Here is a 114,630-nt window from a genome sequence, read left to right on the forward strand (position 1 = left end):
CCAAGTTATTTCTTTTCTGATTACACCTTGTGAGTTGTCCAGTAATGACTACATGTTCATGTAGCTTTCTAACTAAATTATCAACCAAAAGAGGGGTTAAAATTGAATTATGTACATGTATAGAGTAAATTATACCCTTTAGTTTAGTTCTAAAAATGAAATCTCTAAAATACAGAAAATCAAGCTTACCGGTAAAAGTGGTTTGTATGCCATATGTTTTTTGGTTTATTTTCTTCAGTTGATTTGCATTAATTTTTCTTTCCATATGGCATCGGATCACATGGCTTGCTGAGCAATACAGTGCACACCGTGAAGGTGATTTTGAGTTCAGGTGATAAACAAATCACAAAAATATTATAAAACTTACACTGAAAAATAAAAGATATTTGTCAAATAATTTTGTTTCAAAATGTATAAGCAAGAAAGCTCAATATCCTAACAAAAAATAACACAGTATCATACATGTCCATGTATTTGCATTTTGATTTGTGCTTTTCCGGGAATATGATTTCCAGCAAGTTTTTTTTTCTTAATTTTTTGGTTAATATTTACCTAGTTCGAACAACCCATGAAGAACAAAAATCTTCACACCAATTTCTCTGCATATCCATTACCACAACTCAAATTTACCTTTAGTAAAAACCAGAACTGTATGGAACATGAAACACTCACAAAGTAATAATGACAACCATTTTCAAAACCGTATACTTTTGTGAATAACAAAAATCACATGTTATAATGATGTAAGAATTGATTATTTAGTGGCTTGTAAAATATGGACCCCTAGCTGATTTTACCATTTGAAATTTGAAGGGGAAAAAATTGATATGTTCCAAAATGCTGTCATGAACTCTACGTCATTCACAAGTCGAAGAGAGCAATATCATTCTAAAGTCATGTTGCCATTTCGTATCTTCTCCTCAGGCTAAGCCGCATTGCCAGACCACATTGAATGCTTGGCTGCTAACCAAAGTTATGGCATGACAATAAATTTATGACAAGCTGACCTCTGCACAATAAATGACATACAGATGTGGCTCAATACAGGGAATGAAACATGCTTTAGAAATGTTAACCAATGCAAGAATGCGGTCACAAAAGATAATAAATCATTTTTTTTTCTTCCATATTGTAAATATGTATGCATGTACAGTAGGCCCATTCACATTGCGGAAAAACTAATTTGAAAAACATCTGTTTTTTTCTTCAAAACGGCATTTACACTAGTTTTGGGGTGAGTTGTGCGCATATGTGCCATTCGCGCTACTCTACGTGCGTTAGCATTGAAACGAGGAGAGTCACACGACCAAAAACAAAATAATTCACTGTTGTTTTGAGAGCGAGTGTTTACACTGCAAAGATCGGTGGAGTTTCGGCCAGCATTTAAAAAGAAACACACCAGACATGGGTTTTTCATCTTGTACATGCAAAGTTGCTTCTGACAAAATTTTGGAATGCGAGAAAAACTGACAGTTTTTGATAGCAGTGTAAATGCCCCTAATGTTACTGTACATGTATTGTACAGTAGGGCATTCAAATATTACATGTACATTATATTTTCAAATTTTCAATGAATACCAACATTTGATATTATGACTACCTCAATCCCTCTGTCAATCAGTTGGTTGCTGACTATCACGTCATTGATCGTTTGTAAATTTATTTGTTTATTTGTTTGTTTATTTTTTCAATTGCAACAACATTATGAACATCATAAAAGTATGAAAGATGACCCTAGACTGTACCATCATGATTGCTTTCAAAAGTGAAAATTTCAACAACATGGGTTTACTCGATCAGGCACAAAAAGAAAATCTATTTTCTTTCTTTACCAAATTGTATTGCTTTCTTGTGCAACTAACTCCTTTGGAAGAATACTACTTGAATTAAAATCCTTTCTTTGTGAAATCTTCTCCCCTTTTCATATCCCTTTCCAATATTTTTTTAAAAAGAAATGTAAAATGCATTCATTAACAAATGGGAGCAATACATTGCTTCCTTGTATTCCGGAGGAGGAGGAGGAGACTGTAGATGTAATACATGATTGATGCGATCAAGAAGAGAAGTGTATGATATCTGCAAAAATAATCCATTTGGGATGAGGGATGAAATGGAACCTGACAGGGGAGAATGGAGGAAGCAGAGATTCCGGCGCCAGAGATATGTGGAGCACAGCGGACCCCTTAATGCTAAAAAAGAAGCGAGTAATATGTAGGTCGCCACCGATACACTAGCTGGTTATACAAGGACGGGAAGAATGAATTTGTACATGTGCGGATGTAAATACAATACAATGTACATGTATGTACATGTATGTGTCAGAATAGAGTGAGCACATATTTGGGTAGAATAGAAAGTTATCAGTGTGTGACATGTTTCTAACACTACACATTGTATTCATGCTGGTTAACAGTACAACATACATAGTCAAGAAGAAAGAAAAACATTGGAACACTGAAATTAGAAATTCAGTTTACAAGCGAGAAAACTAATCTCATGAAGTCTTGTAAAAAAAAAATCCAAGTTCATGTACTAGTAGACCCTGTGATGATGAACAAATAAGATACTGTATATGTGACTCAATTTATTGAGATATCCTTGTACATGTACACTTTCTTGTAGTTCTGACTAGCTTTGTTGAAGCTTTCATACTGTACATTCATATCCGGTTCAGTTTCATTCATTCAGTTTCATTCATGGAGCGCTTTGAGCACCTTGCAGGGTGGATATGTGCGCTATATAAATATCCAATATTATTTATTATATTATTTTTCTATACATCAAAATATTCAGTGTAAATTTCATAGATTTCTGAGAGAGTTTCATCATTCGTTACGCACAAGCATTTACATCAGTGACCAAGTACATGTACATTCTCTGAGTCCGAGACAAGGTCAAACTATATATCTGAGTAGCTTGTGAAGTTGCACAGGAGCTGTTATTAGAATGTGTGTTGGTCTGCCTGCCAAGATCAGCCAGCCAGCCATCGTGACAGGCTCCCTTCAAGGCGATAATTGCCTCGCTTATAAACACATTTACCTTGCGAATCAAATCACATCTGCAGCTGGGCTTTGCGCCCTCAAGATCAAACCGTTCCCGTGGCGACAGGTCTCAAAACGACTCGACGACGACGGCACATATTCTCAACGCTCATCTGGAGAAAAAATCCGCCGGGGAGAAACGCTCGCCAAGTTTCCCTTTCAATTTCCAATCGAGGTCTGCCGACTGAGAAATCAATCTTGAATTGGTCCAGGCAGAATTGCTCTTGGATGTCGAGTCGTTGACCAATATCAGTCTACACCATGTGCGTGTTCTTCAAGGCATTTTGCTCGCAGAAGATGTCAAAAAAAACATATGTTGACTTACTTATGGGATGTAGGGAAATGGGGTGTGTATCGGAAATTGAAGCAAATGTAGGTTTATTGCAGTGAAATTGAAATGAGTGTCTGGGAATGAAAAAGTAGTGGGGTAAAATGTTTGTGCCAAATAAAAGGGTAATAGTGTAGTTTGTACAGGTTAGGAATAAAAAGAACTAAAGGAAATATGTTATCAATTTTGTTAACTTGTTGGTACACTTCTGGAGAGGATATTACCAGTGAAAGTTGAGACAATAGCATTATATTACAAATGTACATGTATGGTAGGTTACCTTCAAATGCATGTATGAGTGGAGGCCTAACATAATAAATGAAAGGATAAATAAAAGGATATATTGGAAATGTAATGTATGGAAACTGATAGGGATGTACAGTACGTGTACATGTAAGTACATCACATTACCGGTAGTCTAGTTTAAACTTTGATTGTGGAAATGTTGTGTTCATGTTTGAAAAAATTAAATTGCATAGTGAGAACATGCACAGCTCATGAAGAATGAAAGTCAAATGTGCCTGTTCATTGAACTCGTCTCACCACATTTAATAAATGCATGTTAAATTGACACATTCTGAACGACAGGAAAATGAAACAGTTTCAGACGGACCACCGAAAGAGTTCGCTGTCAAACGTTGTTTCTATCCAAGCCGAGTGGCTGTCACAATCGCAAAAGAACATCCTCAATTTGAACATTATTCAATTAACCCCGGCACTTGGCTTCAATCGATTTTGAGAACATTACAAGAACGATGGAGACACCTGCAGCAGATTTTCTCACCCGGTGCAGGCCTGAGTACAATGCCTGTCACTATGTGTTTAGCCATTGTAAGCTCTACTCGTACACAGGAACGTGACATTTTTTCTTTGATCAAGCTTCAAACATTGTAAGAAGTGTCCCTTCCATCCTTGAGATCACCTCTCAGTATTTGTTAGATGACAACATTTATAAGATTGATAAAGACTGCAATATATTTTTGTAAAAATTAAAATGAATTTAAGAAAATAAACCATTTGAGAGGCAAGTGATTTCACATAATTTCTTTCATAAATGGGAGGGAAGATAAAGTGTGAGCTGAAAGTCACCACAGAAGTTGAAGAAAAGATTTTAAAATCTAAAATTTAATTCAAAATGAGCTTGTACAAAAACATTAAAGGGATCTGGTAACTTTGTCTCGGATTCTGAAACAAAATTCTGGATTTAGCTCATGATGCAATGATAATTATAAACCTTTAGGTCAGTCAGGAACCCCATGACTTTTACGGAACCCCATGACTTTTACAAGCCGATCGCCTGTCTGATTATCAAGATATTTATGATTGGAATTACAAATTTTGAAAACCGTTCGCCTGACAGTTTTCATAACACTACAGTCTATTGGGGAGAAGGAGTATGGTAAAAGTAAAACTGGTCACTCAAAGATTTTTTACTTTTTTGAGGCACTTCTTGATCATTTTGAAGCGCAATTTTTTTTTAGGGCTTCAATATTACACCACATCACAGACACTGATAACATGTAGGGCCGTGTATCTCAGATTTAACATTGTTAAACGATCCCTTTAACATACAAGCAATCATTTTTCTACATCTTTCACAACCAAGTGGATAGAAATGGCAATAAACAGTGTGTAACTATATTTGCCCATGTACATGAATTTGGTGGAATTTCCTCACTATTATTCTCCTCAATAATCACAAATTACTTTCCTATAAAATGGGGACTGAAATTATACTTTGGCCCGGTGGTCGGTGATAGAGAAACACTGTTCTCAATAAAATGAATTTCATGTACATGTAGCTTTCATGTAGCTTTCATTTAAATGTACAGTGTTTGGCCTATATTTCCGCTACATATCATGACCCACTCTTGCTCTATTTCCCCTCCCTTCCTCTCTCCATGGACTTATTCTCCCTACCTCTCTCTCCATCCCCCTTCTCCTTCTCTCTCTCCTATATAAGTTAGGATAGCCAATGCCACTGGTCTTAAATCAAGGCTAAAGAAAAATTGACATTGAAACAAATCTCATCTGTCATGCGCCTGTCTCATGTGGCCATTAAACATCAACAACTCTAGATCAAATATCGGCGGTGATGAAAGGCCTCACTATCCGTTGCACAAAACATGTTTGGATTAGAACTGGAATATATTCTCCAGTATATATTCACTGGCTACCAAGCATAGTAGTCCTGTATCATAATTTCATTCTATACAAAAAGCCTATAATTTAGGCCTATATTGCTCTCAACAGGGTTTTTACAGATGTATCTTCCAGGTTCCACAGCATCGTTGCACGAAATCGCCCTTAGTACAAGTTCGCAGACAACCCATTGAAACGCATGTTTTGAATTTTTCAGGCATTTCAATGGGATGTCGATGAACTTTCGTGATACGATGCCCCGATTCCTATTTCAGACACTGAAATTACTAAATCATCAGACAAGTGATGCAACTACCTATTTTCATACGATGTACAATGTACAACATGTACCTGTACATGTATCCTGAAGATCACTTCCCTAGACTGGATGTTGGCTACATATTATACAGCCCTTTCCCTCGCATCCCTTTGGCCTTAAAGGTAAAGACTAGTATTGGAAACGCCCCAATTTCAAAAAATGAAATGGAAGCTCTTATTACCAATCATGTGAAAGAAAATGTTTTGAATATTACATGACGATAAGAAATTAGACGGGAAACCGCCTACAATGTACTAATTGATATATTTGGTAAATTAGTATATCTATATACTGTTGAGAGATACAAATGCATGTGTGTGTAGTCCCATATACATCTTTCTGTGTACAGTGCTTCTAACTTTATGAAGACTTGGCCACATTTCTTATAACTTTGATGATTCCAGAACCTTGCAGTACATCTACATGTATGCTAGATGATCAACCTTTTCTGATCGATTTCACAACGTTTCTTTCACTGTGCAATTGCATGACCATAACTGGTCTTTAGCTTTAATGCTCTGAAAAGGCAGGAATCATGTCATACCAGAATTTGCCTATGTTGGTATCATTAATATTTGTTCCCCCTTTTCCCTTTATTTGAACATTTTTTCAGTCAAACATTTGACAAAAGTTATGTTAGCCCTATATCATGAACAAATAAAATGTTACACTAAACTCTGAAGGATAATGGGTGAAAACTAAACCAAAATGTCACAGACTTCAATCTCTAAAAATCAATCTAATTCAAATTTCAATTGAATTCACTCTTCTACATGTATGTTTATTCTCGGTTTAAAGAAAACAAATCCCTCTTTCACCTTTGACAGATTTGCAAAAGAGTTTGTTCAACAAGTTTCTTAGGACAGGCACTCCAGATTAGCATTTACTTTGCACTCTGCAGACTTTACAATTCAACTGTAAGAAAATGCCAATGACCTCTGTCCATTATTCATACTTCACTTGTTTGGTAGAACTCAAAGCTTGTACAGCCATACATAATATATATGTACCTACATACGTACATTTACAGGGTATTATTTATAAGCAGTACACATGTAGAGCTCTGCATTTGGTTAAACAAAAATGAAATAGGTTAAATGGGGTCGTTCTAAAACCTAATGGACCTACACATGAAGAACTGGGGAGTGTTTCACAAAGACTAAGATCGACTTTAAGTTGGATTTAAAGTTAAATATGGCAGGCCATTCATGCCACTTGTTGCTCTAACCATTGTTCTCTTAATTATGATTTTTAGATAATACTTTTTCCTTCAATAATGAACAATCGATTCAGGTAACTTCTGTAGATTTGTGACGTAGATTTGTGACCAGGATTTGTACATGTACATGTACGTCCCTTGAAAAAGTAATGGTTAGAGAAACTAGTTGCATGAAAGGCCTGCCATAGTTAAGTTCAACTTAAAGCCCAAGTCCACTCCAAAAGTAACTTACTTTCAATAGAACCAGAAAAATCAGACAAACCAATCAAAAAAAGTTTGAGCAAAATCGGATAACTAATAACAAAGTTATGAATTTTTAATGACATGAAATAAATTAAAAAATCACTACACAAATTGGCAACTCACTCATGAATCTATGACGTATGGTCCTCACTATCTTTTCTTTATATTGATAATACAAATTTCCTATTTTCACCCTAAGAATCTTATTTCTTCACACCAGCATCCAAGTTAAGATTGTTAGTAATATGTTTTTGTGCGGATGCACAAATAAAAAGTAATTTTTGTCCAGTTAAATCATGAAAAATTGAATTTTGATAAACTATTAATATAAAAATCAATAATTATGAAATACAATATTCAGAAAAAAAGTATAAATTCTTCAAAATTCATAACTTTTGGGAAATGTCATGCACGCAATATGAGATACAAATCATATAACCTGGGCAAAGGCATGGGGAAATCAAGTTTTGGGGGATAAAAAGGGAAATTAATGGGATTAAACTATATAGCTATTGATAAGTTGTGAGGACATGACGTCACAAACTGATAACCATCTTGGCAAATTGTGCTGTGATTCTCATTGTTCCATAGTTTTACATACTTTTTCAAAAATTCATAACTTTCTTATTAGTGATCCGATTTCGCTCAAACTTTTTTTGAATGGTTTGTCTGATTTTTCTGCTTTATTGAAAGTAAGTTATTTTTGGAGTGGACTTGTCCTTTAAAGTCGATCTTAGTCTTTGTGAAACACTCACCTGAAGGTACATTTACTAGTAGGTCTGATACAAGTTTGCAGGCACAAACCCTTTGAAGTCTTCGTGCATAACAGTGTCTGCACTATGAGACTATAATAGGTTTTTTTTTTAGGAGGTTTGAGGTTACACATATGTACGGTATTCTTTAGACAGGGTTAGTTGGCCCCTGAAAAGGACCCACTCGTGCTCTATCTTGACGTTTCGATGGGTTTGTACCCATTGTCTCCAGTTAAAATACAACAGGCTCTGTAGTTCTGTAGCCGCTACTGCGCCACAAACTGACAGTTCTAGGCTCTACTCAAGGCTTCAGGAATTGTGGTAAACTGTCAAACTCGAGTCTGTGCATGCAGACTAATCATACTGTAAGGCAGTAGGTATGAAACTTGAAGCAATTTGGTATGGAGGAATGCCACAAAATAGCTTTTACCCCTGTCACACTACCGAACTCACTACAAAATCTGAGCCATTTGCAGTATTTGTGCCTGCTGATCTCACACAAAAGAGATACATTAATTTAGTCTAAAAGAGATTAACTTTAAACTTCTAGGTTTTCAGTTATGTTCACATGGTTTTTAATTTTAAGTATGCAAAACTTGAAATTATAAAACACAAGACACTAACAATGACAAGGGTTCACAATGGACCAAAACAATGAGTTAATTGCGTCAACACGGAACAAAACATTGAGTGAGGAACCCCGGCTGGTCGTAGTTATTTGGCTAACCTTCACTAATAGTTTATAACTTCAAGTAAATTTGACATAATACATGTATGTCTGCATGGTACCTTACTACAACATCATTTTGATGATTAAAATGACGACCAAAATTTAAAGTTATCGGACCGCCATTTGAACCTTACTAGTATAAATAACAATAGTATTTACTTTGTTTTTTATTACTTTCTTGCTTTCCTGTGCCCTCCACCTCTCTCTCTCCCCCTCTCTCTCTCTCTCTGTCTCTCTCTCTCTATTCCGCTCACCTGTATTGACTAATCTATTGAGTGTTTCTTTCTCCATAGAATCCGATGTCCTTTCAATGGACTGGCTAGGGAGGGAAATGCCTGCCTGCCTCACTCACTTTGAGGTTCCATGGCAAATTGACCCCATTGTGTGGAGTACAATAGTCAATGGGCTCTCCTTTTTAAAGGCATCACATCGGCCATGTCTCCTGTTGTATACTATGAAAATTCAATTCAGAAATCCTTGCAGCGAACGCTGTCTGGACACAGCAAGGGCGATCCAGCACTAGGCCTTCATGTATTAAAATAGCAAATCAATTAACGTAGACTTAATATCACAGAAACCTTCTCATAATCTCTTTCTGCACACCCTCAAACAGGAGGAGAGACCAGAGGGTTACAGTGAATCAGTTCCCTTTTTCGCCTTCCAGGTGAAAGTGACGCCAAATTTGTAATAATTATATTAATAATAACAACAACAACAACAACAACAGGAACAATTCTGTATTAAGTAATATTCTTATTCAACTTTATCTAACAATGAATGCAAATTAATTAAATATCTCATAATGACTCTGTACAGGTATGTATAATTTTAAAGATGCCCTACACTACATTGTACATGGACATGTGTAAGACCACTATAAATCAGTCATCTTTATTTCCATAAAACTGCCTCAATATAATGCTCTTGAGCTGGGGGGGGGGGGGAGGGGGCAGTTTAGTTATAGCATACATTGGTGTACTTGACTTTAGTAGCTAAGAAATAAAAGCACATCTCTCTGAATAGTTTGTTCCTCCTCAATCCATAGGCCTTCATTGCAATATTCCCAGATCAATCTTACCACGGAAATGGAGCGACTCACGGTACAATTTCGACTATTTTGACATTTTATTTTTCTAGAACAAAGCCATCCCTTTAAAAAGAAATCACATCTAGCAGGGACATTCCAATGGGATGCTAATGAATCGGGATACTAACAAGCAAGCTTGGGTGAAACTCGGTCCTTTTCGTTCAATCTCAAATTGCTCCTTCCACACACAAAAGCTTTCGGAGCAACTTGTGAATAACCCATTGTGGGAGACCTCTTTCTCACAACTCGGGGCTTTCGCAGGTTTGTAAAGAGTTGGCAGGACCCCATGTGTGGAGGACGAGAGATCATTATTTCAACTTTCACACCACACCGATGAATTCGTAGATACTGGACAAGGGCACTGTGTGGTCAATGATTTGAAGACATACGTTGTACACCTACACATGTACATGTACATGTACAAGCATTCTTGAATATGACTGAATAGATGGTGTCACACAGAGGCCAAAAATCTGGATTATAGTTATCTGGATTTTAGTTATCCTCTTGATTGCTGTCTGTCATCAATTATCCATCTAAAATCCTCTAACGAATCAAGAAAATTTTCCCTTGATACCGGATAACTAAATTCCGAATTTTTGGCCTCTGTGTGACACCGCCTATAGTGATATAGAGCTCATCTATAGTTCACAGCCAATCAAAAAAATATAACTGTAAAAAGCAGATTTTCGTAAAATGGAACTACAAAAATGCATGTGCGAACAAGATATCATTAATTCAACTTTCACTCCACACTAGCGAATCAATAGATATACACATGCAGACTAGATGTGGTCATCGTGTGGTCAATGCTTTCAATAGATATAACCTACCTGTACATGTACACTGTACAAACATACAGGACATGTCAACAACAACAACAATTTATTGATAGAGCTGAGGGCATTGTTTCACGAAACCGTCATACATCTATTAGTACAAGTTCAACGACATGCCATTGAAACGTGTGTTAAATTTGATACACATGTTTCAATTGGTTGTAAAATTGTAGGCAAGCTTGTACATTTATGGTGGTTTCGTGAAATGCTGGTCAGGTAGTGAATTAAAAGCCAATTAGAAACTGCATGTGTATTTCTACGATAGAACGCAGATGATCAAAAACCACGAGACCCTATGCAATTTCAAGGTAACAGAATCGAAATGATGATTATCTCATTTCGTAGAACTACATGTACATGAAAAGAAATTTGCAAAAAATCTATACCATAAAAAGGGGTCTTCCAAAGCAAAACTATGATTGAAGTTATTTTATTTTTTTAACACACCACTGTATTCTGCACACAAACAAGCATATTCTGACTTCAAAATCAATGTTTTGCTCTCTACAGAATAAAGGTTCGTTCAGTTATGGCACAGTAGCTGCTGCAAACAAAAGCTGCCGTGTTATTTTTAATGTAAACTAATGGCAAAGTTCTGCACGCAACAAAGGTCCTGCGCAGATTCGCTGAGCTATGTGTTATAAGATACAGAAATGTGAAGTGTATTACACTTCACCCTCGTCACAAAAAAATGCTGCCATTTTGCTGCCTCATATCTAAACAAGCCTTTATGATGTTGTTTTTAAATAACTTACAGTATTTGAACAGAACTCAGTCCAGTGAAAGCACCTCCACGAATAGTCTTCATGTTGTTGTTGCTCAAATCCCTGCAAAACAAAGAGAGTAAAGTAAGAAAATACCGGTAAGCATGACTTTTATGGAATACTTGTTTACGTCAATTAATAATATTAATTTCTATAATTATTCTATTTCTCAATTCTCAAAGGCATACATAAATGTTACATACCGCCGATACCGGTATATAAATCTTTAATATTTTCAACAATACATACACTGTATGTATATATGTGCTACTACAACTAAATTGAAACAGATTCAGAAAGATCTCATCAGTATTTCTAAAACACAATTAATGATTGCAATAAGTATGCCCTTTTATTTAAGTAAATGATTAATTTATCAAATTACAAATTGTGCAAAAGCTCACTAAAAACAAATTTACCAAACACATTTATATTACAAGAAGTTTAAGCTAAATGCTTGGTATATTCTTCATTGATTTTGGTGTAAATGATATTGTTGATGATGATGATGATGATGATGATGATGATGATGATGATGATGATGATGATCATGATGATGATGATGATGATGATGATGAAGATGATGATGATGATGATGATGATGATGATGATGATGATGATGATGATGATGATGATGATGATGATGATGATGATGATGATGATGATGATGATGATGATGATGATGATGATGAAGATGATGATGATGATGATGATGATGATGATGATCATGATCATGATGATGATGATGATGATGAGAATGATGATGAGGAGGAGAATGATGGTGAGGAGGAGAATGATGGTGAGGAGAATGATGATGTTGATGATGATTCACAGCATTAAAGGTAATACAAAGTTTTGGTACAGGGTCATGAATTTGGTTCAAATGAACATATTGGAAGCATATACGATCCTACAATATTCAGTGATTGTTGTCGCAGTCGAAATCGGCTCTAAAGTTATGAAATTGTAAATAATAAACACTTCATGTTGAATAGCTCCCTCTCAAGGTTAAGATATTAATTAAGCTATAAAACAATGTTTATTGACTAAAATGGACTGATTAGCTATTCTCGTTCGAAAATTATATACCACAACTACATACTCTGAGATTTTCATGGTCGCAGCTACCATTGTACGGCCGTAGGAGCTATTTGAAATTTATCAAAATTTACCGGGAGCACCGGTAAATCTTTACATGTACAGGTATATTCATTTTTTCTCGAAAGCAGAAGTGTTTTAGGGGCTGACATTTCTGGTGTTTTTAATACACCCACAGGGGCATCCAAATATATTAAAATTGTAAAGAATCACTATCCACCCATTTTTCAAAATTTCCCAAAACTTTGTAATACCTTTAATATGTGCTATAATTCTGTTAAAAAACATTCAAACGCACTGGCTCGTGCACTAAAGTCAGAATTCTGAACTCAAGAGATGTTTATTGCATTATAAGACTTTTTTGCAGTGAATGTGACTCAAAACAATATACATGTAGGCTACATGATACAGGCCCACGTGTATGTACATACAGTGTTGTATGTACATCAACGAAATAGGAGCACTATCAGTGATAAACACTACAGATTTTGTGTTCCAATCAGTTTGAGGTGTTAGTGTACAGAGGATGCATTACTGGGAGATGACAAGTATATGCATTTGAAGCCCAAACAAATGCACCAAAATGAGCCCCTAATCTTCTGTGCAATCAATTCCACATTAAGCTTGCTGTTGTGTCAACATTGTATCACAATCAAGCAAAAGCTCCCCCTGTATGGCTGTATCCATTACAGAGTTTGAATGAAAGACAATGCTGAATCTGAACCTATTCTACCTCTGTTGCATTATATGACAAGAATAAAAGGTGTCAAGACACAATAATGATAATAATAATAATAATAATATTATATTTATAAAGCGCCTTTTCATTAGATACAAAGCGCATAAACAAACAAAAAGAGAGAACATTATCATACAAAGCTTACATTAATTACAAACAGAAAGGAATATTACAACAAATTAGAAAACATGTGTTTTCAGACACTTCTTGCATTGTTCGAGTATGGCAGTAAGGAGTTCCAGGACATACAAAAATTACTGTAAAACCAGGAACATTTCCATGTGCCCGGTAATACAACATTGCAGTTTCTGATAAATTATTTACATGAGTACGCAAAACAAACTCAAAATGCACTGTGAAGAGCAACAAACTTCCTACTAGTACTACAATGTACCTATTAAATGCATTACATGTACATGTATGTATGTAAGTGAATGATCTATCTTATTGTGATCTTGAGAAAATAAAGAAGGAATAGCAGAATGACATCATCAATGCATTACAGACCCCCAAAATACATGTTTCTGACATGGTACACTAAGGCCATTAAAAAAAAACATGTTTAGCGTCCTGCCTTTTTGAAAAAATAAAAAAATGGGAAGGAGGCTTTTTTCTGTTGAACATGGCCGCTTGGTAAATTTTCCCCAGCGGTATGTTTTTCATGTTTTTTTCATTAAAAAAACAATTGGAAAAAATATGAAGAGAAGAGAAAAAAAAGCGGCCTCAAAAAAAGGAAGCGGACGGGTACGCTTAACATTATTTTTATTTTTCTTATAATGGCCTAACGCATGACACAAGTGTTTGTGTCTGCAAACTAGGGGTGGGGGTGGAGGTCCTACAATAATGTAGGTGATACCTGACGACCATTCCCATTTACAGGCCTACATGCATTTGTACATGTACATGTACATGTACATGTAGCTGTCAATCAGGCTGGAAACACAGACCCCTCCCACCCACCCCTGCAGCTCAAAGGAATGGCATGGTTGGTTGGTTGGTTGGCTGTGCCTGGCTTGAAGGAAAGAGCTCACACTGGGATCCGGTCCCGAAGCTTCCAGCAAAGAATGAGATCTGACCACATTTTACAGACTACTGACTGTAGGCCTACAGGTACAGTGTTTGGTCCAATTTTAAATACAGCAAGTAGAAATATAATGCACATGTTCAAAGGGTAAGGCTTTTTTTTTTAAGTAGTGTATTCTTGCTTTCATTTTAACCCATCCCACAGTAAACATGCAATGTATTATGTTTAATACAAGGGAAGAATTAAGTTCATGTGAAAACAAAATAGGAAAGAAAACTCACAATAATTGGGAAACTCACCTCGAATAAAAGAATCATGAAAATCCCACAATGAGGCTACCAATACACAATATAGCGCTACAGCTCTTCTCCCTTCCACAATTTTAAATCTAGATCTAGATTACAAATCAAACAGAATTCTTCCTTACATAAGGCCTGTTTTCATCAGCGTGAGATTGCAAAATATCCCGCTATTTGAACTATCCAGATCGCAAATTATCCAGTTAATTTGCATCTTCATCAGCCCGAAGTTGCAATTTAGCTGGATATTTGGTCGAGATAATCATCCCGAGATATCTTGGGCTAGTTTGCAAAATATCCCGCTATTTGTCCGGTGCGTACTCACCAGCCTGACTCAAGACTCACACTACATGTATGCGCAAACGCTGAGCAAAATATCTCAAGCTTGAGTTTCAAGTCTCGAGCTGATGAAGACGCGATTTGTAACTTCAGGATCATTTCCCAATCAGAAATAGTGGGCTATTTAGCAATCTCGAGCTGATGAAAACAGGCCTATGGTGCATGTTCATGTATACATGTAAACACGTAGTGCAGGTGCACTCCTCGAGCAGTAAATCAATTTTCAGTTGTTAAAGACACCTAATGTGACAGTTTTATGAGCTCTCTTTCACATTCCAGTGAAGGATAGTATAGAGATAAAAACCTGATCCTGCTCACTGCATTATTATCCTAGGAGTTTCCTAAATTTAACTCCTTGGTATAGAAAAATGTGTGTTTGTGTGCAGAGAGAGACTACCGGTAGTTTACAGGCACAAATCTTTGTCAATCATTGTGCATTTAGAGTCTGCACCATAAGACTACAATAGGCTCTGTAGCCTGTACTTTAGCTATTCCTGACAGAGGAAGAAAATGACAGGTCTGGGCTCTGCTCAAGGCTTTAGAAATTGTGGTTGAGTGTTGAATTAGAGACTGTGCTTGCTGACTAGGAAGAGACTAGTGACCTGGAATGATGTGAATTAGTTTTGACTTTTTCCAGTTGAGCAACGCTAGCAAGGTTTAATGCTCAGTGGTCAATATATTTTTTTTCTTTGTAATGTCTTAATAAAAATAAGTTTACAAATATACCTTATTCTTATAAGTCTTCTGTAATGAGTCAAAACAAAAATGTTTAACTGAATAAACTTCTTGTAGGCTATATTATTAGAGAGACAATGACCAAGCTAAACTAGTATTTTTTTTGTTTTGTTATGTGTACAATTTAAAATATGGATCTTTCTTTTTCTTTCTTTTTTATCTTTTAATGTGCTATAAAATGTAGGAAGTTTATCTTTTACAAGTAAAACATGGATGTGGTTAAAGATGAATAAATTTGTCTTTAAATGCTATCCATCCATCATTTGTACCCTTTCTTACCCATCTTGGTAATCTGTATTTCACAAAGTTTGTGTATGTTTCTTAAACATTTGGAATAGTAAACTTGTGGTTGGTTCTACTACTGTAGGTCTATCAAATTAAATACTTTACAAAATACGATTAAAATGGTTTCAGCTACTATAGAACGAAACAAAGCCAGTTGAACATTTCTCTAAAATGCTAAAGATTATGATGGTGATGATTATGATGAAACCATTCCCATGATGATTTATCATGACCAAAGTTATGTAAAACATAGGCAAATTAATCTTTCAAACTCTACTTTAATAAATTTTACCTGGTCATGAGAAAATTATATTTTTATGAAATATTGAACCTTCATGTATAGCATGAAGACCTACAAATAACTATTAAAATGTAGGCCTACATGTATCTTCTCTCTCAACATCCCTCAGGTACACAAACTTATTCTCCACATGCTTGATGCTTTAGAGCACTTTGAGCACATCATCACAGAAAGAATAATGATTTTGAGTTCATAATTCATCCATTGACGACCACCAACATCAAAGGCCTTGGGGCCCAGAATGCTGCTAGAATAATTGGATCAAGGCAACAGGGTGTGAATTCAATTGCAAGACTACAATAACTGTGAAAAAAACTTCTGAATGATGATGATGGCATTGATGAAGATACAAAATGGTTCAACTGTTGTTTATGCCCACTGGACCCTCTTGGTAAATTTCGGCATTGGATGAAAGGGGTGTGAGGTCGAGGTCAAGATGTGATGCAGATTCAAGATGAACATAGGGTGATGTAAGGCTCATCAGGGGAACAGGGAGCAGAATGAATCATTGTCTTCCTAAACTTAATCTGAAGAGCAGCAAAAGGAAATATCCTGAATTCTAAAACTATGAAGTAAAAGGCAGGTTTCATGATTTCAAATGTAACTTCAGCGACGAAATTGCCAAATTGGCAACCAAATATTTAGATGATAGAGCTCTGTCTGAACGCACACATCTCTACCAAAATCTGCGCTGAAGTGACTGTGAGCATTTTATCAGATTACCACATTATAAAAGTTGAGGTTTACCAACATGGATAGTTGGATACTGTATTTTAATGATTTTAATCTCTTTGCAGAGACTTTGTGGTTCAGTACAAATATTCTGTTGGGAGCATGTACATGTATAGGCCTACATGAATACTTTAACACATACATGTAGCTAATGCCCTTCTGGCCCTCAACAGATGACATAATCTTCTTTTTTTGTACTTTCATTGTTTTCTTGTTTTCCTTTCCTTTCTTTTCCCCCTTTATATATTGTTTTTCTTCTCTCTATTTTACTTTCTCTTGTCTTACAAAATGTATAGGTAGATGAAGTGTTTGTACTTTGCTTATTTTACTTAATTTATTGTTGTGTGCTTATATGCTATATTTCTTTTTGTATTGCTTTTCATTCTTTAATGGGCGATCCAACTTCACAGGTTTTCGCAACCTTCATGGAAAGCCCCGCATATAACCTTTGTAAACATAGTTAAAATTTACTGATACTTTGTATATTTTGATTTTTATATTGCGAAATAAGATTGAATTGAATTGAATTGAATGTACGAATGAACAACACTATATTCTGCATTCTGACTATGTTGTATTTTTTTACAATACTGCACTACAAACATTGGTAGAAACAATCCTTAGCACATCAGGAATACATGTACTGTACATGTATGGGCACATCTGAGTTATGTCGCTCACAGTCACAAGCCACATCCATCTATCATCTCCTTGACTTCATCCCAGATTTCATCTCATCTCGCCAACCTTCCTCCTGCAAGCAAGCAAGCCAGCCATAAGGCAGCCAGCCATTTGCTTTCCCTCTTGAGTACACAACATTGCAGTACAGTGCAGTGGATGGATGCGGACGGAATGGCAGAGCAATATTACATGTTTGCTTTCCCTTGTCATACATCATATGCATCATGCAGCTACCATACACTCCCCTCCTTCAACATGCATGCATCCCTAACACTACAATAGATCACTGTATCGGGGCAGGGGTATACATGTACATGTCATATTGGTGCTCTATCCTACAAAATGTAAGCAGTAAGCTCAACATACATGTAATAAGATTAGTATTCAGTCGTTTCTTGATCATTATTAGCTGGATACAATAGGTAGTGGGTATTTTGCATGTGTAGCAAGGGGTCAAATCAAATGTTATGTAAGGTGCATACATGTTCATGTACTGTATAGGCCTATCTGTTTAAAAAAAAAAAATCTTTTCATTCATTTCACTGTGCTGGCTATGAATTCAAGTAGAAATTTTACATGATGAACCATGTAAGCTCATTGGTCACAAGAACGATAGTGCATCTACTATACATGTAGCAAAGTTTTTTAAAGCGGTGTTACTAGTAAAATGATGTTGCCACTGATATGACCACCAAAAAAATTGTTCTAAACATACATGTTGTACATGTAAGTGGCAAATCAAATGTATGAAGTACTAACATCATTTTATGTATACTTTCCATTTTATGTACATGTATACTTTCCATTTTATGTATACTTTCTAAACAAAGGTTGTTCTTGACAACATAATGCTGGCCTGACATAGCAATGTGTAACGTATGCAGACTGGATACCTAGTATTCTAATTTATTCATTAATAATAGGATAATTTAACTTGTCACTAGGTCCCAAGGAAGGAAACATCCATAAATTTGAATATGTTGGTAAACTATTTCAACAACTGTACTACATTTCATGTACAATATTCTAGAGAACTCCAGACATACATGTAGATAAACTTAGCAGGGATCGTTCAATTCATTTTTGTCTAAACTTGGCCACAAAGAAGATCTGTTAAATGATGCAGACATGTAAATGTAGTATGACTAAGGCTGCGACGGGTAGTCGAATGCTCGAGTACCCGCATGGTTGACAACTACTTGGGTACGATTTCTCGTACCCGAATATTCAGCCGCAAAAAAAAAAAAAAAAAAAAAACTGTCCAGGCCGACGCTTAGCCGTGCCAGGGAGAGCAGCGGCCGCTGGCATGGTACCGTCGGTAAAAATAATTCTAAACTGAAGCACTGTCAAACTCACCACTCAGAAACTGGGACAAAATGTCCAGATTTCTGTTTGGACTCGGAGGACAATGGATTATTCTGCCATCTTTGGTTTTTAAAACAGCATTGTTTACTGTTATTATTATTATTATTAAATCGGTGCCATCAACTGCAACTCGAAGTAAAATTGCATGTGTTTTCGGCGATACTGGGATTATGCACCAGTGGTATGGTGGTGGCAAGAAAAGAAGAAAAAAAAAAATCAAAAAATTCAAAAAAAATTATAAAAAACATGGCGTCCGAATATTCGAGTATTTTCGCTTGTGAGCCTGGGCGTGTACTCGGGTACCTCATTACACTGTTGTGCACAGCCTTAAGTATGAGTTTATTGACTACAATTTATCTCAAATAACCTTGTACCTGTACACTACAGTATCAGGGGTCTACATGATGTTCATGAGTATATCAACAGTGAAAGTTGCTTAAAGTCTTAAACTACATGTACATGTACTGTATATCTCCCTCTGTCTTTATAATCACTCCGTGTTGGATCATCCTAACTGTTCGAAAGCCATTGTAAGCTTCCAGTCTTGCATAACAAATTGAGACAATGGGCAGCCTGATGACTTTACCACCGGACAATAGCCAGGGGCTGGATACCCCATCAAAGGATCAGAGAGAAAAGAAGGATCGAACCAGGGATTACAATAGGAGCAGTCAGTAGACTAGCGGTCAGGCTAGGTATCACAAGGTTCAAAAGCCAGGGGGACCATTTCTCTACCAGTAACCATCATAACAGGGAAAAAATACAAGGGGGTGAATTTGCCCCCGAAATGCCAAAAAGAGCCCCCGAAAGTCATAAAAGAGCCCCAAAAATTTTCATAGAGTTCAATCATTTTTCAATGCAAAACAAATTAAAGAGTGTTATTTCCATCAGGCAAATTTGAAAAGTAGCCCCTGAAATTTTTTTTCCCCTGAATCATAAAGTATAACTTCTTGAACATGCCATTGAAACATGTGTTATACAATTAACACATTTCTATGTGATGTCAATGAGCTCAGACTTATAACGGTTTGGTGAAACTGGCCCTAGGGGGCTAAGTCATCCCTTCATACCATCTCAATGATCTCACTGTTCTAAATTCTTTTTCATTTCTTTCCCTTTCTCCATTAGCTATTTGTGATATGAGCTTTGGTAAATTATCATTATTATATCTGAGTTACACTAACGAGACCTACAACTAAACTAAAATTACAATAACCTAAAAAGTCCAAATGGCAAAGAATCAGATGACAGATGACCCCATTTAAAGAATGAAAGTGTAGGCTAGTACATACAGGTACTGTATACACTTAACATTTGAATTATTCATATCTTTACCAAGTTTCGTCATTTTTTGTGTATACAAATATATGTTAAAAATTATTTTTTCCTGTTTTATTTTTCTTGAGAATGTGACATTTTTTTAAAGGCACTATTTCGACCTGGCCATATCAATTGAATGGCACATTCAAGCTTACAATGCTCTAAATGGAGGAGTTGCTGTTTGGAAGAATTTACCGGTACATTGAATTACCATTTTGCATGCGTATAATAAGTCCTTGGGTGGGGCATATATTTTTCAAACAGCAATAATAATGTGAACATGTGCATTGTAGGTGTAGGGGTGTAGTGGATACACCACTTGCCTGTGGGTCACATGGTTTGTGGTTGGAGTGCTGCTGCGGTCCTAATATCCTCTCGCAAGACATTAATACGCATTTGCCATTCCCCACCCAGGTGATGTAAATGGGTACCTGGTTGGAAGAAATTCCTCAAATGCCTGAGCGCCTTATCAGGCTGCTCAGCTAATGCGGGGGTAATAATAGTACAGCTCTTAAAATATTAAACGCTATAAATAAATGTTAATATTATTATTATCATTAAAGTTGATAGTCTAAGACAATCCCAAATACTGAGATAATTACATAAATAGAAAGCTTTTAACCCCCATAATAACACCAAATGGTGTCCACCCGACAAAACAAGTTTAGAATAATGAATTTATTCAAGTAAACTCTACCAAAATATCTAAGTCTGAAACCCGGAAGTGCACGTAGAGTCGGGCCTCTATCCGTGACGTCACGAACGGGAGTCATGGGCTCAGTGAGAGTGAATGGCAGTGATATCCCTACGTAAATGCTATCCTGTCAGAGCTTAGATTTGTTGTTGTTAAGGAGTATATTTGATGGATTGTCTGTTTTCATTTGAATGAAGAATAACGAAGCAACATTTTCCAGTCGCTGATTTATTTTTATATCCTCATATTCACCTATTTCGTAGAGATTTAAGACGAGTTTACTGCTTAGGAATTAAAGTTAAATCGTGCACTTATGAATAGGCGGATGCATTATATTGTCATCAGATGTACATGAGCAGTTTTGTAAAACGAATAGGTCTAGAACTATGATAGTACTTATCATAGATGTGTGTGACTGCCTCAAAAAAGGATACAGTACCAGTTAAACATTTTATGTTGTAAAATATCAAACTTGAACGAGATCATGCAAGCGCGCTTCCTCTATAATATTTTGGCGAGTGATGCGGCTCTTGCATGAACGTTCGTGGAGCGAGCAGAATCGAAAGGTAAGACCAAGCCGCTGCTCTAGGCGCTGCTTGCTTGTGATGGAACGTACGTGCGCTAGTTATAATGTTTATCGGCAATTGCAAGAGAATGAAAGCGACGTTGCCAGCTAAGAAAAACAACTAACAAAGACTTGCTCCTGACTACCGGTGTCAGAATTGGTAGATGAAGGATGTTCAGGGCCAAGGAAGGCGAAAGACATGGGAAAAAGGAAGAAGAAACCATCGGGAGATCGCTGTAGTGTATGGTAATGAACTGTGCATGGGTAGCTACTGTTCACTCCGTGCCTGGGCCGATTTCAACACCAAAACAAAAATTACATGGTGAAAATATCGACTAATAGCACATCGTTGGCATGTATATGTCATAATTTTTAAAAGGGGAATTGATATTAATACTATGAAGTACTAGGGGAAGGTAAAGAATTGTACATAGAATTATGATTTATTAGACTTTTCAGCCTTTGAAACAAAAATATGCAGAAAATCGTATCACTCTGCACATGTTTGCTATGGAACATCCGGGTACGTGAATATACTCTCTCCCGGACGTGAGGTCATAAATACTAGACCAGCGTCGTGACTGATTTTCTATGCAAAGAGAGGCGGATATTTTAGACATTTCAATTGAGGATTTCGAGTAGACAGAATTTTTTTGTGATATACTAAGTAATTGAAAAACTTAAAAATAACATATACTTGCCGTAGGTAACAAATTAAGGGACATTTATTTGCTTAGAGTATCAACTTTAAGAGAATTCTCTCAAAATCAAATTATCAAATTAATATCTCTTCTAAAGATCTAAAATTGTTAGATTGTTCTGCTTGTTAATGATTCTCTACCGCTACTACTCAAATATATGTAGACCTTAATTCCCGATGAATAAAAGTTATACTTAGTAACTTACAATAACACTGTATCTTCAGGGATTGCATTAACTGGTATAGGTCTTGTAAGACTGCGACCAGTACACTCCAACACGCGTCTGGCCTTGCTACCTCCTCTTTCCCCTCCCCACTTTCCACGGCCCTTCTCCCTCACATCACAGTTGCAGTTCGATGGACATGCCCTGCTTTGCTTTGCCAGTGTTCCCAGTAAAACAACACAGATGAGTAACCTGCAGACTCTCTTCGATAACATGATGACATCTATATTCTTCCAAATAAGGTGATAAAGTTACTTCCTAGTTATTGATTTTTGTGTCCCAATCCTTCACTTTTCGCTCTGAACAATCCCCAATCCAGTTCTATTCACAGACAGAGAACAAAAATGCCACACATCCAACAAGTGCTTGAAATTGGAAGCCATCGTGCAGTCTGGAAATCAATTTTGGCTCCATTTTCAGCTCAAAAACGTGGTTTGATTTGAAGACCAGGCAGATGATTTGGTTTAGAACAACAACCCACTGTCATAAGGTGTTTCTGTAGATGAACAAATTAAAGATGATACAAAATAAGATTAAAGATGTTTCGCACACAAAACAGTCAAAGGTGATGTGCACAGCCAGTGGCAGTGCTCTTCAACAGAGCAGTAAATCGTTCAGCCTTGCCCCTGCGCTGCGGCTTGATCCTCAGGCGATCGTACGCTTCTCACCTTACGGAATCCGCGAGTCAACATTCAACTCCCAAGTCCTAAAACTGTCGTTTTCTCCCTTTCTCACACCAAAATAACTATCATCACGTACAGCTAAACATTAATCATCAACTGAAATAGTAGTTGAAATTGACTCTTAGAAAGTACCAGTTCTGTGCAGCTCGAAATTAGAAAGATTCTGTCGGCCTTTCACGACTTGATAATATCGGTAGGCTGGTTGTGGGGCATGTGTGTGAATACAATGCGACTTGCATACTTACGATACGTTGTGCATATGTGTGTGTAGTTTGTGCGTGCATAGCTATAGCATGCAAGCTAGCTAGCTGGAGGAGATTGTTTACAAAGGCAGCGCGGAGGAGTACGAAACAGTATGCCATGAAAAGTGGTATGCCGTGAGAAACCGCAGCAATATGTTTTTTTAATGTTTTTAAGAAACTTATTATTTTCCTCCTCTTTAGTCTTGTAGTGTTGCAGACTGTATTGTTAAAATATTCAGTCATTTCATTTTATATGATTCACTGGAATAAACTGATCATGATTTAGGGCGGGGACCGGGGGGGGGGGGGGGTGGGGGGAGAGGGAGGGGTCACATAATATGAGCCGGGGGGGGGGGGGGGGGACTCAGATATTAAGACATACAGGGGTGTGCCGCTCTAATGGGTAACTTTTTCACAAAAAGTCCCTAAACATGGGTCCCACTTTTAACAAAAATACCATTAAGAATTGGTTCGTTTTTTCAAAACTTCCCAAATTTGCATTTTTTTTTCGGAAAAACACCCAATTTTTTTTGAAAAATGGGTCTTTTTACGATAAAAAGGACCCCAAATGACCTCTAATTATGGATATGGGTTTCGAGGCACGAGTTCCCCCCCCCCCCTGCAAATGAGAAGTTGAGTTATATAGGCCTACTAATTATATACTTTACTCTGCGTATCCATTATTGCTCCTTATTGGGGCTTACCAAGTCTACTTGAAAATGCACATCCAGGTCTATTTTCAATCTTCTTTCTATATCCATATCTCTATTTCTCAAAATAGGGGAGCATATTCATGGGGGAACACGGGTCTATCTAAGTTCCTCATGTTGAAAATTTGGGTTAAAATTCCGATTTCAATATCTCAGGGTCCCATTGGAATTCTGTACCCCCTCCCCCCTCCCCCCTCCCCCCTCCCCCCCCCCCCCCCCCCCCCCGGAGAAAAAAAATCACTGGATTATGTCATCCATTAATTTTTTTTTAATCCAATGCCCCCACCCCCAAATATCTATTCTGGACCAAAGATTAGCCACTGTTTAGGTCAAAATAATAAATAATTTCACTCATTCTCATTCTCTTCATCATTATATTATCCATATCATGCTTCCATTGCAAATGACAACTAAGTTAATACATCAAACAGTGTGAGATTTTGATTAAAACTGAGTATTTTCCGTGATAGTACAGCCTATATTTCACGAGTTTAAAAAAGCTGTGAAAAGTAGAAACTTTACCTCTTTACCTCTATACTCTAGAGGTCGCTGTGCATGTATGTGCTTTATCGCGGTAAACACTTTCCTTGTCCTGAAAAAAAAAAGCCTCCAGAATGTTAGGCATAATTATGAGGGCATATCATCTTGACCAGTCGACCGAGAGCATCTCGACATAACGAGGACGGAGATGGTGGGGCTGCAGTCCTCTCTCTTTTAACTATGATATTAGAATAAAGGGAAATTTCAGGTACCATGATCATATAACAATTTTCTCATAATTTGCCTGATATAATATATCTGTATAAAAGATAGAGTGTATGCGTCACGTCATAGCCTCCCTCTCGATCTCCTTTTCCTTTTCTATTTTGAGTCTTGTGGGAGAAACGGGGATTTTGTTAAATCCTCCAACAAAATAAGGCACTATATAATAATATTAAAAACATATTACGAATCGTATTCTTTGACAGCATTCAATTGCATACAATCATGACCCCTCCCCTAACCCTTCTATACCTATCAATGCTTGGGAGGGGAGGCGGGGGGGGGGGAGCAGAGGGGATCAAAGTCCCAAATCCTCTCCAACATAACAATCTGTTTACAGTAGGAGGGTAGGTGGTGCGCCCAAGTAAATATATTTACTGATAACTGACATCAAATTCATGCACGTAATCCCTTTGTATCATAAGAGATAATACATAATACATAAGATAATACAACTTTTAGTTCAAACATAAAAAAGTTTGTATTTGATTTTCACCCAGAGATTTCTTTAAAAAAGAGGTGTGTTTTTTTCGCTCTCTTTAGACTCCTGAGAAATTAAAAAAGGGGGTTATAACATATCTTGAATATCATAGAAAATTGATTAAGGGGGTTCTCCAAGGCAAAGTTCGCGAAACTGGGTTTATAAATTTTGGCAGTCCTTTTGGGTGCTTTCAAAGGGAGGGAACAAGCTACGTGTATGGAGGGGGGGGGGGGGGGGATTCCCTCTCCCTTGGCTATGTCATACCGAATACCAGTATGTTACTAATCGGTGATTGGTATAAAATTGAGCTGCCGTGTTTGTGTCTGTATACAGCAGAAAATAATATGTCCTCTTAAATATATGTCATGTCATAAAAGGGATTTACTTGAAAGAACCATTGAACGCCAACAAAAGTGTTACAATAAGTCTTTGCAGTTGTAGATCATCTATAGTAATATATCATATTTGTTTTTCTTCTCTTTTTTAATAATATTGGAGTTATTGTTTTGTTACTTTGTTTAATTCAACTCAAGATCGATCCAAAATTCAAAATTCCGTGCACATTTTATTGAGTGCTCTTCATTTTTCTTATGAAGTTGTTCTTAAACCACCGTGTATAATTCTGCTGCAATAACATGATTGTAACTCAACTCCAATTTAAAATTTAATGTGGAAACTCAACAATTATGAGAATTTGTGTATGCTCATGGGCACTATACATCACTTTATATGAAATGCTTTAATGATATATTCTTAATGTAATAATTATATTCAACATAATTTGACCTTACCTGTCACACAACAGACACACCTGCATGTATAATTTTTCAGTCTATGGATCTCATGTTAACAATTGCAATATAATAATTTCCTCTCTCTCTCTCTCTCTCTCCCTCTATTATTATGTATATATATTTTTTTTAAATAACTGTTAAATTTAAAAATTATTTGTACTTGCAATAACTGGTTCAACATTTATTATCATCCATCTATTATCATTTATTTATATATGTATATAACTTTAGGTATGAGCAATAATTTTAACTTTATCTTTTATCATTTTTATTGTACATATATGATCATTCCTGTTTTTATGCACATTTTATGTAAACATTGCATTATTGGTCCCTGGACTACTGCATTGTATATGTTGATATTAATAAACCGAAATTGAATTGAATTGAATTGAATTGAATTATACATTTCAAGTTAGATAGGAAAGAAATTAGAAGAATTAATTAACCTAGCTAAGGCACTCTTTAAAATGTCTTGTCAATCACTCTTTGAAACTTGAAAAGTATCATGATCGCATGCAGCTACATAATGCCTGGATTACATCATAAGCAATACAATAAATGCTATTGAAATTTGCCCTTTAATTAATTTCTTGAAAGTCTTTGCGATTGTGTTTGTTTTCCTTCTTATTTTCTTTTTTTCTTTCTGTTTTTATTGTTATTTCTGAAAAATTAACAGAGTAAAAGCAACAATATAATATTTAATATTTGTTTTCCTTCTATAGGGTCTAGGCCTGCACTTGGGGTGGGGCTTCGTCCGATGCTCAGTTTGTATGCTTATTGGACCTAAGGCACATAATTCAATTCGATTCAATGAATTGTATTGATTAAAATCCAAACAAATAGGATCATGCTTAATTTCTTTTTTGAACATTGGATAACAAATTTATAGTCTCACCTTCCTGGTGTAACATAGATAATTGAGTGTAAAAGTAATGACTACAATAACTTGGAATGACAAAGATTAGCGTACTACCTTTTGGAATATAATACAGGGAATTACTCGTAGTACTTTTTACAACTTAATATACAAATCTTTAAGTAGAATATAAAAAAAAAGGAAAAACAACAACAACATTATCTATTGAATATATGTATGTATATAATAATATGGTTTTAACAGGGAGATGAGACTTTAAATGAATTGATTATGTTTTATAAATATAGAATTGAATATGTTTTATATTTTACCGACTCCTATAGAGCTCGATATGACGACAGCACTCGTGTGAGACAGTGAGGGGTGACAATAACCAATGCCTTTTACAATGATACATTTTAGCGAGATTGATAATATGGTTAAAAAAGTAAAAATGAAACAGTACATTTATAAAAAATTTAGTCATAAAATGGGCGTGGTCACACTCCATCGTGAAAAGAGTGCGTCACCACGTCTTATCAGGGCATTCCCCTATGAGTCACTCGACTCCGCCGTAAATTTCATCATGGACCTAGATTGCATGTTGCAACAAGTTTTACGCGTTAGTCATTTCGTGTTGCATCGTCTGTATCTCAATACATTTTCCACCGATTTTCATTTGAATATTCTTGAAAATTTCTCATAAGTTCGTTATTCTGCTCATATTAAATGCTCAGAAGAATTTAGATAAAGATTTCGAACGCTTCATTACATCCACAGTACAGGCACAGCACAGCAGTATATTTGATTGTCAAGACGACGAGAGAGGTCGTTTGTCAAGATGGCTGCCTCCATGTTCAGACAGAGTCTCAAACTCTCGCGATTAATTCGCTCAAATACGCCTCTTTTATGGCGATATTCTCCCACCGTGAACCCTCAGAGCACTCAAGTGGTAATATCAAGAACTATAACTCAAAACCAAATGCATGAAAATCAGAAAATCTTCTTCAAGAGGGTTGCACAGTTTGTCGGATTTGGTGTGTTTTTGTACGTGATATCTCCATGGGCAAGACAATTGAAAGGAGCAAAGTTTGAATCCAGACGGGACAAAAAGAGACGTCGTTTAGCTGCAGAACAAAGTGAAGTTGAAAATACTGGTATTTCTTATGGAGAACCTTCTCTAAACTATCAAGAATCATTCCCGCCATCAAGGGGAATTTTGCCCGTTGTCAAAGCCGCAGACGTGACAGATTTCGGAACTGGTTATGTGACGCCAAGATCTCAACAGTTCAATTTCATCGCAGATGCTGTTGCCAAAGCTTCCCCATCAGTTGTATTTATTGAGATTCATGGAAGGTATAAATTAATGGGCTATCTTTACAATCACAAAGGATTGAGTGTCTGATACTCTGATTTTTGAGCGATGATTAAGAAGTGAAGTTAAATGTCATTAATATTATAATAATGAATAAATAAGTAATAATAAATAATTGTAGATTAAAAATAATAATAATGGTGATGATGATGATAATAATGAAGTGAAAGGGGAAAGTTATTCTGTACATACCGGTAGATGTACAATCAAAGGCTTTAAAATTTTCAGGCAAATCAAAAATTAATGTGGAATTTACTTCCTAAAGGATGAGATCGGAGACGGACAGTACAATTTAAACGAATTGCTGATTACAAATTAGAAGTCAATTCTAAACTCTAAAGAAATCAAGTGTCGTTAACAGACTTCTTACCGGTAGTTCTTACAGAAAGAAAAGTGGTAACTAGTCTTAAATTCTGCTTGACGCACCCATGTCACCCAGACAATATTTCAGCTGTGGCAACAACTCTTTATTTTTTTCACATTTTTAGGCATCCATACCAGCGAGGCGTTGTTGGCCCAATCTCCAATGGATCGGGGTTCATCGTCAGTCCAGACGGTCTCATCTTGACCAATGCCCATGTGGTAGCCAATAAGAGGCTGGGCAAGCAGTCTGTCAAGGTCAAACTCTATGATGGTCGGCTAGTAGACGGCAAGGTCGTCGCCGTTGACCCTGTTTCGGACCTGGCGCTGCTGAAAATAGATACAAAGGTGGGCCGATAAGTGAGAATTCAGTGCAGTGCTTTTTTTTTTATCAGAGCTCTTCTTTAGTTTTCCAGAGCTGTTTTTACATTTCCAGAGCAATTAAAATCACTGATCCAGGGGAATTTTTTCTTTTTACTTAGGATGTGACATCTGAAATTTCATGATATTCCTATCATAGACTTGGGCCACACGAACTGCCATGGAAATCATACTCTCAATGTTAATCGTGTTTAGTAATGCATTCTTTTTGGTAACATATGAGTTACAAAATTACTAAAGACTTGCCCAAGTTTGTTTATCTATTTTGTTTAATTTTGATTGATCAAGGAAAAAAGCATCAAACAACTGATACACCTTTAATAGTTATGCATCCCTTCTATAATTTAAATGTTACTTCATTAAGAACGAAACTCAAACGTTCAATAATAATTAGTTATGCCAAATAAACACTTACCGTAAATCTCTGTGTATAAGGCACACTTTTTTGCCGCCAAAAAAAAAAGAAAGTCTGGTTTTTTTTTATTTTTAATTTTTTTTTTAGTTTCGATCTATGGCGCTATGCCTGACAATGTCTCCCAGCTCAGTAATCAGTGTGTTGACTCACCACTCGGAAACTACAACAACACTCAAATTTGTCTGTCATCTTGGTTTGAAAGTAATCTTTCTAATAGATCTCAATATGTAGTTTATAATAATAATTCCTCAATTTTTTTTCTATAACAAATGGTTTACCACAAGGTTCTATCCTAGGTACTCTATTGTTTTTAATTAATGATCTTACACATTCTTCTAAAAACGACATTGTTACTATTATTTGTGACAAGTTCACAAGCACATATCAGCGCCTTCAACTGCACCTCGATGTTAAATGAAGGTCCTTCCCCGCGAACAAACTTTTTTTTTTTTTTTTTGCCCCCCAAATAGGGGTGCGCCTTATACACAGAGATTTACGGTACATTTCTCCCCTCTCTAACTTTCTTTCTCAGTTTCCTTTGTTTCTTCCTTCTGTTTTCCTGTAGTTTAGTGTGTAATGTTGTGTGTGATATTTTTTTTGTTGTTGTATAATTCTCTATACTTGTATATTATATATATTGGGTAATCCAGTTTATCAAGCCTTGGCTTTTAGGGGCATCATTACAATTAATTTTGTATTCCTATTTGTGTTTTTTGCTTTGTATATTGATTTTGTTGAATAATTTAACTTTTATACAGGATCCGCTTCCTGTGATGAGGATGGGAAACTCATCGGCTGCTCGACCAGGGGAATGGGTCATTGCCATGGGGAGTCCTCTGTCGCTTAGCAACACCATCACGGCTGGCATCATCAGTACTGTGAGCCGGACGAGCAAGGAGCTTGGTCTCAATAAAAGCATCGACTACATACAGACGGATGCTGCCATCAATGTGAGTGGAAGTGCACTTGGTTCTCTGTACCTGATTGAATACTGTACTCTTGCCCAGGGGGGTGTTTCACAAAGATCATAAGTCGAACTTAACTCTAAGTTGGACTTAAAGATAGAGACCAGTTATGGTCATGCGATTGCATTGTGAAAGAAACATTGTGAAATCGATTAGAAAAGGTTGATCATCTAGCATAGATGTACTGCAAGGTTCTGGAATCATCAAAATGATAAGAAATTTGGCCAAGTCTTCATAAAGTTAGAATCACTGTACACAGAAAGATGTATATGGGACTACACACGTGTGCGCGACACATGCACTTGTATCTCTGAACAGGCGAGAGATACACTAATTTACCAAATATATCAATTAGTTGGTGGTTTCCCGTCAACATTTTTATCATCATGTATTATTCAAAACATATTCTTTCACATGATTGGTAATAAGAGCTTCCATTTCATGTTTTGAAATTGGGGTGCTTCCAATACTGGTCTTTACCTTTAAAGATTATGGAGAGCCATTTGTAGCCTTAAAATAAAATATATTCAAAAGAGAAAAGTCAAGTATTTTAGACTTTTTATAAATTCTACATCAAGAACATAAATCTCCTTGATAAAAGAAAAAATGAATGATTTGAATCAACATTTTATGCCTTTTAAAATAACTTTTACAAAATATTTTCATAGATGCTAACGGCTTTCCATAATTGTTAAGTCCAACTTAGAGATTTTGCATGTGTGTTTAATCTTCTCTCTATTGCAATTTATTATAATTTGATGTGATGGGTTAGTAGTTCATTCAAGTTAAATTATGTTTCATCCCAGTAGGGGGCTCCCTTTAAATGGACGAGCCTCAGCAAATGCTGTTGCCTTCTCTTGCATTCGGAAAGATTTAGGACACATTTCCCCCCCTCTTTATTATCTGGACTGCTGTTCATAATCACTGAATACATCTTTCTTTAAAAAATATATTGGCTGACTTTATTCAAACTTCTGTTCATTTTTTAATAGGTTGGTAATTCTTGGACTCCTTTTAGTGCCATACTAAATGCAAAAACCAGGGGGGCGTTTCACAAAACTTGTCATCAGTGACAGATGACAGTTTTTGTTATAAGCTACTGAAATCCTTGTTTCTGATTGGTTATCAACAGATTTGTCACTAAATTTTTGTTATTTGTCATTGAAAAAAGGCTTTGTGAAACGGGTCCCAGAATGTAGTTGTTGCCTTTTCCCATATTTTGAAGAAATAAAGGGAGTATTTCCCCATTTCTGTTGCCCTGACTCTTGTACATAACCATTTGACATTACTGCTAACTTGCTATTAAAGTACCATTAATTGGCTGACATTATTTACAACTTTATTCCTTCTCTCCTAGGTGGGTAATTCCGGAGGACCACTGGTAAACCTTGATGGTGAAGCCATTGGTATCAACACCATGAGAGTCACTACTGGAATCTCCTTCGCCATCCCTATCGACTGTGCCAGGGACTTTGTGGATAAAGTTCAGAAGCAGATGAAAGGTGAGTTAATAAAAATATAATATTCAGCTTTTATATAGCGCTTAATACATCTTGGACGTCTCTAAGCGCTTTACAGATATACTATTACCCCGGTCATTGGATTCAGTGCTTGCCCGTACACAATGTGTGCACAATCTCCACTCCCTGGGGAGCATTCCAGCCAGGCGTTACTTAAGTTCTGTTGTCTCTGTGGAGAAATGGCAATTCTAAATGCAGTATGAATTTAAAATGCAATTCAAAATGGGCATTTTCAACTGCAGTGTCAATCTACTTCTGTATAGTACATCAATTTTCATTTTTGTTCCCCTGTGTGCAAGTTTTATTTTGATTAAATGTTCTTACAAAACAACATATGAAAATATTGGCAGAATATTATACAAATATACATTGTCTTGAGAGGTTCTGGTTGAAACTATGGGCAAGAGGTGACTCCAATAGTACTATTTGCTGAGGGGCTTGCTGAGGGCCGTAGCTTCATCTCAACTTTCAGTTAATACTTTTCAAAAGTTTGTATATTCGGCCCCCCCCCCTTTCACCAACCTTTATCCCAGGGAAATGTTTAACTCTTCATGACTGTCAGACAATAGGAATATTGCACTTGAAAAACTTTTAAACTATTGTGAAATAGAATTTTAAAAAATGTAATTGTGAGTATTTTTTGTACTAACAGCATCTGGAGGAGGATGGTTCGGCAAATCGGGGCCACAAGGTCCAGTGCTAACCACACCCTCTAAAGCAGGAAAGCAGGGGTACATTGGTATCACGATGCTCTCCCTGACCCCTAGCCTCATCTTTGACCTCCGACAGAGGGCGCCAGACTTCCCCAATGTCAGCCATGGTGTGCTTATCTACAGGATCACCATGGAGTCTCCAGCACAAGTGTAAGTATTGCATTGGTTTGCAAATTTTTCTTTTAAAGGCATTGAAAACAATCCACTCCACCCACTCTTCGAACAACAGCCAGTGGGCAAGCGGCTCAAATCCAGACACAGCTTTCTGCACTCTGTAGAGCCTCTTAATACTAGCCCAAAGGATGACTTTGTGGTCTAACCACCTTCAGACCACTCCACATAAACTCTCCCTCAGCCCGAAGGAATCCCTCGCAACCGGCTCCAGTGAGACTTGGCCTACCTGGCTTAGCCTCGACCGCCTAAGAACTGGCTACGGTCGATGCAGAGTCCTAATGCAGAGGTGGGGTCTAGGAGACGAACAAACGGCATGTGAATGCGGCCAGGAACAGACAATGGAACACCTGCTAGTCTGCCCACTCCTGCCAGAGCCATGCACCCAAGATGACCCGGAAGCCGTGAATTGCCGTGCCAAAGCCTGTGTGGACCACTGGACGGGACTTGTGTAGTGACTCGATAAGAAGAAGAACAATGTTGAATCTGAGATGCATGGCCCTACGTGTTATCGGTGTCTGTGATATGGTGTAATATTAAAGCCCTAAAAAATTGCGCTTCAAAGTGTCTCAAAAAGTAAAAATATTTGAGTGACCAGTTTTACCATACTCATTTTCCCCAATAGACTGTAGTGTTATAAAAACCGTTAGGAAGACAGAAAATTTGATTTCGATTTCCAATCATTAATATCTTGATAATCAGACAGGCGATCGGCTTGTAAACGTCATGGGGTTCCTAACTGACCTAGAGGTTTATAATTATCATTGCAGCATGAGCTAAATCCAGGATTTTGTTTCAGAATCTGAGACAATATTACTGAGTCACTTTAACAACCACTCTCCTCCTCTCTTTCAAACTCTTCTGGCGATGAGAGATGAGAGATTTGATAGTTGGGATAGTATCAGTGACAAAACATAGTTGTTGTGAGATGCTCACTAGAGTATTAATATCATATGTAAGTGCTTTTTACTCAACAAGCACACAATGTTTAGGCTATCAAATCAATTAATTTATAACTGTTTTTATGTTCAGAAATCATTTGGAGCTCATTGGCCAAATTATAATTATTTTTTATGCCTCCGCCACCGAAGGTGGTGCCGGAGGCATCATGTTTTCGGGTTGTCTGTCCGTACGTCCGTACGTCCGTCCCGTTTGACCGTTATCACAATATCTCAAGAACCATTTAAGATTTAAACTTAAGACTCGGGAATAGTATTTATCACCATAGGAAGACGATCTGATTAGATTTTGGAGTACGTAGGTCAAAGGTCACAGGTCACAGAGGTCAACTTATGAAATTCCTTGTATTGAGTTTGTTAGCGCGATATCTCAAGAACCATTTGAGATTTAAACTTCAAACTTAAGGATAGTATGTATCACCATAAGAAGACGATCTGATTAGATTTTGGAGCACGTATGTCAAAGGTCAAGGGTCACAGAGGTCAACTTATTAAATTCCATACATTGAGATTGTTATCATGATATCTCAAGAACCACTGGAGATTTAAACTTCAAACTTAGTGATAGTGTGTATCACTATAGGAAAACAATCTGATTACATTTTGGAGCACGTAGGTCAAAGGTCAAGGGTCATAGAGGTCAACTTATGAAATTCCATACATTGAGATTGTTATCATGATATCTCAAGAACCACTGGAGATGTAAAAACTTAAAACTTAAGGATAGTATGTATCACCATAGGAAGACGATCTGATTAGATTTTGGAGCACGTAGGTCAAAGGTCAAGGGTCACAGAGGTCAACTTATGAAATTCCATACATTGAGATTGTTATCATAATATCTCAAGAACCACTGGAGATTTAAACTTCAAACTTAATGATAGTGTGTATCACCATAGGAAGACAATCTGATTAGATTTTGGAGCACGTAGGTCAAAGGTCAAGGGTCACAGAGGTCAACTTATGAAATTCCATACATTGAGATCGTTATCGCGATATCTCAAGAACCACTGGAGAATTTTCACTTCAAACTTAATGATAGTATGTATCACCATATCATAATATCTCAAGAACCACTGGAGATTTAAACTTCAAACTTAATGATAGTGTGTATCACCATAGGAAGACAATCTGATTAGATTTTGGAGCACGTAGGTCAAAGGTCAAGGGTCACAGAGGTCAACTTATGAACTTCCATACATTGAGATTGTTATCATGATATCTCAAGAACCACTGGAGATTTAAACTCCAAACTTGTTTAAATTGCTCTATGGCGGAGGCATCATTTTCGACTGCGCGCAGTCAAAATTCCATCTAGTTGTATTACACACGATGAGCTTGCCAGATTTTAGTGATTGCATCATTTTAATCTTTTGTTAGAAATTGTGCTGGGTTCTTACTTGTTGGACAATTGTGTTAATTATTGTTTTTAATCCTCGTTGTTGCATCTCACCATACAGTGCCGGATTGAAAGCTGGCGACATCATTACCCACATCAACGACCAGCCGATCAAGTCTTCCCAGGAACTCTATGACCGGGTCCAGGCCAAAGAAAGCCTCAAGGTGACAGCGGTCAGAGGCAAGGAGACAATGAAACTGACCATCACACCAGAAGAATCTCAGTGAAACTAAAGGCTGGAATTCATGAAAGACTTCATTTTAAACCACCATTTAAATCTCTAAGGTTTGCACGCTTATGACATCTTGTTCATTGAACAAGCAATGTATATGTTTAAATCTCACTTTCAAGAAAAATGTTTCAACAAACTTGTTTGATATTTACGAGGCATTTTGGGAGGTACCACTTCTTTGCATCATTTATTTTTTAACCCTGATATAAATGGGTAATTTCCTTGGTCCCAAGGGGTTCGTTTTTACAAGGTTTTAATTTTTACCATATTTCAGTCCACGGTTGAGGTGTACACCATGGTTAGAAACCTTAGATTGTAGCATATCCTCCCTTGGGTAAATATGGGCCTTTTCAACATCACTAGCTGTGATAAAAGTACATAGGAGTGGAGAGTCAATTAGCTCTGGAATGATACCAAAAAGCTCTGGTAAACATGGAAAAGGTTTTGATCAAGAAAAAAAAGAGAACTATTGAAATGCTATTGAATCAGTCACAAGTATATGTATATGTATGTGTATTTCAGAGAAAGAGGATCTTTAGGGATTAAAAAGTTATTTGTACACTGAGCATTACGCACCTGCCGATTTTCGACAGCATACTGTGGAGTCTTGGACTATGGATTTAGAACTGTAATCTGTGACTGTGCATGAGATTTGAGATATTGCAATATTGATTCAGTTCTAATAATGATTTTGAGGATTTTAAATCTTGTTTGAACTATGAATTGCTTCTATTGAAAAGTCAATTTCATAATTTTAAATTTTTAGATGGTGTGTGTATTGGACATTGGAATGTGGAGGGGGTGGACATACATGTGCATCATCATTTTGATAATATCTTGATTTATTCTTGTCACACCAAAATATCATGAAATAATACTTTCAGAATATTTTGTTTGACAAATTGTAGTTGCAGAATAATTGACATTTTGTAGGTTTACATCATTTCAATGCGTAAAGAATAATGTTGATAACAAGCAAACATGAAAGCATAAAATGATTTCCTGTTGATGAAAATCAAATTGTTTTTCATTGCTGTTTAATTTTGCCTTGCATTTTTTTACGTACACTGGTGCAATGTTTTGGATACCAGTATGTAAAAGTGACTTTTACAAACAGGTTTTTACAACTAATATGATGTATGTTTTTTGTACTTGAACATTGTCCGTCAGATGTCAAAAAGTTTTATGTTGCAGTGCTCCAATTTTGGAGAAGATCCATTTACATGTATGCACAGGTAGTATTAATCTTCTGATCTCAAGGAGTCAGTTTGTACATAACAGTTGTCTATTCAAGAAATTCTTTATAATTGATTTAATCAATCTGATGCTTTTAATTGCCCAATCTTCTACATCGTTGACATTCATTTCTCCCTAAATCCATAACATATTTCCATAAAGAAGTATACTTTAAGAAACCTGCAATGGATTTGAAAATATTTACTGCAAGTGTGCTGCTAGTTTCTTGTGGAAATGTTGGTATTTTGTAATTTTTCTTGACAATGAATTTTGTTATCTGCTTGATACAGAATAAAAACTCTGTTCTAACACATAATTCTATGTTTCTCTATAATTTATTTACAATTATATATACATGAAAGTAGCAAATGGCACATAAAATGAAATGATTTGATGCAGCAGAAAAGGTACTGAACATCAAACTTTAGAATATCAGGCATGTCTAGACTCTGGATAACTGGCACCTACTAACCAGACAATCACTTCTTCCTCCAGGGACAAGTATTATCTAGAGAAATGTAGGGTTATTGCCCCAGAGGGCGCTATAAATCTACAGGAGGTAGTACAAGAGATATACATTTTATAACGAGTCTAAGATCTAAGAAGTTTGCTTGTACGTTTGGCATATACTTAACAATTATCAATTTATAAAATGGACGGCACCTTAATTTCTACTGCTAGAATGTTTATATTTTACTATTACATATAGCTCTCTACTCTAATATGAGAAGCATTTGATCCACATTAGATTGCCATAGATTTGTAGACACTACTAGAAAGCACAGACAGCAACCAAAGCCACAAACAATATAATTTGTAAATAGACACTGGCTATCTTGGCAAGTTTCTGAATACTTTCTATAATCTGTTACCTGATGAAACTTGGACGATTCCTATCTACATGTATATATCTGCATTATTCCAAACAATTCTGTAGATTTCTTTTTCTTCTTGGATGAATACATAAAAGTAATTTAAATATAAGACACACATCATTCGATGCCTTTGCAATCAATCCTGCAAATAATCTATTAATAATTCTATTCATTTCTCACAAACATTAGTTACAATAATTCAAATCATAAATAAGGTAAATACTGAGCTCTATTCAAGGTTTAAAGCACACACACAATCCAAATATTAGTACGATTACACATAAATACCCTGGACTTTTCATTATTTTATAAAAAAAGAAAAGTTGAACTCTTACAGGTTATAATATCTTATAACGTTAATAGATTTAACAGACCTATGTAACCATTTTACAGACATTTAAAAGATATCAAATTAAAAGTATATGTGCAGCCGTCCTAACCCAAGTACTGATGTCCTTGCGAAATGTTGTGAGACAACCCATAACAGAATTCTGCTTGGCCAAAAAATATGCATCTTTTATTTAACAATTTCAAACAACATCACTGCTGGCAATGACATCTATTTGAGAAAAGATGCTAATTTTCTGTATAATGAACTTGCATTTGTACTATTAAACCAGCTTTTTTTAATACTCTAAAAAACTACCAGTATATGTTTTTAGGCAAGATGAAAAATAAAAACTACATTTTATAGCTTTATATCAATACAATGCTTGTCATACCCTTCTTTAATAAATTAAAGTTTTGTCGTTCAATTTCACTGGAGCTCAAGCTACCAACTGAACACTGGATTAAATGTAAGCACGATAAAATATTAATTTCATTGGATAAAACTATCAATTTTAACCAAATATTTACGGTGTATCCTTCCAATTTGCCCCTACAAATTTTAATTTCTCTAAATCGTTCTCCTTCCATATAAAACATTAGTAGACAAAACAATTCACCAAATTTTCATGATAGCAATTAGTCAGCCTCAATTATCACATGAGCATTTGTACCTATCATGTAGAGCAGGGTTTTAATATAACGGGCAGTACAATTACCATCAATTGACAATTTTGTTTGTGATATTGAATGGAAAAGGGGAGGGGATGTGACACACACAAAAATAAAATGTATAATTATTTTGGAAAAACAAGTATTTTTTAGTCTAATTTTCTAAACCCTTGTTGGCCGATTTAACATTCAAAGTAACATTTTTTATTGCTTCTTCGTAAAAATTCTGCTTTTACAAGACTGTACATTACATGTAGCAAACTAAAAGGCAAAAATTCAGGTCAACAAAAACTCTACTATTCAAATCTTTCTACGCCCTTGAAGTCTTCAGATAAAGCAATTTAGGTTGTCTAAATGTTGTCTTATCCAAAGCGCTATCGCATCATGAATGTTGGCGATTCATCGTAGTATATTTTCATTATTATCAATTCATGGTTTATTTTGCCTGGGGCCTGTAGCCTGAAGTGCTCGTCACTGACATCGACGGGACGTTGTCTCCCGTGAAAGCCTTGAAGCGATATTCCAGGTCGTCTTTACGATGGTGTAGAGCCTGCTGAAGCCTTTGGCCCTGGAAGAAGAAAGTGACAATGAATTCAGAGAGATTAAATAAAAGCCTGTCAAATTAAACCATGCAGGGGTACCAAAATAGATATTTTCAATTTTTTTTAAAAGGAAGATTACCTTTGCATAATTACAAGTAATTCCAACTAAGTCATCTACTTGTACATACATTTATAAGGAAATTAAGATTAAAGTTCATAACTTGAGCAGCTGTTTAAAATGCTGGGTTAAAATTCTGACACAGATCCTCTTGGTAAACTTTTATTGAATGGGCAAAAGTAAATAGTTAAACTTTGTAATACCAATTTCAATGGTGATGATATTTTTCTGCATCTTTCGGCATCTGCACCTCTGTGACCATAAGCATAATGGCCTAAAAATCTTTTATATCAGTTCATATCCCTGTGGTGAAGCATACTGACATTATATTTGAAGTGCATTCTACCAATGGTTTTTCTTGAGATATTGTGAAGAAACAATAAATGTGCAGACCAACAATTACAAAATACAAGATCCTCCTAACACCACTTCATTTAAGAGAAATTAAAAACTTTAATATACAAAACCTCCCAAAAATAAAAAGTATTGTAGAGAGTGGGAAAAGGGATTGGTGTACAAAGTGACCCACAGAACATGGTGCTCCCTGAGAAAACTTCAAAATCAAACCTGATATAACTCCAATATACAATTACAATGACAAAGAGAGAAAGTAAATGTTCTGAAGATCTGAAAAAAAGATTATCTTTTCTTTCTCTCATAACAAATTGTGTGTGAAGTAGGAACACACAAGAAAACATATCCCCAAAGAAAATATTATCCAACCACCAACTCAATTGCAGTCATGATTGGGGCATAAGAACATTGTGCTAGAAAAGGGACAATTCATACACCATCTTCAGATGGCTACTGCAGCCTAAAAGCACAGCCTAGCATAATGTCTACAAGCATTTGTATCAGGTGATTTCTGGTGTTTGAACATCATTCACATGAAAGCAGCTTGAGTATCATCTAATGGCACACATGAAGCAACTTAAAGAGAAGGTTGAGTTCTGGGAAGAGGTGAAAAATAATTTGTGAGCATTACTCATTCTTATTATGCAAGTGTGGAAGAACATCAGTTAAGACATGTTCCCTGAAAAGCATGGCTCTTTAAATGCCTTCATATTCTAAATATGCATGTAACATCGTAAAAATCGGGGGGGGGGGGGGGGGGGGGCGGCTTTTTACGCCACATGTTCTTGTAGTCCCATATACATCTTTCTGTGCAAGTGTTTGTAACTTCACCAAGACTTGGCCAAATTTCTTATCATTTTGATGATTCCAGAACCTTGCAATACACACAAATTCTAGATGATCAACCTTTTCTGGTCGGTTCCACACCGTTTCTTTCACAATGCAATCGCATGACCAGAACTCAACTTCATCTTTAATGTTTGATATCACTAAGATGTACATTTGTTTTTATTGCTATTTATCTACATGTTATTTGTAATACGTGGTATTGTAGGAAAATAAAGGGACAGAAAGGAAGAGATAGGAAGATAAAAGATGGTGAAAGAAGGTGTAGGAGGAGAAGAAGATGAAGAAGGAGGAGAAAAGTAAAAGGAGAAGGAGAAGGAGAAAGAGAAGGAGGAGACGAAGAAGAAGAAGAAGAAGAAGAAGAAGAACAAGAAGAAGAACAAGAACAAGAACAAGAACAAGAAGAACAAGAAGAAGAACAAGAAGAAGAACAAGAACAAGAACAAGAACAAGAACAAGAACAAGAAGAACAAGAACAAGAACAAGGAGAAAAACAAGAAGAAGAAGAACAAGAACAAGAACAAGAAGAAGAAGAAGAAGAAGAAGAAGAAGAAGAAGAAGAAGAAGAAGAAGAAGAAGAAGAAGGAGATGATGATGATGATGATGAGTACAGCAAATTCTTGTTTGATGAGATTCTAGACAACTTCTAGCAATGTTCTCTTTGACAATCACTACCCTTTCTGTCAAAGCATGGGTAACCTACATAATAAGGTTTCTTTTTCTTTTTCTTGCATTGGGTATATTTATGCAATAATTGATAGTAAAATATATTCATATTTGTGCATGTGCACTAAATCAAAATATTCTTTTACTAGCCTTTGAAACTCCATTACACTACTTTTCATATGACATCTTGAGCTCTGGTAAGACTTAAAAACAAAACTAGCACAAAGTCCACAAAAGTCAAACCGAAACTTCAAAAACCGCAAACAAATAACAACTGCCACATATATGGAACTGGAGGAATACAAAAGCTGCTGTACAGGAGGAATACAATGAGATCTGTATGGAAATTCTGCAAATCTGAGAGCTTTTCAGCATTTGAACTATCAAGGAAATTTCACAAAATCGGTACTTGCAGATACTTTTATCTGACCCCCACTTGCACTTCATTCACATATCATATATTTCACAATATATTTTTCTTCGACAGTTTACAGCACCACGTGTGAACAAGGCTTACAGGGTAACATACATGAAAAGAGAATGGAGCATAGGGGGTAGAGTTCAAACAATGACAGAACTTCAAGTTGGAGAAGCACGCGAAACACTCATATAGGGTTCTGGTTACCATATCATAGGGGTTTTAGCTGGGTTACTGTGAGCTTTGCCAAGACTCGCAACTGGTGAGGTACAAAACATAGATGGTGTTATTATCAATGTCATTATCAGTAACAATTATTTGACAGTATCCTTTGCTTAGGAGAATAGAAGCGTACTATAACATGCTGGGTCTCTCCTTGCAGTACAAAGGGTTGAGACGTGCCAGCCAGTGTACCACTACACTAGTATCTTCAAGTTACTCTAGACAAAGAGTGCAGTGAGATCTTAACAAACATTCTCCTCCTGAGGGGGAGGGGGGGGGGGGGGGAATCTTTCACTTATTGGTGTCAGAGCTCCTTCAGACCAAGATACAGGACATTAAGACCGCTTAAGGTATCCTGGCTAAATTACTAACTATCACAGGCATACCAAATTTGAGTTTTAAAAAACATATGAATTCTATCAATGTTTGAAAACTGAACAGTATGTCTTATGTAGCCTGAAACTCGTTGGAAATCCTCAGTTCATCTAGAATGAAATCTAAAATATGCACATCAGAACACCTTTCGACATCACTAGCTAGAAGTACATAACAACATTATGTGTACAATAAGAATACCGGTAATAATAAAAAATAAACCTTTAAATTATACAGTTTTCAGAAAGATGGATTTCAAATGCTAATTAAAGGGCACATTAACGAGGGGAATCGAATTGACAGTTTATATGAGAGATAGTATATATTTAAAATTTTGCCCCTGGGACCCGTTTCACAAAGCCTTTTGTCAATGACAAATGACAAAAATCAGTGAAAAATCTGCTGATAACCAATCAGAAGCAAGGATTTCACTTGCTTATAACAAAAACTGTCATTTTTCACTGATGACAAGTTTTGTGAAATGGGTCCCAGGGCTTTAGTTTTCTTCCTCACCTCTACTAAATCTTTCTGAGCCATGTCTTTTTCCATCTGGGGGTTTCCCCTTGGTCTTGATTTCCTCTCTTGTACTTTCTGGGTGTGTTCTTTAATCTTACTAATCAGCTGCCTGTCTCTCTCCATTCTGAGTAAAAAAAAATACAGAATTATCAGCAAAAATTGTTAGATTGTCGTGATACACAGTGCCAGTAAATGTTGTAACAGTTTTAGATATTTGAAGTATGGAAATAAAAGTAGGTATATAGTTTTCTTTTGTTAATGATTAATATCAAATAATACATGTATGCACACACAAGTATATTTCCATCTATAATATGCATGTAACTAAGCCTGAATAAAACTGAACTATTAAACAATTTACAAGAATGCTAATATTTTCAAGTAATTGTTTTTTTAAATCAAATCTTGAATTATGATTAACAACAAAACAGAACCATCACTGATTATTGCTGAGCTATATGAAAGCATGAAATAATAGTGAATAACATAGTCTATAAGATTCTTGATGAATATGGAGGACAAAATACATGTATCTTATGGATACAAAATGAATAACCTTAAACCTAACCTAAGACTTAATCATAATCCTAGGCAGAAGCCCCTAACCCCCCTATATACAGTAAAATTTCCCTTAGTCTAATAAATTGTGTTCATCAAACTATGCGTTATTTACACTTCCTAAGTCAAAATTTGCATAAGTCAACTATTTGATGCGGTCCCCGCAGATTTGAATTACATATATGTAGAGAGAACTGTATTTGGAAAAAATAATGCTCCAACAAACGTCGGATCACCTCTTTCCCCCACCAATCCCAGATGAAAAACTTACTTGGTAACATCCAATCTTCTCTGCTCTTCAGGTGTTATCATATTCTTCATCGCTTCATGCTTGTTCTTCACTTCCACCTAAAATGCAAGAAGTAACATCCAGTTTGAAAAGATTCATATTTTCTTATAAATCATATATATATATACACATTTTCCATAGACCTCAGCCAAAGAAATCTTGTGCTTGGTATTCACCGACTTGACAAAATGTTGTGCTTCATCATTATATGATGACTTAGGATGTGTCCGTGTTCAGAATAATACCTTACTTTCCTTGCTGAAAATACAGTGAAAAACACACTTTATTGTCTCCCACTCCCCCACCCCCCTCCCCCCCCCCCCCCCAAAAAAAAAACCCCATGGGATTTATTGGTTATCATGGGGTTTTTAAAAAGTAGACAACTTGCATTTGATTTCTACCTACCTTAATCATATCTTCTCTGTTCATCATCTTCATGAAATTTGGGTGTGTGTCGTATGGCATCTTTAGGTCAGGATCAACAACAAAACCTGAAAAAGTTACAAAAACGAAAACTTTTAAATCTTATTTTCTTAAAAATCAGCAAATAAGAATATTGTATTTAGGTGAGTAACCATCAAAAGACGGGAAAAACAGAATGAAAGTAACTGTATCAAAATAATTTAGTTAGACAGTTATAACAGAGTGTGGAGACAGCTACTTGTATACAATAGGTCAAGGAGTGCAACAGGGATGTATCTTGTCACCGTATCTCTTTAACATCTACGCAGTATACATCATGCGGATAGCTTTAGATGACGATATCTTTAGTAGGACGACGATGATCAAAATAAAGCTAGTTTTGAAATTGCTATTTGTATACACTGTACTATGATGATAGATTTCATACACATACCGTAGATTCCTCAACAAAAACAATAAAGTATTTAGCGCTCTAGAATTTTAAAGAAGAATTTTGCTGAATTGTGAAGACAAAAAAACTTTACTTGTATACATAATACGACCAATTTCAATGCAATTATAAAAGTCTGGTCTGACATGTATGCAAATATCACTCATTAATTAAATCTCAAAATCACAAAGAGCAGTAATTAAACAACACTCAGAAACACAAAAATAAATAACCAAAACTCAGAAAAATTGAACCACTCAATATCAAATCAAATTGGAAAAAACCTAAATGTACATCAACAGTTTTGTGCAGTCCAGGATTTTCTTTACCTTTATTGAAGTTGTTGGCAAATTACTCAATTCATATAACTATACTTTGATTTTGTTTGTTATCATTTTAAAAGTATATTCTTCACAAACAAATCTGAAGTAGCTATTTTTACCAAATATATCACTTTGTATAAAACAAAAATAGAAATCAAATGTGGCAGTGAGGGGGGGGGGGGGGGGGGTTCTGAAATTGAATGGCCCCTCTATCACATCAAAATCATCACAGAAACAAGTGAAATGTTACCATAATACTGACTTTCAATGCTACAGAATGATACGTGTATGCAAACCAAACACCTATCTAACATATTGATAAGTATTCAATAATTACAATGCTCTTTCCCAAATCTAAACAAAGAATTATATTCCGGAGAAGAATACAAAGACTTAAGTACCGTAAAGAGAGATGATAAAATCAAATACCAGTCAATAGGACTTCATAACCACGTTTTGCTATTCACTCATAAAAACATTAAACAAAGAACAACCACAACTGCAACAATTCAATGTTGGAAACACAGAATTAAGATTGATAAACTTTGAGCCCTTATTTGAGAGGTGCATTGATGTAATACAAATTCTTGTTTCACCCTGAACTTTCAACTTTCAACCTCCATTGTGTGAGAGTATTTTGTGTAAACATTTAATATAAACAAACCTATATCTAAGCTCCTTCTTTTGCAAACTTTAATAATGAGATGTTGGTAAGGAAAGTGAAGTAACATGTATAACGCGGGGGGAAAAATTACTGTTGAAAATAATGACAAATCAATAAAAATGCTGGGTCTCTTGCATGATAAATGTCAACAATATCTGCAAATCTTATTCTGTAGCAAAAAGGCCGATATTCAGCTTTTTTAATAGCTTGGCTAATGTTATGCTTCAAGTTCCCAATTAAGACAACTTGCTTGAACGAATCAAAGTGTGAACATGATACACCACAAGCTGCATCAGCTAGACTACATTCATGGACCCTTGCCAAAGTTTCAAAAGTAATGCATTGATCAGTATACATTATTACATCAATGCATGTTTATAACACTGATGGGTTAATCAAAGATATACTGTCCTACATATGTTTACCTGCCCACATCTAAGATTTTAATATCTGTACTGAGTTGATCGATAGCCCTTCTAAAGCTTAAATTGGGCCAAAGATGAAGTAATGATACATTTGATGCAAAATTATGTTTGGTACTCAACAATACTTGGTAACATACATATGGGACAAGAAATGACCTAATGCCTAGGACTTCCTCTAACGCCAACAACTATAATGTTTGGTCAAGACCATGGGTGGTACTACCGGTATGAAGATAATACCATAAAACTTGTTATCAATAGCAAATGGCAAATTTGCTCTCAGCCAATCAAATGCCATGATTTCAGTAGCTTATAACAGTTATTGTAACTAGTTATTGATAACAAATTTTATGAAACGGGGCCCTGGGCCCATCAAACAAGCCAGCTCGTAGATACAATAGTCGCATGGGCGGTTAGAGATCCTTTGTATCAAAATTTTAAAAAAATGCACAAAGTGGGAAATCTCATTGTGAATATTTGGGGATCATATGTACAAAAGCTAACTATGAACTATGAACTGGTCCACTGAATTAATTGAGAACTTGAGATCAATTTGATTTGACTGACACTTGATCTCAATTGCAACTGTGTACTAAAGAAAGATTAGATTGTAAACTTGTGATTGACTGGATGACTTGCGATCAGTTTGGAATAATCGCACCAGGCCCCTGGTCAGTTTAAACTTGTTTTCCAATATTTTGTTAAAAAACACCATTCAATCGTTATCAGTAGAACAGCAACAAAATGTTAATAATTCATTAATAAGAAAAAACAAAAACAGCTGGAGTAGGAACTTAAGATTACCATGTTTCCATCCTAGACCTAACACATTGTGTTGAAAAAAAATAGAGATAGGAAATGTTTATAGAGAGAAGAATGCGAGAGAAAGCAGTAATTAGGACATGAAGTTTATGCATAAATGGGAATTAATGAATTATAAAGATGAAAATTAAAATATGGAAAGTCTGTGTTTTTTCTACTAGTTTATAACATTTTTATTCTGACAACTGAAATATTATTATTCGTTAAAGGTGAACACAAAAACATGAGGCACTTTAAGACTTATGCATTGAATTTGATTTACCTTACGACAATGGGTTGTTGAAGGATCATTATTTAGCGCTGTGCAGGGGCTTGAATCTGAGACCTTCCATTTCAAACTAGTTCAAACCACCACACCTACCTCTGCACAATGATTGACTCACCTTGCTGAGCGTTCTTGACTGCCCTGATGTAATGCTTCCTCTGCATGTCCCTCGTCTCCTGCCTCCAATCCTCCAAGAGCTGCGTGTCCCTGTTACCATAGAAACCAAACAAGAACACAAAGGAGCATTAGTGATAACACAGATGATGATGATGATGATGATGATGATGATGATGATGATGCTGCTGCTGCTGCTGATGATGATGACAGTGGCGGATCCAGGGGGGGGGGGGCGGGGGGCCAGCCCCCCCCCCCCCCCCCCCCCCCAGAAAAAAAATGTGTATTTTTACATTTTTTAATGTTAATTTTACCTTTTTTTGGAGATGCCCCCCCCCCTGATGCTTAAAGGGGGCGGGGGGTGCAATTTTTCAAATTTTTGAAGACCCCCCAAAAAAATTTAGTGCTCACTTTTTTTCTTCTTCAAATTACATTCATGATGTATAACAACATGATGGCCATGGTTCATAGAACAGATTTTTTACAAAATCTGAATGAAATAACCTTGCCTCCTCAGACTGACACCAATCATATTTTTCTTTCACTTCTACATTTTCTGAACTTCCTACCAGATGCCAATCTACGGGTTGTTTTACAATCAGGGTACACAATAGAAAAACTCACTTTGATGGCCATTAAAACAAAAACAATGAACAGCAAAGGAAAATCTTCCTTTGTCAACTATTTGGTACCGTTAGATCAACCTACAACAGCGAAGAAATTGTTTGAAACAAGCAACTACTTTTCAAAATATGTAATTATATGCCATTTTTTCACATTTTCGCTGTCTCGTTTCATTTTTTGCAAAGTTTGAACATGCGCATATCTGAAATACGTACCCCAAATACATTATCAACTATCAGAATTATCTCTTCCAACAGGTCTATGTTAGATCTGAATAGGGTGTAAGATTTTGTCAAATCTACAAATTTTGACTTTGCACCATAAATGAGGTGCAAAAGGGGTCAAAAAATGTCCTCTCCGAAACCAGTGTAATAATTTTAAGTAAGACTGCACTCCATGAATTGTTTTTTCCTCCTTGAAAAGAGTCACTAATATCCTACAAAATTATGATATTAACATTTCCCACACTTACTCAGTTTTTGGTAAATGCGCGTTTCAAATTTGTTTGTCGGGGCGGGGTCAAAAAGTGTCCTCTCCGAAAAGGTGACATTTTTATCAGCACTCCTTCAAGAAGAGCCACATTTTGAAACCACCTTATGTTATTAGTAGACCTAACATTGTTTTATCATGTGCAATAGATAATGTTTATTTTGTTTAATATTCACACTGATTTTGAAGGTGTCAAACAAAATGTCCTCTCCGACCCATAATCAGTAGATGGATAAATGACTGTAATTACAGTCTACAAAGTGCATGAATTTACAAAAACTAGCCTGATTTTAATTTATGTTGAGGTGGGTATTACAATCTAACATCTTCCTGTTATTTAATGGGAGGTCTTTTAATTCTATCCATTCACAAGCTACTTTCACCCCCTATAATTCCATGATGTAATGTATATCTGGAAGAATTAAGACTTTCCATCCATTTAATTGCATTTATTGTGTGTGTTTATACCTTTCCATGTAATCAGTACTGTTATTCAACTATACAATGATGAATTGAGACTATGATTACCATCTATATACAAAGTCTCTTTGGTTTCGGAGAGGACAGTAGTTTTTTGACATATTTACATACTTCCATCATGAGTCTTCATATTCAGGTTTATCACATAGAACAAGTAGGTAATTTGTTGCTGTTATACTATCGGGTGTGGGGATGCTATGTCTAGTCTATACACATTTCTGGTGGTAGAGATTTTGTGGTGGAAGAGATTGATACATCAAGTGAAGATGCAGTGAAATCTGGTCCACTTTACATTTATATCATCAAGTTCATGAATCATATACCGTACTTATATAGCGCATATCACAATATGTATCTATGCGCTGTAAGAAAGGGTAAGAAGGAAAGGTGGATAGAGTAACATAAGAAGACTGAGATATGCTCAACATACTTCCTCCCGTTAACATTTGAAAGTATTTTTGAAAAGAAATGTTTTAAGACGCGCCTTAAAATTGTCAACAGTATCACAGTTTTTTAAAAGATTTTCTGTTAATTTATTCCAAAGTACGGCCGATGCAACCTGAAAAGAGCGAGACACGTAGAATTTAGTAGGCCTGTAACCGATCATTGGATCGGGGCCGATCATTTGCCGATCAGGTGCGATCGGATAATAATTTCTGATCGCCGATCAATAAAAATGATCGGAAAACAAATTGGCAGAATTTTTTATTTTTCATTTTATTTTTTATTTTTTAATGCCAACATTTTTCAAGGTTTTGGCTATCAAATGCTATTTTAAAAAAATGCATAGCTAGGATTATTTTGTCATTTGGAGTTGTTGTAGACCGTGTTTGTTGATATTTAGTGCCTTTTCATGACTTTGAAATTAATAATATTGGTCTAAGAGAAGAGGCAAAACATGCGGGCCGCCATCTTGGATTATAATGCATGCTTAAGTTGGTACTGTTCTGGGGTGAAGGTTTCGCATAAATAAAATAGATTTTTCAACCACTATATCATAGTATTTTTTAATCAGTGAGTTACAATTATTACCCTATTATTACATGTATATCTATTTATATCCCACATACTAAGAATCTTGAAATCTGATCGATCTTAACGAGGTCACATGATCAATGATAGATAAGAACTATCTCCCTGCGATAGGACTTTTGTACAGTAATTTTTTGCTGCTGCCCCACTTGCCCATTGAATAAGCGTAACGCGAAATGTCAATGTCAATGTGGCAAATGAGCGTGCATCGACTTTATTACATGTATGCATGTTGCGCTTTGTAAAATCTAGCCGAAGCTAAACTGTCTGCAGAATCAGTTCTTTTAATTATGTAAAATTCACTTTAAATAGACCTTTTTGCCGATGTGGGATATAAAACAAATGTTAGCCTCCTTTACTCGGGCAATGGATACAAAATATCATCGCCTCGGTGGTCTCGGGGCTACATGTACCATCATCCCTCGCCATGCGGCTCGGGTTGATAGTAGCCCGAGATCACCTTGGCGATGATAGTTTGTACCATTACCCTCGTAGTCGGTTAATATTTGCTTACTATCTCTATCATGCTATAGTTCATCCAGACGTTGGACAAAGCCCTCCTCACAACATTTCCGTTCTCTTCTGTCTATATAGCTATCCTAGTTCAAGGGGCCGTTCCCATGTATGATGTTAGGTACCCTATTATACTTTTCACCAAATGTAATTTACCTTCTCGGCTATGATTTACCCTCATTGTACAGTAAAGGTTTTATTAAATTAAAAAGTCTTTCAATTAAAGCTTGGTGCATGAGAAATGTACAACTCCGCCTGGTACATCACATTTTAAAGAAAATGGCAGCGCCCAGCCGCCCATGTCATGTTAAAAGGCATTACATCAAGAAATATTCATTAATATATCTCTTGTACACGTTCGTAAGATTTATTGTACGTGTACATCAAAAGGCAGGAATTCATCTCATACAATGATTGCAATGGACTTTCAGTAAGTCCTCAGTTGCATTAAGAGAAAACTACTTTGTAGTTCGTAGAGAACATTGTAGGCATTGTACAGTATATTGTATGGCATATAAATCTGCCAGTCTAGATGTTTAGTTGGTAGAGTCATATGAGGGGCATGCCCAAAACTTATGTTCATGAGACATAACAGTTCTGTCTAAGATTCTACATAAGTTGCACACACATAGTATCGTTGTGTTTATAAGGAAAGATAGATTACGAGCACAAACCAATCATATGTCAAAAAATAATGTCCTCTCCGAATGTTAATGTAAAGCTTGTTAAATCTCCAAAACACTACATGTATGGTTAACTATTCCTAAAAACTTATAACTATAGAATCACAGTATTGTCCAGGTAACTTCTGAAAATATTTACATGTAGTTCAATGTGAATCCAGTTTTTAGTACCAGTAAGTCTTAAAGGGAGGGAGAAGATAATTTTTCTACGAAAGGTGATTGAAGATATATATGCAGATCTAAAATGGGTGCTAACAAGGATAAAATATGTTCTAATAAACCTTACATATTTCCAGTTTCATTTATGCCATGAAATAATGAATCATAATTGAATCAGGCAGTTCCAACTGCATGTCAAAAATAATGTCCTCTCCGAACAATTTTTTGACGCCACATATTTCAAGAACCATCTATCCTTTTATTCTGGAAGTTTGTATGTAAAAGCACCCTTACCATGTGTAGCTGTGCAGTACAGAATTAAGGGTCAAACTGCTCTGTGTTTTTTTTTATCAGTAACTTCATGCTGTCAGTCCATCATTTTGTGGTATGAAAAGATGCAAAACTGAATTTTTCATGAATAAAACCATTATGCACTTGAAAAATTGAGTTGTATTTTGACTCCATATCATCAAATGATCAAACTATGTCATTCACATTCACCCAAAGAAACAATAAATATTTTCTTTCTGCATAATGTCATCAGGTGACACTTGACCCTATTTTTTTCATTAAGGATATGTTTCATGCTTGAAAAAAAAAAGTTTGACACTTGTAGCCCTGAAACTTTACAGACTTTACAAGTAACTTGTATACAACACACAAACAAAAATTCAGACGAATCAAAGGAACTTTTTTTTTTCACCCCAAGTGAGACAAAGTGTGTACCCTGATTGTAAAACAACCCCTACTACACCTGGGTGGGAGGTGGCAAAGGCAGAAAAAAGCCTTGCCAGAGGACATTGGTGCCATGGTAGGACTTAAACGTTAAACCAAGTCATTTGCAGTCTGGTGATGAGACCTCGAAAAAGCCATACAATTTCATTTTTGATCTTTCTTAAAAATTTCCTTGAAGAAGCCATAATGTAGGCAAAACCCTTCATGTTTTCTATTTCCTGTTTGTCTCAATTTTGATACCTACTGGGGGCGGTCAAGTGGTCTCATTTTGCATGAAAAACTATATATACTCTAAATTATTTTTTCAATGGAAATAAAAACATATCTTCACTGCTTTTTCATAATTTAATTGGGCAATCACTGCACGGCATCCTTCTTTAATTTCTTGTTTTCCTAAATGAATGGGCTGTAGCATGACGAGACTACATGTACGTGTCTTTCCCGTGGCTTGACTCGGGGCCAATCAGGTATAATACGACTAGGGACGACGCGACCGCAGTATTCACGTGCGTGTAACAGCGCTCTTTCACGAACGCTAGCGCGCACTGACCCAGTTAATCAAGTCCATTCGTTTTAAAGTGCAGTTGTCCAAAAGGAGTTGTAGACGGCGTTAACCAGTATTTGCCATACTACATCCCCTTTAATTGTTTTTCTTTCTATATTTGTTGCCTGGGGGGGGGGGGGGGTGTAACATATTCGGTCAGACACAAGTGGTACTTTTAGGTCATGTGTGTAGCATGCTTTATTATTCGTATGGAATGCAAAGTGTTACAATCCTTGGCTATGAGATGCCAATACATAACAGGGGGGAGGGGTCTCTACATTTTGAACATAATTTAAGAGTACATCTAAATGGTTAGTTAGATGGCAAAGAGGTTTTGTTTGGCAGGGGGGGGGGGGTGGGTCAAATTAATACGATATTGCAAGATGACATCTGTAAACTAGATGGAATTTTGACTGCGCGCAGTCGAAAATGATGCCTCCGCCATAGAGCAATTTAAACAAGTTTGGAGTTTAAATCTCCAGTGGTTCTTGAGATATCATGATAACAATCTCAATGTATGGAATTTCATAAGTTGACCTCTGTGACCCTTGACCTTTGACCTACGTGCTCCAAAATCTAATCAGATTGTCTTCCTATGGTGATACACACTATCATTACGTTTGAAGTTTTTACATCTCCAGTGGTTCTTCAGATATCATGATAACAATCTCAATGTATGGAATTTCATAAGTTGACCTCTATGACCCGTGACCTTTGACCTACGTGCTCCAAAATGTAATCAGATTGTTTTCCTATAGTGATACACACTATCACTAAGTTTGAAGTTTAAATCTCCAGTGGTTCTTGAGATATCATGATAACAATCTCAATGTATGGAATTTCATAAGTTGACCTCTGTGACCCTTGACCTTTGACATACGTGCTCCAAAATCTAATCAGATCGTCTTCCTATGGTGATACATACTATCCTTAAGTTTGAAGTTTAAATCTCAAATGGTTCTTGAGATATCGCGCTAACAAACTCAATACAAGGAATTTCATAAGTTGACCTCTGTGACCTGTGACCTTTGACCTACGTACTCCAAAATCTAATCAGATCGTCTTCCTATGGTGATAAATACTATTCCCGAGTCTTAAGTTTAAATCTTAAATGGTTCTTGAGATATTGTGATAACGGTCAAACGGGACGGACGTACGGACGGACGTACGGACGTACGGATGTGCGGACGGACAACCCGAAAACATGATGCCTCCGGCACCACCTTCGGTGGCGGAGGCATAAAAAAACATGATATGTCAAATAATTTATAATATACCTATACAAATAATAATTTGTAAAATATGCAGTTTCAGTTAAAATCAGATAATGAACAAGAATTGTCAAGTTCATCATCTGACTCACTTAAAGATACTATGTTCCTTTTGCAGCCAACATCAAATTCTGTAGAACTTTGCAGGAATTATGAATATGTCATGTATGTCCTATCTGTGAAATTTAAACGTTAGCAGTGTCCTAATATTCAAATTATGCAAGGAAACCTGTTTACTTGCTAGACTTCACTGTCAGACACTAATGAGTGACTGACTGGCTTTTTTCTTCTTTGGTAATAACATACATAAAATGAGCTGTAAAGGGTAAATGAGCATTTGTCTACATCAATAACCCACTTCTTGTAATGGCCAAAATTAAACTGATTGAATGTTTGCGCTGCATAAAACGTACGACCATTCAGTACAATGGTCTGAAAATCAGACTATTACTTACTGGCTCTATAGCTCTTAAGTCGATTTGACAACTAAGAGTCGTTATTTTCCCACTTAAAGACATTTTCAAGCCCACTTTTTTTTAGGGAAGTTCCAAATTAGTATTATCTTTCAAATGCCGTTGGAATTTAACCTTTTCATTTGTTTGGCCTGCAAATGGGACATACATGTAGTACCTTTAAGGCACCCAACAATGACCTACTTTCTCTTTTGTTCCATCACAAGTTGTTTCTGTTTGAGCTGAGCCAACTTAGCCAGCCGTCTCTCCTCGGCCATCTTGGTTTGGACGGGATCGATGGGAGGAGAACGATTCTTCTTCATCTTCTGCTTTCTCTTCCTTCTGTGAGAAATCGGAGATGTTTAAACAGGTATTAGAATTTAAAGCCACACTGTACTACTTGTAGCTACTTATGCGCCCTCTACATAGCAAACAATGCCTAATCAGTGCCTGTTGGTCCCCAATGATCCTCTTTTTCTTATATTTATTGAGAGCTGAGTTGATGAGATAACCACCTGTCCAGTGATCTTGAAGGGTGGTCTTATCCCTCCTATAAACTAGTACAGATGAGCTTTAAGAGGTAATCTTGAATTCTGCTACGATGAAATCTCAATTGGGATTCAATTCCCAAAAAATGTTTTACTCTGTATAATAGGGGTTCCATATTGCTGTATATTAAAAATATGAGCTTGAGATATTATACAAATAGATATTGCAAATTCAAATATTCTTGCGAAATTAAAAGGGTGACATGCGAGTAGATTTGTTATCATACCTGTATGCACTCTCAGAGACAAGGGAACATAAGGAACCACAGTTTGACATGGGTTTCATGCGTTTTTACTTTTTTATGTTATACTCTATTTATTTTCATACTCCTTTCATTAACACAGCTCTAGATGGACAGGTGAAGAGCCATATTTACAATTTTCTTTGTGACAGGTAAATTTTAAAGTCCCACAGAATTCCTGTTATAAATTCACTCAGAATTTTTTGTAAAGTCTCAAACTACATGTTCCCTTCAAGTTCACAACCTTATATTCCCATTCTGCTATAGATTTTAAGAGCATTATTAATGGTTGTGTGAGATTTGTGCAATAGCAAATTTGTAGCCTAAAGAATTGCTTTGCTTACTTGTCTTTTGAATATGACACAGGAAGTTCCACATGAAAATCACTCATTTACAAAGATTTTTTGTGATTTTAAAGTACAAAGAACTTAATACAATTTAAATGCAAATATGAAATAAGAGAAGGAGGATATAAATTGTCTTTCATCATTCTGTGTATTTATAGGAAAGGACGTCTTAGAGCAATTAGTAGGATTTACTTACCTGTGCAAAGTAAGATTATAGAAATAAACATGATTTTTATATGGATTCCTTTGGATTAAAAAAATATGTTATTTTCTTGAAAAGCAACAAAACAAGGATTGTGGGAGTTAAGTTTTGATTGGAGATTAGAGTGACCTAAGACATGTAGGTACATTTTCAATTAACGTTTGAAATAATGAGGCTATAAAAAGGGATATGGTAATTAATGGAAACAATTAAGATGAAAAATTGATATTTATGGATGGAACCACACACTGCACACAATTAAGACACACTAGGGTTAGGATTGTGCAAAACATGCTCTGGCAACAATCATTCTCCAGGCAATTACAGTTTACCAAATTTCTGACTTCAACGCTGGTCCCACGATTAACACTAACCCTAAACTAAAACCCAGTTGCATACAAGTCCCTATCCTTATTTAATTGATGAGATACAACTGGAGCAAATGTCACAGTAGCATTTGTCAGATCACTGAATTAAAGATAAGTTGAGTTATGGTCATGCGATTGCATTGTGAAATAAACGTTGTGGAATCGATCAGAAAAGGTTGATCAGACATCTAGCATATAAGTATTGGTGTGTATGATCTTTAGATAATATTTTTTCTTCAAAAAAATGTAAATTCTGTAGATTTGTGGCCATGATTTGTAAGTCAGCCTTTGAGAGACCATGCAAGGCCAGTAAATGGTGAGAGCAAACAGATGCACGAACAGCCTGCCATAGTTACGTACAACTTAAAGTCAATCTTAGTCTTTGTGAAACAACTCCCACGACCCTCAGGGAGAACAGTATTAATACTACTTTTGTTATTATTGTTATCATTTTCATCACATGAAACCACTAGATAGATGCGATGATGAAGACAGCTTTTACTCATGCATATATAGATTGTACAATGAATTCATGCACATGCATTATTTGATTAATATACATGGAGTTAACAAATGGGATATATGCATGTAATGAAAAGTGTATGAAGCCTGATAAGCTTGACAAATTTTAGGAAACTTAGTTCTGAAAAATGCTGAAACATACAACTATCCTAAAACTGCCATTCTTAAGTTAAGTTAAGTGCAATAAAACATGATGGTTGGGTGGATGTTACATAGAGTTATGTTATTAGCGTGTAATTAAAGGGAAAATAGCACTATACCTTCTTCCAGATGAAACCTGTCTCATGCTGGGGTAATACAAGGATGATAATCAGATTAATTCAAGGATGTGAAAGGGGTATGGGGAACGCACACAATGTTATAAGATAAATAGGGTCCTGTTTCCATTTTTGATACCCTGGTATATTAACATAGGGTTGAATATTAATTCACCTCATTCCATTCATGTACTGCTAGCATCATGCTGGGATAGGATTAATATTTGGATCTGAACAGGGCAAGGGGGTGGGGTTATGTAACATTACAGGAGGTATGAGTCGATGAATTTGGAAAGGGGGAAATTAGAGATGGGGAATCCATGAAACATGATTTAAGTCATTTACCAGAAAAACAAGGTGAATAGGGGCTAAGATTGTTAACAATCAAAGTATGTTCACATTTTTCTTTCCAAGTAATGATGCAAACTAGTTTCATAATTTGTTTTCTATCTTTCTTTCCAGAACTGTAATGAACCTGCTTTTACCCAAATATGATTACATTATTGTTTCTCTACCTTGTTTGTCAACATAATGACTTCACATGTCACCTGCATTGAAGCTAAACTCATTGTCCATGTCATTTTTCTTGGTGTTTCAAAGACTGTGCCTAACACCACTTCAAAGAACATTTCCCAAAAGGATTTGCTAAACAACAGGAAGTGTGTGGGGGAGGGGGGGGGGGGGCCGGGATCACCTCATTAACACAAACATTAGGAAGGGCACAGAAATCAGGCTACCAGTACGTACTTATCTTTCCCGAGGACACCAAGTGCCCCCGCTCTCTTGAACTTCTGATGCTGCAGCTGCCTGTACTCCTCGTACGCCATGTGCTTGTGCAGCGAGACAGACTTGGGCCTGGGAAACTCGAGGTCCGACATGTTACTCATGCTTGACCGGACGGACAGCCTACTGGACGACTGGATGTGGTTGAGGCGGTCAGTGGGGTCGAGTCGGGTCTTGGGGTTGTATTCGTTTTCACTCCCAGAGGAGTGGGAAGCAGCGTCGCTGAGGTTCAGGTCCTCGATTCGGAGTTCTGAAATGTAGAGGTTTGATTAGTGATTATTATGTGTCGAGGTTGAGTGGATATGTCACCGGACTGTCGATCACAAGGTCCGCGGTTCAAGTCCCACTGCGGCACTAATGTCCTAGAACGCCATATGGCAGCCGTGCTAAAGCCAGGGTAATAATCAGGAGCGCCAGGAGTGTCAAATCTGACAGACATGAGCGCTATACAAGAACCCTACTATTATTATTATTATTATTATCAAATTTTAACAGGTGAGAATGGCAGTGCAATGAGAGTTAACAAATAAAGGGACTCTTAGTTATTAAAAAAACCCAGATACCGTATTTATAAAAAACTCAAACTCCAGAGAAAGAGTAATTGTATTTAACACAAATGACGTTGTGACTATTGCTCTGTGGTGCATTTCAAACTTATTTTGATGTCTAATTTTACTCCACTACAAGAAGTGTGATGCAGTAATCCTGATTCAGTTCCTACTCAAATTCTTAATAATTACAACCATGTATCTATATAACACTATACCAAACCCTAACATCCAATAACATCCAATACCTAAACCCTATGTATTTTTACTGAACAAAGCCCAGGGTAAAATGTCACCAGAGCAAATGTTGTATCACCAGATTATATAGACACATTACAAATATGTGTAAATTGATGGATTTATCATCAAATGATAAAGAATGTGGGACTAACTTACCAGCTGACTGGAGTCTTCGACTCCTGATAGCCATTGCCTCCCTCAGGTAACGCAGTATCTCCTTCACTCCTTTCTCTATGACCTTCAGCGGTGGGAACTCGATGGGGTTACCTCGAAGATTTAGACCAGTCAGAGTCCGCAGTTGACCTACAGGTGGAAAATTATAAGCGGATTGACCACAATGATTTAAAGCATACACCAAGAGCATCATATCTCTTATTTACAGAAAAATTTCAATTGTCCAAATACATGGTATAGTGAAAGGATTAGCATAAAAGGCAACATATATATAATTCTGTAGACAAATTTAAATAATTTCCTTGAAGTTAGGTATACTTTTGAAAAAATCATGCATACAAAGACGACTGTCATCTTGCTTAATTATGGGAACGTGCATTCGTGTACGTCGCACCAGTCCTCTAGAACAAGTTACCAAATGAAATTTGAAACATTCAATGCCTAGAAACCTTTCAGATCCATGTTAAAAAGAATTTATTCACTCAGAGTTACTAACGATATCATGTTGTTAAATTCTGGAGAGAGATTAGTGCATTTTGTTTGTATAGCGCCTTGAGTAATTTATTAGATAAGTGCGCTTCAGAAAGTATTTATTTTTATTATCATTATATTACTAATTAAAAGGAAAAGGTACAGAAAATGCGTCTGAGTGTTTCACCAGATTTAATCTCAATTTGCTCAAACAACAAGATGAAATCACTTTGAGGTCGACAGGCTTTTTAAAAGAAATTTTCGCAACGTGGTTGAGCGACTGAAATTGCATGTTGGGCTAATACATCAATAACCATTAGGAAGGGCACAGGATCTGAAGAACAGTCTCCTTTCGCATGGAAATCTACTCACCCATTTCTGGAGGAAGCTCTGATATTTGATTCCCTTCCAGTAAAAGAGTCTTTAAACACCTGGATAAAATTTGGGGAAAAAAAGCAAGCTATGTAATACACTGCTAGTGGTATACCGGTACATGTATCTTAACTTTCTTTCTGTGATAAGAAGAAAAATGTTATTTGTGCCCGTCTCAAGCTGCAATGGAAGATGCACCATCAAAAACAAAAAAAAAAAGGGAGGGGGGGGGGGGGGGAAGAAATACATTGTATGACAAACTCTCCATACATGTATCATATGTTCCATCTTTCCAAAATTTACAAAATTAGATCAAAGCTCTTCATATCAGTAACAATTTTTATTACCACTGTGATAATAATTTACAAATTATTTTATTGACATTCAAAATTATAATACATATCAATCTAAGCAGAAGATCGACTCACCGATGATAACCTATTTCTGCTGGAAGGTGATGTATGTTGTTATTCCTGAGATCAAGCCATTTGACATTCGTGACATCCTCAAACAGTTCTGAAGGAATTTTCTGCAAAAGGTTCCCCTCCAAGTACAAGAACTATAAAATAATTATAAAAAAAAAATAATAATAACAAAAACAACAACAAAAAACAACAACAACAACAATAATAATAACAATTATGATAATAATGATAATATTAATAATAATAACAATAACAATAATAATAATAATAATAATATTCAATTAATTGCCAGGTGTCCATTTACACCTGGGTGGAGAGTTGCAAATGTAGATTAATGTTTTGCCAAAGGATGTTAGTGTTGGGCTGAGATTTGACTATTCTTTTATTTTTCATTACAAAGTTATAACTGAAAAAAAGAAAATATTTTGAACTTATGCCCTTCTACGGGCCATACAAGTTGCCTCTCTCATTTACTGAGATGCTACAATTTTTTGTGACATTTCAGTGTTTTAATAATTGTGATCCAGATCTTAAATGAATCTGGGCCCCGTTGCATACATTGTAAATCAAATTACACTAACTGTTATAATCTACTGAAATCTGATTGTCTGAGAGCTAATTTGTCATAGAATATGCGCAACATTTTTTACAGTACAAATACTGACCTCAACATGGTCCATGCCGTAGAGCTCCTCTGGAATCTTGACCAGTCCCTTCTTACTGAGATCCACCGCGATGGCCTGAACCGCCTTGGCCGACTTGAGGATCATCTCCACTTCTTTGCTGTGAGAACTGAAACTCTTAGCGACCCCTTGGTTGCCTTCCTCTTCGTCATCCTCCTCTGTTGTGCCATCCGTAGAGAGTCTGGCAGAATCGATGATGAATCCATTCTGACCATTGTCCTCCTCCCCTGCCATCTTATTTATCTGAAATTTATTTTGAAAAAGGAAATAAAAGAAACTTAAAAAACAGTAAGTACTGGAAATCATACATCAAGTAAGTATCATATTAATTCAATTAAAGCTGATGTTGTTGTTAAGTGAGAACCAAATCAATAAGGGTGGTCAGTTACTGCATGTAGATATTAACATAAACCATGGCAGTATGACCATATTTAAATATGACCAAACTTTGCACATGAGCCAGTAGCTCAAAAAATCAATAATGTTTTGAAAATTTGATACAACCAAAGCCAAGGAGGAACCGAAAATTACCCACTGATGAAATCTTCTTTGGCACTGGTTGGGAAATATTGAAAAAAGATAAACAAATTTCAATGTGTTTAAGGTGCATTCCCCAAAAATCTGAGTTTACTGATAATGGTATGGAAATCTCAATTTGGAGACAGGAATAGTGCTTCAAAATTGTAAGTAAAATAAGTAATAACCAAGCTGTTTTTCAAGAACTTTTTGGTTTTAGAACTAGATTTTTTGTGAGTTGCAAGCTTATAACTTTAAGGCCCGAATTCACAAAGGAGGTTTAAATCGAACCCATGGACAATGGTTTAAACCCTCATTAACATGAACCATGGTTTAAAATTAGAACAAATTAATTTGGGCCTAACTAAATCAGCAAGTGTCCCATCGGTATCGCCATTCGCCATGCAGCATCGCATTTTGCAGTGTGTGAGACGCACACACGGTAGCTTCATATTTTTCTATATCGTTTTCTGAAACTGTGGAGGAAGAACTCAGGCAAATCGCATGAGGCAAACAAAAATACCACCCAGACTTCTGAAATGAAAATTAATAGAGTAAAGTACCCGGTTTTCGGCCACTTAAGACAAAATCCTATTTATTGGACTCTTTACTTCCTATTTATTATCATTTCTTGTTCAAATCATGAAGCAAATATTATTATTATTTAAACAAAAAAAGAATCCAAAAAAAAAATCACGAATTGCCATGACAATATTCATTTCAATTTTCACTGTTTTGGAGCCGGTTATCGGCCGAGCGTTTCAGTTTACGGCCGTATGTACAAAGTCAATAGGAAGCGCTCGCGCGCGCCGTGCGTTTCTGCGCTGATGTATAGCAAAAGCGGGCGGAGCAGGTATCCCACGCCGGAGCTCCCGGGTGCTCGCCTGGCCGAATACAGGCACAGCGGTGATCGGAAGTTGGAATCTGAATTAGACAGACATATCGTGTGTGCGTCGCGGTGTGCGGCTGCATTGATTTAATACATGCGATGAGATACTTTTGAGCTTGCGACCAGCACAAAATCGGGCTCTATATCTGAAAAATACTTGAAATAAAGCTCATTTTATGGTACCCATATTTCTTACATACACGCGTAAGAAACTCGATTTTTCAGATTTGGGTAGCGGGACCGCCGATTACATCGCTAAAATGTGATATTTTAGGATATATTTTTCATTGCAAATGTGGTTCTTCAGTGACACTGGCATGGTATGGTATGGGTGGGATATGTGTTATGCTATTATGCGATGTATTTTAAAGTGATTTTACCATGTATCCAACCAATTGGCCGAAAACCGGAGCTGACCGATTACCGGGTACTTTACTCTACTACCATGCCATGGCAACTTTTCAGTAGGCCTATTTTTCTTCTTTTTTTTTGAAAAATCGAAACAGGATTTCAATAAGAAGTTAAAACAATTCTGGAACAAATAGTTCAAAATAAAATTGGATATGTCTCAAGTGACCGAAAAACTCATATGTTTATTGCACTATTAAAACTATGACAGGCAAACTTTCAAGAAATAAGGTTCAATAATAATAATATCTACAGCTCTAATTTACAATACACAAAACTGAGCATATGGGGCTGTAATGAAAATTTTCTCTCATATAAAGAACAAAATGACTCGAATGTTTCGTTTTACGAATTAGGCTTAGCTTATTATTTAATTTCATATAGTTTTATTACGCCACATACATATGTTAAGTCACTTACCTTGTGGAAATATTGGGTAAAATGTGATGTTCTTGGACCAAAACAAAGCCGTTGCAGGAGAAGCTAGCTGAGCGTTTCCATGTTAACTGTTTAGTCTTTGATACAGACTCGGTGCGAGCATACATGTACAACAATGCATGCAGCTAGCTATGTGAGTTTTTTTATCCCTGCTATACGCTAGCGCAAAAAATTGAACTATCGGATAGAGTATGTCATGATGTTAGGAATAATTGTATTTCTGTGGTCGGAATGCGAGTTGGAGAAACAATAGGGCTTGCCCTACCTAACAAAACGTGTCGTATATATGCATTTTGCATTCTTACAGGTTAATAGAATATTGGTATTGGGGCATTTCACAAGGACATAGCCTCTATGCATTATATTACGAAAAATGGTATATTATTATTATCAGTATTAGTGCTCAAGGAGGAGGGGGGGGGGGGTGGGGGGGGGGTGCGATTTTTAAATTTTCGATGAAAACAAAATTAGTGCTCACCACTCAGGGGTTTTAGGTATTTAGATTAGAATCAGATGAGAATCCAGGGGCCGCCTTAGGGTCCATGGGGTCCAGGGGGCAGAGCCCCCGTAAGCTCAGGGGTTTTAGGAATTTAATTACGGCCAGATGAGCATATTTTGATACCTAATTTGTGACATTGGCAGGTCACTCATTTTTTTTCTCTCTCTTTCTTTCTTTTTCTCTTTAACATATAATACTTTTTTTTAAGTGAGGGGGTGGGGGGGAAGGGCTTGAGCCCCCGAAACCCGACATGAAGACTTCTAAATTATTATATGATTTCGCCCGATTGTAAATTTGGGATTTGTAATTTTTCAACAAACGCATAAAAAGGTACGATTTACAAACAAATTGAGAAAAAATATCGGAAAATAATTTCATTTCAGCAACATTTGTAAATCACAAATCATTAGAAATACCTCCCCCCCCCCCTATCAGTACGCCAGTGTTCAGGGGCTCATGTCTTCTCACCTCTATAGTAAAAGACACACACGCTTTGCCATCCTCTTTTTTAAAAATTTATTTATTTCTAATCTTTTGACAGGGTAGCCCATTCACCAACAAGTAGTGGTCTTCCATGGGGGCCCTGAATGAACATATTTACAATATTTCCACGATATGCGCGTATCGCTATTATAAAAACCTCCATACATAAATATAGGGGCATGCGGAATGTATCAGGAAATTTAATTCCTGTTAACTTTCCTTCTTTAAATGTAATATCATTTGTATGTGATTCAATTCAGGTTTTATTATTTTTCTGTTCTTTTTGGTTACAAAATACAAACCATCTTTACTCTCCTTTACTGCTTTTCTTTTTGCTTAGTTTTTGTTTTTTTTTTTTTTTTTTGTGGGGGGGGGGTGAAACTGCATTTTGCCCACCCCCCCCCCTCCCCCACTTCCGGCGCCTATGTCTCTAAGTGCTAAAGCCCATCTGAAGTGAGCTCCAAATTCGCCAAAAAAAGTGATGGCAAAATTTCACTTGATTTGTTTCACAATGTGAAAGAGGATGTAATTTAAAACACACTTCTGCAAAGATTTTTTCCCCCCAAAAATGTGTTTGAGAAAAGAATACATAATTTGGGTTTTCTGTTGTTCGCAGAAAACCTCAATCATATAGCTCCGTTTAGTCTTATGCCCACCCCCCCCCCCTCCCCCACTTCCGGCGCCTATGTCTCTAAGTGCTAAAGCCCATCTGAAGTGAGCTCCAAATTCGCCAAAAAAAGTGATGGCAAAATTTCACTTGATTTGTTTCACAATGTGAAAGAGGATGTAATTTAAAACACACTTCTGCAAAGATTTTTTCCCCCAAAAAATGTGTTTGAGAAAAGAATACATAATTTGGGTTTTCTGTTGTTCGCAGAAAACCTCAATCATATAGCTCCGTTTAGTCTTATTTCACAACGCCCCCTATCGTCAGAGTCAGCAGCCATACATGTTAGCCTATGGACGTTTTTTTTTTAAATCGTTAAAAATTCATTTTTTGTTTAAACGAAAAGCACATCCACCCCGACGTACGTTATCACTAGCTCTTTCATTGGAGCCCTCATGTCTCATTTCTTTTGAAAGTTCACCCACCGTAATTTTTCAAAATAGGTTGCAAGCTCGCCATTGCCTATTATACACATGTGAAATTTGACCTCAGGTCAAAAGTGTGTTGACCTTTCAACGTTTTGACCATAGCGCCCTCATTTCAGGTCGGAGGTATAGCAAACTAGGCGTTGTGGCGTGCGCCTGTAATCCAGCTAAAAAGTGGAAGTTACAAACTGATTCAGCCGAGGACACAGGTTCGAAACTGAATCACGTCTTTCGGATGGTGACGTTTAAAGGTCGGTCCCAGACGTAAATAATCATATCTGATTGATACACGTCTGTAAAAACCCAATACACACACACACACACACACACACACACTATACATTTTTTGAATCCTCATGACCAGACGAGTAATTTGATATGCATATCGACACGATTGGAATATATTTAAATTTCTACCCTGTATGACCTTTGTTGACCCTCACGAAAATGCCTGGGATTTTCAAGGGGGCAGCCCAAGTCAAAATTGTTCGGTATTCATCAGGGAACACAAAAACACTTTCAAACCTTTGTTCCCCGAGATTGGTCACGGGACCTACAGGCTGGTCTCCTACTTTAGTCAACAAAACTTTGTCAGTCTCGATCGTCAACATGATTGTGTCATTAGGCATGGCCTAATCACTGATAAATAAAAAGACCTGAGTGAGAGAAACAGGGGAGGAGAGCGAGAGAGAGAGAGAGAGAGAGAGAGAGGGGGGGGGGGGGGGGAGAGGAGAGAGAGAGAGAGAGAGAGAGAGAGAGAGAGAGAGAGAGAAGGGGGACCTTTGTTTTGTACCGATTAAGACTCCAAGTTAATGAACGGATGTAGATGAGCCCCACCTGAGTTAAGCTGTTCTCTTAAAATAAACACTCTTTAAAAATCGAACCATATTCCATATATAAAACAATGCCAACGTGTTGATTGCAAGTGTAATCACCACGATTATTAAGACAGAGGGCTAAGAACGTGCAAAAATAACATTTTATATTGGGTAAATGGTCAATCAGTCTTATTTGTAACACATGCGCTCTTTTTGACAAAACAAACATTTTAAACATTATTCTCTTGTATTATGTCGTGGGAAAGAAAATCTAGTTCAGAAGAAAAATATACTTTTGAAGGAGGAAGTGCATGGCAGATTGTTTTTCTTTATACGCATGCTCTGTCATTGTCTGTCGGGCAATTGATCTTCCAGTATGACAGATCACAAGCTAAAAACGTTTTCCATTGTATATTAAAATGTCACCCTATGAGTGGTGGGGGATATTAAAAAGGTTTAATGTAAAAATCACATTAGTTTTTAAACAAACTTATCATAAAGCCTATGGTGTATAATTTCTAAGCTTTTATTTCGGATGGGGGAGTAGAGATAGAGGGAAAAGGTTCGAGAGCGGGGGAGGGGGGGGGGGGGGGCAAGGGAGGGGAGACGGGACAAGGGAAAGAAGACGGGGAGATGGCGGCTGTAGAGAGAAGGGCGGCGGTAGAAGGTTGGCCCCCGGCCCCCCCCCCCTCCACTCAGTGTTATTTAGGGTACGCATTATGCTCGTTCCCTCTTTTTGAAAGCACCCCCTATCTGAGGACCGCCAACATTTCCGAACCCCCCTTTCGCGGGCTTTTCGCGGGCTTTTCCTGCCTTGGAGACCCCCGTAAATCAGGAAAAATGCTCAATGTACCCCCCCCCCCTAAATTCGGAATAACTTCTCAGGAGTCCAAAGACATGAGAGAGAAAAAGGAAAAACACCCCCTTTTAAAAGAAATCTCCGGTTGAAAAGTCTTTTAAAAATTCTCGGGCCGGACTTTGTCGCACGAAAAGTACCCCTTTACCGGACATTTTGGCAACACGCATGCGGTCATTCCGACCCCTGAGTGGGGGGGGGGGGGGGGGGGGGTCGGGGGGTTGGTTGGCGTAGAAGGAGATGTGGTGAAGATTATAAGAGAGAGAGAGAGAGAGGGGGGGAACAATGTAAGAAAAAACATGAGGTGAAGAAGAAACAGAAAAGGAAAAAGAAGGTGAAAAGAGGAAGATGTTGAAAGAGGTTAAATAATGGAGAGCGAGAGAGAGAGAGAGAGAGGTTCATAACATACTATAGGAAGCGATGACATGAAATTGAGATGGAGTCGACGGCGAAGAAGGATGGGGGGGGGGGTGGGAGGTTCCTTTATATAACGTGTGCAACTGACTATAAGAGGGTGACGACCGAAGCTCGACCCAGATGGATAAATGCTAGGCAATAAGGGCTTATCAACATCGAATGCGTTAGACTTTTGCACCTGACGCTCCCATTATAACTACAAAGACGCACGATCGACAAGAAATTCAGGATCATTTGACATTTTCAAGTAGATGTTAGTCCATCTTCTAACCATACAAATCTAAATTAATGATCATTAAGCATATAAAAAGTGACTGATTGCACCTGATTCAGTATATCTTTAGACACATTGCAAGATGTTTAAATATCACGCTCATTAACAACCGTTACTACCCACTATCATCCGACCTTAAAGGCCCACTGCACTACTTGTAGCTACTTGCGCCCTCTATATAACAAACAATGCCTAATCGGTGACCATTGGTCCCCCATGATCCTCTTTTTCTTATGTTAACTGAGAGCTGAGTTGATGAGATAACCACCTGTCCAGTGACCTTGCAGTGCGCTCTAATCCCTCCTGTAAACTACGGCAGATAAGCTTTAATATGTTGATTTGTTTTCCTTTCCGGTCTGCGTCAGATTCAGTTCCGAGTGTGTCAATCTATTTTCTCTAGAAAGAAATCCTCACTTTCAGTTAAAATCTATACAAAGCTCTATACATGTAACGGAAACCATTTTTTTATACGACTGAAGTGAAATTTTTATTTGTATTTTATTCTCAGTTCTGAAAACAGAATAAAAATCAGTATACATTAAAACATAAATGGAGAAATATTAACTTATTTTATACAAAACTTGCCAGGACTTCAAGAAATGAGATTTGGACTATTACAATTCGATTTTCTTTTTTTCTTCTTTTTAAATTTACAAAAAGAGAAATATAATTAAAAATAATGTAACCAAGGGCCGAATTTGAAGAAAATCTTTTCCTGGTTTATTGTGCATGATATTCTATAGATATGATATTAACTGATGATAACTAGAAAAATTAGCAATGATTATTATGATAATGACGATTTATTTCAAAATAGCATTTTCAATAAGTTTATTCAATTCAATTCAATGCAATTTAAGGTTTATTAAAATATATCTTCGCAGCCGTTGATGGCTCATATAGTTAACATATAAAAACATGCACAATTACAAAAGAAACATATCAATAAATTACAATGAACATAGATTGGCATAAATTTAAAACAAAGTAGAAATTACAGTACAGAATTAATACAGTTGAAACTAATAATTTGATATAGATTCAATATATGTTGAGAGTTTATTAATCAGTTGGCTTTAAAATTTGTAAACAGAAAACATGGTAAGTAAATGAAAATATCTGAACAAAAAGGAAGTAATAGGTCCGGTACGAAACGATGGATTTCAATCAACTACCCACCCCCCCCTTTTTTTTGGTGGTATTCATACGCCGTTCCCCAAGCCATTTTCAATTAGCAATGTAGAGGCAGCGGGTACTTAATCAGTAAAATGGCGGAATCAGAAAGAGAAACCTTATACCTCAATTTGCATGTAGTAGAAATATTCCCCGTTTCATTTCTTTCCGGAGTGAGACAGTCCTATATCTATGTTTTGACATCTTTTTTCCCTCTTCTTTTAAAGATCCGGCCTTCATTTTCCCGCCAGTGATTATGGCCAGACACAGAGGAAGGAAAAGGTTTACCAAATGTCACTTCGCATCTTTATTTCAAGATTGTTTGCAACACTCAGCCTCTATCATAAGCAAAAAGAATGCATAGGCGCTTTTAGGAAAATAATTGTTATTTGATGCTCTTGCTCATTTTGTCGAAACCTTGGGGGAGAGAGGCTGGCTATTAAGCTAAAGTAGCGGGCAGATATACACGGCCAGTTTTCGCTCGCGTTTTTCATGACAGTCGTCTTCGAAATGCACAAGGTTAAATTGCCACCGGGTGTCGAACGCTCCAATTACAATTAAACAGGCATTACATCCAGAAGCGAGCGGGAAAAGAGATGATTTCTCAATAAAAAGCTCCTAAAAGCGACGAAGTGGGCAGGCTCGGAAGGAAATTGACAGACATAGGAGAGAGGGACTGGAAGCAAGTCGAAGAAATCCGATATGAGCAGCGCTACTTCAGGGTAGAAAGAAGATAGTGGGGAAATTTGTTTGAAAGCGCGATGTATTTTCAATTTCTAAACGAAGAAAACAAGGAGTATTCTTGGATTGTCGCCAGTCGACTCAAAACCCGTCGATATCTTTTAGATATGTTCAGAAATATTATTGTTACAAATATGAAGGGCGCATAAAATAAAGCACCATTAAATATTTACAATGTTGGACAGGAAACGAATATAGTCATTATGTTCACGGCCCTGATGGGATAGATAGGTGGGAACGACATAGTAATTTGGATTATGCAAACCAAATCTATCTTTATTATGCTTACATCAATATTGGGCATTATACAGTCGCCATCAAGCGACCTCGTACTTAGAACAGATTCCGGTCGTTTTAAATATTAATTCCCCATTCCCCACGAAACAAAACCTTACCAAGACTTCAATAAGCAGTTTCATCGCAACATCGATAAAATCAAAATATGATCAGATACAAAACAATTTATAAACTTATCATAGAGATCATAATTACATAGGATCTTAAAAGAAACGTATAGACAGCGCCACCTACAGTTTGACTGAACTTGTTGTGTCACCCGACGTTTTTTAGTAAAGAGATCGTTACTTAGTGCAAAATTAGTAGCAATTTTCTAGCAGGAAAGTCTCCACTACCAGTGATCTTCTCTGCTATAGACCAGTGGATCTAAGATCTCACTCCTTCTTTAAAATCCTCTACCCCCCCCCCTAAACAAATGTATATTTATTTATACGTTTTAACAAAAATTGCGAAGAGCATGAACCACCGCTCCCCACTTTATTTCTAAACTTAAACAACTTTTGAATGTCCTAGATCTTTGTAATTATAGTTTTGCAATATTCATGTATTTATGTTTTAATAATTTGTATACTAATTAGTCTTTCCAGCAAATTTTGTCTTAATTCTGCTATACATTCATATAATACTCGAGGTTCTTCTAATTTTCATTTAAATAAAATAAAACTAAATATAGCTTAAAAAATCTTTATTTTTTAAAGGGCCACAATTGTGGAATAATATACCTCATGATAATAAATCAATCAATCAATTAAAGTTTTTAAAAGGAGATATAAATCATTTCTAATCCAGCAAAATAAATAAAGATTTATTCAGGTCAGGTCAGGTTTTTTGTTTTTGTTTTTGTTTTTATCCCCCCCCCCTCTATTTAGGCATTAGTTTTTATTTTTAAATCACCTTTTTAAACAACAATATTATACTGTATTACTGTTTCGGCGGCAGCACCAATAACGCCTTTGGCTTTCCTAGCTGTCTCCACATTCATATGAAATTGTTGATGTTGTTGTATTCTATTGTAAATGTCTCACTTTAGCTTGAACGCTATGTTTTGTATTTTATATGTTGTTTATGATGTTTTTATGATGAATGAAATAAAGATCAATTCAAATTCTTAAAAAAATAAGTTATCATACATTAATTAATAAAAAGTTAAAGGAGTAAACATTCTTAACGAATGGACGCTCCCTACCCCTTTCTTCTTTCTTTATATCTTTGTTCCCCCTCTCTCTCTTTCTTTCTTTGTCTCTCTCTGTCTGTCTGTCTCTCTTTCTCTTTCTCTTTCCTGTTGCCATTCATTTGTCGCTGTGAATGTAGAAAGGAAACAAGATAATGATGTTGAATATATTTAATTAAATAGTACACTACACATACAATAATATTTAGTGGAAAAAAGAAATCATTGGGGAGTGTATGAATTTTATATTACATATATTCAAAATTAATTTGATGCAATAGTCATCTTTTTCATCATATTTATTGTAACCTGTAGGAACACAAGTGAAAATCAATTTTAAAATCGCGTATCGTGACTGTCATGGTTTTTTGGTCAAGATTTCCTTTCGTATTTTGATGTGATGTTCAATATTTTCGAACTCCCATGTGGCATGTGTATTGAAAATGTATACACCATCTATATGAAAAGTCGAAAGGTTATCCAACATGCTATTAACTTCATAGAATACATGAACGAAAGGAGTAACGATATGAAATAATTGACATTAAAAATACATTTTGATTGGCTTATCACTTTAATATAGGCAACTATAAGAAATTAATTATCGCATGAAAGTTTCTAAGAAGATCTAATAGTTCATTTTCAGAACTTACGTAATACTGATACCAAAGTTATTGTTAACTTTCATTAATTTCATCAAAATTGATTTATTCCCAAGAACAGAGTAGCAAGATTAAAATAATGTGCCACTGAAATTTTAGATCAGTATTTATAGCACGTAATTGAAGCCGTGGAAAGAAAATGATTTCTAACCAAGATAACAGTAAAAGTTTTGTTTTCACGATGTAGTGAATACATGTACATTTCTTCAAATAAACTGGATTAAAGGGGAAGTGCACCCTGATATCTGGTATAAATATAAGTAAAAGCAGAAAAAGGGGGTAATAAATAAGTGAAAGTTTGAGCAATATCCAATAAAATAAAAAAAATAGAGCAGTTATAAATTTTCGAAGTTGTCAACAGTGAAAACAAATTATCAACACTGCACGTATATTGAAAGGTCCTCTCTAATATGCTCTGAACAGAACATGTCATACACTTTCATTTTCATAGTTATTGATGACGGATAAGATAACATACATAGATAAAAACAGGCGTATAAAAACATCTTTGCAATAACTATATTTAGGGTGCATGTATGTCTGAAAATTTCCTTTAAGGAAAATAGAAATTTCTAATTGTTTTAAAGTACATGACAAATGGGAGGCGACCCAGCAAAATACGCTACAGAGTTGCCAATTTATGTTTGATTGATCACAAATCAACTAAATCATAATTTTCTTTTTTCAATCGGATCTTTTCAAACTTTCACTGATCTGTTCCTCTCAATTTCCCCCTATCAAAACCGAATTTTTTATCAGGATGGACTTCCCCTTAAAATCTTTCCTTCCAGTCACTCATGTGAAATACATTGAATCACCATGTACATGACGGGGCTGCATAGGCATCTCCATGTGCCCATAACAATGTTTTAAATTTCTTGGCCTTCAAGGGGGGGGGGGGGGGGAGGGCTACACAAGTTTTCCCCTGTTCGGCTAGTTTTCATGCAATCGAAACCGGGCTGACCAGATTAAACTTTAAAAAAGCAGAAACACGAAGTTGCAAACCATCCAGAGACTCTGAATAAATTGCGTTACTTATTAATTAATTATTTCATTACAAATCTTTATTCTCAGTTTTCTTATGAAGACTATAACTGATTTTCTTATAAAATTGAAGATATTTATGGCGTATATATTCATTACTGAATGAACGCCATTAAACATTTACCAACAACAACCCTGTTCATGATACGCCTTTGTCTCCTCGTCTATACTTCTCGACCTTCAACAAAAAAAGTCTGCATTTTCCTATTTTTTAATCTTCAACAACAGTTTTAATCATTTCCTTTCTCTTTATTTTCAATTCCAACTTCTCCTTTGGGCTCTTCTTGCTATTCTTCTTTTCTTATTCCTCCTTCTTTTTTCTTCTTTTCCCTTTTACCATCCTTTCCTTTTCTTCTCCCTCTTCCTCTCTCACTTTCTTTATCTTTTCTCCATCTTATTCGTTAATCCGATCCCCCTTATAGTTATTTCTCCATATTTAAATGTTATTAATCGTGTACTTTACAAGTACTAATGTGATGTTCTGGCTTTTTGGTGCTTCGTTTTGTAGACAAAAAGGCATAAACGTAGTTCTTTAACCCCTGTTAGGCTACCTTCCCGAAGTAAAGGAGTCATGATCTATATGACATGTAAATAATACGACTAAAGCTTATTATGTTCCGAAATCTATCAACCGTTTGTGTTTCCCTTCTTAGTTTGAAAGAATATTATTGATGGGCAATTTATCTAGGGAGCTCACAAAGCCCCCGCCACTGTAAGGCGGACTAATGTATGTCTGACGCCCGATCGGCCGGGGGAGCATTCAGTGATCCTCGCTCAAATTAACCAGAGACCAGTCTTCCGCTTCGCATAGCACACATTATTTTCATGAAGTTAAACCGAAAAGATCAGGAGGGCATTTAGGCTGGATTCTTTTCGATCATGATAATTGCCAGCCTTCTAAAGAGCAAAATTCGTCGAGATAAAAGGCGAAGACAAGGAAGAGTGGCAACATAATGAAAGTATTTGTCATCCCGGCTTTCAAAAATGGCGTCGGGTGAATGGCTTCGGACCCGTCTCAATGCGCGTCTTGTGTGTCGATTTGTGCGACATGAAAACCGTTCTTTGGTCCGCCCCACGAAACAAACACAAACACGAAACAAATTGACCCCCTCTTTAAGCGGGCAATTTAAGTGGGTTCCTGTCAATGACGATTTAGGGGGAATGGGTGCATGTATCTGTATTCTATTCTCCTGCCGATCGATTAATGCAAACATGGCTAGCATCTTTGAACGCCCAAACAAAGGCTTGACTAAACAGACCAGGGTGATCAGCGTCGAATTAAACCATTGATGATCGAATCAGGATGTAATCTTTTGGAAAATCGTGACAATGTGTGGTTGGCTGGCGCCACGGTGCTGATGCGGGCTATGAAGATAGTTTAGTATCTATCTGCAGCTATAGACACACCTGATCTGCGTATGGGCGTGTCATCTTTTTGTCTACTCTCTCACTCACAATGTTTGGTCGACGATTTCGCGGAAACTACTTTCAGTTTCGTTTCTATTGTCTTAACCGTCATAATATTAATCACAATGAAATGATTTCATTTTTGCCTATACATCATTGACCGGAAAATAGCTTGGTATTTGAATACGTGTGGTAACTAAACCGCACTTTATACGTCTATACAATGTACAAAATATGCTTAGTTTTGTTCAACTTTTTTAAGATAAGCATTGAAAAGGTTTTTTTTTTTTTTTTTTAATTTTTATTTACAAACTTATCCAAAGCATCTCTTTTCTCGAGGTTCATGAAAAGATCCGGCTAAAGAAACCTGAAAAGGCCTACATGTTTTTATATGCTTGCACCGCCTTCTAGTAATATAATTTGTGCATGAAAAGTATCGAGAAAATACTTCTTTTTTTTAGGGGGGGGGGGAATTATTAATATTATGATACACAACAAGAAAATAAAGAAATGGTAATGCCGTCGAACTCACATGATCCCATTGTCTTCATGAGATAGCAATCTCTATAAATTAAACAAAACAAATGATATACGAACTTTTTTTAAGCATCTTTTTGGGTGGGAAGGTAGTGGATACGCGGGACCTACTGCGAAGGAAATATAAGGTTGATTATAAATGGATAAAACAAGGAGTGGTACGAAGACGAAGGAGATGATTATGAAGAAGAAGAAGAAGAAGAAGAAGAAGAAGAAGAAGAAGAAGAAGAAGAAGAAGAAGAAGAAGAAGAAGAAGAAGAAAGAAGAAGAAGAAGAAGAATAATAAGAAGAAGAAGAAGGAGAAGAGGAGGAGGAGGAGGAGGAGGAGGAGGAGGAAATTAAACATTTCAAAACAACAACTTAATTCGGCTAATTAAGACAAGATCAAAACGCCTTCTTTAGACTCGAGGATGAATGTTTTCCCGTCATCTAATTAAAGGGATTAAAGTGACCTAGACTATTTCATAAGCTCAAGCAAGGTGGGTGCCCAAATCAAAACAAATAATATTATGGAAAGATAAAAGCAAAATCCCTGAATAAATGTCAAATGCATAATAATAACATTCTGTGTACAAAATTATTCTGAGTGTGCCAATAACGGATCTTTCCTTTCTGTGTTGAAACGGAAGTGGAAGGTCCTTATATGAAGAGAATATTTTTGATCATTTTGATCATCATCGTATATCCATTCGGAGAGAGGAGGGGAGAATGTTGTCGGCACATTTGTACATTTATGCAAAGTTCATGAAACCCTGTGTCGGTAATGTATAGTAATTCACATGTCGGTACATTCACTCGCCCCCTTCCCTCCCCTACCCCGATTTTTTGTTTAAACTCACCCTAGCTCCGCTGATACACGTATTACTGCTTTCGAGGATTGGTTCTGTGAAGTGGAAGCCCCTAACAATGTGAAAAATGACAGTTATTTCATCTACATGTATTATTCACTTTACTTGATCATCTATATAATACAGGAAATCAGAATATTCTAGAAACCTTTGAAAATAAAGATGACAATCTCCATCCATATCACTCTCCTAAAGGCTATCTTGACCTCGAAAATATATTTCATATAATATTCATGAGACCAAGTGATGTTGGTTTTCCTCAGGCCAGGAAATGTAGAAATAGTTTTTTTTCAAAGAGAAAAATATCCATCCTAATGAGGGAAATGAAAGGATGTTCTTTAGGCGAGAAGAACTTGTTTATTTAGTTATTATTTGATTGACAGATGTTTTGATTTTTTTGTTTTAGTGGAGGAAACCTGAGAAACAAGAGGAAAAAATTAAAGCAGAAATAGAAATCGCAAGAAAGAGGCAGTAGGTGACGTATTGAAGCCAATATGTAATTGATAATTGCTTCGTAAAATACGATATTTTAATCTTTAAATGCAATAATGCTTATTGTCAAACTACGCTATACAGCACATCGTGCATAATGTATTCAAAATCATCTACTGGTGTTAATTTAAAACTTCCACCTCTTTGGCGCAAAAATACAAAATGAGTAAAAAGCAACATTAAAGGTTATCTTACTATATTAACTTTACAGTCAGATTGAAGATCAGATGATTATTACAAATTTTACAATTCATTACATATTGCCATCAAACTCAAATGTTAGTTCCCGAAACAAAAATCATGCAGAATAAGTCTATCAATTAAGACAATTAAGACGAAGCGCATGCTATCTGGATCCTGATTGGTTGTTGAGCGTCCAATAAGGGTGAAAGCAGAAAAGGTTTTTTCGATAGTTTGCGCACCAGGCAACAACAGGCAACCAACAGCCAATATTTTGCTGAACACGGACAACCATGCAATCCTTTTCTTAAAGTCAATTTTGAAGGCAGAAAAGTTCCATTTTTATGACTTTTTAACGATATGAACGGACGCCTCAAAATGTAGCTTAAATGGGACATACGTCAAGGTTAAAGGAATTTTTTGGCTCATCGTCAATCGGTGATCAAAACCATCACTCATCGCTTTACAATGAGGTCTGAAAGGAAATCCTATGGATCATTTAACAACTTTGACATTCATTTCACAATAAAATACCCATTCATTTTGGATTAATATCCTACATATCAACGTCAAAGGCCTCCCATAGAATTCGCACACCGCACGAGTTATTGGCGGTGGCTGCCAACAGACGGCAACTTCTTTTCTCTCGCGGCCCAAAGCCCCGGGTGTTGACAGTCTGTCGCCGTTGAACAATGCGAAGAGGGGTAGGCTGGATTGCGGGTGAAGAAGAGAGAAAAACGAACACCAAGTACTTTTGTTCGCCTCCTATCTCTCACCATTGTCCCACAATCGTTATCCTCCTTTTGGCAAGGATAATAATGGCACTAAAGAGACCACTTTTTTCATAGAATTGTCGTCAAATTGCTGAAATATGACGATCGCTCGCGGCAAGCCCGAAACCGTGCCGTAGAGAACAAAACTGGCCCGCAATCTAAATCCATGACGCCAAACTGACTCGATTTGCTCCTAACAAGGGGTTACTGAAAAGATATTAATAAGGTTTAAATACCTCGTTTCATTGTTACCGTTTATCCTGAAATCCTTCTCCATGTTCAGCGATTACCTTAAGAGTGCGATAAATTACCGGGTGAATTCGAAAGACATAAATACGGGAAGACAAAAGGCGTCTGGTATGCAGCCCACTTGCCTGTGATTGAATATGGAAGATGAAGATGGTGTCATCCCGAATTTATGAGCCGATAATGAGCACATTAATCATAAACTCTGAAAGAGAGAGAGAGAGAGGGGGGTGGGGGGGGGGAGGGGTGCCATTTGTTGATCCGCACGAGAGGAACATGCAACCTTCATCCGGAAGAAAAGGATATAGGGAAACATAATCCAGGGGAGTTCCATGGATTAGCAGTAAAATAGTACCGCAATACCGACTTCCAATGTCTACAAGCATTTTGCGTTATCCTTTTATTTAAAACACCACAGTGTGTTGAAATAGAAAGGATATCATCAATGATTCACCATTTTTTTTATAAGTATGCACCTCTTTATTCTTAAGTCGTCACGACATTATGAAAGAAAGGGAGACAGAAAAAGAGGAAAAGAAGAACATTAAAGGTTAAGTCCACTCCAAATAATATTTTCCTTTTAATAGATGCAGAAAAACAAGAGAAAAAGAGCCAACACATTTGATTAAAATCGGATAACTAATAAGGAAGTTACGAAAAGCGAAAGTAAGGGAGAGAGTGGAAAGGGGGGGGGGGGGTGGGAGAAAGGGGAATAAGGAAGACAAAAGTGTTATGAGATGTAAATGCAGTCATCAAACACCTTTTATGATGTTTTTAATGATAATCACACGCATTTCTAGAGCTTTTTTGGTACGGCATTTAGTACTTGCTATTCTTTGGTTTAATGAAGCATACAACATCAACCATCACAGACAGTAATTAGGTTTAGTCATGTAAAATTCATCAAAATGATTTAAAAACTAATAAAGGGCGCCAATTCACATTTTTATGTTTCTAATTATTTTTGCGCGAGTTAATAATTATCATAAGTAAGGTTAATTAATCTTTCCATCTAATTTCATTTATTTCAATTTCATTTGTTATGGAGAAATTGTTGTGGAGAAAAAAAAGTATCGGACAAAAAATTCAAACTATAAATTACTCTACTACGCAGCGATATCAATTTTTCTAAAAATATAGAATAAAGAAGAACGGGTCCTATTTGAATAGATTGGCCGTTCTGCTTTAAAAAAAAAAAAATTTACATGATGATGACAATGATGATCCGAACATGATAAAAGAGCAAAAAAAAACAAAAAAAGAATATAATACATAAACATAACAAAATAAGAATATAATACATAAACATACCATAATATGCCCGTCATTCTGACTAAAGAAACCTGTAATTTTCAACGTGTATGAAAGTGGTGAAAATTAGTAATAATTGATTGCAAGGTTTATATACTTAGTAATTCTCTCACTCTTATCAAATCGCGAATTAATCAAGAAGAGAATGAATTGTATTCCTTGGCCTCTAGACATAGCATCTTGATAAGCTGTCGAAAGAAATACAGCTAATTATAACAGAAGACACAGTATACAGCCTTTTCACACACAGCTAAAATTCTATAAACATGATAAGTATAAACGTGTTTAAACTAATCACGAGCCTTTCACACACAGAAATTTCGGTGCGATCGTTAATCGTTTCGTGATTAACTACTGCTCGTAAAATGCGCAGTAGTGCTATTGCGCATTGAAGGTCATGTCATATCAATCAAAGTGCACGCTCCATCCAGTTTAAACACGTTTGAAACACGTTTAAACACGAATAACCTTTCACACACAAAATGTCAAGCTCTCTAGATACGAACTTCGTATCTGCAGCCTGCTTTTAGGGGCGTATGAATCGCGACTTCGTATCTATCCCAACATCGTATAAACGATGTTCACACTGGGAAAATTTTCTATAAACATGTTTAAAACTGTTGAGTTAAACACGTTTATACTAATCATCTCTGGATACGATGAATTTTAGCTGTGTGTGAAAAGGCTGTTAGTTGTCTTGATGAGATTGGCCTTAGTTTCAGAAACCTAAGGCTCTTCAGTATTGCTATGGCAACAATATCAGGTAACTCCTTTTTAAATCAGTTCTATAAGAGCTTTCACTTAAGTGCAAGGAAGAATAAAGAAAATGTCATGAAAAAGAATAAAACGCAATCGGAATTCTGTCAAAATGTGTCATAATATGAAGAAAAAATGAAATTAGTTGAAGAACAAAGCAGAAATATGAATAAGCGTTTAAATGAATCAATGCAATTACGTGTCGTAACAAGTTTTCAAATTACGGATTTACAATGTTATCATTATTCTGCCGCTTTTTGGTAATCTATGTAATAATAATAATAATAACAAAAAACATTTTTATGTAGCGATAACACACATAGGCGAATTGCAATGTCTTTGTGCATTTTAAGAAAAAGACAAAACAATGCACCGGGTTCATTATTCTGATTATTTATGAAGTGGTGAAGAGATATGTTTTCAGAGAATTGATAAAGTTTTTATAGGATCCCATACATGTCAGTTGTTCAGGTAACTTCTTCCACTAAAAGCGGCTGCATATGAAAAAGACCTTTCCCTGTATAACTTTGTCATGGTGTGTGGAACACAAAGCAGAGACTTGGAACTGGAACGTAGTATTCTATCTGGTTTATATGGAGTTAGCAATTCGGTGAGGTAAAAAGGAGCTAGTTGATGTACATATTGGAAGGTTAATAGAAGTACTTTAAACTGGATACGAGACTTGATGGGTAACCAATGTAGTTCACATAAGACTGTCATATGTATTATTTTTTCTTATTTAAATGTTTCCGACATTTTGTTTGTCATTATTTTGAGTGATCCACATTTTACCAGCTCTGCTTTTCAGTGGATCCCTCTATTTCCACAGGTTTATCTTAAAAAACTTTTATACTGGATATTTATGTATACTTTCTATTTGTATAACTTTAAACCATGTAAAATGTATTATATTATTGAATACAGAATTGTACACCTGATTTCTTGTCAAAATTACTGTTCTGTTGGAATTGAAAAATACAACTGAAACTGAAACTGAAAGCATGTTTATAAAAACTAACGTAATAGCATTAGATGTACTCTTGTTTTGTATTTACTGATTTTTCTTTGCCTTTGCCGACTAAATTCTACTACTAATATATAATAATACAATTAAATACAAGGAATAAATAGAAACAATTTTTGTTATAGGTAGGAAGTATGAACAATATCTAAAACTAAACGTGGCGCCACTTATGTTTCCCAAAACCAGTGTAAACTATTACATAATCGAAATTAATGAATAGATTATATCTAATTTTCCTCGTCTTCAAATATTATTGTCATCAAACTGAATGATTATCTCTTGAATTATCTCGCCTGCAAGTTCGGGTCTACCAATCGCTGTTTCAACACTGATAAAAGGCCACCTGCCACTAAAATTAACGACGGGTACCAAATTAGTACCATATTTAAAGCGTAATGAGTCTAAATTTCTTTATAAAACCCATTTTAAAAGGCACACATTGGACGGTTGCGCTATGCCATATTCGCCATCCGTGCTAAGCTATACCATTATCAATGCATTGACAATCCCTCCACAAAAAAACGACACAAAAACAGACAGACTGTCTATATGTCATGGGTGACTGCTCCCAAAAGATAGCCATAAATCAAAAAAATTATGAGCATTTGTGCAACCCGATCAATTATCTTCATTCATCACAAAAGTGTCGAGTATTAATTCCTCCTGAACATGAAAATAGATCTCGATCCCTTTGTTACGTTTTTTAGCGAGAGGTATAATGTATATGACGATCTCTAATCCTACTTCCAACTGTCTGCCCACATCTATCTCGTATCTCTATGAAATTCATGATGTTATGCATCCGTCCATATTGGACCTTTTCGACTGCCCCCTCCTAATTCATTTTGCCCCACCCCCCCCCCCCTTACCTCTCCCATTCTCCCTAAAACTTGAGCAAAGCACGGTATTGAGTGATCACGCTTATACGTCTCTCTGAGGCTTGTTCGAACCTTCAAAGGCCACTCCGCGAACTCACAAGCGGTCGCAACCTAGTTTCTAACTTATTTTTAAAAAAATCTGGCGCAGTCAAATTAAAAAAAGCTGTGGTCAATCATTTACACATACATCGTTCTTTGTATTGATCGCTTTCACTGACTTCACCACTCAAATACAAAGTTCACCAATGTCATCGAATGCAGAGGTTACATAGTTCTTTGACGAGAAGTTGGGATTTTCTTCCTACGCGAGCACTTGTGAGTTCGCGGAGTGACCTTGAAGACACGGAAGCGTGATCACTCAATATTGAGCCTTGCTGAAGCTCCCTATTTAATAATCATAATGTCTCGATCTTTTCTCCGTTTATCCTATAATCTTTAAATCTTCCGTTAATGTTTCTCTCCCATCGGTCTACAAAACAAAATTTGGTTGCTCAATTATGACTGCGTACATACTCTCTCTCTCTCTATCTCTCTTATTTTATTATAAGCAAAATATATATTTTCATTTGCTTTTTTTGTTCAGTTTTCAATATACGTATCTATCTCATCGACCTATAGCATATCAACTAGTTGGCTACACCAACGGCTACATGTACCCCCCCTCTCTCTCTCTCTGACTGTCTATCTGTATGTCTGTCTCTCCTCTCATTTTATTTTACAGAGTATAATCCCCCCACAGTTTAAACAAAACACGTATTTATCACATCGGTCTATAAAATGTACATTAGTTTGTTACACTATGACTTTGTACCTCTGATTGTCTGCCTGTCTTTCCGTGTGTGTAAGTGTGTTTCTCTCTTCGTGTTCCCCCTCTCTCTCTTATCTTATGTTATACTTGTATATTTGGGTTTGATTTCCCTTTATTTCAGTTTTACTATCAATTAGCATGAGCCTATTTTGCAACATCCATCCACGTACATAGTCGACACATGTTTCTAGAAGTGAGACTCATCGCTCGTGATCATGTTCATCAGGTCTGAATGATACACAAAGCTGTGTGTCGTCTGCACAGCAGTGGCATGGTATCTCGAGAAATTCGTTTGAACATTTGAAATGAGATTAGCAGTGCACAGAGTAAATAACAAAGGACCCAGCCGAGAACCCTGTGGTACTCCAAACTGCACTGGGAAATCATCAGAGAACACATCATCTATTCTGATCTTTTGATATCTATTCGCCAAGTATGTATTCGCCAAGTACAGTATATATTTTCCAAATTAGTTGTATAATAACAGTTTAGTACTGAAATATTGACATTATACGGCGGGGTCTTATATTTGTTGCTTTTGTCAATGAAGTACGCACAAAAACACCCAGGAAAGAATGGAAAATGAAGGTAATCAAAAAGAAGTAGACTAAAACTGATTATGATAAGAAGGAGCGACAGAAGCAAAAGAAGAAAAATGTATTGAAAAAGAAGAAGAAAAATAAGAAGAAGAAGGAGAAGAAAAAGGAGAGGAAGTAAAAGAAGAAAACAAATCGAAGGCGGACAGAAGAAGATAAAGGAGAAGAAGAACAACGGGAAGTAGAGTTAGAAGTAGAATGGACAGAAGGGGAAGGAAAGAAGAAGGAGGGGATGACGGGAAGAGAAAAAAAGTGGTAGAAGAAGAAGAAGAAGGAGAAGCTTAAGAAGAAGAAGCTTAAGAAGAAAAAGGAGGAGGAGGAAGAAGAGAAGAAGAAGAAGAAGAAGAAGGAGAAGGAGAAGAAGAAGAAGAAGGAGAAGAAGAAACAGAAGAAAAGAAGAAGAAGGAGAGAAGAAGAAGGAGAAGAAGAAGAAGGGGAGAAAAGGGAGAAAAAGAAGAAGAAATCACACCATTCTCTTTCACCTCACCATCAGCACCCTTTGACTTTCCAGTGGATACCACAAGTAATTACTCCATCAAGCGCACACACACACCCCAAGTCTGCGACAAGTGTGAAAACCAATAGTCAATTTTGTGTAAAGCATGGAAATTAATATCTACTATGCAATCGGGGAACGGAGAGAAAGCAATTATGTAACTAAAATGAGAAGGAGAATAAATGGCCGTGAGAGCGAGAATGGGGCTCATTTAAAAGGTGTTGAAATCAGATTAGAGGAATAATGTTTTGCCCGATTAGTAAGATGGGAACCAATTAAAATGGTAATATATCTAAACCACCATGCGTAGACGTAGAAATAGCATCACTCTTAGCATCTGTGCCAATGAATTGTGGGGTGCCACTTTATAGTTGGATGGAGAAGAGGGCTTGACATGCAGAGAAAGAGAGAGTGAGAGAGAGAGAGAGAGAGAGAGAGAGATTCACATCCAACGGTGTCTCATAGCGCACACCCATTTATAATTGTTTTTAAAGTAATTTTATTTTATTCCACCTAATGAAATACAAACAAAAACAACATATACAATGGAATAAAATAAATAAACGTTTTCAATATTAATTGCTCATACAAAAATATAATTAAACATCACTCATTTGTAGTATATATAACTGAGCAACAACGTAAACCTAAAGTACATAAACATAATTTATAAGTCAATTGTACATGTGATTCACTTTATATAGAAAACTTTCAACGATTCTGGAGGTTGCTCCCCTTCCTCACACAAACACACCCACACACACACAATAATCACTCAGTGGATGTCTGCTAACATTCTCAACTCAAGAAATATACTAAATAAGCAAGTTAAACCGGTTGCAAAATAGAGTTACACTTTAACAAGCTCAGGATGGAGAGGAAAACATACCCACCCCACACATCCGCGCACACGCACCCACACTTACAAACGCACATGCACAAATGATGACTTAGCGTCTATCTCCGTATTCAACAGGGGCGTATCCAGAAAAGTTGCAGGTTGATGGAAAGAGTGAAAGAGTGAAAGAGAAAGAGAGATAGGGAGAGAGAGTGTAAGAGCGAGAGAAAGGAAAGAGTTACATGTCATTTGAAAAAAGCATAGTGTACTGTATAATTTTATTTTTAGATCATCATTTTTTGAAATTTCGAAAACTACGTGGAATGAGAGATCATATCAACAACAATAATCTGTACTATTTTGAAAAAAAATTACACAAGGTAATAAAAGAAAAATATTTATGGCTATCAATGTGGCTATCCGAAGAAATTAAATGATAAATAATTAGACGATGTTTGAAAAAAAAGGAAAAGAAATCGTCCAAGGCATTACTCTCAGTAGTGAACAATCCATCTGATATTCACAGTTAGGTGATGTTGGTGTCTGTCACCATGATACATCTTACTTTCTATCTGAAAACTTATTGGTCTACTTTTGATTAGTTCATGGGGACTCCATAAGCCGGCGCCATTTTAGCAAATTTAGGGCATAGCTTTAATAGATCCAATTACTCCGTGAAAATGACCATAAAATGTTTAAGATTAAACTTAATAAATACATCCGTCAGTTTGTGACTCCTGACATTGGTAGGCCTACATTATGTGATGATATTTATGTTAAGGTGTTCTTTTTTCTTCCAGTTACAATGTAAGACCATCGACATCTCGCAAAGACCTTTTAATCGCTCGAATGTAGCCTTTTCTCTCTTGATGAAGTTAACTTGCCAACTAAATTTAACAAAGGAAAGCCATTTATCTTTCGTATTTGTTCAGTCAAAGACAATTTTCAAGGCTTTGTTGGAAGCCTACTGATAGCTGGGAGGTGCCTTTCAAAAGAACGCTTTGTGACTCTTAAATTGCTCAATGGCTTGTAGAATTCGAGCCGATATGAGCACAAAGATGATAAGAAGAGAATTTCATTGCATAATTAACAGAGAAAAGGGATCCGTCGAGGGGAATGATTGTATTGATGTTTGGATAGTTGGAAGATTTGTGTCTAATAGAGTCAGCGTTGATGAATAGTGCAGTATTTAGGAACTTCTTAGGCAGGGTGCAGTCTTAGCGCTTGTTCAATAATGAAGGGTACAGTTCCATTACCATGATTACAGGGCAAAGGGCGGAGGTATTAGGAGCCCTATTCTCCTCTTTAATGGGGCTTTGCTAATCCCATTGTGAGCAGGCGCTTACCACTGATGACATTGAAATTGAGAATTGGATCATCCCCTCTAATTATTCACTTTCCTTAATTTGCCTAGTCAATAGTAATTCTTGGGCCACAATGATGCATTACTGTCGAGTAGTCAGCGGAGATTAGACCGGAGAGTTGGCCTATTGATTAGGGGTAGACTTCGTCAGGGGACTTGTCCTTTGTGAGCGTCAAGTTTTCCTTTGAGCCAAACTTTTAGCCTAAAGATAGCGCAGAAAAGAGCAAGAGCACAGAGAGGCACAAATCACTTGATCGATATATAATTGCCGGTCTTCAGGGGGACGAAGCTTTCACAAGAGAAGGAGAAAGTATACTTATACTTCAAAGCCAATGAGGCATCAATAAAGCCCATTTCTGACCCACTCACGTGTGGTCTAACAAGCCAGTCCAATCCTTCTGTTTTCTTTATTTTCTTTTAAGACGTTTGTGCACTTTTCGCGGACCGCTAATGATTGTTTAAAAAGAAGGCTATCAATCGGAATAAAAGAACAGACATTTGTCCCATCATCCCGATCCTTTTCTGCCTAAAACGTCCACAGAATGTCATAGAAAGCTGGATGTTGATGCAGTTGAAAAAACATCTTTAAGAAGAGGGCGACCAATTGCTCAGTTGCGCCATCTCTTGTGAGGCCTGTAAAGCTGTCCTAATCAACCGCTTTGTTCGCATTTTGCACAGACAAAGCCCTGATCGGCAGCCAGTCATTTAGCTCAGTCCCACTCTTAGAAAATGATGTTCCTAACGATACTTGGGCGAAGGACAGCCTCCGATTAACAATGTGCGTCGCATATGTTGCCTTTGTCTCTTAATGATGTGGCAGGCGACGCAGTTGGTTAACATCCAAATAAATTGGCCCGATCATTAAGGTTGGATTTATCCAGAATTAATGGTACACTGCTATTTTGTACGTTATGTTGACAAAAAGTGACTACACTGACTGTCTTTTCAAGCAAAATAAAAACACATGAAATATTATTGTGACATAATTCAAAATCTTACATTTTGAGGGGTGTTTAAATCTTTAGTTACTTTGATGAAACAAGTAACTGTTTGGATCTTTACATTTTCTTGAGAAATCTGTGGGAAATAACGTTTAGATAGTTGAAATGATTTTGAATATAAAGTTGTTCTTCCATTGTCATATCATACCTATTTCATAATTCAACTTTAAAAAAAAAATCATATTCAATCTTTTTCATTCTATTCGCATTAGGCATGTACATTTATAAATTCTTTGAAAGAACTCTTGAAAGTCGTTAAGGAGGAGTAAGAAATAGAGTCCTGAATATTCAAAGTAATAACAAAAATAAAAAAGAATCACAGTAAAATAAACCGCAGTTTAAAAGAATTCGATACGCCTTATGCACTTCTGTTTCTGGTTATCAAAGAACTTCGGGATATTTAATCATCGAAAATCTTTGGTAAACTTATATTTTAATGTTAAAAAATTATTAAAAAAACATTCAGGAAATTTGTATCTATAATCGGTAATCTCAATATCATCAGCATCGCCATAAATTTATACGAATATTATTATATTTCCTATATGAACTTACATGCTCGGCTTCTATTATCACTTTGATCGCTTATCAAGATCGTTGTTCTCATCATCGTCATCATCATCATCACCATTACTATATCAATGTGTGTATATTTTTTCTGTAGTTTACATATATACACGCGTTGGCTCATAATCCCATTTTCTATCATTTCGCAGAAGTATATAGATGTCCGAACAAGTTATTGTAACATTCATGATATAATATTTGCATATCATGATTCCATTTTCAAGATGTTATTTTACAGCAATTTTTCCTCTCTGACTGTTCAAAAAGGTGGCGTCAACAAATTGTTCACACTTTTTCTTTTCAAAGTTCCGTTTAATCTTAAATTGTGTAACATTTCGAGTATACCAACTCACTTATTAATTAATTTTCTTCATGGATATGCAAGCTTAGATTTTGAGCATTCTCTATACTGATGTCAAAGAAAAAAATGTATGGCTACATTGCTGTTTATGTATACTTTAAGGCTGGATGCCATTTCGTGTGGGTTATTGATATAGGAGGGCACGTTTTTCTACAGGATACCGAATCTTCGTCGATTTCTCAGAAGTTGTCAACTTGTTCCTCCATCCTGTCGATATTGTATGGAAGAAAAAGAAAGAAGAAACAAGAAGAAGAAATACCGGGAGTAACTAAACGACTAAATGGATACCTATTATCCCTCTCTTAAACTTTTGCATTTCCTTGATTCTATGTGTGTTGTATTACAATCTACCCGAAGTGTTTAAGGAATTAGAGGGGGCCGCATAGTCATTATCATGGTATACTGGTGATTTAAATACAACTTAAAGCAAAATCTCCGAATGCGTGTTTGCGACTTTCAATTAGGCGGCGATTGTAAGGAATCTTGGAAACTGTTCATTCGTTGTTTAATCGGAATGATAGGGTGTGGATACTTAAAACTGTGAAGAGAGAGGGAGAAGGTGTGCTGGGAGAGAGAGAGAGAGAGAGAGAGAGAGAGAGATAGGAAGAGAGAGAGAGAGAGAGAGAGAGAGAGCATGTGAACCCTAGATGATTTTGTTAGTATATATTTATTTCATCTTGGAAACTGTTCATTCGTTGTTTAATCGGAATGATAGGGTGTGGATACTTAAAATTGTGAAGAGAGAGGGAGAAGGAGTGCTGTGAGAGAGAGAGAGAGAGAGAGAGAGAGAGAGAGAAAGAGAGAAATAGAGAGATGGAAAGACAGAAAAGAGAGAGAGAGAGAGAGAGAGAGAGCATGTGAACCCTAGATAATTTTGCTAGTATATAATTTTATTTCATCTTGTTCATAGAGACTTTGTAAGTTTATTTTTCTGTCTGTCGTATTGTGTCTCACTTTTTGTCTTCCTACTATCAATCCTCACCAATATCTCCTTCTCTTTCTCTTTCTTTGTTTCTTTCTTTCTTTTTACTGACTTTATAATCTACCCTGTCACTTTATCTCTCACTTGCCTCTTTCTATTTTATTTATCAAAAAATGTCATTGCATATTTTAATAATCTTCTACTTTTCTCTCTGCATATTTTATCTGTTTTTCCCCTCTCAATTTGTTTCATTAATTTTTAACCTTTTTTAATTTTCTCCATGTTTTAAATATCTTGCTGTATTTCACCGTGGCCAATACACCGATGTTATGAAGGACATGATAAGATTAAATTTAAAATAAGCTTTACCTCATGAAAGTAAATTTTGCTCTTTAAGTTAACCAAAAAAAAAAAAGAAGAGGGATAAAAGGCAAATGAAAACTTAACTAATTAAACAAAATAAAAACAAGCAAGCATACGGCTGTTACCAGGGTTCGTCATTTACCAATATGAGGTATTGAGATATATAAGTTTAAGAAAGAGATTTCTGACACCAAAAAGCTGTATTACAAGACAGATTTTGTAAGCGTTGGTTTTGATAATAATTAGACTTACATTTATAGTTATCTACAATTTTTATGACCACTGTGGTCATGGTTATCTTCTACTTGCACTTATAAAACTGAATAAGAACGTTATATATTAACACTCTATGTTAGCTGAGTAAACATTTACGATCAGTTTCAGAGGCTGATAGAGATAGATTCGTAATCCAGTTATATCACCTAATTTAAGTGATTTTACATGCGATTTTTTAATTTTCTATTCGGTTTCCCAAAGAAGTAAATCACAAAATAAATGTTTATCTTATTTTTATTTTCATGGATAATGAACATGATCTGTATGGTGATGCTAGTCTTCAGTGAATGATAATTATGCCCCAAACGCAACAGGGAACAAAGGAATATCATACAAAACGTGAAGTCAAACTCTAGTTTTTTATGATGTTTGGGTATTACCAGGATTTGTGGTAATCACCCTGACATAATCATTAGAAAAAAACATATATTTCTTAATAAAATGTTGTTACTTATATAGGATACTATCCTAGACTAGTCAGAACTTTACAACAAAAAAAGAGTAGTGTGGGCCTAATATCGATACATTAAAAAGTAAAACAACACAATTTTCTTCATAAGAAAGAACGATCTTTAGTTGTAACCAATAATATAGACACAAAATGAATACATTCACAAGAGAAAAGATGAAAATTAGACCCGCTCGAAAAAGAAAACATGGAGAGAAAAGAAAGTAGGAGCAACGGAAAAAGTAATCTCCATAATAAAATAGTAAAAATCATTAACATCTGTCCAAAAGATAGCACTTTCGTCATCATGAAATATATTTTCTTTTCCTTTTCTTTCATTAAAGGGCACTGTCCGACGACCCCGTTAGCGAACGATCGGTTTTTGCCTGACTTTAGTTGACTATCATTACAATGAATAATAAATAATTAGGGCAATTAGATTCCTTACGTAAATCTTTGGATTTACTTTCTTTTCTTGACAACAGATAACCCATGGGGTTCGTCGGGGCAAGATAGATGGCGAAATGAGGATGTAAGAGGACCAGCATTGCCCCCTCTGACATTCTGAATAGGGTTGAGTAATTTGGTTAAGCCGGTTAGATGCATGGTCCGTCGTCGTGTTTATCTGTTCATTATTCGCTCGTTTTTGTTACTTAGAACGATATATTACGTTATCTGTATGGCGGCTCCGGCTCTGCCCTCAAAAAGCGCAGGATACTTTATTTTCGATCAATGCATAATAGCCGAGATAATGCAATTACTAATGAGCGCTAGGAATTAGCGTGGTTCGCCTGATTACCAAGTATGCACTTTGTCATGTCACCACTGTACCCGTGTAAAGTCTCTTTAAAAAAGTATTTTTCTCTCGCTCCGCTTCTCTTCTTTCAGTTTGTCGGCACCGTTAATTGCTGTGTATATGGGTATTCGTTGTCGCATAAAGTTTTAAGAGAGAGAGAGAGAGAGAGAGAGAGAGAGAGGGGGGGGGGGGGAAGATGGGAGGGAGGAAGAGGAGGTAAATCCAAAATAGAAATGAAAAGGAAAAACAACAAACCGACGTGAGATGCTGGAAAAAAGAGAGAAGAAAAACTGAGAGGAAAAAGAAAATCAATAGGCCAACTCACCGCTCTTTATAAATCTATATATCGAGAACATAATTAATATTAGGCGTTTATTTCATGACCCAATACCAAATATGACATTTTCAGGTTCTACACTATTTTCATGTTTCTGTACCCTAACACTGATGACCAAACCAGACATCTTTTTTTGCAACAATCCCGCACCCATTGATCGAAATACGACAAATAAAACTGAGAAATATTCATCGCCAAATTCTATCTGATTCATATTCTCGCGAAGTTCTCCCCGCACTTGTCATTGTTTGTGTATGAAATGATTTTTATGTATACAAACAAGGTTCATGAGCGATGGCGCCTGCCCCCAACGATGGAAGATGAGTCAATAATTGCTGTACAGCATACTGTGTGTGTATGGAACACACACACGCACAAATTCACTGGGCAGCTATCTAAGCCTGTTGTCGGAGCTAATCACTGACAACTTTTGTCACAGCCCATTGGTCGCATTTATGCAGCTTTCTTTAACCACCACGATCATTATACCTCCCTTTCTCCCTTCCTTCACTTTCTCTCCCCCTCTCTTCATTTAAAGCACAGAACAGACCAGCTTGTCTTTGTGAAGCTTTCTCTATTTTGATTGATAAATTGACAGAAAGGGTTTGCGATCTCAGGCGCCACTACTCAACTCTTTGAACACTTCACTGAGCCCGCCCCCTGCCTTCGTTAACTCGCGAGCAGTCGCTATCCAAACTTTGATGCAGGTGGATTGTCTGAACGCCGGAGTTTTAGTGAGCGCATCCCTTGTTCTGGCTTCCAACTAAGGAGGGTGACTAAATCAGTTCTCTCTATACTAAGACGACGAAAAGACTGAATTTGACCGACCTAGAGTTTCAGCTAGCGAAATGTCTACCTTTTAAATTCCTCTGGTTTTTTTTATTTGTGCAAGTATTGACTATTGTACGAACAGATAGAGACAAAATACTGGAAATGCTAGCTTGTATTTGAATGTATTAATGATTTGAATTCGTCGTTTGAAGGTTAAAGTTATCGGAGAAGTATCACTTTTGGCTCTTTCAAACATTTTGATCGTTATCTATGGACAGTAGCCGTGAACTATCAGGAGAGGAACCCAGATCTCCATCTCCACGCCACGAAACGAGCAAGATGCGTCTATCACCTGACCGACCCAGTCATCACCCAGCCCGACCCCCCGCATCTCTGGCGTCGCAACCGCTCCGCCCTGCTCATTATCAAGACGACGATGATAGCTACCGTACACACACCCCGCCACCGAGCCAACCGAGAACGAAGGGCTTCAGCATCGAGAGCATTCTCTCACCGACGGACAAGCATCGGAAGTCGCCGAGATCACCCCCGATGTCGCCATCCAGTCCGTCGATGTCCAGCAATGGGTACAGTGAAGGGCCCATATACGGCTCCACTCGACACCCACTATCGGCGACCGTTCCGGGCTTGGGGCGGGCGGCGTTGGATGAGCTTGCCGCTCACCGAGCAGCGGCTCTCCATATCCCTTCTGCCGCACTCCCCTTCTCTCACCTAGCGCACAACCCTGCCTTTTATGCCTGGATGCACGGGGCATCCTTCTTGCATTATCACGGTAAGTTACAGCTCTAATATCTATACCCTTCTCCAAAACCAGTGATTCCCTTTATTCCCTCTATTTTTTCTCTTTAAGTACATTTCATTAATTATAGTGGCAATAACAATATCATTAAGAAACAAAAATAAATAGGGAGCCTAGAGTAAATAGATGGACATTTTTGCATCATTGGGGCCTGTGTACCGAAAAAAGGCCCAATTTGCAGAGTGAAATATTAACACAAATAGGAATAAATTCTTAATAGTTGCCTTGTAAAAAACTCATTCAGATATCTCTTTACTTTCTGTTAATTTATAGGCTGATTAACTTCGCTTACTAACTTTCGACTAACTGAATTCCCTGTTCTGTAACTTCTGTTGTTTAGTTTGCATTCACGCACAAAGATACAATTAACAACAACGAGAACAACAACAATACATAATGAAATATTGAGCATATTTTTATTTATATACCCCGTTAGTATAATCTGCATAAAATGTTATTTGTGTGTACATGTAAGTCGTAATTGTTGAATATATGCGCGCGATATCCACTTTTGCATCGTTATAATTTTTCATGAGAAAATGCTTTCTAAAAATGATGAATCAGCAAATATTCAACGAAAATGAGACAGTGTTTAAACAGCAGAAAAGGATGTGAATTATGACATTTGAAATTTAAATATAAGAAGGAATGAACTGACATCACATAATACAGATTTTGTAAGGGACAGTGACTATTTATGATATTGAATTAACAATTATTTCGCAAAACACAATTTGCATGATTCATGTATTCTTTCTATGTGTATTGCAAGTACTTACTTTCTGCAGATTTTATAGCCTACGCAGAAAGTGCTCTAACAACCTCTGTATGAGAAACCTGTAATAGGCTATCAGCAAATGTTATGGTTTGCGTAGGTAGAGCTACTTGTTACGAGTTGATATTTGTTATTAATATGCGACTATGTACCTTATTATAAAATTGAAGAGAGGATTTATCGGCAAAATAAGCCGATACTCAAAACCATTAAACCTAAGTGAAATAGAAATGTATATGTCATGAAAACGCATTGTCAAATCTTGAACCTAAATGGCTTTGTTTTCCCAGTCGTTCGTATTTTTTGTTATATTCAAGATATTATTGTCTTTGTCAGTTTTATGAGAATAGGTGATATATTATAGGATTTTATATATAATTCATCATTTCTATCCACGCCGGATTTTTGTTGTTATTCTCTTCAATTTTATTTTCTGTTCTCTCTTTCTTTGGTAAAAATATATTTTGCAAGGGAAATAATTTAGTAAGTTGAGTATCTCTTCTTACCAAAGCCGCCCACAACGTCAATCCGCTATTTTGTATTTCGTATTTTATTTTATTTATTTAGTTAATTGATTATTTCATCATTTTTTGTTCTTTGGAGAGGGCATTATTCTCTCTTCGCCCCTTTCTGTCCAAGGGCTACAGGGCCGTATGAATTTTAGGGTATGATATAAACGTATTTTCATATTCTATTATTAGCGAAGGAGTGATGATGAACTCAAAGTGTTAACGAATTCTATACTTTTCCTTTTTAATTTGTAATGTAATACCCAAAATACCTCTTTCACGTTATCGTTTTTTGTTTTTATAACAACACATTTCCAATATTTGTCCAATATTGGTATAGATATGTAAAGTACTGGTCTCATCTTGACTTGAAATTATTCTGATATATTTTTGGGGGAGGTAAATAAATTGACCCCAAAAATATATATGCATCTTTTTCCTTCTATTCTCTGGATTTCCTTTTTAATGAAGTGAACAACATTATGTAGGCTTGTACTCGGCTATAGATCAAAGTGTAAGACATCAAATTATTTGATTGTATAATTACCAATTTCATCATGTTGAATATATATCAAATGAACAATTATTTCCATTAATTTCAGCGATGAATGTGAGGACCACAAACTCCTTTTTGCAGTAATTGCACCGGGGAATATCGAGAAAGACAAGGGTTTAGTTAGGATCACTGGGAAAGAGAAATTACACAGATTTCTTACTCTCTAACAACCTCTCAGATACATGTTCACGATTATATGTTGGGCAGTCCTTTTTAAACATTGTTTGATTACCAACATTGGATGTTCCTAATTTTTTAGGAAAAATTTTGTGAAAAAAAAAGTTTTGAGGTGTTTTAAAAATATAATGTGGATCATTGAAACATGGCAATTAACCTTTGCATACATATCACTTAACGATTTGTTTCTTGCTTTTCTTTTAAAAAATTAGGTTTTGAGAATAGCTCTGAATTTTATGCCCATCACTATTAATTTAACGACCACGTCATACGTGGCCCTAACATCCTCCCTCGTTAGATGATCTTTTCAATTCTCAATATGGGCAGTGTCGAATAACTCTAATTCGTGGCAGCTAGTGGTCCCGAATTCTATCAATTTCTTGGATTATTTTCCCCTCTATTCTTCAATCTTGTTGAATCCCTTAGCAAGCACAATGCGTTTAATCGCGGTCTGAATATGACATTCCTAGCTCTTTAGTAGCCCTTTTGTATTCGTTAATTGCTCTTTAAGCATTTGACCCACACCGCGTCCTGCAGCAGCATCTCACCCCCGCTCATCCTTTCTTTCTTTCGTCGAAAAGGGTGAATTAAAAGTATTCAGATAATTCTATTCAACTTCAATTTCTATAAGAGCTTTTCTGTTCTTTTCTCTAATTCGCTCCTTTGCCTTACTTAAAGCTGGCATGGCTTCAAAAGCGAATAAAAAGGTCGAGGTTGGCAAACCTCGTTGGACAAGGAACTTGATGACTCCTATATGAACATGGAATTTTTACTTCATTATTTGGGAAGGCTTTCTTTTGACAAAAAACATGGGTACAGCTTGGAATGACATAGACTATCTAATAATAATATGATATAAAAAACAATATCAAATAGGGTTAGGGATAGGGTTAGGGTACTCTAGGGTTAGGGTTAGGGTTAGATTTTAGGTGGCTGTCGCAAAAGGAAATCTTTCCCATTATTTCGTTTATATGCAAAACTTATTAACCGCTCTGCAACCATGTAAATTAATTCTATTTTATATGAATGGCTCGGTGCAGCTGTTGAGGAACATGGCAGTTGAATATGTCATTGGGGTCAAATTCATCTCCCCTGGATGCCAACATTTTCTTGAGATTCGTCTAAACTTTTTGTTTTAATTCATAATGAATCCACACAAAAGGGAAATTAGAGACGGATCCAGTATTCTCATGCAGAAAGCACCCAGTCCAAAAAACACATCTGACCATCAAAATCAAAATAAGACCTTACAGTACTTCAATTGCTACGTTTTGTCCACAGTTTTTGACAACCAAAAAACAAAACAAGAAAAAAAAATTACAAAAAATATTCCAGGAGTCTTTTTGGGTAATTTTGTATAGTCAGGCTCTCGGGGAGGGACAGGCACAAGAACACCGTAATTTTAAGGGCTTTAATTCTTCTTTCGTGTATTTAAGGTATTTTAAATTCCTTTATGCCGGAATGGGGCATGTCACTTTGATTCAGTCTACTTGCATAGGCCGTTTCGACAAAATTAATTTACCGTGTTAAACTTTATTTTGGCATTTCCCTGAGAAAATTACTACAGAGAGACATGGATAAATATGGATGCTGCATTAATGTATGACTTCATTTCAATATAATGATCCCGCTAAATGATACATCATTACTTTGGTAGAGAAGCCATTGCTATGACTACAATACAAAGAATCCACAAAATTGCTAAGTGACTTTATAGCCTTTCAATAACAATTACTTCACAGGCAAATTAAATAAATAAACGACAAAGACACATAGATCTAGTGACCTACACTACTTATGCATATTGATATTATGTTTATTATATTTATGGAAAGAATGCAACAAAACATTTGCTTACCTAAATAAAACAAAAATCTTCAAATTTATAATAATAATAATAGTGGCGGATCATCAGTAACTTTTGATACTCCAAAATGTCTATACAATAATTGTTAAAAGTTATATCAATTAGACTAGTATTTGCAATTAAAGTTGTTTATTTAATTTGTAAAGTTCTGTCTTTAGAATTATTCTACTTCGCACATTGTTTTCACTTTCAGTGTTGTGAAAAATCGATAGATTGGGTGGTTTGTCGGAACTTGCCACAACTGCTTTGATTATGGTATTAAGTGTTTGCAATGAACTGAAAGAAATCGACTGCTTGATGGAGCCTCAAACTGCAATCGATCAGAGGTGAACTACGGTCTCTAAAATAAACAGCTTGTTCAACGGTGATAGTAAATAATAAATTGACTGCGTGCGTTCATTACCAATCATTCCAGTCTCTCTCTCTGGCTCTCTCTCTCTCTCTCTCTCTCTCTCTCTCTCTCTTCTCTCTCTCTTTCTCTCTCTTCTTCACTCTTGTTCTCTTCCACCCCTTCACGACCCTTCCCATCTCTTGCTGTTCCGTCCCCTTGGATTGTTAAGGAGATGTAGAGACATCTCCTTATATCCCATCTCTCTTTGATTACTTTTGATTTTGATTACTTTTATGTTTGTAAGATTTGAGGTCAAAGTTATTTATCTATTAATTTATTTATTCAGTATTCTTTAAAAAAACAAAAAGTAGCCCCATTCAGTGTAACAAGACCTGCTTCACAAGGGGCCCTGTATCAAGTGGATTTTACAATTTATAAAGTTAAAACGCAACGTAAAAAAAACAAGGATAATATTTCAGTTTACCTGATATTATGGCGAGGATAATTTAATAGAGAGTCTAATCACATGGTCTTTACCAATGAATTTAACAGCATTTAACAAGTTCGAATAAACTAATCAGGTCATTTAGTATCAAAGGCAATAGGTCATTTACTAAATATACTTCATGACATTTAAGCCCAAACTTTACTTTTTTGTGAATATCTACTTCTTGTAACAACAACTTTACACCCAAAACTGCTGTTAAATTCATTGGTATAGTCCATGCGATTGAACTTTCCCTTGAATTACACTCGCCATCATAACAGGTAAACTGAAACATATCCTTGTTCAAGATAAACTCCTGCTATACGACTTCTTTTTTTCGTAATGGGGGGGTATTATATCTTCATGAAATAGATGAATAAAATGATAAAATCTCCGCAGACGGTAAAGACACGAATTGGCAGAGTCCCACCGCTATGACTGGTTCACTCATCACATTACGGAAACCACTCAAGTTTAACCATTTCTAACGAATTGCATTCATTAATTTAAATATCGCCATGTCGGTAGTCTTTTCTTTTTCCTAATCACCCTTAACGCAACACACGCGCGTCGTTTTGCCTGCATATCCGCCCTTGGTAAAAACGCGCATAATCTCCACTTTCCGCGCCTTTAACTAAAGAACGATTTTTTTTTATTGAGGTGAATCGAAAATAAGGTGAAACGCCAGTAGGTTGAATCGTGTAAGCATTTCCGCCCACTTATCTTCAATTAGGGGAAGAAAGTGAACGTGTTTCCTGCTTTCACATTCAAACAAATAACTCGCTATGAGATGATGAACTCATCCTTAACTGCATGACTGAGGACTGGCCGAATGTGAAATGTCAGACTGATTTCTAAGGTTAGGAAACGCGGGAAGTACAGGCTTTAGTTTTTTGCTGTGCCCCCCCCCCCCCTCTGACTCCTCGCGATGGTGTCCATCATTTTCTTGTCATGCCTGAAGCAACTGTGAAAATAAAGCTCCTAAATGCATCCACATACCAAGTATACCTAGACGTATAGATGAGAACACAAAAAGAACATATAGGCCTAGGCCTATTTACGTTTGGCAGTTTTCCACTTCAATCTCCTTGACAAAGAAAGCATTATAAAGGAGTATTACATAAAAGTACTTTGTATATTTTCGAACTTTGAAAATATGTTTTCCAAACATAAACCGATGCTACTATGAATATAGAAATGAATATTGCAACAAACCGAAATATACCTGCTAACTATATATACAAAAAATACAAAAAATACACCTTATTAAAGCATAAACCGAAGCTATTAAATACGATATCATGAAAAAGAAACATTACTAAAACACACATTTCCGTCCTATATTTAATTAAAAAGAAACATTACAAAAACAACCAAATTCTTAATTGAAATTATGATTTTAAAAAAAGAGAAGAAAACTGCAGTACATAAGATTAATCAACCTACTACCTGGGGAAAATGCCATATATGCCTACAAATAGCTATTCAAAATAAGGCACAAGTCATTGAATTCAAAGAGCATGAAGTTTGGAATAGAAGCAAATTGAAGATCAAGAAGAACTTATCATTTATTTGGAGCAAAATGATGATAAAGAATAAAAAAGAAGGACATGATAATTATCATGCCCGTTTAACTTTCTTTTGAAGTAGGCTTGCGTCAGTAACTGACGTTGTATCTGACGCTAAATGAGAGAGAGAGAGAGAGAGAGAGAGAAAGATAGAGAGACAGACAGAGAGACAGACAGATTGTACAAAAGTGAATGCAGTACATTGCGTTAAGTTATTGGCGCATGCACTCGTTCCCTCATTGAATACACTATTATTAGCGCAGAAAATAACGCAATCAAAATGTGGCATCTTGTGCAGCTTGAATTATGATTATGTGGGTGTATCCCTTCATCATATTGTGTGATTTATTAGTTTTGCTTTTTTTTACACGAGAAATGAAGCAAATATACGACGGTGATTGTAATTAAATCCTACTCTATTTATCAATCAGTCTTATAGAAAAAATACATCATTAGCTTGTATGAATAATTTATATAAGGAAAGATATACTTCGGGAAAACATATTTTATTGGTTTCTGCATGGTCGTTAGTTATAAAACTTAACTTAAGCGTTGCAATGTAACATTAATATGTTGTGCCACAGCCATTTGTTATGCCGATTTGCCCCAGAAAACGTTGACATAAATCGGTAAAAGCTCTATAATTTTTCCTTCCATGCATGCAATACATTGGCGGAAATACTTTAGTTTTTAAAGAATAATTCTTTAATGCACCAGTTATTGTTCGAACGGGCACAGATTTGACATCTACTCATCATCACTGACTCAAAGAAAGAAAAACCTAGAAAGAAGAAATGGGGTACCATTAATCGAAAGCTCTGCTTAAGACCCTCCTTGCGCTAGTTCATTTATAATGCATAACCGAGAACCGATAAAAACTCGATTCATCGCGAAACTTCGCAGAAAAATCCCAAGTCGACAATACAAATGGCAGTCCCTAATAATACCATAGCCTAAACACTAGCGATGACAAAAATCAAATTTTCCATTAGAAAATAAAGGAACAACTAGTAGCTGTAATTTTGCTGGAAGTACGTTAAACCGACTGTAAATAATTTATTAGATTCGGGGATATCAGTCCGCGCTGATGAATTCTTTTAAACATTTAAACGAACTAATGAGGGCCATTAATTTTACGTTATTTCCCCTGCCAACAAAAAGTAGATATCTTCTTTAGGTACCTCTTTTCAAGAAACAAAAGAATTTCCATTTTTGTTACGGTTATCATTAAGGCGAGGACTATAATATTTGAAATGACCTGCATTTTGATCAACTCCCTCGAGTTCGAAAATCACCTAAAAAAAACCTTACTCCCATTTTTTATGAAATATAAGTCAGAGAGATTCCGTGAACGACATTAGTAGGAAGAATTGAACTCGATAACGACAAAATCAACCACCTGATAATTAGACAAGATTAAAGTGTCATGATTAGGATCGAACAGAAAACTTTCATTGGTTTGAGTAATCATAATGTGTAGGTTACACTTCTACCAAACTTCACATTTTGCATGCAAGCTTTCATCCTCTCCTGTTGACTTTCTCAAGCCAAGTGGTTTTTCTCTGAACTGCTGAATGAGTTTCTTCAACAGTGGAATACAAAAAAATCTTCATCTTCATATCGTATCTGCATGTAGGTTTATAACAACATATTTTAATTGTAACAAAAGAAGCAGAAGAAGAAAAAAAAACTAAAACAGTGGTGAAATTTAAAAAATCATATTGGAATACATGTAAATACATCAACCATTGATTGTAGTGAAAGTAAAGTCTTATTTTTATGCCACTGACGAAATCAATTAATGTTTATGTTTTTCCATTTTTCTCTCGTTACAGGCATGCCGGCTTTCAACTCGCACCCACCGATAGCCCAGCCACTAACCAACAGTAGCCGTCTCGCTATGGCCAAGGATATCTCACCTCGACCAACTCAATCCCATAGCAGCTTCGGCGAGGAAGGCGGCGAGAAAGACAGTCGTGATCGCGAATCGCCCGATTCCGAACACCGTCGAAATAATGGACACGAAGAAGACGATGATGACGACGACGATCAATCGCCGCAAAAGAAGAAGAAAAAGACGAGAACTGTCTTTTCGCGAAGTCAGGTCTTTCAACTTGAATCGACGTTTGAAGTGAAGCGGTACCTGTCTAGTTCTGAGCGGGCTGGACTAGCAGCGAATCTTCACCTGACGGAGACCCAGGTCAAGATCTGGTTCCAGAACCGTCGCAACAAGTGGAAGCGACAGATGGCCGCCGAGCTGGAGTCGGCCAATCTGGCTCACGCCGCCCAGATACGCGCTCAGGCAAACCTCGCGCAGGTCAGCGCTGCGCATGCTCATGCGCATGCGCAGCGTATGGTCCGCGTACCGATACTCTATCACGAGAATCATCCCACCACGGGTTCGAGTCTGCACTCGCCTAACATCTTGCCTTTCCCGATGCCGTACCCCGGTTCGTATCATCAAATCAGCTCGTCAACATCGTCTACATCATCAGCGAGATCGCCCACGTCAACCAGTATTGTGACATGAAGTGTGACCCGTTGATAATGGAACAATGCTATTCGTATGAAGAAGGCAACTTTCCCGGATTCTATGTACCAGGGTCAAAGTTTATACGTGTTTTTACACGGGGGAAAAGGTTTAAAACGGCTAGTGGACTAGGAATGCTGCATCGATGAGTTGTAAAAGAACGCCAGTTTATTTGCTTGGTCACAGACAAGACCCAACATGAGACCGACATAATTATAAGACTAAACATTACCTTATATTACACCGAATCGGTCGGTTTGGACTCAGTTTTGAGTCGGGTTGGCGGAGCGACAGAGACTTGAAGTGTTGCATAGGTCAGTCTGCAGTCAGTCACTGTCCTTGTATGTAACTTTTATAATGATTGATAAAGGGTCTACTAAATGTACAGTTACTTACCTCCCATGCGTACATACTCACCCCGAGTTCAGCAGTACTGTATCACAAGCACTGTTTGTACCTCATGTGTATTTTCAAATGGTCATGATTTAACATTAAATAGTTGATTTTGTGTAACTTTGGCCTGTCGACCTACCTAATTAAAACGTGAGGGCACATTTCTATTGTTGGCGCGACCGGGCAGATAAGTTAAGACATATTTATTTTTGACGCAACAAACATCACTCCTTTAATCATTTGTTTATTTATTATTAAATGGAGAAACGTACATGGTGATTGCAAAGCCGGCTCGAGGCTTGCAAGACATTACAGCAAAGTTGATTTAATCAGTAAGCATATATGAAATATGATATTATATATAAAAGGTGAATTGAATAGTTCGTCGCAGCTATTTCTTCGAGTAAAAAAATCAGAACGTTAAGTACAGACTATATATATCGTTATCAACTGGTTTATTGAACTATCAGGTATCAGATGCATACATGCCGAATCCATGAGGGATTCGTGTACATTATAAACTCATAATTTCCGCGATTGTGACAAATAATTCAGGCAGCATCGTCAGTCCAAAATATCTCAAATAAATCAAGAAAAAGAGATTGTTGTCTAATGTGTTAATGTTTCCTCGTCACTGTACAATTTTACTACCGCACAAATATTCAAGTATGCTTAGAAATCAAAATGATATTTTTACGAAACTTTAGTTATGTGTTAAAATCAGTATCCAGCGCCTTTTAAAAACGGCAATCGTTTTTTTCATTTACGAATGGAGGGGGGGGGGGGGAATTGTACATCCAGATTTAGTGTTCTAAGTCATGCATGAAGGCTTGGGTAAATTCAAATATAAAATTGTATTTATCACTTTTCTCGTGACCCGATGCTGTAAATTATCAAATTGCAATGTTTTGTGTACTATATGTTCTGTCAAAATATGATGTTTGTAATATAAAAGAGAATAATTGTAAATATTCAATGTTTCGTACGCCACGTGAATAAATTATCCTTACGATACTCGTTAAAACGGCAACTAAATGATTATTCAATTTTTTTTTGTGCGGGTTCAAAATTTCTCTTGATACTCTGTATATACCTGGTATTCATCTGAGTACACACTTTAGATTTCTCTACCTTTCTGTTTCTGTCTATATATATCGGGTCTGTCAGTTCCTCTCTTTCCTTATTTTTTTAATTCGAAATAAGTAAGGAAGACATGAATCAGATTAAATATTACACTTGTCAGGAAACGATTAACAAATCATTGATAAAGAGATATATGTCTCTCAATTTTTTTCTTCTTCTTACTTAGTGATCGTTATTATTAGTTCGAGAGCATGATATTTCATAATACTTGTCATATCGTATATCTTAGGTGTAAATATTTCATCGGAATTATTTCTTTGTTATCGTATATATGGCAACACCTTAATCTTCACTCTTGACGCAGACGACATTGCCTGACACATTTTGTTCCATATTTTTTTCCGGGGGGGGGGGGGGGAGGGGAAGTAATCATTTAGCTCCGTACTAAAACAACTCCTTAAATTTATTCCCATCTTTCTAATTTATGTCGATTAAGCTTTAAAAAACACAGAAGATGATACAAGAACAACACACATGCTTTTCTTTCCTTTCTCGGAGAATTCCTTGGGGTCTCCCTCTATTCATCTCCAACCCGGCGAATCATTTTGAGATTGCAGACCATCATTCCCGCCAATTTTACTCGCACAATTACTCTAATAGTTGGCAGACGATAACCGCTCATGACATAAATTTTCGTACAAGACGCGGGGAAGACAAAAAAAAAACCACGCATGACCAATCAGTCGATCCACTCCCGATTAGAACGATTTGTAGAGACATGCAGGAAATGGATAGATAATAAAAGAGAGAAGAAGAGCGAGAGAAAGAGAGAGGGTCTGTCAGGGGAGAGACTGAGATAAATTGATATAAAAAGTGATAGAGAAGGAGTAAAAGGGATAGAGAGAAAGACAGAGAGAGAGAAAGAAAGAGAGAGAGAGAGAGAAAGAAAGAGAGAGAGAGAGAAGAGAGAGAGAGAAAGAAAGAGAGAGAGAAAGAAAGAGAGAGAAAGAAAGAGAGAGCGAAAGAAAGAGAGAGAAAGAAAGAGATAGAGATAAAGAAAGAGAGAAAGAGAGAGGGGTAGGGGAACAGGGACAGATGAATACAAACATGAATAAAAACAACAACTTGAAAATTACATCATCACACGTTATGACATTGTTCGATTATCGACAGTACAACAATACAAGTTAAGCTGGTGTTCCAAGCAAGGTAACCCCTGACGGACGCAGTTGAAAAGAATGCTTTGAAAAGGAGTCTTCTTATTGCAATTCGATAGAAGGTTTATATCTGGTCAACATTTTGTAGGGCACTCACCTTATAAAACAAACCATCTTGTTAATGACATATAAATCTTCCAGTAGGCATAGTTAACGGATTAAATACCTTTTATCAGCGTATAATAGAAAGTAATATACTCGTACTCTATAATGCTATCAACATAAAACCGTATATACAGCAATAACCCCTACGTACAAGAAAAAGAGGTTCTCTTTCTAAAATATTTTTTTTTTATAGATCTTTAGTTCTTATTTTTTATTTTTTTAAAGATAAGGACAAAGAGCAAAATAAGAGTAGCCTTTATTGATTGATAAGGTTGGTAATAAAATATGAGAAATATACCATGCTTAGTTGAAATGGAGATGGAGAAAAGTAGAGAACTATGGAGCTAAAGATAATTACAAAGATAATAGGAAAATCAGTTGGCACACATAATGTTACCGAGTTCGCTCTTTTACCTGATAGAGGAAAAAACGTCCCAAAGTTCGTGTACTTAATCAATAAACAGTTAGAAATTATAAAACATGAAACCTTTAATGGTTCCTTATTTTTGTAGTATTATTATCATTATCATCATAATTATTATTACTATATTGTTAGCAGAATTATAATGATGGTGATTATTACTAGTATTAACATCATTCTTCTTATTATTTTATATATATATATATAGAGAGAGAGAGAGAGAGAGAGAGAGAGAGAGAGAGAGGTTATTAACAGAGAGCATAGAGGGACAGGGAGAGACATGGGGTGTCACATAGAGAGAGAGATGGCAAGTGAGATATGACAAGCATTAAGTGCGTATAAAAATTCATGCCGACGGTTTGAGCAATCACGGAAATTGCGCCTAGAAATTGCCTAGTTATTTAAGTCATCATCATTCACCCAACCAAAATATGTATGTCCAATGTCAGCCAGCTACCGCAAGATTTATCCCCCCTTTGGGTTGTGGAGTGGTGTCTGATACCTGAAATGTTTTAGTGCCAATCTTCACAAATTGACGACGGATTCTCATCCGAAGCGAGCTCTTATACCTTTCTCTCCCCCACTCCCTCTCTTTCTCTCCCACCCTCTCTCTCTCTCCTTCTCTCTATATATCTCTATACCACTTCCCCTATCTCCTTCTCACTCTCTCTCTCTCTCTCTCTCTCTCTCTCTCTCTCTTTCCCCTCTTTCTTTCTTTCCCAATGTTTCTCTCTCCCTTTCTCTTCCCGAGGAAAAAAACAAAACTTTTACACAATAATGATTTTGTTCATGTTTGTTCGGCATCTGTCTCTCTTCTTTCTATATCGCAACAAAATGTTCTGCCTGTTCCCTTTTCCTCCCCGTCTTCATCGCCCACCCCCTTCCCCCTCTTTCCTTTTCTCTCTCTCTCTCTCTCTCTCTCTCTCTCTCTCTCTCAGCTAAGAGCATGTCAACGTAACCCCCAACCATGCATCATGCCCTTAATACCCATCAAAAACCACTCATTTCTAATTACTGGTAGCTATCATCTTTTGAGGTTTAGTTTGAAAACTTGATCCGTAGGGGAAGAAAGAAAACGGGTGAAAAGAGAAAAAAAATTACGGCAATGAAAGATATTGCTCTGTCGACTGATGCGATTTGTTTTTCCCTTTTGGTACATCTGCTGTCGAGACATTGCGAGCTATCTGTCGTATATCCCATCTCAGGTATTGTTTATACTAAAAAGCTTTCGATGTTTCATTTTCGACATGTTTGATTTTGACCAAGGTGTGCCGTAGGTTAGGAGATCCCGTCTAGCTGGTCTATTGTAAAAGAGTAGCCCTTCATTGGGCATGAATCATCTAGCATTTAAAGTATGAAATTTGTTGGAAAATTTAGACAATATATAGACCTAAGTTTGATCAAATTATTATTTTTGTTTTTAAAGTTATTCTTATGATTTGCTGAGTTATGACATGAATTTAGTACATGAGAAATTATCATTTCGTTTGAACGGTATGAACATTAGATGTCCTCTGTAGCTTTCCACAGTGAGTGAGTATTCACAATTTGAGGCTTTTGGTAACACCATGTGGAAGCCTCTCTGAAAAGTATGTTGAAATATTCTTTCGTCTAAAGAACCGGCTTATGGGGCGTTTGGAGGAGTTGTGGAAGAAGTGAAAGAGAAAGAAGGAAAAAGTGATGATGGAATCGAGTTTTAGCGAACACTTACACGAGAATTTATTTGTTTGTTTTTGGTGCTGTTTACACCAAAAATGAGATGATATGGAAGGAGGAAAAGAAAAGAAGAATAAAGGAATGACCGAGATTGAGAAACCTTGGAACAGATAACAGTTGAAAAGTAATTATGAAAGAAAAGAAAATTAAAACAATTACGGTAATACCTAAGTCATACTGCCAAACCGACTCGAAACTGATTCGTAATTGTTCGATCTGGTGTCGGTATGTTTTTAGTCTCGTTGGTATATATGACTGGGGTATAAGGACACAATATGAATTTATAAAGTGCGTTAATCAAGGCTTGTTCAGATATGACGCGGTAGCTTCCGTTGAATAGAAGATAACCTACCGCGTTATTTCCCCCAACGCGTTATCGAATGGCAACTGCGCGCACCATAAGTCCTAAGCGCACGGATACAGACATTACACTTAACGTCATCATTAAAAAAAAAAAAACCGCCGTTGTTTACCGCGTCATATCTCGTATCAGAATTGAATCAATGTACTCGCATCCAACCACAGTCGCGGCACTAACGTCGTTTGGCGAGGCATCAATCTACACATGCCACCCTTTTCCCAGGGATAGATTGGGAACTTCTGAAGATTGCAAAAAGCCGTCGTTGTTGCCAGTTTGCAAATGCCATGCGTGCAATAATACGGAGCCCAACAAAGAGAAAAAAAATCTCGGCATAATGATTATGAACATAATTTGTTTCAATTTCGTAGTTGAATTCATCTATGAAATGCACTTGGGCTTGTTTTCAATAACCTATTCTCCTTCCAAAAACTTGAGAAACACAGAAACTCGAAGTTAGATAAGTCATGACTCAGTATCATAATTAAATGAATAATAGACCAAAGTGACTTTGTGTATCGTACCCAAACTGATATTTGCCTGCAGAGACCAGAATCTATAAACATTAGGCAAATAGTTTGTCTAATCTTTCTGCTGTTTTTTGACAGAAGAAAGAAATGCGCATTAGTCATATTTACACTGAGAATTTAGACATGAACTATTTACTTACCTAACGATTGGGACACACATGAAAAACATACAAACGTGACATAGTAGAAGATTGGGATCCGACGCCAGCTTGATACTTGAAGAAAGAAAAATAGCTGATTGGCATGAATACCCTGACGAAGAATTGGGATATACCTTTGTAACAATCATGCATGTAAACACCGTGGTTATCATCTTCGCTATTGTCAGTTTTTTGCTTTTATTAAACATTTTAAAAGTTTAATATAAATATTAAACTTTCTTAGAATATCTGTTTACATGTCTTGTGATTTACAGACTGATTTTTTCTTTGACCTCCTAATTGTCCAAATGATTTGTGTATACTTATTATTTCATGGGCGCCGACCACACCCTGGCCTTGTCAATATTTTCTCTAAAAAATAAAGAAATTGAGCGTCCTAGCGGAAAGAAAGTCACTTTGAAGTAATATTAATTGATTCATGATACGAATGTATGACTTTACGTTAAGACAATATAACCTTCCCGTTAATCTATACTTTCCCTATTTTTTTAGAGTTTAGGGAGAAGATCTTTAGGAGGATGAAATAGACATCAGAATATAAGATCAGAGATGATAGCAAATGAGAATTTGGAAGCAAAATAGACCCAACGATTATCATTACTTTTTTTATTCATTGCCGGGCTATGGGGGTTTGTCGTCATTTTCCTTCTACTGTAGAGTAATATTGATATAGTTTTAAAAAATCGCCTGTTATAACGTGTCACCCCGATATTAAGTATAATCTTCAACAAATACTTTGTTCATTGTAATCTAATGTATATCAGTACCTTTTTTAAATAAAAAAGACAGGAGAAAGATATTACTTTGTGTTATGCTACTTTAAACAGTATGAAATAGTTAAAGCATGTAGACACAGTGCAAGATAAGTTCTATACTTTCTGATTTTTGTGCATTTTCCCCTCCAGTTTTGATCGATGGTTCATTGCCCGCTAGTCAAATATTCCATTTTTATTCTTAATCATTAATTTCTTAAACCTAACGAAAGAAAATATGACAGGAATTAATGAAGGCGAGTCTAAGTAGAATGAAACACATCATTGTCTGCATTGATTTCGTCCGCGAAAATGAACAGCGCAATTTCAGGCTACTTCTCCGATTTCGATCTCAACTAGCGCGTTCTCGCGTGATCGAGTATATATTATTCATCAGGTTTTTAGTCAACAGAAGCAATTTAGCCAAACCACCGCTCATAGTGTCTTTTTTCATCGGTTGCAGTATGGATTTAAGTGCCGGATTTTGATTGAAACAATGCTGGCGCAGTATTATCTCTGTAAGTCATGAATTTCGGAAAAAATATAGGGGATTTGCACAGCTCCCCATTTCCATCAGCAATTAGTCGTAAAGAAGGAGGAATGAATAGAGATTATACTTTCTTCTACCACGTCTTCAATTATCCGAGAATGGAATCGCCAGAGAGAAAGAGAGAGAAGATTTGAAATAGCCGATATTCTCTAGGATGATGTTTCATATACGTCAAGTCGTTTTGCTTTACTGCCAAGATTTTTTTACGTGTATATAAAAATATGATCGATCGATCTTAGATGACAGTCAATGAGTGTACTAAATAACAGAACGATCTCACGCATAAACCTAGCCTTGTTCTAAAGCAGGATGTATTTTTCTTCAAGTGAGTATGAACAAAGAGAGAGGGAATCGTTTCATTTCAACTTCAACATACTATTATTAATAATTTCAATGATAATAATAATAGTAATGATAATAATAATAGTAATGATAATAATACAAAATGATACGCCTTGTTTACCCAGGAAAGTCTCATCAGTATCAATAATGTTTTTCCAGCCGAGACACTCAATAGTGTCTGACAGTGAAGTCTAGAAAGTGAATGGGTTTCCTTGCAAAATTTGAACAATAGGAAACTACTAATGATTAAATTTCACAGATAGGACATACGTGACATATTCATAATTCCTGCAAAGTTCTACAGAATTTTATGTTGGCTACAAATGAGATACAGTACCTTTAAACAAAGTTTTGTTTTTGTTTATTTATTGAAATTTGTAGATACAAAATCTGTTTTACATCATGGTCCTGGAAAAGGAGTGTTGATCACACCAGCCCCAAACACTGATTTTGCCCCGCTCCAGCCCCTTGTTCGAAGGATTTCGCGGTGAACCTCATGCGCAGGCTTCGTTGCTTAGAACCAGTAACCTGGACGACGAGCGAATATGATATGAGCAGTTCGGCACTCTCTGAATATTAACTTAAAATATAGAAGAGGATGATGGTTGTAATTGTGGGAAATGGAAATGGATAGATAGATAAGAGAGAGAAAGAGAAGGAGAGACAGAGAGGGGAGGATGTAGATTGATAGACAGAGAGAGAATGGAAACTATAGTGAAAACCATAGTCATCAAAACTTTTACAATTATAAATCCTTATTTTATCCAACAGAAGTAAATTTCCGGCATTAAACTTGCCATCTCAGGCTACTTCACAGACGCGGAAAGTGAGCAAGGATGGAAATAGAGATTAGTCCTTCTCATAAAACGAGAGTGGAGAAAGTATGCGCCCTCTTACGATGAGTTATAGCATGTCTCTGAACGATGCAGTTACTTTCATTGTTCCTAGCCATCGTTATCATGAGAAAGACGAGGTGGGGGTGGGGGATGGATGGACATTGGTTAGATGTGATGCCAGTAGGAACATTTTGACGACGTTATTTAATTGATTACAATGGATACTTAGGTACAGTTTTTCGGGATAACCGATAAATCGAACGGTATGTTTCACACACAGCAAAAGAAAACACCCCATACACACAACACGCACAAGCACACGCGCACCCACACCGGTACACAAGAGCACTCGCATATCCTATTAGCGTGATATTATTGTCGTGGAGGCCGCCCTTTTTGTACATCATTCTGACCGACATCTAGATTTACTTGGACAATAGGTGACTACCGTGAAGGGAAATGGTCGCCAAGACAACGTTATAGATTGAATATTGAATTTCTCATAAATTCATAATCTGTGTGGTTAAAAATACTGTAAGATTTGTGAAAGAGGTTATGAAAACGACTGAATGTTTTATCATTTAAAGATTTATAGTAGAATTAATGCAACCTTTTTAAGGCTCCTTGAGCACAGTACAAGTTTTAGCTTTTCTTTGAGCGACTCTGTGTTTTAAATTTCAAAAAAGTACTTGCATGTTATTTAAGCATGCAACAAGTTAAGGTAAGAAAGAGCAAACCTAACAATAAATTAGGAATATTTGATCGTGACTTTCTATTCACTGGCTATAAGGAACCAAACGTTTCACCAGATTCCATCGAATTTTCGTTATTACTTCTAGACATAGCTGAAGTACATACAAATAATGAAAGAGTCGGATCTATGTGGATATCACAATGGGTTAATCTGCCATTTACCCCGTTTCTTTGCTTGAATAAAGATGCTAATGTAAGGTCTGCGGGGGATATGGGGGTACCGGCTACGTATCATCAACCCTCAAACGCTTAAAGGTATATCTGCAATCAATTATATATATATATATATATATATATATATATATATATGTATATACATATATTTCATACAAACTACATAATGGTCTATTATTTATTCATGATTTCTTTCAACATAATGCAGGGTAGTTTCATTCAGTTCCACTATGGTTGGTATATCGAGAGATTGGAGGGATCTAAGTATTTAATGCACAGTTATATATATTATTTTCTCTAATAAAAGAGAAAAGAATGCATCAGTTTGCGTATCTTAATATAAAATAATTAAATATGTCATTTTTTTGTGAAGTCTTGAATGAAATGTTTATTTGTGGTTGATTTTCTTCATGTCTTCGATTTCTTCCTTTTTGCTTTGCTTTTCGTCTACAGTAGATATTAAAGGAGAAAGTGACTTCTTCCTTTCATTTCAGCCTACCATCAGGATTTTACACTTTCATACTTTGTTGGAGAATATGATTCGGAAATCTCCTCTATTTAATGCGCGGGAAAGCAATATCTACGATTTTTTTCCTGGCAAAATCGGTCTTTCTCGGGCTCGGAGAACCGCCCTCCAGCAAGGATGTAAGAATCGGCTGGTGTTAAGCAATGTTTAATCTCCAACTAGCGACTGGTAATAAGGAAAGACTCTCTGACTTGTTACACTTTGGATATTAAGACCCCGCTTTTGCAAAGGGAGGACGCCGCTCGGCCCGGGGCGTTAACCATATGGCGAAAACCCACCGTAGAAGGCAGAAAAGAACAAGTGAGAAATGGAGAGGGGTTTATAAGACTTTGATTTTTGTTATCCACAGTTATCATCCATCGTACTGCATATCTTTATCGGAGCTGTTACAGTTTGAGAAATTAATCTTTCCCGATGGAAACCCTCTCCCCTTAACTACCTTTCCGCTAAAAGAGGAGACAAAAGGTATGCTGAAATTAGAAATATGGGAAATTGATTATTGAAACACTTTTAGGTATCAGGAGTCGAAGGAGATAACAAAGATCGCTTCTTCACAGAGTGAAATTAATGTTTTTTTTTCATGAAGTAAGTCTGAGTGTTAATGAAGTATTAATCTTCATTTTCACAAAAACTTCCACCTCAGATATCTATATCTTATCCAACAATACTCAATATTACCAACAAATCAGTATCAGGTTTTATGAGCAGGCAAATAAACGAGAAAAAAAAGAACCCATATGTTTTTAGATAATATTTTTATTTTATTTGATGGGAACATCTTGGCATTGTGGTTTAGTCATCTGACTCTCAGACAAAAGGTTGATGGTTCACGTTTCAGCCAGTTGCGTATCCTCTTTTAAGTTTTAGACAAGGCATTTTATCTACAGTTGTCTCCTTAGACCCAGGTGTTCCTTGAATTGCACAATGCGCTGATAACGGCTGCCGAAGATATTATGTATAGCTAAGATTTAGAAACACACGGGACACTTTGTTAAAACGTCATACAAGCACAATGTATGCCCCGATAGAAAAAATTGGTTCCAAAAAGCTTTTGAACAAACATTTAAAGATAAAGCTTATTTCTAAAATCGTTCTATATCTTTTATATATATATATATATATATATATATATATATATATATATATATATATATATATACGTTTATCTTTTTTCCATTAATAATTCATATTTATAAATACGGTATATCTATATTTATATTTGTATTTGTATATATATCTTTATCTATATTCTTATTTAGTACTCATTTGGATAAATTTGTACAATGCAATTATACTTGCAATATACTAATTTATACATAAACAGACGATATTCATTACTTTAAAAAGTTGTTCGCATCATTATTAAGTCCTGTTATCTTGCCCACTCTAAGCTTTTCAATTACAGATCTTAAATTTTTTTTTATTTAAACCTTTATAAGTTTTTGTTTTAAGAATCAAACTCAAATTCAAATTCCTACTAATGCTTTTTTCCATTTAAATTTTCATAATTATGAAACAAAATTATCTTTAAAATTTCATTTACCTCAAGTAAGGACAATACCTCAACATATTATATTTCTACCATGGCCCTGAAGTTTGGAATAATCTAGATGAAATCATAAAAGAAAGCCCTATTCTGAACACCTTTAACAGGAGATATAAGTCACTTTCATTGAGCAACACATTCAAGTAAAGAATACGAGTGAGGCATTTCGTGTGTATGTGTGTGCGCGCGCGCGTGTGCGTGTGTATGTGTGCGTGTGTGTCTATGGGTAGCATTGAATGTGTTTAAGAATTAGTAAGAGTCTTTTCAACTTTATTTCAATTGTAATTTGATTACTTTTTATACCTATTTGCTTTGATATTGTTCAAGGGGATAACGTATATACCTTTGTTATCCCTCCGCTTCATTCGATTGTATCATCTTGTACACTTTTATTTCATGTTTTATGGAAATAAATTTAATTCAATTCAATATTCAAATCGATATTTATATATTCATATTCATATATAAACAAGTAAGTGTGTGTGTGTGTGTGTGTTTGTTTGATGTGGATATTGTTCTTTTTAGATGTTTCCTTTCTCTCACTAAATATCTTAATTATGTTATGCATAATTTTTTATAATAATGTTAGATTTAATTATGATTTGTCATAGAGATTATGTTGACTCTGTTATCTTTATATTAGAAATAGAACATTTCCTTGTTAATTTAGAAACTGATTTAGAAATGTAAATGTCTCTTATTGTGGTATATGTAAAATGATTTATTTCTGTTTTTATCAACTTTCGTAAAAATTCATCAACCTGAAGATGGAAAGTGAAGCAAGTTACGTAAGCTCGTTTGGCGTTTACGTAAAGTTTAAGGACCCTACAATATACCTTTTTAATTTTCTAAACTACAAGCGAAATCTGACTCTTTTAGTTCATATATAATCTACATTTTTACAACAAATATGAGGAAGAAACAAGAAGCAATCAAGCAAAAAAACAGGAAAAACCTTTGTAAAAATGCCTGACTTAAACAAAAAAAAGTAGATGAGCAAAGATCATACCCCCTGGCTATATAGAGCAGCATTGAACTTGTGCCGACATGAGACAATAATGGTGATAAGATAGTAAGACGGTGTACTCTCTCTCGGATAAAAGTGATATCACAGGAGATGACCGTGATATAAGAAAGCATATTTAAAGTTGGGATAAGTGCACAGGTAGTGTGAAAAAAGAGATATAGAAAAGGGCCAAAAGAATGAGAGATAGAGAGGAGTAGAACATCCTAGTTAGAACAGAAAGAGAGAGAGAGAGCGAGAGAGGGGAGAGATAGAGAGAGAGAGAGAGAGGGGAGAGAGAGAGAGAGAGAGAGAGAGAGAGAGAGAGAGAGAGAGAGAGGGGGAGAGAGGGAGAGAGAAAGAGGGGGAGAGAGGGAGAGAGAGAGAGGGGAGAGAGAGAGAGAGAGAGAGAGAGAGGGGGAGAGAGGGAGAGAGAGAGAGGAGAGAGGGAGAGAGAGAGAGAGAGAGAGAGAGAGAGAGAGAGGGGAGTGAAACCCAAAGAAACATAAAATGAGAGAGAAATACAGGAACAGATACAGGGATAGAGACAGAGAGAGAAAGAGACAGATATGGAAGAGAGAAAGAGAGAAAGAGACAGGTAGAGAGAGAGAGAGAGAGAGAGATAAAAGAGAGAGGGGGAGAGATGGAGAGAGAAGCAGGGCTCAGCTTTTATACTACTAATCATATCCGTTGCTAACTTCAAAGTGGAATATCACGCAAGACTTTCAACTTTGATATCTAACTTTCCTTCTCGAAATATTGATTTTGTCACCGCCCTGGAGCTACTCTAGATCATCACTTTCTTGTCGTCTCAATTTCCATAGAATCCATCTCCTAATTCTCTCCCTGCCTCTTTTTTCTCCTCTCCGATATTCCATTCCATAAAAGGAGAAAGAAGAAATTAATCCAAGAAGCATCTCATTTTCTCTTTAGGTGCGCGTGGACAGGTTATTAGTTTGAGCGTTCTGCGGTTGAGTCTGATTTAACTTTCATCTTGAAACGAGGCAAAAGAAGAGAGAGAAAACATAGAGGGGAGAAAGTAGAGAGAAGGAAGAGGTTATTTATGCCTTGCAGCCTGTTGATCAAACGTTAATAGCAAGACATGTACACTTTTTGTCTTTTCAACTTGTCACAATCCATCCAGCCGTTTTGAATAATTAAACCCCGCTTTTCCTGTACGCCATTGATTAGCCAGCGTGGTTCGAACAAGTAACAACGCTTAATACACCTAAAAAGGTACCAAGTCGTATCGTGCAATTAAACGCGTTAAGACTGCTTTACAAAATCGTGCTTTCTTACCAAATTGTAGATTAAATCGATAAGAGACCGTCACGACTTTTACAAATTTGTTAAGATGCTTAACAAAACTTAACCTTTTCTTGAGTAACGACAAATAAATTTGTGACGACAGTATGGGTTAGTATAGCGCGGCAATGACGAGCACTTTAACGCCTCGTCGTCTGATTAACGAAACAGGGTGCACCGGAAGGAAAGCCAGCGATGGATCACTTAGCATCATTCTCAATCAGCACATACGCTTCCTTGGTTGTTCTTCCATTAATTGATACGTCTTAATTTTGATCAGGTTTGAAAACGCGCCGTTTTGGACCATCCCACCGGCGTTGTGTTGTCAATAGAAGAGCGCAAACTTAGATCTTATTATCGCCAGAGTACTCCTTAAGTCGCTTTTTATTTCGCTTCTACCTTTTGCTTACGCGTCCTAGAACGACAGTCACGCGAATTTGAATTCGTCGTATAGGGATTGTAAAACAACTGGCGCTGGGTTGTTCGACATTGGTAGATCTTGGTAGATTTTCACTCATCAGGTATCATCAAAATGAAACCTTTATCAAGATTTCAACTTCACAAGTGACGTAGGATCTTATTGGAATACGGATATTTTTTCAAAGATAAAGGAACATTGAAACAGCTATGAGGGCTAGAAGAAAGAAAAATGTAGGACGGGTTACGCGTGGAAACGAATGCAAGCAAAAACGATAGAAAAGCTCAAGCGTACTTAATTATATTTTATAGTAAACAAACACGCTAAATCATCTAGACTTTGGTTAGTAACTCCATGATTTAGTTAAAGTAATATGTGACAACAGTTGTACGCGTAGGCCTTATTTGACAATGATAAT

General features: G+C 36.4%; 4 protein-coding genes and 1 long non-coding RNA gene across 8 annotated transcripts; 2 read left to right on the forward strand and 3 right to left on the reverse strand.

Annotated features, from left to right (window-relative positions):
• Positions 1-11,447: 11,447 nt before the first annotated feature.
• On the reverse strand, positions 11,448-22,973 carry LOC115924125 (adhesion G protein-coupled receptor A2-like). The gene is made up of 2 exons (XM_030985925.1): positions 22,548-22,973; positions 11,448-11,527 (listed from the first exon to the last, which is right to left on the reverse strand). The coding sequence occupies exons 1-2, from the start codon at positions 22,778-22,780 to the stop codon at positions 11,452-11,454; spliced, it is 309 nt and encodes a 102-aa protein (XP_030841785.1). The 5' UTR covers positions 22,781-22,973; the 3' UTR covers positions 11,448-11,451.
• Positions 22,974-27,674: 4,701 nt separating this feature from the next.
• Positions 27,675-37,138, forward strand: LOC115918650 (serine protease HTRA2, mitochondrial-like). Its single transcript, XM_030985930.1, has 6 exons — positions 27,675-28,452; positions 28,960-29,179; positions 30,386-30,577; positions 31,950-32,094; positions 32,765-32,975; positions 35,416-37,138. The coding sequence occupies exons 1-6, from the start codon at positions 27,938-27,940 to the stop codon at positions 35,579-35,581; spliced, it is 1,449 nt and encodes a 482-aa protein (XP_030841790.1). The 5' UTR covers positions 27,675-27,937; the 3' UTR covers positions 35,582-37,138.
• A 1,985-nt stretch (positions 37,139-39,123) lies between these two features.
• LOC590398 (leucine-rich repeat-containing protein 27) lies at positions 39,124-62,570 on the reverse strand. Of its 4 annotated transcripts, none has more exons than XM_030985927.1 (13): positions 62,464-62,570; positions 60,213-60,473; positions 59,551-59,681; positions 59,123-59,181; positions 58,262-58,408; positions 57,282-57,567; positions 56,538-56,564; positions 54,253-54,387; positions 47,071-47,159; positions 44,006-44,091; positions 43,583-43,659; positions 42,751-42,877; positions 39,124-39,264 (listed from the first exon to the last, which is right to left on the reverse strand). In XM_030985927.1, the coding sequence occupies exons 2-13, from the start codon at positions 60,462-60,464 to the stop codon at positions 39,133-39,135; spliced, it is 1,548 nt and encodes a 515-aa protein (XP_030841787.1). In that variant the 5' UTR covers positions 60,465-60,473; positions 62,464-62,570; the 3' UTR covers positions 39,124-39,132. The 4 variants fall into 4 exon arrangements, with proteins under 4 accessions (XP_030841787.1, XP_030841786.1, XP_030841788.1 ...); XM_030985926.1 differs by having other exon boundaries at positions 54,253-54,390; XM_030985928.1 differs by lacking the exon at positions 56,538-56,564 and having other exon boundaries at positions 54,253-54,390.
• Positions 62,571-73,728: 11,158 nt separating this feature from the next.
• Positions 73,729-74,854, reverse strand: LOC115924291. Its single transcript, XR_004064267.1, has 2 exons — positions 74,792-74,854; positions 73,729-73,979 (listed from the first exon to the last, which is right to left on the reverse strand). It is a non-coding gene; the product is annotated as an uncharacterized LOC115924291 (long non-coding RNA).
• Positions 74,855-90,050: 15,196 nt separating this feature from the next.
• LOC115924126 (homeobox protein Hmx) lies at positions 90,051-101,446 on the forward strand. Its single transcript, XM_030985931.1, has 2 exons — positions 90,051-91,196; positions 99,329-101,446. Exons 1-2 carry the CDS (start codon positions 90,674-90,676, stop codon positions 100,021-100,023), a joined length of 1,218 nt encoding a protein of 405 aa, XP_030841791.1. The 5' UTR covers positions 90,051-90,673; the 3' UTR covers positions 100,024-101,446.
• The last annotated feature ends 13,184 nt before the right edge of the window (positions 101,447-114,630 follow it).

Source organism: Strongylocentrotus purpuratus, unplaced genomic scaffold (assembly GCF_000002235.5).
Source record: "Strongylocentrotus purpuratus isolate Spur 01 unplaced genomic scaffold, Spur_5.0 spur5_scaffold_15, whole genome shotgun sequence".
Lineage (NCBI taxonomy): Eukaryota > Metazoa > Echinodermata > Echinoidea > Camarodonta > Strongylocentrotidae > Strongylocentrotus > Strongylocentrotus purpuratus.

Bases quoted from the DNA above. Each gene is read 5' to 3' on its own strand.
- LOC115924125 (XM_030985925.1), bottom strand. From the start codon at position 22,780: ATGTTATCGAAGAGAGTCTGCAGGTTACTCATCTGTGTTGTTTTACTG. The intron at 11,528-22,547 runs GTAAGTTACTAA...TTTGTTTTGCAG, and splicing joins CCTGAAGATACAGTGTTATT to GGATTTGAGCAACAACAACA.
- LOC115918650 (XM_030985930.1), top strand. From the start codon at position 27,938: ATGGCTGCCTCCATGTTCAGACAGAGTCTCAAACTCTCGCGATTAATT. The intron at 28,453-28,959 runs GTATAAATTAAT...TCACATTTTTAG, and splicing joins TTTATTGAGATTCATGGAAG to GCATCCATACCAGCGAGGCG. The intron at 30,578-31,949 runs GTGAGTGGAAGT...CTTCTCTCCTAG, and splicing joins AGACGGATGCTGCCATCAAT to GTGGGTAATTCCGGAGGACC.
- LOC590398 (XM_030985926.1), bottom strand. From the start codon at position 60,464: ATGGCAGGGGAGGAGGACAATGGTCAGAATGGATTCATCATCGATTCT. The intron at 56,565-57,281 runs GTACGTACTGGT...GTATTACCCCAG, and splicing joins GGTGTCCTCGGGAAAGATAA to CATGAGACAGGTTTCATCTG. The intron at 43,660-44,005 runs GTAGGTAGAAAT...CTTGCATTTTAG, and splicing joins ACAGAGAAGATATGATTAAG to GTGGAAGTGAAGAACAAGCA.
- LOC115924126 (XM_030985931.1), top strand. From the start codon at position 90,674: ATGGACAGTAGCCGTGAACTATCAGGAGAGGAACCCAGATCTCCATCT. The intron at 91,197-99,328 runs GTAAGTTACAGC...CTCTCGTTACAG, and splicing joins ATCCTTCTTGCATTATCACG to GCATGCCGGCTTTCAACTCG.